Source organism: Halichondria panicea, chromosome 5, assembly GCF_963675165.1.
Source record: "Halichondria panicea chromosome 5, odHalPani1.1, whole genome shotgun sequence".
Classification (NCBI taxonomy): domain Eukaryota; kingdom Metazoa; phylum Porifera; class Demospongiae; order Suberitida; family Halichondriidae; genus Halichondria; species Halichondria panicea.
In genome coordinates, this window is record NC_087381.1 from 3,807,701 (window position 1) to 3,949,476 (window position 141,776).

The 141,776-nt window shown below is 40.7% G+C and overlaps 10 protein-coding genes and 5 long non-coding RNA genes across 23 annotated transcripts in view; 7 read left to right on the forward strand and 8 right to left on the reverse strand.

The window, feature by feature from the left end:
• Positions 1 to 223: 223 nt before the first annotated feature.
• On the reverse strand, positions 224 to 43,465 carry LOC135335883 (adhesion G protein-coupled receptor E2-like). Of its 3 annotated transcripts, none has more exons than XM_064531540.1 (33): positions 43,226 to 43,465; positions 42,682 to 43,110; positions 42,266 to 42,447; positions 41,916 to 42,047; positions 41,610 to 41,732; positions 41,393 to 41,518; positions 41,162 to 41,284; positions 40,893 to 41,015; positions 40,727 to 40,843; positions 40,546 to 40,668; positions 40,075 to 40,200; positions 39,851 to 39,976; positions 39,557 to 39,694; positions 38,806 to 38,942; positions 38,627 to 38,683; positions 37,722 to 37,824; positions 35,982 to 36,074; positions 35,434 to 35,500; positions 35,217 to 35,322; positions 34,661 to 34,704; positions 34,352 to 34,469; positions 33,781 to 33,884; positions 33,556 to 33,658; positions 33,343 to 33,499; positions 33,115 to 33,205; positions 32,933 to 32,999; positions 32,785 to 32,873; positions 32,605 to 32,728; positions 32,503 to 32,544; positions 1,187 to 1,294; positions 1,067 to 1,115; positions 776 to 988; positions 224 to 350 (listed from the first exon to the last, which is right to left on the reverse strand). In XM_064531540.1, exons 1-33 carry the CDS (start codon positions 43,360 to 43,362, stop codon positions 253 to 255), a joined length of 3,975 nt encoding a protein of 1,324 aa, XP_064387610.1. In that variant the 5' UTR covers positions 43,363 to 43,465; the 3' UTR covers positions 224 to 252. The 3 variants fall into 3 exon arrangements, with proteins under 3 accessions (XP_064387610.1, XP_064387609.1, XP_064387611.1); XM_064531539.1 differs by lacking the exons at positions 224 to 350; positions 776 to 988; positions 1,067 to 1,115; positions 1,187 to 1,294 and adding exons at positions 31,092 to 31,420; positions 31,853 to 32,065; positions 32,132 to 32,249; positions 32,321 to 32,425 and having other exon boundaries at positions 43,226 to 43,459; XM_064531541.1 differs by lacking the exons at positions 224 to 350; positions 776 to 988; positions 1,067 to 1,115; positions 1,187 to 1,294; positions 39,851 to 39,976 and adding exons at positions 31,092 to 31,420; positions 31,853 to 32,065; positions 32,132 to 32,249; positions 32,321 to 32,425 and having other exon boundaries at positions 43,226 to 43,459.
• On the reverse strand, positions 2,550 to 7,619 carry LOC135336067 (COP9 signalosome complex subunit 4-like). Its single transcript, XM_064531843.1, has 7 exons — positions 7,453 to 7,619; positions 6,472 to 6,623; positions 6,323 to 6,426; positions 6,016 to 6,169; positions 5,021 to 5,158; positions 2,842 to 2,874; positions 2,550 to 2,663 (listed from the first exon to the last, which is right to left on the reverse strand). The coding sequence occupies exons 2-6, from the start codon at positions 6,580 to 6,582 to the stop codon at positions 2,851 to 2,853; spliced, it is 531 nt and encodes a 176-aa protein (XP_064387913.1). The 5' UTR covers positions 6,583 to 6,623; positions 7,453 to 7,619; the 3' UTR covers positions 2,550 to 2,663; positions 2,842 to 2,850.
• On the forward strand, positions 10,295 to 15,604 carry LOC135336688 (piggyBac transposable element-derived protein 4-like). The gene is made up of 2 exons (XM_064532546.1): positions 10,295 to 10,477; positions 13,650 to 15,604. Exons 1-2 carry the CDS (start codon positions 10,339 to 10,341, stop codon positions 15,215 to 15,217), a joined length of 1,707 nt encoding a protein of 568 aa, XP_064388616.1. The 5' UTR covers positions 10,295 to 10,338; the 3' UTR covers positions 15,218 to 15,604.
• Positions 18,171 to 30,752, forward strand: LOC135335918 (transient receptor potential cation channel subfamily A member 1 homolog). Its single transcript, XM_064531622.1, has 22 exons — positions 18,171 to 18,253; positions 20,023 to 20,076; positions 20,186 to 20,254; positions 20,661 to 20,826; positions 21,110 to 21,212; positions 21,523 to 21,702; positions 23,131 to 23,277; positions 24,426 to 24,543; positions 25,175 to 25,293; positions 25,346 to 25,461; positions 25,622 to 25,751; positions 26,003 to 26,183; positions 26,358 to 26,532; positions 26,743 to 26,796; positions 26,854 to 26,904; positions 27,997 to 28,415; positions 28,499 to 28,699; positions 28,844 to 28,912; positions 29,311 to 29,523; positions 29,704 to 29,796; positions 30,427 to 30,471; positions 30,552 to 30,752. Exons 2-22 carry the CDS (start codon positions 20,050 to 20,052, stop codon positions 30,615 to 30,617), a joined length of 2,742 nt encoding a protein of 913 aa, XP_064387692.1. The 5' UTR covers positions 18,171 to 18,253; positions 20,023 to 20,049; the 3' UTR covers positions 30,618 to 30,752.
• Positions 43,466 to 43,509: 44 nt separating the features above from the next.
• Positions 43,510 to 55,740, forward strand: LOC135336005 (26S proteasome regulatory subunit 4). The gene is made up of 13 exons (XM_064531757.1): positions 43,510 to 43,662; positions 43,838 to 43,900; positions 43,962 to 44,055; positions 48,981 to 49,105; positions 50,587 to 50,772; positions 51,373 to 51,501; positions 51,849 to 51,945; positions 53,243 to 53,331; positions 54,065 to 54,165; positions 54,659 to 54,755; positions 54,804 to 54,858; positions 55,185 to 55,339; positions 55,483 to 55,740. The coding sequence occupies exons 1-13, from the start codon at positions 43,660 to 43,662 to the stop codon at positions 55,615 to 55,617; spliced, it is 1,329 nt and encodes a 442-aa protein (XP_064387827.1). The 5' UTR covers positions 43,510 to 43,659; the 3' UTR covers positions 55,618 to 55,740.
• A 435-nt stretch (positions 55,741 to 56,175) lies between these two features.
• On the reverse strand, positions 56,176 to 68,429 carry LOC135335959 (tRNA wybutosine-synthesizing protein 4-like). Of its 5 annotated transcripts, XM_064531694.1 has the most exons (14): positions 68,306 to 68,429; positions 62,064 to 62,191; positions 61,517 to 61,682; positions 61,215 to 61,465; positions 61,085 to 61,151; positions 60,990 to 61,021; positions 60,849 to 60,939; positions 60,520 to 60,797; positions 60,278 to 60,447; positions 59,278 to 59,490; positions 57,994 to 58,091; positions 57,607 to 57,788; positions 56,566 to 56,692; positions 56,177 to 56,488 (listed from the first exon to the last, which is right to left on the reverse strand). In XM_064531694.1, exons 1-14 carry the CDS (start codon positions 68,318 to 68,320, stop codon positions 56,342 to 56,344), a joined length of 1,965 nt encoding a protein of 654 aa, XP_064387764.1. In that variant the 5' UTR covers positions 68,321 to 68,429; the 3' UTR covers positions 56,177 to 56,341. The 5 variants fall into 5 exon arrangements, 4 of the variants coding, with proteins under 4 accessions (XP_064387765.1, XP_064387767.1, XP_064387764.1 ...); XM_064531695.1 differs by lacking the exon at positions 68,306 to 68,429 and having other exon boundaries at positions 56,176 to 56,488; positions 61,937 to 62,070; XM_064531697.1 differs by lacking the exons at positions 62,064 to 62,191; positions 68,306 to 68,429 and adding an exon at positions 61,926 to 62,039 and having other exon boundaries at positions 56,176 to 56,488.
• A 1,446-nt stretch (positions 68,430 to 69,875) lies between these two features.
• LOC135336161 (uncharacterized) lies at positions 69,876 to 74,966 on the forward strand. The gene is made up of 2 exons (XR_010394778.1): positions 69,876 to 70,298; positions 74,817 to 74,966. It is a non-coding gene; the product is annotated as an uncharacterized LOC135336161 (long non-coding RNA).
• Positions 74,967 to 92,482: 17,516 nt separating this feature from the next.
• LOC135335697 (uncharacterized) lies at positions 92,483 to 93,944 on the reverse strand. Its single transcript, XM_064531245.1, has 2 exons — positions 93,679 to 93,944; positions 92,483 to 93,578 (listed from the first exon to the last, which is right to left on the reverse strand). Exons 1-2 carry the CDS (start codon positions 93,768 to 93,770, stop codon positions 92,579 to 92,581), a joined length of 1,092 nt encoding a protein of 363 aa, XP_064387315.1. The 5' UTR covers positions 93,771 to 93,944; the 3' UTR covers positions 92,483 to 92,578.
• Positions 93,945 to 96,169: 2,225 nt separating this feature from the next.
• Positions 96,170 to 97,894, reverse strand: LOC135335704 (uncharacterized). The gene is made up of 8 exons (XM_064531250.1): positions 97,540 to 97,894; positions 97,431 to 97,486; positions 97,279 to 97,373; positions 97,115 to 97,233; positions 96,913 to 97,060; positions 96,704 to 96,862; positions 96,349 to 96,397; positions 96,170 to 96,282 (listed from the first exon to the last, which is right to left on the reverse strand). Coding segments are annotated over exons 1-8 (828 nt in total). The 5' UTR covers positions 97,741 to 97,894; the 3' UTR covers positions 96,170 to 96,281.
• Positions 97,895 to 98,049: 155 nt separating this feature from the next.
• Positions 98,050 to 101,430, forward strand: LOC135335703 (uncharacterized). Its single transcript, XM_064531249.1, has 3 exons — positions 98,050 to 98,510; positions 98,653 to 98,741; positions 98,794 to 101,430. Exons 1-3 carry the CDS (start codon positions 98,345 to 98,347, stop codon positions 99,526 to 99,528), a joined length of 990 nt encoding a protein of 329 aa, XP_064387319.1. The 5' UTR covers positions 98,050 to 98,344; the 3' UTR covers positions 99,529 to 101,430.
• A 98-nt stretch (positions 101,431 to 101,528) lies between these two features.
• On the reverse strand, positions 101,529 to 102,194 carry LOC135335706 (uncharacterized). The gene is made up of 3 exons (XR_010394586.1): positions 102,060 to 102,194; positions 101,824 to 102,000; positions 101,529 to 101,788 (listed from the first exon to the last, which is right to left on the reverse strand). It is a non-coding gene; the product is annotated as an uncharacterized LOC135335706 (long non-coding RNA).
• On the forward strand, positions 102,162 to 103,186 carry LOC135335705 (uncharacterized). The gene is made up of 2 exons (XR_010394585.1): positions 102,162 to 102,292; positions 103,037 to 103,186. It is a non-coding gene; the product is annotated as an uncharacterized LOC135335705 (long non-coding RNA).
• Positions 103,187 to 108,888: 5,702 nt separating this feature from the next.
• On the reverse strand, positions 108,889 to 111,288 carry LOC135335718 (uncharacterized). Its single transcript, XR_010394592.1, has 2 exons — positions 109,434 to 111,288; positions 108,889 to 109,290 (listed from the first exon to the last, which is right to left on the reverse strand). It is a non-coding gene; the product is annotated as an uncharacterized LOC135335718 (long non-coding RNA).
• A 1,508-nt stretch (positions 111,289 to 112,796) lies between these two features.
• On the forward strand, positions 112,797 to 117,575 carry LOC135335717 (uncharacterized). The gene is made up of 10 exons (XR_010394591.1): positions 112,797 to 113,381; positions 113,540 to 113,647; positions 113,696 to 113,809; positions 113,857 to 113,987; positions 115,508 to 115,629; positions 115,765 to 116,065; positions 116,133 to 116,180; positions 116,240 to 116,378; positions 116,436 to 116,616; positions 117,339 to 117,575. It is a non-coding gene; the product is annotated as an uncharacterized LOC135335717 (long non-coding RNA).
• Positions 117,576 to 136,338: 18,763 nt separating this feature from the next.
• Positions 136,339 to 141,776, reverse strand: part of LOC135336724 (uncharacterized) — a 5,616-nt gene continuing 178 nt past the window's right edge. The window contains exons 1-6 of one of the 3 annotated variants that reach the window (XM_064532578.1): positions 141,724 to 141,776; positions 141,464 to 141,675; positions 141,339 to 141,410; positions 140,801 to 141,258; positions 139,698 to 139,756; positions 136,339 to 139,061 (exon numbers count right to left, since the gene is read on the reverse strand). The exon at positions 141,724 to 141,776 is cut by the window's right edge and continues 178 nt beyond it. In XM_064532578.1, coding sequence (XP_064388648.1) covers positions 141,072 to 141,258; positions 141,339 to 141,410; positions 141,464 to 141,675; positions 141,724 to 141,776 — 524 coding nt within the window. In that variant the 3' untranslated portion in view covers positions 136,339 to 139,061; positions 139,698 to 139,756; positions 140,801 to 141,071. Of the gene's footprint in view, positions 139,062 to 139,682; positions 139,757 to 140,800; positions 141,259 to 141,338; positions 141,411 to 141,463; positions 141,676 to 141,723 lie in introns of all 3 variants that reach the window. The other 2 variants (XM_064532579.1, XM_064532576.1) reach the window with 2 other exon arrangements.

A 141,776-nucleotide genomic window follows, 5' to 3' on the forward strand; every position in this document is an offset into this window, starting at 1 on the left:
TATCTTGCTATAATAATAATTATAGGTTTTAACATCAGTAACGACACATCAATAATCGGTTTAGCTATAGGAAGTATAATAATTTATTAATACTCGTAAAAATGATATGAATATTGTGATGGTGAAACAGCGGCAACAACAATTAAGATGTTATAGTGTATGATAATTATAGCTACATGTATATACTTAAGGTTTGTTCAACACAAACACGTATACACACAATGATACAGTGTATAAACAGCAACAGTGATTTTACAAACTTGTCCCCTCGATTTGGTACTCTCGAACATCAGGCACACTGTCAGTAAACTTGATTCTCTGCTCTTCAAACATCGATTTCCTTTCAACATCTAGTAAAATAATATTATTATCACCACATGCATGCAAACAAACATGCACCCAGGGTCCGTCAAGCAGGGAATTATACCCATTCCACAATTAAGACGAATCTAATTATAGGCTAGCCTGCAATTCTTCTGAGAGTGGGCCTGGTAATAATTATTAACGATTGCATGTGTTAATCTCACCCCGGTATCTGGGAGCTAATTTGGATAACATCGTATAATTATTATGCCAAAGGCGTATACGCCTTGATTATGCTCAGTAAAACAATGTCATAACGAACGGAAGTGGGTTGAAGGAATTAAGTAGATAAAAAGTTCGGAATGCTTGGAACCCCTTGATAGCATTCTGATAGCTATCCCTTAGCCTTTATTCGGAGGTGGTTGTTAACAGAGGTTCCACTGTACAATAATTTTCTAACTGATAAACTTACTTTCAATGCCATTGCTAAGGTCTACTTTGACATGTTCTGAGCTCCCATTTTGAAGAGCTGACACTGACATGCCGTCAATGTGCTCTCCTTTCTCAACGTGTGGTGTTGAACCATTGCCAACATTCACTACTTTCTGAGATTGTACTACATACTCTTCATAAGGTGGTGGTGACTGTGATGGTGTATTGTCACTAGTCTCTGGTAGCTTGATATCTGTGATTGCATTAATTGACAGCAACTCAAAAATGTATCAGGACGCGTAATCATCTGCATGACTGCTTCGGTATGTACCTGACTTCGAACCTCGTAATGTTGATGTTTTGAACGAGCTCAACCGCTCCTGCAAAATTTGAATGATTTATATAAAGTAAATAATTATAATACTTACAGTTGGTTTCATCATAAACTTACCAAAATGCTAGATTTGTGATCTAAATCAGAAGATGAGAAGTGTTCGCTAAGAAACTCTGATTCTGACAATTTGCCCCTCCACCACCACTTCTTGTAGCCTTCTCTAACCTGCAAAAAATCCATAACCATGCCAGTCAATTTCAACTTCACACTATAATTACATTCAATGCTGTACTATTAACGAACCTGTTTCGACAATGGAACAAATAAGATGAATATTATGAAGCCCTAAATAAATGGAGAATCCTATGTTGATCTACAAGAGTGACAAGAATTTCTAACTAGTGCTGGCTGACTTAAAGGCAAATGAACTCACCAATATAATCAGTATGACTGATGCAATGAATGCCCAAACAAACCCAGTATCATAACGAAGCCAACACCTACAGTATATACACATGTATTGCAGTTGCTTGCAAGATTACGATGATATACATACGTACAACAAAGACGAGATATAATTACAGTCTATATAGATATAAACGTACGCATCACTGCTTCCATAGTGGGGTTCTCCATCTGAACCTCTCAGGGCAAAGCCCAGTGGAACAGTTAAGCACAGGTAGAGCAGAGGCAAACCTACATGTACATGCATGAAAGACATTACTTTCCATACATGACTTGTACCTCATAAACTGCAACTGTGAATTAAGGTATCAACTGACTATAGCTGTGCTACTTCTTAACAACTCCCTATACTGCTATACCTGTACATGCACTGCAAGTTGTGTATAATACTCACCATAGCTCACTAAAGCAAAGAATGCCATGTACAGTTTTGGCCTTTTGACGAACACTTGCACAAGAACAACATACAAAACAACCCCTTCCATGAGCATCCACATGAATGTAACCAGGAAGGCATAGTGCAAAACAACAGCAATTGACTGACAAAACACCTAGAGGAAGGAGAAAGTTAATGGTTTGTTTATAAATTGTCTCATAAGAGACTTACAACATTGTCTGTCTTGTCCACTGTGGTGACAAACAGCAGTTGCGCAATAAACAAGCATCCACACAAGTTGACGTGGATAAAATTACGCATTCCCCATAGCGACCTGTTGTCATGGGCAGCATGAGATAAGCATGCATTTATGTGCATACATGCATAGTACATATAGTATATAATCATACAATGTGCATACATGTACATGCATGTAATTATATGCATGCATGTACACGTATTTACAGCTTAATTGACTATTGTGAGGGCCAGGATAGCCAACACAAGACAGACGAGAGAAATGGACACACTGACATAACTAACAATTTAAAGTTGACGTTTAATTTCTGGGGTTGTCTACAACGAATGAATGCAAGTCATAAGATTATTGTCTATATGCATGTGCATTAATTCTTACATTTGTTCCGGGGCTCAGAAGAATGGCGAAGTGTGTAAGATGAGTGCACTCAAACAGACACAGTGTCATTGCTCAGCTCATCATTCCTTGTACAACTTTCATTGGACCAGGCATGCCTGTGTGTCGATCAACAAATCATTCAAGGTAAACATGCTAAAGATAAACTTGATCTGTATACTCTAGCAAGAAATGCATAATTTTTTTGGTGCAATAGTTGAATATTAGACTTGCACTCTATTTATTATTATAAGTAGTTTCAGATAACCGTCAACGTCGCCATGGAAAGTTACTCACGATGTTAAGTTAATCCAGCTGAGTATTGTTGTCCTACGGATAATAACAAAAAGAATTATGATAATTATACAATTATGTACTAATGGGAAAGCTCGTAAGCTAAGCGGATAGATATCTAGTACTGACATTCGTGTGCCCAGTGAGACTATTATAAATTGTATCTGATTCATACCAAAAACCTCACACTGTTAGTTGTACGTGCATGCAATTGAGGTTCGTAAAGTTTTACATAAAAATATAGTAAATTCGTGGGTATAAATGTTTGCGGTACATGCAAAAACGTACCACAAACATTTATACATGTACCCTCGAAATAATTATACTCGCTACATGTATATACGGTAATGTAGCTAGTATAAGCGAAGTATAATTATACGCAATAATAATAATAATAATTATGGCGTGCAATCCTTCCGCATGTTTACTGCAAATTTTTTGAGGCAATTGGGAGAACACAGTCCATGTGCATTCTAATTACGACAGTTGGTGCTTGCATTAGGGCGGTTCTATAATTAGAACGACTACGGTAAACACTTCAGAACTCACAGTTTTGTTGACTACAAGCTGATAACGCACTGGGTCACTAATATGTACATCGTAAATTGTCATTGTAGTAGCACTTCTAAAACAAGCCCATGCAGTTATACATGTAGAGCTCTTGAAAATGTGCAATTACTGGTCCTGAAGACGTACACCCAATTCGATACTCTGTTCATTGTACATAAAATCCCACAATGGCCTGAGATGATCTTCAAGGATAGAACCAAACATGCAGACGTATGATGATAAAAATACTACGCATTTCCTGTCAACAAACAAAAAAGGAGTGGATCTGCAAAGAAGCCAGAGTTCACAAAGGCTGTCAGGCAGCACATCTTTGCAACGATTTCTGACTCTTATACAGTAGCTACATGTAACAAAATAGTAGCTAGCGCACAAGTATTAAAAACGTTGTGCTAACAGATGATGCTATGCACGATTCTGATAAAACTGCTGAGTAAAATTAAAGATAACTCAACTCAAAAAAGAAACTTCTAGTCCAATCAAAATCCAAGAGAACATGGCTAGAAGCCTATACAGAAGCTGTTAGTTTTTATCGCATTGCAATCGTTGAGCAGTATGTTACAGCTGAAATATACACCTTGTGCGGCTACGCCTCGAGACAAAATTACAGTGCAGTAATCCAGTTGCTATATGTGTAGCATAATAACCACAAAGTCATAATGCACTAACCACAAAACGCCCCTCTGACAAAACTAGAGCACTAAAGTGCAAACCCTCGGCTGGTGACATGATTATAAAGAAACCAGAAGACTGATAATATAATGCAGTGCATATAGTGATGTTGTTATCATCATCATGCATGACTTGCACAGCAACTCAGGAGCAATAAAACTAAACCAGACTGGAGGCATGCTGAAACATTTGAGAACAGGTAGTAGTACTATAAATATATGCACTGTGGATTAGGATCACAGCAAAGAAGCATGGAGTCTCAGAGAAGTATGGCTCCAGGTCCTGCATGGATCCCAGTCAGCTAAAGCAAGCTTTCTGCTTTAGTGACCCTGTTCCAATATTGTTCCTGGTATATACAGCTTTCTACTTTAGTGACCCTGTTCCATTGTTTCTGGACCTGGTACAGGATCACTTCAGTTATAAGTAACGCATGTGCAAGTTCTGTTCAAGCTACATTTTGCTCGCTTTTATTAGACAACGAAGCTTTAACACCGAAAGCTGCCACTATTAGAAGTACTGACTTGTTGTGTGGAGGCTACCCATGCTGTAAACGCAGTGCTAGAGCATCCAGGTAAGCAGACCCAGTCACAAGCTTCTTAGCTTTTGCTCGTTTTTATTTGACAACGAAGGTTTAACATGAAATTCTGCCACTATTAAAATTAATAACTTGTTGTATGAAGGCTATCCATGCTGTAAACGCAGTGCCATGGCATGCAGGTGAGTAGATTCACACATTACAAACAAACAGACCAACGGACTACTATACCCGTGGCCGCCCACGCGCGCCTCGGGTAATAACTGTCTAACGTACTGTACATGTACATTCCACCACCCTTATTAAATTTCAAAAATAGAGCATATTACGTGTACATAAATTGTATACATGGGTCGATACACATTCACCAATTGGTAATCCCTGCCATGTAACATATAGTGCACTAACCTGCTTGGGAGAGTATGGCACATACAGAGGCACAGCGCAGTGACTGCAGCCTCTCACTGGGGTGAATGGCAGGCTCATAAGACAAATGGATGTAGCGCCGAGCAGCATCGTTGAACTTACATGTACGTCTGAAATCGGCTATTCTTGCACGGTAAAAATTACAGCAATTAGTAGGCAATTAGTATAATTATTGAGAGCATGATAAATTGTCCTGTTCCTCAGGTAGACAATTAGATGTGTAAAACTATAACTATGGACTGCACAAATGTACATGTACTATGATTATACATGCCTGATTGATACATCATTATGCCTCGGTGCGCATGCGCAAGCGAGGTATACGGTAGTGTGTTTGTGTGTGTGTGTGTGTGTGTGTAGACTGCTATTATAGTTGCTCAAAGATCACTGAACTGTAAGTAAAAGTTTCTATAGGCTTCTAGTAACGTTTTCTTGGATTTTAATTGTGGATTTGAAAAATAATACTTCGTTCTCGAGTTATGCCTACTTTTGCTTGGAATGCCACATTGCAGCCTTTTCAGAAGAGTGCGTAGCAAAACTTGTCCATGGATTGAGTGTTGCTACTCTACTTAGTAGTTAGCTCTGCACTAGAACGCTAGCTATTGGTAGCTGCAAGAGTGAAAAGAGAGCTGCAAGGCTCTGCTGATATGCAGCCATTTATTTTTTAGACTTTGATATCGATCGTTTTTAACAACAATCATGGTATATCATTACCCACTCATTGAGTTTCTGTGTGACTCTACATGCAGCAAAATTTATAAAATTGTTCATCATGATAATTATGTGTGTATAAAAGCTATTACTATAATAGCTAGTGGCTTTATGTTATTATGTTGTGTAGCTTTGAAACCTCCACCGAGGCATCAGCACCCGCGGTGCTTTCATTCTACCAGGTTTCTTGTAAGTGTTCAAGTGATGGCGACTCAGATTGTTATGTTCTTATAAGCTAACGTACTCCAGAACTTCATAAACCGTACCTTGTAAATAATGTGCAGGTCGTTTCTGTCCACCTCTGACTGCAGCAAAGCTGCTCTGTTGATGTAAGCCTCAGCAGCTACGTGATTCTGCTCTTCCAAATACAGCTGAGCTATCCTTAGGTACACTTCCATCTTGAAGTCCGAAGGGTATATTCTATGTGGTAAAGGTAATCACATTTAATTTACATGTGCGACTACTACGTGTGTACATAGTATAATTATAACGTTAGCAGTATATGAAATAAGCCACTAAACAAGGCTACATGTATATACAACCTCTAGTGGTAAAGAATTGACTGATACTAACTTTTGCCCGGAGTCCATAGGAATTGCACACAGCAGTTCAGCACTTTCCGTCCAATTCTGCTCAGCTTCTAAAATCTTTGACAGTGACAGTCTTACTTGAGTGGCCTGGCAAAATAATTGATAATAACGATTAAAAAATTGTTAAGTTACCTGTTCCTCAAAGGAGACACTTCTGGATTGCATTTTGGAGAGAGTGAACAGGCACATGGGTTTAGCCACACTTTTCTCTAGCTCAGGGATCTTCTCACAGAAAAATGTCATGACTGCCTTAGATGACACAATTCCCAAACTCTCGTCCAGTGCTGTATACCAAAACAAAATTAACACATCTTTACAAGCGGTATTGCTTAACCCATGTGGGAGCATTTAATTAATACAAGATACGAGTGGCATCCAGAAAAACCCCCAAATTACGTTCATGGCATCTTTATTGACATGTACAGCTGCACCTACATTGTAGCTAGCTATGCATCAAATGCATGCTCATAATAATAATTATAGGCCGAAACAATACTTGACAATACAAACACGCCTTTTTACAAGTACCATAGAAGTTTGGACTTTACCGAGTCGGCACTAAAATTAATGTACAGTACTCACGCAGTCAACACACATTTCCTACTGCATAAAATCGTGCTTGAGCAAATGCAGCTGAGTTGTCTATGCATACTGTGGAAAGGACAGTTGACCAGACTAGCATTAATTCATGCATGCTACCGGGGTAGCTATACTCTCAGCTAGACTCGCTGGCCACTCCCATCATCACTATCTTGAGGATTGGGACTGGTCAACTGCCAATCTGCGAGTTGTTCTCATTACCGATTTCGGTAATGACCAATCACAGTGCAGAAGCAATGTCATGTGACATATTTCGCCCACGTAATTCGTTGTAGTTGGGCTGGGTCTTATGTTGTATTAGATAAACCACGGGACATAACCCACATTCACTTGATAGTTACACAACTTTAGTCAACCGCACAAACCACAAGATGATGTCATACAACTAATTAAAATTCCACAAGAACAACTCGCAGATTGGCAGTTGACCAGTCCCAATCCTCAAGATAGTGATGATGGGAGTGGCCAGCAAGTCTAACTCTCAGCTACATGTAGCTAGTCCCAATGGTCTACCAGCATTGACGAAGACCTCCAAGCTGCCCTCAGGTCATTCCCTTCCTTGCACTCATCTAATAAGGAAGAAAATACCTCTCTGTACTTTTCAACTACATTCTTGGCAGTAGACTTGACGTTCTTCAGCTTGGACTGTGCAATAGACGCCATTTTTTATATTTTAAATGAACTTTGAACTTTGGTCTTGGATTATAGGGCGTGGTCAGCTTGTGTGTGAGGTCATAGATACTAGTAATTAGAACGAAAAAGAGCATGCGCAATGTGAGCGTGACCAGAAGGGGAGGGGCTGCTGGTTGCTTAGTACTTAGAATACTCTGTTATAGTGCAGTGGGGGAATGGCAACTCTAAAGGATTTTTTCCTCCTTGATCTTGATTTTTTTCCTATTGTTATTGAGAAGAATAATTATTGTGCAAGTTAATCATCTGCCAGAGAAAAAAACAGTATCTGTGCCTAGTCATTTTCCTCGTGTCGAATTTAAACCGACCGAGCCACTTAAAAGCTTAATTGTTCAGCACATTCAGTATTTACTCCGTGGATTTTGCTGAAAGCAGAAAGATGAGGATGGTATTGAAACAGGGGATTCTCAGGAGGCATACAACACAGCTCAGTGTGCTTGTTACAATGGAACAAATCAACCAAAAACCTGACTTTGTTCAGAAGTATTTTGGCTCCCAACGATCCTTTGGCTTCCAAATTCTTCAAAAATGGATGAAAACCACACGCCCTGTCATACCCTAAATACCTCAATCTTTCAAGATCGTGTACGTTCCTACCAAACGTAGTGTATAGGAAAATGTAAGCTTGAGTGGCCGATTCGCATGTAAACATTTCGGTAAAGTTGACAATGACTCCATATGGTCTTACAACAGCGAAAAGTCCGGCAGTTCGGTCATAAAAACGATTAATATTTCCAGCTTTCTTACAACCCACCAGAACAGTGTCATCATCATTGTCAGGAAGAGGTGCTTCTTCAGCATGTTTTCGCCGTACATACTGGTGATCCATCAAACTTGGAACAAGAGAAGTGGACTCCTCGCAATGTGCTGGGCTAAATTTTGACGGTATTTTACTCTTTCCTCCAAGCACTGGTGTTTCAGGACAACACTGGGTAATATTTAATACTCGAGTCTCACGATACCTGTCCAGCTTTAGCTTTAGTCTTTGGCAGTGCACACATTGGCCGGCAGATCTTCTCAATGCCATCCAAAGAACAGTAACCTATGTACATGCATGCATGCGTAAAAATATTATACAGTCACAATAACCAATTATCATGCTGTAACTTTATAATGCGACTAAGGTGAGTATAATTATACAGAGTTAGTGTTAGGGGGGCCGGTGGTTAGGTAAGGGGTATATAGGTAAAGGGTATAGGTTAGGTATATAGGTATATAAGGGTTAGCATGTGTTACGGGGATGGTATAATTATAGGTATAATTATAGGTAAGTGTTAGGGTTAGGGTTAGGCTTATATGGGTAAGAGGATGTATTATGGGGGTTGGTTATAGATAACGGTTAGGGGATAGTTGGGTAGGGTTAGCATGTGTTAGGGGGATGTTAAGTAAGTGTTAGGGGGTTGTTAAGTAAAGGTTAAGGGGGATGGTTAGGGGGTTAGGGGGATGTTAAGTAAGGGTAATTAGGGGGATGGTTAGGAGGGTTAGGGTTAGGATGTTAGGTAAGAGGTAGGGGGTAAGGGTTAGCACGTGTTATAGGGTTAGGGGAGGGTTAGGTATGTATGTAGGTTAGGGTTAGGGTTAGGGGGATGGTTAGGTAACTAGGGTTAGGGTATAGGGTTAGGGTAAGGGTTAGGTTAGTATAGAGTTAGGGTAATGGCTAGCATCATGGTTAGGTATAGTTTAGGTTAGGTAGTTTGGTTAGGAGTTAGGTTAGTAGGTATGGCTATAATAGTTAGCATATTGGGGAGAGGGTGAAGGTAATGGGGGAAATAGTTATAGTTCGCGGTGTCTATAATGGTATTTAGAAAAAATTTGCATATTCAAGCTTTGAAGTGGCCACTGCTAATGAGGTGTCTATCCAACTAAGAAACCTGCTAGCAGGTCACTATCTGAGTTAGTGACCTGCTAGCAGGGCTCTAACTAGTACCCACAGGTTTCTAACTAAAACCACAGATGCATGAATATAATTAAAATCAGACAGATTACAATCAGCACAAAATTAATTAGAAGACAAATTGATTGTTATAATTATTAGTTCCACCAGAAATAGAAATAGTAGGCAGCATGGTCTTCTGAGCAGTTTTGGTTTCTTTGCTTTTCTGAACAGGTTCAGCAGGCTCAGCAAAAGATCGCACATCATCAAGGCATTTTCGTTTTGGCACAGACTTCGTGTTAAGAACATCAGATGTTATTTCCTTCAGCTTGTTGGAAGCCCTTTTGTATGCTCTGACCCCGTCTGTGCTTGAATGGCCAGTCCTACTCATGATGAGTTGTTCGTCAATTTGTGCATCAAACAATCTTGTTGCCAAAGAAGCTCGCAGAGAATGGTTAGTGTAATGACCACTAAATCCCGCATCTTGCATCAAAATAGGAACAACTTTAGAGAGAAGATCATGCCCGAGGGGAGTGACAGAATACCATACATTTCCTTTGGGTGAGCGCAAAGGGGTCAGGTAAAACGCATTATTAGGCCTCTTCTCAGGACATTTGGAATTATACAACTTGAACAATCTTACAACACACCTATGTGGGCTGTCTTTGTTTGCATATTGAACTACCTCTTTTGGCTTCTTCTTTCTGTCGGCCAGGCCTCCTTGATTTGTTTTAGAGACATCTTCTTGATAGACCAAATAAGGACGATTCCCTGGGGGCTCAAAAAGCTGAATTTGTGCTGGAGAATGCCTTATTTTTCAAAACTTTTGAATCCAAATGGAGCTGATTGGACTCCTTGACACTGTCAGCGAGCTTGAGCACACTGTCAGAGAGCTTGAGGAGGACCAGGAAGTCTGTTATGACCATGACGAGCCCAGTGATGACGATTTTGAGACAGATCTGGAGAGTGATTCAGGTTTGTGTCATTGCACCATTAAATAGTGGTTGGGGAGGCAGCATTGTGATGCCCTAACGATATGTGGCCTCTTTTTGGCGGAGGCGTCATGTGCATGCCTTTTGTGGCTCCTCCTACATTGTGTGAGCCTCTTTTTGGCGTCGCCTTGACTGCAGTACTGTACTGTACCCTAACCCCCAGTTGTTAATGATATTCATAGCACCACACGCGTGCATTACGCCCACATATTGATATTCATGGTTGTTGTGGTTTGTTGGGCTCCTCCCACGAGCCTTTGATGTGGACGAGCCTTTTCCTCTGCTGTACTGTACCTATGTGCCCTAACCCCCCCCAGTAGTTAATTATATTCATAGCACCACTAGCGTGCGGTACGCCCACATAATGACATTCATGGTTGTTGTGGTTTGTTGGGCTCCTCCCACGAGCCTTTGATGTGGACGAGCCTTTTCCTCTGCTGTACTGTACCTATGTGCCCTAACCCCCCCCCCCCAGTAGTTAATGATATTCATAGCACCACTAGCGTGTGGTACGCCCACATAATGACATTCATGGTTGTTGTGGTTTGTTGGGCTCCTCCCACGAGCCTTTGATGGGGACGAGCCTTTTCCACGAGCCTTTTCCTCTGCTGTACTGTACCTGTGTGCCCTAACCCCCCCCCCCAGTAGTTAATTATATTCATAGCACCACACTCGTGCGGTACGCCCACGTAATGACATTCATGGTTGTTGTGGTTTGTTGGGCTCCTCCCACGAGCCTTTTCCTCTGCTGTACTGTACCTATGTGCCCTAACCCCCCCCCCCCCCCAGTAGTTAATGATATTCATAGCACCACTAGCGTGTGGTACACCCACGTAATGACATTCATGGTTGTTGTGGTTTGTTGGGCTCCTCCCACGAGCCTTTGATGTGGACGAGCCTTTTCCTCTGCTGTACTGTACCTATGTGCCCTAACCCCCCCCCCCCCCCCCAGTAGTTAATGATATTCATAGCACCACTAGCGTGTGGTACGCCCACGTAATGACATTCATGGTTGTTGTGGTTTGTTAGGCTCCTCCCACGAGCCTTTGATGTGGACGAGCCTTTTCCTCTGCTGTACTGTACCTATGTGCCCTAACCCCCCCCCCCCCCCCCAGTAGTTAATGATATTCATAGCACCACTAGCGTGTGGTACGCCCACGTAATGACATTCATGGTTGTTGTGGTTTGTTAGGCTCCTCCCACGAGCCTTTGATGTGGACGAGCCTTTTCCTCTGCTGTACTGTACCTATGTGCCCTAACCCCCCCCCCCCAGTAGTTAATGATATTCATAGCACCACTAGCGTGTGGTACGCCCACGTAATGACATTCATGGTTGTTGTGGTTTGTTGGGCTCCTCCCACGAGCCTTTGATGGGGACGAGCCTTTTCCTCTGCTGTACTGTACCTATGTGCCCTAACCCCCTCCCCCCCAGTAGTTAATGATATTCATAGCACCACTAGCGTGCGGTACGCCCACGTAATGACATTCATGGTTGTTGTGGTTTGTTGGGCTCCTCCCACGAGCCTTTGATGGGGACGAGCCTTTTCCTCTGCTGTACTGTACCTATGTGCCCTAACCCCCCCCATTAGTTAATGATATTCATAGCACCACTAGCGTGCGGTACGCCCACGTAATGACATTCATGGTTGTTGTGGTTTGTTGGGCTCCTCCCACGAGCCTTTGATGTGGACGAGCCTTTTCCTCTGCTGTACTGTACCTATGTGCCCTAACCCCCCCCCCCCAGTAGTTAATGATATTCATAGCACCACTAGCGTGTGGTACGCCCACATAATGACATTCATGGTTGTTGTGGTTTGTTGGGCTCCTCCCACGAGCCTTTGATGGGGACGAGCCTTTTCCTCTGCTGTACTGTACCTATGTGCCCTAACCCCCCCCAGTAGTTAATGATATTCATAGCACCACTAGCGTGTGGTACGCCCACGTAATGACATTCATGGTTGTTGTGGTTTGTTGGGCTCCTCCCACGAGCCTTTGATGTGGACGAGCCTTTTCCTCTGCTGTACTGTACCTATGTGCCCTAACCCCCCCCCCCCCCCCCCCCAGTAGTTAATGATATTCATAGCACCACTAGCGTGTGGTACGCCCACGTAATGACATTCATGGTTGTTGTGGTTTGTTAGGCTCCTCCCACGAGCCTTTGATGTGGACGAGCCTTTTCCTCTGCTGTACTGTACCTATGTGCCCTAACCCCCCCCCCCCCCCAGTAGTTAATGATATTCATAGCACCACTAGCGTGTGGTACGCCCACGTAATGACATTCATGGTTGTTGTGGTTTGTTAGGCTCCTCCCACGAGCCTTTGATGTGGACGAGCCTTTTCCTCTGCTGTACTGTACCTATGTGCCCTAACCCCCCCCCCCCCCCCCCCCCAGTAGTTAATGATATTCATAGCACCACTAGCGTGTGGTACGCCCACGTAATGACATTCATGGTTGTTGTGGTTTGTTGGGCTCCTCCCACGAGCCTTTGATGGGGACGAGCCTTTTCCTCTGCTGTACTGTACCTATGTGCCCTAACCCCCTCCCCCCCAGTAGTTAATGATATTCATAGCACCACTAGCGTGCGGTACGCCCACGTAATGACATTCATGGTTGTTGTGGTTTGTTGGGCTCCTCCCACGAGCCTTTGATGTGGACGAGCCTTTTCCTCTGCTGTACTGTACCTATGTGCCCTAACCCCCCCCCCCCCCAGTAGTTAATGATATTCATAGCACCACTAGCGTGTGGTACGCCCACATAATGACATTCATGGTTGTTGTGGTTTGTTGGGCTCCTCCCACGAGCCTTTGATGTGGACGAGCCTTTTCCTCTGCTGTACTGTACCTATGTGCCCTAAACCCCCCCCCCCCAGTAGTTAATGATATTCATAGCACCACTAGCGTGCGGTACGCCCACATAATGACATTCATGGTTGTTGTGGTTTGTTGGGATCCTCCCACGAGCCTTTGATGTGGACGAGCCTTTTCCTCTGCTGTACTGTACCTATGCGCCCTAACCCCCCCCAGTAGTTAATGATATTCATAGCACCACTAGCGTGTGGTACGCCCACATAATGACATTCATAGCCTGTCCCCCACCTGCACTGGCGAGCACTCTTGTGGTACTCTAATGATATTCATGCTTTGTTTCCGTGCAGATGCTGCAGTGGAGGATGATGACGAAATGGTCGATGGCATGGCTCCGACTCCCAAACGGAGGAAGCTGGCGAGGGACAATGGACTCCAAAAAGCTAAGTCCACAGGAAGATACCCCGTCTTTGGCGGTGTGGTCGGTCCTGTCGATCAACTTGATCCGTCTGTAACTCCATGCCTAGATTTTGTTAAGTTACTTTGGCCCGATAGTTTGTGTGAGTACATAGCCGAACAGACCAACCTGTACGCTAGGCAGTGTGGTGCTAAGGGTTGGTCAGCTACAAACAGTGCCGAATTGTGGGTGTTTTTGGGGATTGTACTAGAGATGGGCATTCATAGGCTCCCTGAAATTACGGACTACTGGTCCAAGGATCCCCTTTTAGGTGTACAATGTGTGAGCAATGTAATGTCGCTCAAAAGGTTCCAAAGTTTATGGCGGTATCTGCACTGTGAGGACAATACGTCCATCACTGATGCACGTAAGGTAACTAGCAAGCTAAAAACTGTTTTAGAGACTCTTAAAGCCAACTACTTCATGAGGTATAATCCCAGTCAGGAGCTTTCCGTTGATGAGATGATGATAAAGTACAAGGGTCGTAAAAGCGGGAAAATTCATATGCCCAAGAAGCCTGTTAAACTGGGGTTCAAGGTATGGTGCTGCTCATGTTCATGCTGTGGGTATCTCTGTGTGTTTGATGTATACAGTGGTAAGCTCACCGATTCCTCTGGGAAAAAGATAGCTGTGAAAGGGCTTGTGAAAAATGTAGTCCATCGTTTACTCACTCCTTTTTATGGTCATCAGCATGTTGTGTACATGGACAACTTTTACACGTCCGGTCCATTGATAGAAGAGTTGGCTAAGCAAAATGTGTTTACTGTCGGCACAATTTTGAAGAATGCTGCTGGTTTCCCAGCAAGTCTTAAGGATGTGGTACTCGACAAAGGTGACTATACGTCCATGACTGTTGGTGATATTTCTTACTCTATGTTTAACGACCGTAGAGTTGTGTCCTTTGCAACAAATGTGTTCCCTGACCATATGCCCCACACTGTAATGCGAATGCACAAAGACGGTACCCTACGCTCTCAGAGTGTCCCCCCCTGTCTCCCTGCATATAACATGTACATGGGAGGAGTTGACAATACAGGGCGTATGAGGAAAACCTATGGGTACGATAGAAAGTGTCGGCGGTATTGGTTCAGGATTTTCTTTCAATTCCTTGACGTTAGTGTGAATAATGCATACATTCTATACAGGCACAACTGTGTCAGGGTGGGTTCAAAGGCCATGCCTTTGAAAGGGTTTCGATTGGAACTAATTCATAGTCTATTGGGTGTGCCACGTACTCGTAGCAGTGCCTCAGGTCTGGCCAGTCTAAATATCGTTTTCCCCCCATCACAGGGCGCACGTGTGAGTGCAAATAGTGTCGGAGTGTCTCGTGGGCGCTGTCAAGTGTGTGTTCGGGAGAAGATCCCTAGCAGAGAGCAGCAACACACTGCAATGGCATGTCCCCACTGTCGCATAAGAATATGCAAAGGACACTCTGTTATCGGACACACATGTGCTAGCTAATGTGCTGTGTAACTGATTTTTGTTAGATGGTACTCTCCTGGTCTAAATTGGCCTTGGAGAGGGGAGGAAAGGGGTATTATTTCAATGATTAATAAAATTGTGATAAAGAATTCAGTTGTATATGAGAGGCCCTAACCCACTCTGTTGTAAATTCTGTTGTAATTATCTCTTTCCTTGGCAATCTGTTGTAGAAATTACAACAATGGGTAAGGAATCGTTATGATGAATTAGATGAAGTTGTATGTGAGCTCCTCCCTGACAAACAAACTGTAGTCTAGGTAACCGCCTTATCAGTCAAGTAGGCTAAAAATCTGTGTCCTTTGATGTAAGCTTTGATGTCTCTTTGTGCATATGTAGTTATAAAAAAAAAAAAAAAAAAAAAAGAAACCTTTGACTAGCTAGGAAGAGTAGCAGCAGTAGGCAGCAGTAGTAGTAGCAGTGCAAGCAGGACTAGACTAGATTAAAAAGTTGGTGGAAAGAATAACTGACCGTTTGGACGTCACCTGGCTGCCAGACTTTCATCTGGACTCTTCCCCCTGAGTAGCTGGCCTTTCTCTAAGCCACAAAACTGAGCAAGAAGCTGAAGAAGCAGCTAGACAGAGACATGTACCTAGCCTTGAGAATTGGGAGGCGTGGCTCAACTAGTTAGCCCAGCCCAGAGGAATTGTTACCGTGGGTACTGAACAACCGTAGAAGTAGGGCTACCCCTGGCTTTACTGAATTAACTAGCTGTGTCTGCTGTCTAGTTGGACCAGATTTAGCTAGATAATGGGGTAGAGAATAGTTGAGCGGTGCTGTGTGTAGCTTGAACTGTACTGGCTGGCAAGAATCTAGTAAGCACCCTATGCACTGATAACTCGTCAGAATGGAGGGTATGTTCTAGGGATCTGGACAGCTGTACATCCAAAGGAGCCAGGGAGTGCCAATCATCTTCTCCCAGTCTCTGACACGCTAAACAAAAGGAGCTAGAACTGGGAGTCCCAGCTAGAATTGCTAGCCGGATCTAGACTAATAGAATGACTTGGAGGCGTGGTGAGGCCGGATCCACACTAATTGATCGACCTAAAGACGCTCCTGTTCCAGATTTCACGAATGGCAAGGAAAGGGCTATCCCTCTCTCTTCAATCTATGATCAGACTCAAGCTTTTAGGTTGAGGCGGGTATTCGAGACTATAGTCACGGTAGATCTACCTGCAACAAGTTCTCATCCAGGTATGCCCATAGGTGTGTATAAGAGTAGGGTTAAAAGCTAGTATAAAAAGATAATATAATAAAATTTTTTTATACAGAGCTAAGTCCACCAGTCAAAAAAATACAAATAATGTATTCGAATGGTCAAAAGTTAAAGGTTGCAGAATATGCAAGACATCATGGCATTCGTTGTGCTGCAAAACGTTTTGGTATTCCTTCATCGAAGAAATTGACAAGGTACCATTAAAACCATCAAAACTTCTAAGAAAGAACAGAAAAGGCCAAGGACGAAAGGTCACCTATCCAAATCACGTTGAGGAAAAATTGAAGCAATGGATACTCGAAAAACGTGACGAGAGCTTCATTCCTGTAAGCACTACAATGATTAGAATGAAGGCACTTTCGCTAATAAAGCCATACTTAAAGCATCTGATGGTTGGCTAAGAAGATTCTTGAGACGTAGTAATCTTGTTTTACGTGCCAGAACATCAATGGCTCAAACTCTTCCTTCTGATTTGGAGAACAAAATTGCTCAATTCCGACAGGCTGTTTATGAAATGAGACTTAATGGCGACTTTGAGTATGACTTAATTGCGAACATGGATGAAACTCCTGTTTTTTTTTTTACATGGTTCCTTCAAAGACAGTTGACACCAAAGGTAAAAGGAGTATTCGAGTTAGGACAACTAAGTCCGAAAAACAGCGCATCACTGCTGTTTTATCTTGTACGTAATCAGGCAAAATGCTCCCTCCTATGGTTATATTTAAAGGAAAAACGCAGCGAGTAATTAAGGATATCTCCAATTCTCATGGTGCAGTTGTTTCCTTTCAAAAGGAAGCGTGGATGGACGAGATGCAAATGATCAAATGGATCGACGATGTATGGATCAAGTATACTAAGAAAAGGTGCTCGCTGCTTATTCTCGACTCCTGCACCGCACATCTGACCATGCGTGTACAAGACTCATTCAGACTTTCAAACACGAGTGTATTGGTTATTCCAGGTGGGTGTACATCAGTGCTCCAGCCACTAGATGTCAGTATCAATAAGCCAGTGAAGTCAGTTTTGCGGAAATGTTGGGAGACGTATATGATAGAGCAAGTGGATACTAATGGGATATATCACATAGCATTAGCAAGCCGACAAAGCAACATCTTGTCAACTGGATTTGTGAAGCTAACGAAACGCTGGACAGCAATCCCACGATTGTCAAGAAATCATTCCTCGTGACAGGAATATCTAACGCTCTAGGAGGACACAAAAGTGAAATGATCAGAGACAGTGTTGTTCAAAAAGAAATGGAGTTGAAATATTTGGAAGTGAGTCAATGGGCTATTGTTCTGAGAATCAAAGTGACAATGATCCGTTTTCAAGCTCTGATGAGTCAGCATCTGATCATGATACGCCATTGCACAGTGATGATGATAGTGACTCTATCTGTTCACCTGACTTTGAACCCCTATCAGATATTGATTGTGACTGAAAACTGTATAGGTACGTACCAGGTACATTCTTAATATTTATTCAAGCAATACTGTTACAAAGATGCAATACAGTGTTAGGCCACTCCAAGTGATACTCTGGTTTCTGGTCCTGAAGTTTTTCTAATTGCATGCGGGCGGGCGGCTTTTGTCATTATCAATTTCACCTTATGAATCTCATTATTTTTCAAAATTAATGAATATCATTATCACACTATTTTGTACCACATGGACCATTCTGCGCATGCATATATATAGTAGAGATAGAAATCCAAGAATAAAATCTGATGCGGGCGGTGGACCAGAAACCAGAATATCACTTGGAGTGGCCTTATGATAAATGTGACAGTGAAAACTGTATAGGTACGTACCAGGTATACATTATTTTATTCAAGCAATACTGTTACAAAGATGCAATACAGTGTTATGATTAATTAATACTAACTAGCTTTAGGTCCATCAGATCAGAGTCCACCAGTACCATTTTCTTATCCAACAACAAATCAGACAATTTATCAACCATTTTCTTCTTTGCCTTGAAGGTATAGATGCAGGGTACCGTATATCTTCTAATTTATCGGACAGCAAAAAATAATTATTTTGGAAATTGTCCGGGTATAATTGGAACAGATTTTTATAGAGCATGCAAAGTGTCTGGAATAATTAGAACAAGCAAGCAGCTGCATGTGAGCTAGCTAAGTTTAATAGAACAGTGTGCGACTGAATAGTTGCACTAGCTATCTAAAACTAGCTCTCAAAGCTATCTAATTGCAGCACTCTAAGTCTTACACTTGCCGTCTATTCAACTTTTCAAGGGTATCGTCCGGATATTTAGAACAAATGTAATATTAAAGCACTGGAGTGTCCGTTGTATTAGAACAACGAAAATTGCCCAAAAGAGTGTCCGGGGTAATTAGAAGTGTCCGATAAATTAGAAGATATACGGTATTTCTAGTCCTCCTTGGAGAAGAACAGAACGTTGTCTTCTACCACTTTTTTCACAAGAAATGTAACCACCACGTTGAATAAAATGCCAGAATATTCGAGATAATTCCCTGGGCACATGTCCAATTACAGTGTCATTTTTAATAACACCAACTGCAAAAGCTATCCTCTGGATTTCCATTTTCCTGTTTTGTCAACAGCTGTTCTCCTATTTGTGGATTCCACACATCTTTGTAGACATGGAACCCGCGTACACAACTTCTAAACTGACAAAAAACATTTTAGCTGCAGAGCTGCACGAAAGTTGCAGAGCTAGCCTCGGCCTAGCCTCGAATCCAGGCCGTATTTTAATCGGCCTGGTCTCGAGGCTAGCCTCGGCCTGGAATCGAGGCCGTGTACATACCTTAAATGGGGAATATTCGTTCTAATTACTATGGGACACCCTAATACAAGGGACACTTCGACTTTAACGTAATTTTTCTTGCTCTATTCCAAGGGACGTACACTGCAAGCCGTAACAATTTTTTTGTGTCCCGGTAATTCGGGTGAATACGGTATACATTATTGCATTTGGGAATTGTCTTCTATTGTTGAATTTTGCCCATGCAATTGTCATGTACACTGTACCTGTACAATATATGACAGTCACATGTCATGTAGTGCCTTTCATTCTATACATGTAGGTGTACTAGCGCCTTGTTAACCCATTCACAAGTTTTAGAATAAATCTGTTTGATGATCCCATTCTCTAGTAACTCTAGTGTATCTATTCACAAGGGAGTTGTGATAGAGTTAGCCTCGTCCCCCCGGCTAATGTAATGTTAAATAGAGCCTGGTATTCGTTGTCAGGGTTTCATTAGAAGTCATGTAGCTACATGTACACTGTAAAATCTACTGAAGATAGATTTACTGACCATCTAGAGGCTAAGTGTGTCTATCTGCTAGGGTTTCATTCTTGTATTATGAGTGGTACGATAATAATGAGTTTACAATTACGTAGCAGCTTAGTATTAATTATGAGCACCCAGTCTAACTACTTTGGGTACGAGTCAGTATTATCATCGTAACACTTACTGTACATGTATGCAGGTACATACATTGTACATGTATATACTGTTACATAATACTTATTCATGTATTTAAAATATGCCTCAATGATGAATGTTCTGCTCCATGCACATGCACAGGGTTCTCAGTTATTTGGACCTCATAATATGGACAACTGTAGTGTTGAGTTTAAAGTGAGCTTCGATCTGTATGTTAAATGTATATAAATTATACTGCATGTTCACATTGACCACCTATCATCGTGTACCTGTACCATGTTCACATGTATACATGTATGTATAGCCTTTGACTGATGAAGAAACCAATCACACCAATAGAGATCGTAGTGAAGAGTTCAAAATTATTGAAGAGGTAGGTAACTTTTTCGTGAGTCTAAAAATGTTTGTGTTGTGTTTGTGAATTTTTTAGTCAGAGTACTTAGTCTAGAGCACCCATGCCTCTTTTTGTTGCGAAATCAGTACCTGAAGAATTCTTTCGAAAATGACCCAGTCAATATTATACATGTACATGTACTTGTAGTAACTTGTGACCCTTAATGAATGTACTCGTATACATACATGTACCGTCATGCTTTGTTACAGTACTCATAATTCTTCTTTAATTGTAAGCGACATACTTCTGGAGGAAGTCAGTCGGTTTGTCACGTACAGTATGTAATGTGAAACCTGCCTATTGTAGTCGCCCTATAAGCAGGCCACCCTCTATAATACAGCACATGCACATGTACAAGTCATGCTGTGAATTTGCCATATCATAGGTAATTATCGAAGGTGAGGATAATATGTTGGACGATGTTCGAGAATGGCTAAGTCGCACCAAAGAAGCTGTCACATTAGCCAACGAAAAAGGAGCGACTGCACTGCATCTCGCAGCGTCTAGCTTTAGGATTGAAGTTGCAAAACTGCTGTTGGAGAATGGTGCAGGTAATGAACATGCATACTATTGCTCTGTGTGACGCGACAAAGGTCCCTGTGTTTTCTCCCCATTTTGTCAAGTATAATTATAGTGGATGTACATGTGTCATGTATAGCGCTCACTAACATTTCTGCCATGAGCACTTCTTAGTATTTGTACATGCAAGTGCATTTATTAACATGTAACATAATAATTATGTGTCAGTCAAGTCCTAGCTGTACATTACATGTACATGTACTTATTCAGGTTTCATAATTATGTGATTTGATCACATTATGATATTCACTGCAGATCATAGAATGGTTGACCAGGAAGAGAAAACAGTGCTACACTATCTATGTGCACTTCCCAGTGTGAAAAACATCACTGCGTTTTTCAAATTGCTCCAGGAGAAGTAAGAACATAACTGTTAAAATTTGTCAAGCTAATTAAGTTTTAAAGCTAGCCACGCTGCGGGATAGCTGGATGACTTAATTAAGTGATGATGAATCATGAGCAATTATTGCACACATAATTACTGTGCAATAAACCGTTTAAACATGATTGCATTCGATGAATCTCATTGGGCCTGGCTGTAGGTAACATGATCAGCAATGAACGTATACTGTACAGTTTGTTTTTCGTGTATACATGTACAGAACCAATTAATGTACATTGTACCCTGTATATTGATGCTACACAGTTCGTATCAATTTAATTCACAGGATTGATGTTAATGATGTTAAGGCCGGTGATGATGAAAACATGACGTCACTTCATTTTGCTGCTGAGAATGGTCATTTGGAGGTTGTCATTGAGCTTTTGAAAATGGAGGCTGACATGAAAGCTCGTGATGATATTGGAGACACACCTGTCCACAAGGCCGCAGAGGCAGGACAGACCAAGTAGGGGAACTTGTACACTGTCCAAATTTGTTCTAGTTTTTAAAAAAAAGTTGTTTGAAAAAGTGCAATGCTGTAACGCACAGTTAGTAGCTATAATGTAGTATAGCAAAATAGTGGCCATTGTTTTTCAAGTCTGTCAAACAGAGATGCTTATAATTATAATGAAAGCACCGCGGGTGCTGATGCCTCGGTGGATGTGCCAAACGTACAGTACATCCAGTCTAGAGAGTAGAATACCACAATAGGTGAGTAGTTGTATTTATAAATGTATCTCGATTGATCAAGATTGGAACATTTCTAAGAAATTAGTGCTGATATCATTGTACAGGTGAATAAATATAAGCTACAACATTATGCAAAAATATTTCCCCAAAAGTTGTTGTAGTGGGAAATCATTTTAGGTGAAAATGGGATGATCGTAAAAGTAATGTGTGTAACATCAAGTATTTCTGGACAAAATGTTCTTATCAAAAGTTGACAATTTATTCAATCTTATGTAATTTTTGGACCTTAGCCGTAAGATCTTTTTCAAATCTCTTCCTTACCGAAACGGCACTAAAAACTAGCGATTTTGAGCACTGCGGAGGATGTGTAGATAGCAACATCGAACCTTTCATAAGATTAGCCAAACTTGTTGTGACTAAGTTCCAAACCTTAGCCGGAAACCGTTGGCCTTTTCTCTCCCTAACCGATTGCCAACTACACGTATAACAATTGTTTACTGTTTTTATTAATCACCACAAACCCACCACCTTATGTTGTCATGGAAATTTTTTGGATATGTTGTGCTTATTTAATCACCTACACAATGGTATCAGCAGATTTTCTTAGAAATGTTCCAATCATAAGATATTTACATTTAGTGCAACTAACATGTACAGTACTCGCACATTAAATTTTGTGGTATTCTACTCTCTAGACTGTACAATTATGACATAAAACTACTACGTGTAGCTATTGCTAATACACATGATATCATGATCGATGACCGTTGATTTTTTTTGCTGCATGCAGACAGAATCACAGGGAAAGTCGAAGATGATTGACCATGATTGTTGCTAAAAAGGATACCAAAAGTATAAAACTAATGGCTGCTCTTGCAGCTCTCTTCTCACCCTTGCAGCAACACCAATAGCCGTTCTAGTGCAGAGCTAAGTAGAGTAGCAACACTTCATGGACAACGCATTCTTCTGAAAAGGCTGCAATGGCATTCCTATTATTTTGCAAATCCACGAATTAAAATGACTAGAAGCCTAGATAGAAACTCGATTACTACATGTAATTAATTCTTGAACAGCTGTAGCAGTCTACACACACACACACACAAACACACTACCGTGTACCTCGCTTGCGCATGCACACCGAGGCATAATTATGTAGTGTGGTGCTAACTGCTGACCAATAATGTACGTATGTATCCACTCGTAGAGTTCTGAAAGTGTTCTTCAAGAAGGATGCCTCATGTGCCACACTTTCTGGCTACAATGATGAGACCCCATTGCATAATGCTGTGTATGGGGGACACATAGAAACCATCAAGTTTATCCTAGAGCACAAACCCAATGTCAATACCAGGTGAGTATCTTGCTCTGTCAGCACAGGCCGTGGGCCAATAAACATTGAGCACCCAGCACTAGTGGCACACACTCATACATACACTGTGCATATACATGTAAATGCACTTGCAATAACCATAGATTGAAAAGGAAGGGGATTGGAAACGCAAATTTTTGCGTGAAACACTCCGCGTTATAGGGCGTGGCTAAAACTACAAAGGGATTATTTTATAATCAGCATGCTCATTACCTGTCTTGGCTGCCATACAATGTGCTGTACATAGAAATGGTGAAATTGATCACTTTTAATGTTGAATATTTTAAAAAGTAAAGAGAATATAGCTCTAAAAGGTCGACTAAGCAACGCAACCACTATCACTAAACAAATAAATGCTATAAAAGAAGGAATAGCCCTTACTATGAAGTCGTGAGAGGTCAAGGCCCGTGGTGTGTCTAAAAGTATACTAAAGCAGTTTGAAGGACTATACTGCAAACGTTTATGAACAGTAAAGCTTATCCATGGCATAAAACCATTCTATATAGCACTTAGATACATAATAACCAAGTCAAGCAATGTCTTTTGCTGTTTAGGCTTCGCAGCAGGGAAAGAGAAAAGTTGACATGGAGTAATTCAAGCTATACTTAACAAAACTAAAAACAGAGTAAAGACAGCGGACTTAGACAAGTTAGAGCTTGTCAGTGGTGTAAACTTACTTCTCTAGAGTAACCTCCCAGCGTCTGAGTGATCGCTAGTGCATAGGAGAGCTAGAAACAGTTGAAATACAACCAGAGTACGGTCATAACAAAAATAATTGCGAGCGCGAAATCATAACGCAGAGTGTTTCAACCATTTACACAGGGAGGCCTGGTCGTTTCCAATCCCCTTCCTTTTCAATCTATGCAATAACATACTATTCAGTCTCTACATGTGCTGTATAGACATGTATGTACATATACATGTATCAATTACATTACCTGTAAGTAACTTATCTGGGTCAGTTACCGTTGCAAGCTAGGTGTTTGTTGGGTCGTAGCTTATCAGGTTTTCTCACTTTTTGTAGGCTCATGCATGCAGTGATTATCTATAACCTTAATTGTCACAATTTTCAGCACTAGCCTGAACACTATTTTGCTTCTGCCACATACATGTACATGCATACATTACAGGTCCACTAATGATGAAACTCCTCTCCATTTGGCAGCGATTGAAGGGAGCATTGAAATTGCCCAGCTTCTTCTCGATGAAGGTGCTGAGGTCAACCCTCCTTCCAACAAGAAATTTACAGTAAGATGTGTGATTACGTAAATGTATAATAACTGATAATTCACCTGCACACGGGTAGTGATGTAAGACCTTGATTGTTGGTTAGTGCTTGTACAGCCAATTTATTAATACATGGCGCCATTCAATTACCTGGACTGTTAAATGAATGTAATTTTGTACAAGCAAATTTACCTATAATATATAGACATTGTACATGCATGTACCTACTGTGTACGTGCTAGCCTCGTCCCCAGGCCTAGTTGTCTCTATTATAACTCTAGGTCGCCAACTAGGCCTGGTAAAGATTTTATATGATCGTGCCTGTCATGTTGGTAAACTGTATCGTAAAACATGTTGTAAAACTAGTTGTGCGTGGCTTATAACCTTACCAAAACCACTGCACTGAGAGCTAGCTATAGCTACCGTAGCTTTATAAACTAAGACCATGCATATGCTACCTCTAGTGTCAGAAGGCACATATAGATCCTTAATATCCAGATGTTAAAAACATATTCCAGAACTTGGCATGTACATGTAGCATTAACTTGAGACAACTCGACCTGGGACGAGGCTACATGTACATATGTGTGTACATGGCGTGCTTTCAACTTGGTGTGGCAGTCTAATCATGATGTTCCAATCTCTCCTCCAGAAATCTCCCTTCCACAAGGCTGCTTTCTACGGTCAAACAAAGTTGGCAATCTTTCTTCTGGAGAAGAATGCTGATGTCAGCAATGCAGCATTCAGAGATGTCATCTCCGAGGGCTATGAGTAAGTCTATTATAATTTTACTTAAGTAAGTAGTTAATGTTGTGTGCTTCAGGACCATTGCTAAGGCAATCATTGAAAAGCACCAGTGGCCACTCGCTCTTCGTGGGAGATACAAACGCCGGGGAAAGTATACGACAGCTTTGAGGGAACTGATTGTGAAAATGCCAGGTATTGTGATATAAGACCTATTCGTATGTGTATGTACGATGTACATGTAGCTTGCTGTGTGCATGTACATGCATGCACATGTACTGTAGCTTTTATGTTATTAACAACAAACCATTTTTAATACACATGCATGCTTTACAATTGTCAATGCTTTCTTCAGCTGTTGCAGAGCAAGTGCTAGATCACTGTATCGTTGAAAGTGCTGACAACAATGTTCATGAAGACACTAACTACAGCGTTGTTTACAACTATGAGTTCCTCGAAGATGTTCACGAGGGCTCTGGCTCTACGTAAGAATAATTACACACCTGGCTTACATGTATAATTGTATATACATTTCTACCGGTACATGGTATAATTATACAGTACATGTAAGTTTTTAAAGCTAGTGAAGTCCACTCTAGACCACTTTAAGTGTGATGCAGTTACAATAATTATAATTACATGTATTATCTCACTGAAGACACTGAAGTACACATGTAGTTGTTCGAAAATAGAAAATAGAGTTTTGCCATTATTTTTATTACTTTCTCTTTTACAGAGAAGTCTCAGAGGTGAGGACAAAGAATATAGTGAAATCTGACGAAGCAGATAGTGGGGGGAAGAAAAAGAAGACACATAATACTCATGGTTGCAGCTATGAAGAAATTTGTGGCAGAGACTCTCCTCCCACTTGGGGTCCTTCTGCATTCAGCAAGGAAAAACATCCTCTGCAAATCATGGTACAGTTAGCCTCGATTATCCAAACCCCTGAATTCTCGATTATCCAGATGAAAGATTCGGCCACATTTAATAGCAAACACGTACAGTACTTGCACATGCGATTTAAGTGTCCACGTGGTTGAATAAGTGTACTAGCTGTCTGAAAATGCATGTTCTATGCTTTGTGATTGCAGGTAGATCGAAAAGAGTTAAAACTGTTGAAACATCCAGTTGTCGGCTCTCTACTTCATTACAAGTGGAATAAATTTGGGTTGATTGGGTACATTGTCAATCTACTGACCTACGCCGTGTTCCTATCTCTGCTCACTGCTTTTGCCCTGCTAGTACCCAACCCACAGTCTCCTCAGTGTAAGCGCTGGGTACTCGTGTCATTGTGTAATGCAGCAGAGGCACTATAATTATGATTGTACATGATAATGTTTATATTCTAGTCAATATTATTTTGTGAATACAAGTGCATCTACATGTACGTATTGGCATGTATAATATTGCATAATTATAGTACAACATTTTAATGTACATTGTAACTGTGTTGTAAAGTTTGTATTTATTCTGCAGGTGTGAACAGCACAGTGCTTACAGAAAATGGAACATTGGTCTACTGTCCATTAAGTGATATATTTTGATAAGGCCTGTATGAAGTTTATACTACACGTATTTGTACTGCAGGTATTAACAGCACAGTGCTTACAGAAAATGGAACATTGGTCTCCTGTCCATGTAAGTGAGAGTACAATGTACGTGCACACTAGAAGGTACACATATACTATATATAAATGAAAGCACCGGAGCCAGAGAGATACATGCTGTGCAGACGTCACACGCACAAATTTGACCTACACCACCATTAGAGTACTTGTGAACTCCTCGCAGCCTTTAAAACCAGTATCTCTGGCTCCTAGTGAGTGAGGTGTTCTTGTTTAGTGTGTGGTGTGACGCTAAACAGGAACACCTCTTTAGGGCCAAGATACAGGCTGTGCAACTCAACTAGGCACCCAGATATGACTAGCCTCGATTCCAGGCCGCGAAGAGAAAGGCGGCCTGGTATACTTTGTATGCACATGCGCGAAATAATTGACAGCAATTTCATCATACAAATTGTAAAAAAACGGACAAAGTTACAAAAAGGATAATTATGACAATGTGACCACAATGGCAGCTTTCAGAGACACTAATCAAAGTAAATAATTATGCTGCAGCAGTGTTGCTTGTTCTAGCTCTGTTTATCTAAGAGGCAGTTCAAGAAGGCCTCCCAGACAGCTAGAGCTGCCAGCTAGGAAGAGTGGTGGACTAATACATCAGTAGATCATTAATGAATAACTTCCCGAGTGTCGAGTTAAAGCTTGCATTCAGGAGTGATCATTAGCTTCTTGATCTTCAGCAATGACTTCCTGTCGAACATAAAGGCAGAAGACTTGCCTGGTCCATATTACCACAACCTCATCACGTCAGGGGACCCACAGGAACACATGCTTTTCCCCTAACATCTGTAGACTTGGCTTGATACAATAAAGGGCGTAAGAACTCAGTTATCTTTGCACAATACTTCTATGTAACTTTACGCTCTCAACAACAACCCCGCAATAACCACGCCCATTATTGGCCGGCTTCTTCCGGTTGTTCCTGTTTAGTGGCCCTACATGTGCATATGCACATCGAGGCATAATTATAGTGTATCAATTAGCATGCATGTAAAATTAATTAATGCAATGCATAAATTATTATAATATGAAGCTGTGTGTAGCCTCCCCACTGTGCAATTAATGTCATTTTCTCCATGTAAATTAGTCAAGCACTATATTTATCTTGCAGCTACTACAGATGAGTTAAAGGCATTTATCATTGCATCATCGGCTATTGTACTGCTCTTGGCTTTAGCTCGGTTTTTCTTTGAGATAATCCAGCTCTACACCAAAAGATTGTCTTACCTTACTGACTGGATTAACTGGGTAGAAGTCATTCAATATGTCACTACAATAGTATTTGTGGTGGTGTATAATACGGACAATTTCTGTGTCTTGAACTGGCAGTGGCAAATTGGAGTGATTTCCATATTCCTTGGGTGGATTAATCTCATCGTGTTTTTTTCAAAGCTACCGTTTGTAGGGATTTACGTTCTCATTTTGATTAAAATTTCCATTACCTTCTTCAAGATGCTGCTCTTGACCATGCTGTTGATAGTGTCCTTTGGGATACCATTCTTCATGGTTTTCTTTGACGCGAATGCCATTGTAAGTCATTGTACGTGCATAATGTATATGTAGAGCTTTTTATGGTTTGCACATTTGCACTTACATAGCTTTAATCATTACAGCGTTCTCCATTTTCGGATGTTCCCCGATCGTTGCTGAAAGTGATGACCATGACAACTGGTGAGCTGGACTATGACACAATTTTTCGTCTGGACCCGTCTGGTGGAAGTGATGATGCAGAAGAAATACGTTTCCCTCCGATTTCATTTATTCTCTGGATCATGTTCATCATACTAATGCCAATTATCCTTACCAACATGTTGGTATGTTCGTTCGTACTGCTTGTTCTAAACGGAACGTTACGTTATCAAATTAACGTTTCTGTTTGCCACAAATACAAATGTAGTAGCAATGTGTTTTCCACTCTATGCAGTATGGAGACAGTTTTTTTCTTCTTATTCTCACAGACTAGTTTAGCAGTCGGTGACACTGAGGAAGTTCAGAAGGAAGCACAACTGCAAAAGCTTGCACTACAGGTAAGCCAAATGGAAAGCACGTAAAGGTGCTGTTGCCTCGGTATGACTAAGATTAGATTACCTCACCTTGCATGCGCAGTGTGAGTCGTGTGCACCATGAAATTAATGTGTATTCGTATTTATTATTGCAGCATTTTGCTGGTTCCTAGCTGTCTTACTTAATTATAATTATGCTAGTGCTTATGCTTTAATTGTGCTACATGTACATGTACAAATGCTTTTGAAATTGGCTAGCACAAAGGATTTTTAGAACCTCCTAAATTCAAGAAAACGTCCCTTTAACTTAATATAACAAATGTACGTAAATGCCGGCTAAACTTGTTTCAAAAACATGTGTACCCTAGCTACATGTACATGTATAATTATTCAGATTTGACTCTTTCACAATAATTATGTAGGTTGATCAAGCATTGTCGATGGAAGAACTGGTAGTTATTTTTCAGAAATGGTTCAAGTGTTGTGTGCCTAAAGGTTGGAAGCGGACTAAGCCATGGCGAAAAATATTTCCAAATAAAGAATGCAGCACAATTAAGAAACTTGGATTCACATTGTGGGAAGGAGAGCGTTATGATGATATTCAAGCCATTACTCGTGTTCTGTCCCCTCCTGAGGTATACATGTAATTGTGTTCTTGTAAAGTCTTAGTGAGTCACTGCTCTGATTGAGACACATACGTGTATGTATACGTAGGCTAGTTTTCCATGGCAATTGGTGTAATCATTTTGACCACCCTGTGTGTGTAATGTCCATTAACAGTGTCAGAATAAAAATCAAGGTTTTCGCAACTGCAGAATGCAAACAAAGAAGTGCTGGATATAGTTGACACACTAAATGAGAATGTATCTAAAATTGAAACTTCACTTCAGGAATTCAAGATATCTGTGGTGGGTAACAGTGTTTCTTTCTTAATTAAACGTTAGCGTGCAATTAGAAGCCTTGCGATGCTTGTTACTCATGCTATATTAATACATGTACATACGTGTATACATGACGTGTTGTAGTATTGCACTCTTAACCATACTATAATCAAAGAATTAATAGCACCGAGTAATGGTAAATTAAGTCTCTCTGTGCCTGTGCACAAGGCAGCACTGAGTGCATTTACGTATAGTAGTCTGGGGGCCAGACCTTTTCTCATGGGGAAAAAAGAGAGAAGAGGTCTGGATACTCTTGCAGCATTTCCGTGTGCTCTTGGAATGTAGAGACTTACGACATTAGATGTCATTCATCATTATTTTCATATTAAAATTCACATGACATAGGAATCGGCTCTGGCCACATTCCACTAGAGCACACGGAAATGCTGCAAGAGTCTCCAGACCTAATCCTAGCTCTACTTGATTTTGCCCCCGAGATAAAGGTCTGGCCCCCATACTACTCGCCAATGCCTGTTACGATTACTATTAATTCAGAACATGTATTGCACTCAACAATAAACTCTGCATACAATGCATGCAGAGTTTACTAAAATTAATCATGCACATGTAGATCATTATACTTTGTCATTAATGCAGAAGGAAAATGATGATAAAATACGCAGTATGGATAATACTCTCAAGGTTAGGTTGTCACCAGTAATTATTATGATTGTGTCTAGTTATATAATTATTTTATGTATCTCTAATTCTTTCGAGTGCAGTTACTTTTGGAAAAAGTTGGAGAGGAGAAAGTTGGAAGCAGGAGGAATCGTTTTAATACGATTTAACTGTCGAAATTTGTTAGATCTATTATATAGGGATTTTGCTTATTAATTGCTGTATAATTAATTATCAGGTGCATTTATTATTAATTTTGTTTCTACTCCACAATAATGTATAATAATTATTATTATTATGTTGAATGGATGATCTCTGTCAGCACTTGTTGATCGATCGAGCTCCTAATTAATTAATTTATACAGCGCGGATCTTTCGAACAGTGGACGTTAATTATCTACCGTATATAGTACACTATTTTTGAGGGGCTTAATTTTCGCTCATCTCGTGGGTAATAATTAGCAATAATTATTAATATAATACATTGTAGAATTATCTGCTATAACGAGCAAAGATTAAAGGCGTGACTTCCGGGTAAGCAGTCATATTATTTCCATGAACATTGTGCAAAGAAATGCTTTTAGAGGCATGCATGCATGCATGCATGCATATTCTACGAAAATAATAATTATTAGCCTCGAAAATTTCGCTATACACAATATGTAATATTAACATCAATAACGACACATACAATAATCGGTTTATAGCTATAGGAAGTATAATAATTATTTATTATACTCGTAAAAATAATATGAATATTGTGATGGTGAAACAGCGGCAAGATGTTATAGTGTATGCTATAATTATACTATTATTGTTCAACACAAACACGTATACACACAATGATACAGTGTATATAAACAGCAACAGTGATTTTACAAACTTGTCCCCTCGATTTGGTACTCTCGAACATCAGGCACACTATCAGTAAACTTGATTCTCTGCTCTTCAAACATCGATTTCCTTTCAACATCTAGTAAAATAATAATAATTATTATCACCACATGCATGCAAACAAACATGCACCCAGGGTCCGTCAAGCAGGGAATTATACCCATTCCACAATTAAGACGAATCTAATTATAGGCTAGCTTGCAATTCTTCTGAGAGTGGGCCTGGTAATAATTATTAACGATTGCTTGCGCATGTGTTAATCTCACCCCGGTATCTGGGGGCTAATTTGGATAACATCGTATTATGCCAAAGGCGTATACGCCTTGATTATGCTCAGTAAAACAATGATGTCATAACGAACGAAAGTGGGTTGAAGGAATTAAGAGATAAAAAGTTCGGAATGTTTCGAACCCTTGATAGCATTCTGATATAGCTATCTCTTAGCCTTTATTCGGAGGTGGTTGTTAACAGAGGTTCCACTGTACAATAATTTTCTAACTGATAAACTTACTTTCAATGCCATTGCTAAGGTCTACTTTGACATGTTCTGAGCTCCCATTTTGAAGAGCTGACACTGACATGCCGTCAATGTGCTCTCCTTTCTCAACGTGTGGTGTTGACCCATTGCCAACATTCACTACTTTCTGAGATTGTACTACATACTCTTCATAAGGTGGTGGTGACTGTGATGGTGTATTGTCACTAGTCTCTGGTAGCTTGATATCTGTGATTGCATTAATTGACAGCAACTCAAAAATGTATCAGGACGCGTATGGTTAGCTTAACACACCATGATCATCTGCATGACTGCTTCGGTCTGTATGACTGCTTCGGTCTATACGACTGCTTCGGTACGTACCTGACTTCGAACCTCGTAATGTTGATGTTTTGAACGAGCTCAACCGCTCCTGCAAAATTTGAATGATTTATATAAAGTGCAATATTATAATACTTACAGTTGGTTTCATCATAAACTTACCAAAATGCTAGATTTGTGATTTAAATCAGAAGATGAGAAGTGTTTGCTAAGAAATTCTGATTCTGACAATTTGCCCCTCCACCACTTCTTGTAGCCTTCTCTAACCTGCAAAAATCCATAACCATGCCAGTCAATTTCAACTTCACACTATAATTACATTCAATGCTGTACTATTAACGAACCTGTTTCGACAATGGAACAAATAAGATGAATATTATGAAGCCCTAAATAAATGAAGAAATTACAAATCATCATAACCACAAAAAGTGTTTCTGAGAATTTACCTGCAATCCGACGAAGATAGAAAAAATGAAGGCAAGGGCTATGGTTTCAGTGAAAACTGCCACTCCAATGATCCATGGAATACCCATACAAATAAGTAACACCACACTCGATTTCAGCCATTGACTGCAAGGAAATTAGAGTACAATATCCAAGGCAGCAACGGACAACCCACAACTTACGCTATGCTTGTCAAGCGGGACTTTTGCGACTGGCGCTTGGTATGCTTCCTCATAATGTACACAGACATGATGAAGAATCCTATGTTGATCTACAAGAGTGACAAGAATTTCTAACGAGTGCGGCTGACTTAAAGGCAAATGAACTCACCAATATAATCAGTATGACTGGTGCAATGAATGCCCAAACAAACCCAGTATCATAACGAAGCCAACACCTACAGTATATACACATGTACTGCAGTTGCTTGCAAGATTACGATGATAATTATACATACGTGTACGTACAACAAAGACGAGATATAATTACAGTCTATATAGATATAAACGTACGCATCACTGCTTCCATAGTGGGGTTCTCCATCTGAACCTCTCAGGGCAAAGCCCAGTGGAACAGTTAAGCACAGGTAGAGCAGAGGCAAACCTACATGCATGACAGGCATTACTTGCCATACACGACTTAAACCTCATCAACTGCAACTGTGAATCAACTGACTATAGCTGTGCTACTTCTTAACAACTCCCTATACCTGTACACTGCAAGTTGTGTATAATACTCACCATAGCTCACTAGAGCAAAGAATGCCATGTACAGTTTTGGCCTTTTGACAAACACTTGCACAAGAACAACATACAAAACAACCCCTTCCATGAGCATCCACATGAATGTAACCAGGAAGGCATAGTGCAAAACAACAGCAATTGACTGACAAAACACCTAGAGGAAGGAGAAAGTTAATGGTTTGTTTATAAACTGTCTCATAAGAGACTTACAACATTGTCTGTCTTGTCCACTGTGGTGACAAACAGCAGTTGAGCAATAAACAAGCATCCACACAAGTTGACGTGGATAAAATTACGCATTCCCCATAGCGACCTGTTGTCACGGGCAGCATGAGATAAGCATGCATTATGTGCATACATGCATACTATAATCATACAATGTGTATACATGCAATTATATGCATGCATGTACATGTACATGTATTTACAGCTTACTTGACTATTGTGAGGGCCAGGATAGTCAACACAAGACAGAAGAGAGAAATGGACACACTGACATAACTAACAATTTCAAGTTGACGGATAATTTCTTCGGATGTCTACAACAAATGAATTGCAAGTCACATGATTATTGTCTATTGATGTATATATCATGTATACCGTATTTACTTGATTAAACGCCCAGGCGTTTAATTTATATCAAAGTCTGTAAAGGGGCGTTTAAACGAGATGGGCGCTTATTTGAAATTGTTAAGTCTATTCCTGCATAGCAGCAGTTATTATGCTCTTTTTGGCTGCTGCCACAGCTCTCAGCTTAAATCTTAAGTCATAGGAGTGGTGTTTCTCCCTCTGTGTCCTCTCTGCCATCATAAATAGTATTCTATCCTGCCATTGTTTCAGCTTTTTCCACGTGCTAATTCAGCTCCACCCACAGTGCCACGCCCCATATATGGGCGATTATTTAAGATGGGCGTTTATTGACAAAGACAGAGCTTTTACCATGGGCGTTTAAACAAGGAAGGTGTTTAATCAAGTAAATACGGTATGCATGTACATCAATTCTTACATTTATTCCAGGGCTCAGAAGAATGGCGAAATGTGTAAGATGAGTGCACTCACAAACAGACACAGTTTCATTGCTCAGCTCATCATTCCTTGTACAACTTTCATTAGACCAGGCATGCCTGTGTGTCGATCAACAAATCATTCAAGCTAAACATAATTATGTTAAATTGATCTGTATACTCTAGCAAGAAATGTATAATTTTTTGGTGGAATAGTTGCATATTAGATTTGCACTCTATTTATAATTACTATTATAAGCAACAGTTTTAGTTTCAGATAACCGTCAACGTCGCCATGGAATGTTACTCACGATGTTAAGTTATAGAAGACACAATCCAGCTGAGTATTGTTGTCCTACGGATAAAAACAACAAGAATTATTATAATATATCAGGTAATTATGCAATTATGTACTGATGGCAAAGCTCGTAAGCTAAGCGGATAGATATCCAGTACTGACATTCGTGTGCCCAGTGAGACTATTATAAATTGTATCTGATTCATACCAAAAACCTCACACTGTTAGTTGTACGTGCATGCAATTGAGGTTCGTAAAGTTTTACACAAAAATATAGTAAATTCGTGGGTATAAATGTTTGCGGTACATGCAAAAACGTACCACAAACATTTATACATGTACCCTCGAAATAATTATACTCGCTACATGTATATACGGTAATGTAGCTAGTATAAGCAAAGTATAATTATAAGCAATACTATGGCGTGCAATCTTTCCGCATGTTTACTGCAAATTTTTTGAGGCAATTGGGAGAACACAGTCCATGTGCATTCTAATTACGACAGTTGGTGCTTGCATTAGTGCGGTTCTATAATTAGAACGACTACGGTAAACACTTCAGAACTCACAGTTTTGTTGACTACAAGCTGATAACGCACTGGGTCACTAATATTAAGGTTGGACGCATCACAGTTGTCGCACAGCACACTGGAGCTGATGACTGGCATCTTTTCACTATAATTATGTACATAGATAAACATTAGCATGCGGCTTCCATGATAGTGGTGGTGGATATTGAACATATAATTATAATCTCCAAAAAAATGATTCTTGATATAAACAGACCTGTCTATTCCAGGGCCGGATGGGAGGGCATTGGACAGATTCTTGAAGAAGAATGATGCAACTTTGACTGAATGAATTAATGCAGAGCAAGAGTTCGGCACAGTTTCAACATCGGGTATTTAAATTGCACGAGAATTACTAAAATTATTGTGCTGGTCACATACTAAAATGCATACATAATTATTTGTACATGTACATTAACATGTGCACAACTATTGTAACAACGAGTGTTGCAAGCGTGCGCTTGCTAATGCCTCTCGCCATGTTATGCTTTCTTATTTATAATTATGCCTCAGTTGCGCATGCGCAGCGAGGTATACGTACGGTAGTGTGTCTGTGTCTGTATACAGACTAGCTGCTACAGCTGTGAAGGAGGCTAGCCTGCATGCAACTAAACGTATATCATGATCATGATCATAATAGCTAGTAGCTTGGACACATCCACCGAGCCATCAGCACCCGCGGTGCTTTTATTAACTATACATGTACTATATGTACAGCAGTGTACATGTATGTATGTGCAATAATAATGCATGTATTGTACGTACCTCCTTCTCCAAAGTCAGAAGGTAGAGTAATGATGTTGCCACCTATCGAAATGCCTTCAAAACGTCCGGAGCTTCCATTAGTCACCATCAATTCTACAAAAACATGTTATTTTGTATAGTGAAAACTAATTAATGATTCCAGTACATTGTAAATTGTCATTGTAATAGCACAATTATTATTCGAAAACAAGCCCATGCAGTTACACATGTAGAGCTCTTGAAAATGTGCAATTACTGGTCCCGAAGACGTACCCCCAATTCGATACTCTGTTCATTGTACATACAATCCCACAATGGCCTGAGATGATCTTCAAGGATAGAAGCAAACATGCAGACGTATGATGATAAAATACTACCCATTTTCTGTCAATAAACAAAAAAGGGGTGGATCTGCAAATAAGTCAGAGTTCACAAAGGTTGTCTGGCAGCACATCTTTGCAATGTTTTCTGACTCTTATACAGTCAAAATCCAAGAACATGGCTAGAAGCCTAAAAGCTGTTAATTTTCATCACGTTGCAACCGTTGAGCAGTACATTACAGCTGGAATATCGTTGCGGCTGCGCCTCGAGACAAAATTACAGTGCAGTAATAGAACTTACATCCACAAAATAGAAGTGTCTCGAAAATTTCGCGCTATACGGTATATTATATCAACATAAATTATTTTGCTACGCACGAGTCTGAAGAGGCCTTCAAAGTAAGCAAAACTAGCTATAACTCAAGTGCAAATGCACAACTGATATTCAATTACTAGTATTAAGCCTATAGAAGCTCTTCCTTGCACTTCATTAATCAGTGAGCAGCTGTAGCAGCCCAGATCGACAGACAGACCGACAGACCGACAGAGAGACAGACACAGACACACACGCTTTCATTAGTTTTTTTATTTGTTCAAGAAAGTATAAGCACAGAGAAAAGAGCCATGCTTGACGGTACTAAAACTCAAAGCGCCGGCAGAAACACGGAAGGTGCTCTCCAACAAGATGGCTATAAGCTTCCATGGGTCCACGGGCGCGGTTTAGATACATTTTATCCAAGAAGAGCTTGCAACTCCAGTAAGGGACCTCGAATGGTCAACGCTGGAGTCAAGGAAGCTCTTGAGCATCTGTAGGAGTCGACGTGTTGCTCAACTAGCTCTTTGACGGCTGCAAAATTCGGCATAGTTTTGTTATTTTTTGCAGTCTGCATCGTGGATTGAATTGTTGCTAGGGGGAGGTCCTTTTATAGTGCTGCCGTCACGTGGTATAAGTCAGATATGCCACACCTACTCGGAGGATATGCACCCCATATATCCTCTTAGGTGTGGTATATCCTATACATATAATTATGTGATCATTAGATTAGCAGTAAACTGAAACTATACTAATCTATTTTTAGCATCCAGTCCACACCATCATAACAACCAACTTCCTTTCAGAGTTTACCCTAATAAGGAAATGAAACCAAGGTGCGGCATTGCACCCACCTACTGTACTTAAATGTATCTGCAGTTTGAATATACCTTTGGTTACCAGGCAACTATGAACACTGTGATTGGAATGTAGAGTGAGTTTAAGCACTACACCCATCAACCAATTAGCTTCCTTACAGTATGTCTGTGGGAAGTGCATGTACACAACAACATGATGACAAAAGGAACATAAAAGAGACACTGGGCGCCCACTGCAACAACACTACTGAAACACTAGCTGTCACAGGCATGAATGTGTGCAGTTAAAATAACTAAAACAAGCACTTACGGAATCCATCGGTCTCTAGCTTTGGCTCCCTGTCATCATATACTCTGAGAGCAAACTGGTCCAAAGTGTTGAGCACACTACTTACTGCTTCTTGGTCTGCATTCTACAGTCAACACACCATTAATATTAAAATGCACGCAAACAAAGCCACTGTGACTATCATATCTTAATTGGGCCAACTAAGAAACAATAATAATATATAACTAAGATAACTAGGATATCAACATAGTTACCTTAATGTTATAGACAGGTATAGCTTTTTCAGATTTTTCTCTGCATTTAGGGTACTAATTTTGGCGGATTTGTAGCAAATTCATTACCACAATGTATTAGTCAAAAGATGTACAAGTATGAGTTTTAAGGTTGAATGGAAAGTTTGGATTCAGATACAGATGAGAAAAGGGCTAGCTTATAATTATATACTCTCAAAAGTACATTAGAAAAAAAGGAAATTTTTGTTTTATATTTTTAATGAGATTCATAATTTTTTAATTGCTATTAGCGCGTACTTAATTTAGCGTTAATCACCAATTTGCTAAAATTAGTACCCGTTTATAATAGTAGGCACTGTACGCAAAAAATTCATTCAACATACGGAGTACCTTAATTAAGGTGACATACATAATTATATTTTCATGCTGCAGTTCGTTCGTTACCTTAAGGTGACAAAGTTAGATTTTTCTGCTATTTCACTGTCAGTGCATGTGCAGTTTAAAATGCCTTTTCCAATTATCCGCGAGTACACATTATTTTTGTGATTTTATTCTCGAAATAGCAGAAATTAATGCCCGGGAAAATATGTCACCCTAAGGTATAATTACGATCCCAAAGCATGCACCAACTGTAGCAAGTTATGATTAACATAATGATCAAATCGACTGCTCTAGATGTACGTAGAAACTGACCTCTCCCCCACCAGTATCCACTCTGCCAAAGAAGTCATCCACAATGTTAGTTAGCAACTGTAGCAATACACACAAAAGCAGTGGGCTAGCCAAAGTAAAAACATAATTGTATATGCATCAATCCACAACTAAACAACGTCCAACAAGCACATGTACTACATGTATATGTGTATACTCACCACGCTGAACTCCCGAGAGGCCAGCTGTCCATTTTTAATAAGTCTGGAAACCAAATCAGCAAGCAGTTTAGCTATTTGTGTGCTATTTGAGTTATTCAGTGCATTGCGAATTTCTTCCAGGCTCCCAAATTCCACACCTACAGAATTCGAGGTAATTAATAATACTATATCTACTTCGTTTTTGCAGGAAATAATTATAACGATGCTGCCCCGCAATACTGTGCCTTTGGCTAAGTTACAACCTGGAAACACAAGGTTAAACCATGACATACACCCTGCATTTCTTTACACCCGGTCTGGCAGTACAAATTAAGACTTTGTCTGGGGAGCTAGAAAGCACTACTGATGTTCCCCCCTAAAATTTATAATAGCACATTCAGGTACTAGTTTTTATGATGAGAACACTTACGCAACCTCAAAACTCACTAGAATACAACTAAGACAGTAGAGGTGTACAAGCCTAAGTTAGACAACTGACTACCTGTTTAACAGCATACCAAAAAATCAAAAGCACCTACATGTATGCGCAGTCAACCATATAGAATTTCTTACAATGTTGTACATGTACATACATGTAGGTAAAATATATGGTACGTGTTTTCACTGTAACAGTTTACGTAGCGCGCAACATGTTATGCAGAAGTGAAAGCCGAAAATAAAAGACAACACTACATGTAGCTGTCAGTTGTGTATTCAACCACCCACACTTGACTTTCGCACATAAGAATTTTAGCATAGGGACTGAACTAACCTTGACAAACAGAGTCGTTACGCACAGAAATGAATCCACTTTGACAAACACACTTGTAGGACCCATTAGTGTTTCTACACAGTGACATCGCAATTTCATTGCACTCATTCATCTCTGAAGATGCACATTCATCAATGTCTGCATGTACATGTAAAATATGAAACTATAATTATGCAGTCATAAGTATAACCCAAAGTGTATAATTCCCTGTTTATACATGACATCTACATACATGTAGTTTAATTTACGGTTACGAGGAAACAGATCACATATCACCCCTTTCCTCATTCAAACCTTGACAACTGAAGCCATTTGTTGACACGTTAAATCCTTGAGGGCAGCTGCACTGGTAAGAGCCATGAGTGTTCAAACATTGCGCTTCACACTGGTTTAAGTCAGAAGATTCACACTCATTAATATCTGTAGGATTGCGTACGAATCAATAATCAGAATGGAATACCTGCAATGTAACTGCATGCAAATTTTTACTAATAAACATGAGTTACAGGATGTCAAACCTTGACAACTGAAGCCATTATTCAACAGACTGAATCCTTCTGAGCAGTTACACTGGAAGGAGCCGTTAGTGTTGATACAAATATCCTCACAATTGTTCAGGTCAGAAGATACACATTCATCAATATCTGTAATGGCCGGAATATACAGTAAGTAGAATTACTTGTACTAACTGTATCGTGCAACACTGATGATCGCTTTAATTGTTCAATGAATCAAGGCAACGATGTACATGCAGGGTTTAATGTAGGGGGGGGGGGGGGCAAAGAATTATTTTTATATAATGACATTATAAACTTAAACACATGAAACTGTACCTACATGTATATAATATACATATATTAAGTACTTAGGAATTATTATTCACGTAAGCAATTTTTCAGAAATGAGCATAGCCCAAATGCAGTGCTATCGCGCACATGTAATGCAGCCGGAGAAAGGGACATACGTACATAGCACTACGGTTATCTTACCCCGACAACTGAAGCTATCTGGCGAAAGACTGAATCCAGGCAAGCAGTCACACTGATATGACCCATTGGTGTTGAAACACATTTCATCACAGTTATTCAAAGGAGAACTGCATTCATCAATGTCTGCAATTATACATTATAGCATAATTATAACACTGCATGTACATGCATATACATGTACCATCACAGGTGCGGCGATCAGCAGCCAGATCGAATCCATTCATACAGCTACACTCGTACGAACCAGGAGTGTTACGACAAAACTGACCGCAGACGCCTGACTCACACTCGTTAATGTCTGTGCCAATAAACTACTAATTAATTCAACAGACACGGTGTACCTGTACCTGTACAGTTTCGTCCATCTGGAGATAGTGTGTACCCTCTATTACACACACAAACAAAAGAGCCAGGAGTATTATTGCATCCCTGTTCACACCCACGCTCTGTCGTTAGGCACTCGTTGATGTCTACAGAATGAAACAATAGCAGTTTGTTCAGACTATATGCCAAGTACACTAATTGTTAGGTACATTCGTAAACATGAGACAGACGTAATACTTGGCTTACGCCCTAAACCTATGTGACATTGTTATATGTGTTTACACAGCCGTACCTGCACAAGACCTCCCGTCACTATCCAGCATGTACCCATCCATACACCCACACTGGAAAGAGCCATTGGTGTTGAAGCAGAGTTGGTCGCAGACATTTGGTACCATAGAGCACTCATCTACATCTGAAGAATGAGGAAGTACATGTATGATGCCATAACAACTACAATTTAGACTAAAGCATTCTCACTAAACGACACTAACTCTATTGGGTGTTTAATGTTTCCACATACCTTCACACTGAAATCCATTAGATAGAAGCGTGTATCCATTGAAACATGAGCAATTATACGAGCCATCATTGTTAGTACAATCTTGTTCGCAATTATTGGTCCCAGGAACTAAACACTCGTCAAAGTCTATTACACAAAATAATAGTGTAATAAAAATTATAATTATATGCAGCGCACGCATTATACAGCTCGAGTCAGTATGCAGTACGTGATTTACCAACACACGAGACTCCATTATCAGAGATATTGAATCCATCCCTGCATTCACAATGATAAGATCCGGGTTTGTTGACACATGTTTGTTCACAATTACCATTGCTTTCTGCACACTCATTAACATCTGCATGAGTGAAGAATTCAATGATAATTAATGTTTTGTAACAATAACTTAATTAACTTCAAAGGCTATAGGTGGTCTACAGCATGCTGTAAACAGAAGATGTACTATACTGTTTCCATAGTAACTTACAGTGCACTGTAGTCCACTAAACTTACGCAATACCATTATAATAATTTTACAGACCTAAACATGATCCAATAGTTCCTTCAGCTGGTACACGGTAGCCAATCGCTTTACAGCTATCACACTGAGTACTGCCAATAGAGCAAACACTGCGACCATCACCACACTCGGAAACATTACATGATCCAGCACCTGTATTGCAGTCAGTATAATGTCTTCACACGGGAAAAACTAACATGTATGCATGGTGCTGCACGTGCAGTACTACATAATTATTATTATATGTAACTCCAAACTTGTAGCTAATTTAAAATGTAATGGCCCTGCAATGCGTTTTTGTGAGCAGTACAACTGGAGTTGAAAATAAAATATCTCATGCACACACAAAAGTAATATGCAAACACTCTTACCAGTTATGTCTTCCTCTGGGCACAATGCTGCAGTGTTATCCAGGGGTAAATCAGAGATGGTCAGTGATCTCCTTGAGGTTTCCATTCTGAAAGCCTCCTTTCTGAAGTAAAGCTGCTGGTTGTTTGTTGTGTCACATGATAAGTTTGTCACATTACCGGCCTGGGTTTGGTACATACTCGACCTGAAATCATAAAGTCATGTTACTATGGAATCTATTTTACTTTGATCTTAGAGAGCCGCAAAGTGCAGAGTACAGCTAGTACAGCTAGAGCCGTAACAATTCTGTGCGAGCATGCAGTTCTGAAATTCAAACTACCAGCAATTCCCCTAATATTCTTTGTCGTGCATAACTCTAATTACGAGCCAAATTGCATGGAACCATTCATAGACACATACTAACTTGCAGTTCACTCACATGTTTTTAGCGTCAAAATTGTTTCTTAGCACAACATGTCTGCACAAGCCATTCCATACAGTCAGAGTGATGTCATCCAGTGACCAAGTACCTACCCCATAACGTGAGATTGCCATAAATCTTTGCATCCATCTCACACTGACGCCATCCACCAAGAAGGCAGGATCACATATATACTCTCGAAACTGGAACTGCCGGTTACCTTCCACAAATTGTCGCGAAAAATTACTTGAATATTGTAGAGCTTCTGCAGTCACCATGTTGTTTCCCAATAGTCTCACAATTGACGAGTTGGTCTCATTAAAGCTGGGTGTGTAAAATCGAACTGGCTGCCAGTTACTCGATGGAGTTTTCCGAATTTCCAAACGAATTCCCTGCTCCAGGGTTTCAGGGACATCACATCCGAACCTCAGCTTAAACGAAATTTCCCTGTGGTGCAAGAGGCAGAGCTATTAATAGGTCTAAAAACTAAGCTACTGTATATTAATCAAAGCAAAGCTAGTGGACCACTATTAAAAACATGCTGCTGCTACAATTAACTCACAAGAACGGTGATGTCTGACAGCACTGCACAGAGTCAGAAGATGTAAGTGAAGTGAGGCAAGAGCTGGGCAGCTCTGCGACAGTCACCTTCAGGCAGAGAGTCAGCAGAAAAATAGCTTCATAAAGTATTAAACTCATGATACAAAACTCGGAGCTTGCATTCGTTGTAGATTCAAGGTGTCTTAGTTAAGTTGAGTCTGAGAGTCGATTTACACTAGATCCTAATCATGGTCTTTAGGTTAATTATGACATGCAAGGGAAGTAGCCTAAGCTTCCACAGTGTGCTCTTTCTAGAAGTGCTGAGTTGTTGCCCAACAATTTTCTTTGCTGTCTAAGAGCTAGCTAGAGCTAAGCCCACCCCACAACGTTCACATTCCTGACAAAATTTCCGCAGTACACTCTACATCCTTTATTCTTCTTGGTACTTGAAACAGGATGGTAAGTAGATGGATTTTGTAGGTCTACATTCGATATTCCTACCTGTACCTATGTACGTATTAAACACATGTATAAAAGTATACATAGACGTGTATTATACTATGTATTATAATTATTACAGGTATCAGATAATATACCTTTAATACGCAATGTAGATCTAATTAATTTACCTCAGGGCCAACGACAATCTGGCTTTCCTCCTGGTGCTGGAAGAGATCAAGGAAAAAGAAAGCAAGACGTAAGAGAGATGAGAATATACATTGCTTATTCACCATTTATAAGCGCTCTAACTTTTGTAGGATAAGAAGCGAAAGTATGAACCGCCACTACCAACTAGAGTCGGGAAAAAGAAGAGAGGGAGAGGGCCTGAGGCAGCCAACAAACTACCTCAGGGTGAGTTACATACATGATTCAATAATTATGGCTGGTTTTCTACAGTGAAATAATAGAGATTTAATTTTAATATTAAAGTCATGCATTGGTTGTAACTACAAATTGTCAATATGCAAGAATCTGTTGGTCCTGGTTTTATCTATTGTACATGAGATAGTCTTGTTTATAATACACGTACATAGATGTAAATGGTCAACTTTAGAATTTGCTCCGACTCTAGCTAAAATTTATTTGTTACGCATATTTAATCCAGAAACACCAACATCTAAATCAACAGTTTTTCTATCATACCGTAAGGTGACATAATTATTTTCACAAGTGTTTCACTTTTTAGCACATTTAAATTCTGCTCGACTTGTAAAATAATTATTAATGATAATTATTTGCATGTACATGTATCGCATAGCGGGTATATTTCGGTATAAACTTTCGCGAAATGATCATTAGAAAGTTTTTCGCGGATTTCATTTTCGCCGCAGAACAGCAGCTTTTCTGCAGCATGCATGCAAAATTAATGTTCACGGTATATGCTTGCAGGATCAGCGAAAACCACCAACATTAATTTTTTTTATATACCTGTTATACGGAAACATTTATATACCCATTACCGTATAGCGGGTAATTTTCGACTAAATATTGCTCAACCACGAATGTTTTGCCTCCCGAAAATTACCCGCTATACTGTAGATCTACTGCCTTATTTTGAGAGTTGAGTGAAGAAGATAAGTCATCTGTCATTGTATCAAGGTGGCCATTACGAGATGCTTCATAACATTTGTAATTATGCGCAAGTGGGTTATATGATATTCATTACATTTTCCAGTTATTTTTGCGTAAAAATCGATTTACGATACATTCATTCGCAGGAATAGCAGAAATGAATACCCCCCAAAATATTTTATGAACGCCTATAATTATACACTAGTCAACGTAAGTATTGAGGAAGTATACTACTGTAACAGCTAGTGCATCTAATAATAATGAAAGCACCGCAGGTGCTGGCTGATGCCTCGGTGGAGATGCCAAAGCTACATAAAGCTACTAATAGCTTTTATAGACATGATGAACATTTTTGCATTAACTGCTTGCAGCTCGAAGAGTGGGTAATGATCGACCATGATTGTAGTTAAAAACGATCGATGCCAAAAGTTCGAGTCTAAAATTAATGGCTGCATTAGCAGAGCCTTGCAGCTCTATTCTCACCCTTACAGCTACCAATAGCTAGCGTTCTAGTGCAGAGTTAACTACTATGTAGAGTAGCAACACTCGGTAAACAAGTTTGGCTACGTGCTCTTCTGAAAAGGCTGCAATGGCATTCCAAGTAAGCAAAACTCGAGAACGAAGCATTATTTTGCAAATCCACGAATTAAATCCAAGTAAACATGACTATAGAAACTCTTACATGTGCTTGCACTTGATTGATCCTTGAGTAGTTGTAGCAGTCTACACAGACACACACACAAACACACTACCGTATACCTCGCTTGCGCATGCGCACCGAGGCATAATAATACATGTGTTTACAGTTTACAGTGTACATGCATGTACATGCATGTGGGTCATTCCATATCAATTCAACGAAATTTAAAACGTGACGTCTTCAGAATTCCACGAAACTTGGTACATGTGTGAGGAATGGTATGGTAACATATCAGAACAAATTTTGGGTTTGTAAACAATATGGCTTCTGAGATTGAGTTAATTAAAAAATGCAAAAATTCTCCACTTTTAGAAACTGGCTGCTGTTAGTTAAACTGTAACTTTCTAACCATTAACATTCAAGACTAAGAATGTATATCATCTTGTTGCCTAAGAAATTCCGCATCATTTGGTATGTTGTACGGCTTCACTTAATACATTTTAGGTATTGCATCTAATTAGTATCCTTCGAACTCTGACTCTCAAAAAACGCTGTTTTTTTCCTGTACTTTTTTAAGTATCATGTTCCTTATACCATTCTCTTGAAGTGTGACAAGTTTGATTCTGGGATTCCAATGGGATCATGAGATATGTTGTGGGATGTAGTGTGATTTGGGCAAATTTGTGGTTTCAGAGAATAAACAGTCCTTCTTTGTTGTGTAATGTACCTAAAATATGTGTGCTAACTTTCCTGAACTTATGTTATCACAAGGAAGAATTCGAACTTTCGGCCGAGTGACATTTTCAGCCGAGGAACTGTAAAACGACTGATAGCTAAAACAAGTTTACAGCGACCATACGAGGCAAAATAATACTGACACCACGCCAGCTATTTGATTGAGCGGCGACAAGCATATCAGCCATTTGAGTACTGCACTACAGAGGACTATGAGAGAGAGCAGCATCATCTTGAACAATAATTTCTTGTTTTCTCAAACGATTCCAGATACATGCAAACTACACACATTATAAATTATTTGAACCATCTCTAGCTACTGATACAGTATAGTACTGCAGTCAGAAGATGGACACTGAGTAATCTCAGTAGAAACTGAAATGCCACCAGAGAATATTTCGTGATTGGTTTGCACAAAAAAATGGGTGGTTAGCTAGGGTGTTTTCCAAGTAAACCACACAACTCACTAGTGTGTGTACAATTTCTTTACCCTCACGGGCCATAATGCAGCTTATTCAAGTATCCCAGCCTCAGAAATAGATAATTTTATACGTTGCCTACATGATTTTATTTTTTTAAACAATTGATCATCAAATCAGAACAGGTCGAATTTATCCAAAAAGGAGATTAAAGCTGCATCTGAAATACTGACCAAACATTTGGGCTAGGCTTGTTAATGTTTTTAAATGTTAATGCTAATGTTTTATACTGCTCAACTTTTATGAAATCACCATTGCTACAACTAAAACGTACAATTGTTAGCTTGAACGTAGGTAATGTCGTTCATCAACTTAAAACCTACGATATATTGCTAATTGCAATATTCCCACAACAAAGGGCCTCATACACAGCTTACTTACTAAGGAAAAGTGCACAGTAACAATTGGGAATGCAGAAAGGCTTTGCAAAATTTTTTTAAGGACTGTTTATTCTCTAAAACCACAAATATTGCCCAAATCACACTACATCCCACAACATATCTCATGATCCCATTGGAATCCCAGAATCAAACTTGTCACACTTCAAGAGAATTGTATAAGGAACATGATACTCAAAAAAGTACAGGAAAAAAACAGCGTTTTTTGAGAAGCCGGACTTCAAAGAACACTAATTAGATGGAATACCCAAACTTTATCGAGTGAAGCCATACAACATGCCAAATGATGCGGAATTTCTTAGGCAACAAGATGATATACATTCTTAGTCTTGAATGTTAATGGTTAGAAAGTTACAGTTTAACTAACAGCAGCCAGTTTCTAAAAGTGGGGAAATTCTGCATTTTTTAATTAACTTAATCTCAGAAGCCATATTGTTTACAAACCCAACATTTTTTCTGAGATGTTATCATACCATTCCTCACACATGTACCAAGTTTCGTGCAATTCTGAAGACGTCACGTTTTAAATTTCGTTGAATTGATATGGAATGACCCATGTACATGTGTATGCATGCAGTGTATGCTGATACAGTACTATATACCGTCTATACACCAGTGATGTGTTCAGAATTGTTGAAATGGTGACTATTTTAAACTCATTTTTTGGCCTAGAAAGTATCTTCTAGCGTACGTACACATGTACCAGTTTGATGTCAGTGCATGAGCACTTCCAACAGAGAAAGTAGCTTTCGACCACCTCTCAAATCTTTGGATACAGCTTATTTTGTCTCAAGGTAACAACCACCACCGATCAGTGTGGGCATGTCCCTGATACACCTATCAATAATTATTAATAGTATATAACTATTGATGGATATAATTATAGTCTACTTCAGTGCATCCAATAGTAAACATAAACATAATTTTGTACATGATGTAAATCCAGTGTATATAATGTACATGGAATTGTTCTCCAGTTCAGACAAAATAGTATAGGATTGAAAGACAATTAGTATATTAAACTTGGCACTGGAACATTTGGCTTTAAATCAGGCTGGGTTTCGATATGGGATTCGGAAAAATTCAAAATGCAATCACTTCCATCAATTTACCTATTGCCTGAGAATGCACAAATGTGATCTCATGGAATTTACGCTATAACTAGTTCATATCCCTAGGGCATAACAACATAACACTGTCTTTGTAACACAATATAAACTGCTCAAAATGATGACAGAGACAACTCTAGACACAGGTCCATCTCTTCTCTCTTCTAGACGCCAGTATCTGCAGCGTATAAGATTGGCATAACCGACAAATGGCTTGACACAAAATTGTTGGAGTTCCAACGCTGACATGAAACCAGTACCGCTGCAAAACAGCCCCACCCTACTTACTACTACTGCGAAGAAACAGCCCCACCCCACTACTCAGTGTAACTGCTGCTCGAACAGCCCTCCACGGTGGTCTATCCTTGGCATCACAATCAAGCCAGAGAAGCTCGCCTCTACACTGCTGTAAAACAGCTCAAGCCCCCAGCAAAAGGAGCCGCTTCTAGTGCTATATGGTGAAACAGAATTGACATGTCGAGGATTAGGTCTAGGAACACAGAATTTTTCACAAAATGAACCTTGGACAATTTTAAAACCTGCATGGTTGCAAAGAATAAACTTCAGCAGTGCTAAACATTCCTGCGTGGCTGGACTTACTTTGATACTTGTTATTTATCATGATTTAATTTGTCTAATGTCAGAGGAGCGTTTTGTGGTTAGTGCATTATGACTTTGCGTTAGTGCATTACACTGCATATTGCACTTGGCAACAACGTAGCAACGGGATTTAACTATTCAATATTTGAACGCTATAAATAAAAAGCTACGCACATACATGTGTACGTCATGTACATGTTATATTGTCATGGGCTGTTAGCCAATTACATATTTTGCTTTGTAGTTACTCCACACACAAGGTGTCGACTCAAGCTGCTAAAAATGGAAAGGATCAAGGACTTTTTGTTAATGGAGGAAGAGTTGATACGAAACCAAGAACAGCTGCGACCTCAAGAGAAGAAGAATGAGGTACGTACTGTACATATAATCATTTGTTTTTATAATAATTGTAATAACCATTTCGACCGTTTAAGATCAAGAATAAGAGTGGCCATGCAAGGCTCAAGAGTCAAGGCGACAACAAAATAGTTGCATATACATATACAACATGCAGGAGCAATTAGGTGCAAATGGCAGTTAACAATGACATAATTAAAATAATTATGTGCTAGTCAGCAAATAATTTATTACACGTTTAAAAACTCGCTATAGCTAATAAAACATATCATCACGTTTAGGAAGCTAGCCTATTAGTTCTCAGGCAAGTTAGTCACTGCACTGAGCACAGGGTTCTGCCTACAGTGGTCGTTTAGGTAACTACTAACCACCTCTAGATATTTTCCGACCACCACTCAACGTTTCCGACCACTGCTACATGCTATAATGCACTGGCTATGTAATAAATTATAATGGAATGTAGCAGAGTTCACTGTGGTTGGATTGACATCGTGGTCAAAACAATACATCCATGAGTTTGAACCAACAGTAACTTGGTAGACGTTGAAGCTTTAATACCCTAGTTTTGTAGTCAAACATGTAATATATCTTGTGGCCTTCCTTGGTACACGTTATATAAGTTGGCCGTATCCTTATAAAGACTTCAATCGAATGCTGGATCAGTGCAGTGTGTCAGCCTTGTCCAGGACCAGTGACAGTGACAACACTATCCCAAGATAGACTTCTGGGCTGCCCACTTTTGATTTTACTGCCAGCTAGCTAGCCTCAGCTACATACAAGTCCTGGACTTCAATTTAGAATCGATTTTTACTGATCACGTGGTGGCAGATCTCTGCGCATGCGCAGACTGGTTAAAAGTTCACCTTGCACGAACTCTGCAAAACCCTGTACTTCTTGCCACAAATTAGAGTATTGGCCTTTGTAGTAAATAGTGATCTCTGTCAACAAACTGCTTGTGGCACATTGCCATGTAACTATTATTACATCATGTACTTACAGTACGTACTACATGTACATGTATGATTGTTAGCTAATAAATGTGATCACTGCCAGCTTGGCTTGTCGACTATGTAGTGCTTGTCTGCAGGCCAGGCTGTTCTTGGTTGACTTCATAAAAGGACAGCTGATATACAACTTTGGGTTGTACCCACATATACCGTATCTTAGCGGGTAATTTTCAAATATTCATTGTTAAGCAATATTATTTTATAGTCAGTTTGTGGATCTTATTTCGTGGTTGCTGTGCACTGTAGTCAAAGCAGGGTATAATTCGCTACAATACTCAAAAATTGCTATACATAATTCTGGCTTAGCTGGTTCCTTTAAGCTGATCATTGATGAGGCATGTCCAATTAAGTGCACAACACACAGCGCAAAAATTGACTTGCATAACAATTGTCTCGATCATCACCTAGAAGTTATACGTACATGTACAGTGTATTATAATTTATGCAGTCAAGGTAACAAGTATACATTATTGCATTTCACATTAGGAGGAGCGTACGAAGGTGGACGAGTTGAGAGGCACTCCCATGGCTGTGGGTACACTGGAGGAAATCATTGATGACAATCATGCCATTGTATCTACCTCTGTGGGGTCAGAGTACTATGTCAACATGCTCTCGTTTGTGGATAAAGATCTCATTGAACCTGGCTGTACTGTGTTGCTTAACAACAAGGTACAGTATTCCTGTGTACTCTGTGTACAATATACATGTACATGTACATGCATGTATGTATTGATCTACACATGCAGCTCAGTCACTGTACAGTGTACGTGTACAATAATTATATAAAATTATGTATTGATCTACATGTGCAGATCAGTCACTGTGCAGTGTACATGCAGACACTGTACAGACGTACAATAATTATATGCTACACGTGCAGCTCAGTCACTGTACAGTGTACATGCCTGCGTGGCTACATGTAGCTTAATTGTAATATCCTTTTTAACATTCATGTACGTAAATAACATAACCTGGCTACTTACATGATTGTAGGAGTTTGAAATAATTAATTGTGGTCTTCAAATTATGAGACTCTAATAAAGGTGGTCTCTTTAGGGAGTTAATATAGTAGGAAAGAAATTTTAAGCTTATTCCGGCCAATCTGCACTGTCCCAAGGGTGGTCGGATTAACGAAAGTCTACATCGTTTCTAATTGCATTTTCGAAGTACATTGTATCTGCGAGTACACATTTTTACGATTTTACTCACATTTGCAGCGCAATAGCAGAAATTATAGTACCTGCAAAAATATGTCACTATTTGCCACAGTTCCACGCTGTGGTTGGAGTGTTGATGGACGACACAGATCCAATGGTGTCTGTTATGAAGCTGGAAAAGGCCCCGGAGGAAACATACGCAGACATTGGAGGACTGGATCAGCAAATTCAAGAAATCAAAGTACATGTACATGTACATGTACATGTGTATTTATAATTATATACAGTCATGTATGTGCAATTTAGATTCTATCGCACCCTGTGTGTTTCAATAATGCAATGAAGCTATAGGCAGAACTGCACATGGACTTGATTCCCGTCCTCCTGTGACTCGACAGTATAATATAGATAACAGCCATACAGTATACATTCATTTACATGAACCGGTACGATGTAGATTTATCCTTCATTCTACATGTAGCTCCCTAGACCATGTTTCGTTGCTGTATGTATCTGTGTGTGGGTCTGTTCATGTAGTTCAATCTTTATTGGGTCCATGCGTGTAATCGTATATTTTATTCCCAACAGGAATCTGTTGAGCTTCCCCTTACTCATCCTGAATACTACGAAGAGATGGGCATAAAGCCGCCCAAGGGAGTGATTCTGTATGGATCACCTGGCACTGGTTAGCACTTACATGTACATGTACATGTACCATAAAATGTGGATAGAATAGAAGACAGATCGGAAACGGAATTACCTCGAAGTACCATCCGTTTATCTTCGCGGTTTTAATTGAGGCTTACTTATTAGCTGATACAAGGGCTAGCATGAAGAGAATTGTTTTTGCTATCTGTGAAAAGTCCAAGAGCAGTTCTGCTGCTAAAAATCAACTCTTATCTCGAGGCCAATTGGGACACAGCACACACTTATACATGTATAGTTACACAGCCTTAACTATATCATAGGTTCTATAGGAACACAAGTTTGAAGAGGCGCTCTGTGTACCTCTATTCTTCACGACAATTGTTTCAAATGATACCCATTAGGGGGCATGTGATTTAGTAATGAGGGTAACTCTGAGATGTATGCATTGGACACAATAAGTTTCCCAGGCTTTTGCGGGAGTTATGAGGAGATACAAGGATGGTCCCATGTAGCCTCGATTCCAGGCCGCTCTCAGTTGAGAAGACGGCCTGGTATACACTGTCTGCGCATGCGTCAGTTGCCCCAAGATTCTTGGGGATCAAGATATCTTAGTAAATTAGTCAGTATATTGTATATTTTACAATGATGTCATTGCACAAATCACAGCAGTTTTAATAAAATAACACAGCTACTTACAACATTTTACGACCTAGACTAGTGACTAGTTTTGTTGTGATGGCTTCTACTTCTGTTCTGCTCTTGCTCAAGCTCTCTCCAGTGTTGAAAAGTCAGATTTTGTCTTCTTTTGTACTGTGGTAGAGTGTGGTAGGCGTTTTTCTGTCAGTACCGACCGGCTCTGGCAAATCTACTTGCTTCCAGACACTTGTTTGATGCCATCTCAGTAAGATCAGTGCTCCTCGTATGAGCCTAGAGTTGTGATGGCGATTTCTCTCTCTTGACACTAAATAGTTTAATCAACCACGTGGGTGACCATAGTACAAAAGGTTAATTGATAAATTACAAAGAATTTTACCAACAAATTTACTATTGAATCCACCCACGCGCAAACGGTGGTTACCAGGCCCTCTAGTGAGAGGGGCTGGGATCGAGGCTAGGTCCCATGATGCAGAGCTACTATACGTCTTATCGTAACATCATGTGAATCACTTCGGTTTCCAATCCCTCTTCTGTTCTATCAAGAGTTCATGAACAATTTATGCATGTACTAAAATATACAAAGTCTACATAATTATAATAATTATACATGCATGAAATTAATGATTATCCTACATGTACATGTATGTACAGCTGCAATTGTTTTTATTTGTATGTAGGAAAAACTCTTCTTGTAAAAGCAGTTGCCAACCAAACTTCGGCTACTTTTCTTAGAGTGTGTGGATCAGAGTTGATACAGAAATACTTGGTATGGGCATACATTATAGCCACCATGTTATTGTGTGTATGTTGCACTCAGTGCACTAAATGATTGTACAGGTACCTTAATTTGTATCAGGCCATGTGGTACACCATTGTAGCACATGGCATGTACAGAGGGGCATATCCAAGATTTAAGGAAGGGTTCTTATTGGCCGCGTAAAGTGTAGGCAAGAACAGTCAGCCGGCGTGCACGCATTTTCGTATGCCCCACCCACCAAGTAAACATGTTCTCCACCACTTCGAGCTGATCTAGACCTTTCAGGAATTGGATTCATGGCTAGATCACTGCAACCATGTCATTGTGGTGTGGTGGCTGATGGTAGCTAGATCTAGCTGACTCAGCCAGTAGCCAGCCCCACCCTATTATTATAGAGAGTACTGTATTGTCATGACAGTATAGCTAGCTAACTTGCTCGAATCAGTAAGTTCAGTATAGATCTAGCAGCGTACAACTGGAAGGGTACTTTGTACAAACCCAACGAAATGCCCCTGGATCCACATATATGGCATAATGCATGCATGCACATGTGCCAGTGTTCAGTATTCTTGAGTTCATTGTGTGCACTGCTACCTTGAATACTGTTGCTCCGGGAAATTTTGCACATGGGCTTGACCTACATGGTACATGTAAAATACGTACAGTAACATGCATGTACAGTATAATTATACTCTTTTTCTCCCATATGCATTATGAAAATCGTTACATTATTGTTTTGCAGGGTGATGGCCCAAAGCTTGTGCGTGAGCTGTTTCGTGTTGCTGAGGAGCATTCTCCGTCGATTGTCTTCATTGATGAGATTGATGCGATTGGAACCAAACGGTATAATAATTACAAAGCCTTTTTGCTTGCATGCTGTATATGCTACAATAAATGAAAGCAGTGCAGGTGCCTTGGTAGGGGCGGGCGCCAAAGCTTAGCTTTTAGCATCATCATCAGAATGGTGAAAACAATTGACAATGATTGTTGCTAAAAAAAATGCCAAAAGTTCACTTCCATACAATTAATGGCTGCAGCCCAAGAGGATCAATGTTCAATGTAACACTGTAACACTGAATCAGCATTTTCCTTTTGACGTTATAAATAAAATTACAGTGGAACCTCCATAAAATAGACACCATTGGGGAACAGCCTTTTGAACAGCCTTGTACATGTACATACATATAATGTGTATCTTTTTTGCACACGTTTGAGTACGTGGACGAACATAATTGTACAGCCATGTAACAACTGTACGTTCCACATATTAGGCTTAGTTTTGGAGTGCACATGCTCAAAATAGCAGAAAGTGAGTGATGCAATCATTTTCTTGTAGGTATGATAGTCATTCTGGTGGGGAGAGAGAAATCCAACGGACTATGTTAGAACTACTGAATCAGCTTGATGGCTTTGATTCTGGTGGTGATGTAAAGGTAGGTTGGTTTCAGGTTTTGGGCTGTATTAAACGCTATTTTTTCCAGGTTATAATGGCAACAAATCGTATTGAAACGTTGGATCCAGCTCTTATAAGACCAGGTATAGATCTATTATACCACATTTATACAACACATAAAATAATGACGTTGAAAAGTGATTGCCTTTTCAGGTGGCTTAGCAGCGATGTGTTTTACGCCTATACATGTATAATATTCAGTTCATTTAAATGGGTGAACTACATGCATGCACGTACACGTGTGTAGCGAGTTATTATGCCTTGGTGTGCCGGATATATTTAATTTTGCATCATGATCCGTGGATTATAAATACTGCTACATTCTTGCATCACTTGGCAACAACCATTAAAAATGTTGTTTTATGCATGGCATTTCCACATCAGTAGTGTTGCATTGCTATTCGTACAGGACGTATTGATCGAAAAATTGAGTTTCCTTTACCTGGTGAGAAGACAAGGCGTAGGATATTCCAAATACATACAAAGAGGATGACTCTTGCCGCTGATCTTGATCTGGAGGAGTACATTACTGCCAAAGATGATCTGTCCGGAGCTGATATTAAGGTGCATTTCACTTAATTTAGCCATCACTGTATTGCAATCCCTTGTTAATCCACTTAATCTTTTGTGGGATAATTATGTAGCTGGCGCTCTACATTTTGTATCAATTTAATGTGTCTGACTGTTGACTGTTGTTATACTCACAGGCTATCTGCACAGAAGCTGGTCTTATGGCGCTGAGAGAACGTCGAATGAAGGTCACCAGTGAGGATTTCCGTAAATCAAAGGAAAATGTTCTGTATCGCAAGAATGAGGGTACTCCCGAAGGACTGTATCTCTAGACTGTACTCCATAAAGTTATGCTCTATCATAATTATTATCCCAAGCAAACTGGTGTATGCATGCATGCATGGTGAATAGTCCACAGACTAAAATTAATGTGTATAAATTATATAGTATTTGAATAGCAGACACCTTGGTACCAAGCCTCCGCCCTTAATAGTACTAACCGAATAATTATTAGAACCCGCGAAAGTTTCTGCTGAGACCGGGCTTTGTAACCAAATAGCAGGGTTTCATCTAGTGGGGGGTTAGCATGTAATAGAGGGTGTGGTTAACAAATATGGGAGTGGCCAAACATTTTGCGGCATGTGTAAACCTTCCCCCCCCCCCCAAACTTCTAATCCTAGATGAAACGAAACCCTAGGGATTTTCACTATACGATATTATAATTATTATACAAATTGCATTGAATCTGGGTCATCGTAGTACATCTATAGTCTCCAAGACATGACTTCTCTGCATACCCAGGTGACCCGACATACCATGCATGCATGTCCGTAGCCTGGAATTTCTGTAAGACAATCAATTATTTAATAGCGTTTCAAGCAAGTTTTGCAAGTATAATTCTCAAATCACAGTTACTAGCTAGCTTGATCTTTATAATTATAATTATAGCGTGCAACTATAATTATAGTATGAGATTGTAAATTGCGAATCCATGCACAAGCTAAAATTAGTTGTACACGGCTATAATTATACAAATGTATACAACGTACACTAGACCTAGATCGTGATTCGCATTGGAGATATGTTGAAATGAGTGCCAAATGAGAAGCAGTTTCCTCCACCACCAAACAGCCACATAGCTCCATCATCAAGCAAGTGCATCGTAAAACAATGCAGTAGTATTGGTGGGTTTTGACGCGGTGCCTAATAAAAAAAATAATGAATAGAAATGTTGAAAAGCACCTGAATTAGCAATCATTTTCTCAAGCCAATTAAGTCACCTTTATTTTATACGTTGTGGTCTCGTCTGTTTTTAGGTTAATAATTACTGCCTCCATGTCCTCCAAACAGCCCACTCCACCAACAAGAATAACACTGTCCTTGTGAACACAACAACCACAACTAAACCTGCATGTGAAAATAATTATTGTGTAACACGTACAATAATTAAACCATGCACCAAGCTGCTGAACTTTTTGGGGTGGGGTCCACAATGGTAACAATCAAAGCAATGCAGTGCTCAGTATATGGCATGTTGCATCACTACCATGGCAACCATATATTGTTACCGTATAGCGCGAAATTTTCGAGGCACTTATATTTCGTGGATTAGCCTCTAAAAGCTATTTCGTTGTACAATGTTCGCGGAATGACTGCTTACCGGAAGCTACCCCTTTAAATCTCTGCATGTTATAGCAGGTAATTCAATTTTCGTGTAGGATTCTAACCCACGAAATCCGCGAAAATTAAGCCCTCTCGAAAATTTCGCGCTATACGGTATATGGCATAATGCACTGGGATTATAAATTATGCAAGTAGATTTCTGTAAGAGATATCCATTTGGGACTTATGCCCCACCATCCCACCTAATAACTCATTTGGTCCCTTTTATAGGCTATTACTTTTAAAACTAGAAGTGGGAAGAAAACCTAAAAATATACTATGGAATTCAGCAAACATTACTAATGAATTCCTTCAAAACACATGTCTTTTATTACGATCTATGACCAGTCAGATGAGTTTAACGTCATTGGGCAACAAGTTAGTTATTACAGGCGCCCTCGTGCAATAATTATGTTGCTCCAGTGCAATAATTATATGGCATGTTGCACTCTGGCTGGGCAATAACTAATATATGTAGGTCGACAAATAATTATAAGCCCAGTGCGGAGTAGCCTCGATCCCAGCCCCTCTCACTAGAGAGCGGCCTGGAATCGAGGCTAAGTGCGGAGATTTAGCTGCAGTAGGTTGCCTAGCTAGATCTCCGGCTTCCTCTGCATAAATGCAGCCCTGCTATATAACATTGATACATAATTTTATACCTAGGAGTAAATGGCAGTGAAATCGCTAATTGTAATAAACTCCAGTCATCTTCTTCGTGCTTGATGTAATAGCACATATTTAAAGGGACCATTTCCTCGTTCAATCCTCCCATTACAATGACACCACCGTCATGGGTCACAGCAGCATGAGAGTGAGTACCTTGTGGAAGGTGGATAGGCAACTGCAAGAAAAAATGCTGGTCTATTTTTGTTGAGAATATCCCTGTGATTATTTATGATCTTTAATGCTTTCAAAAAAATGCTTAATTTCAAGAAATCCACCAAATTGATAATCATTAAGAGGGCAAAAATTAAAATTAATAATGATCAACATGACATGTCACGATCCAGCTGGTGGTTTCCTTCCCTATATGCAGTGCAAGTTACCTTCTTGCATTTCCAGTCTGAGGTTTGAATTAAGATGACATCGTCTAGAAATGAGTTATCAATTGTACATCCACCAGTGATTAGAAGACACTCGTGTCCTATAATAATAATTCCTATAATATCATAAACACGAGAATAATTATCGTATTATTATGACCGCTTCATGGGATTAAGGCTCCAAAAACGTTACGTGATAATATTTATGGGGCTGTGAATGCCTCAACTATATTATAAACGCCGATAATTATTGCCTCGCATAATAAGTATTAGTTAATGTACAGTGTAGAGGGGTTTATGACAGTAAACCTCCCGACTACGAGGGCGTAAGCCCGAGGGGGAGGTGTGGTTTACTGTCATAAACCCCGAGGCACTGTGCAATAATTGATATATGTCCCATCTGATTGGCTGACTGTATCAAGCTGCATGACTACCACATAGCAACACTATTCAAACAAGAAGACAACTAGGAAAAGATAGCTCGTTCACACCAGGGCTGCTGTCCACACTCAAATCCTTGCGCGCGCAGCCTGGACAGAATAATATTATGAGCAGCCAGCCTCTCCCACAAAGTGAACGGTACAGAGCCAATCCCCCTCTCTGTTCAATTAGTCAGTCCCTTCCTCCACTTCCTGCGCAGCAACCAGCCAGAAGAAACAACACAGCTAGCTCTAGACAGTGTCTAGACCAGCTCTCTTCAGCTACATGTATGCCAGGCTAGTAGGCAAGCAAAGGTAAGCTTAAAATAGCCACTCCTATATTATTACTAAACTGGCTTCAAAATACAAAAGCTGAACAGGCCTAGTGCAGTGCGTGCAGTACTAGTGCTAGTGAGCAAGGCTCAGCCTGAGCCCTAGCCCTCTCCCAGAGTGTCTCTAAAGCAGCTCTTTCTGCAAGCACACAGCAGAATTTTTGATGAACTAGTCTACAGACTACACCCTCTGTCTCTATGTTTTCATTTATGAGATTTTGTTTCTCATGCATTCATTCATCGAAAACACCATTAATTTATTTTTACTGCATATGCTTGAGGTGCCAATTTATGAGCCATAATATTATTTTCCCTTGTAGCCCTGAGGTGCCAATTTATGACAGTTAAACCGGGCCCCACTAGACTACATGGCAAAAGTGTAGTAGGTGGGAAATATTAATAATTATTAGTTAGTATAATTATTGCACATGAACTTCTACTAGTACAGTCAGCATGGTACGATATAATTATAGCTTTCTCTTTTTTTGTATACTGCAAGGAGATGAGAACATGCAGTTACAGCTTTCATAACGTACCTTGATACATTAAAATGTTGGCTGAATGTCTCCATCTTGGCCCAATTCTATCAGCTGGAGCTTCAAATTTGACTATTTTGAAGCGACAACAATCCATATCTTCAATTGTGATGGATAGACAATCAGTCTGGGGATGGATAGGAGATTGTCGTCCACCAGTTACTAGTATTCTACCATCAGCCAGTAACACAGTTCTGTGATGAACTATCCCAGCTATGCAGAAAAAATGCAGATTGAGCACTTGCCTGCATGGCTATAACTACATGCAAGAGTATATAAGAGTAAGAGTGCATGTTGAACTGCTAGTAACAGCAATTTCCTGCTCCTGCGTCATCACTTGATAGTTATCAGTACTAATTTTGTTACTGTATAGCAGGTATATTTCGAGGGTATAAATTTTCGCGGATGGACCTCTACAAAGGACTTTCGCGGAGTTTATTTTTGTGGTCTGAGTTTCAGCCTTTTGGCGCATGCGCACATCAACATGCAGCTGTGCCTCCACACCGTTAGCCTCGAATCCAGGCCTAGCCTGTATGAATCGGTGAGGCACTATGTCCTCCACCTCTAGTAGAATGTTTGCTGTGCAGGCCATGGTTAGGGGATACAGTAGACGTAGAGCAAGCTAGCTGGCTATACCGGCGTCCTTGTCTCTAGATTCTTTTTTCTCTCCTCTTATTGTCGATAGGTGTGGTCAATAATACTGAACACGCCTACTATTCAATAAGATATAAATTTTCGCGGTACTGGCTCAATCCGCGAAAATGTTTATACCCTCGAAATATACCCGCCTATACGGTATGTTAGCAACACTTCCCAGAAACCGCACATGCTGTGATTGCACAGTTCAGTGCTACAAACCACAGACCACAGTTTACTTAACAGCACTCATTAATTGAATAGTGACGACAGTGATGACGCATGTCAAGGCAAATGCGGTTCCATGATTACTACAGCAGTTCAACACTCTTACTCTTATCTACTCTTGCTACATGTCACAAACCTGGAACATCACCACTCGCAGGCAGAATTTTACACCCATATTGGTCACCATCTTGACGGAATAATAAGACATCATTCAGTCTTCTATGTGCTGTAGAGAGCTCTGACACTCCAAACCCACCGATCAATACAACATTCCCATTTGGTAGACACACAGATGAATGACCAAATCTACCAATCATTGACACAATGTTATACTGACAGTACATGTACATACATGTACATAGAAAGTCTAATTTTCACCTTTTCACAACTGCAGAGGATGGGGATAAAGCAGGGAAATCTAAGCCTACAGTTCCAGGTGTCATCTTCACCGGGGCATGATGGGAAGTTTTGCAACAGGCAGGCAGGGCGATACTGCAATCACCTTTCACTGAAAGCATTAACGTGTAATGACTACATTTCTGATAAAAATCTTCAAATTCATCAAATGGCTCGATCATGTCTACTCTTCTCTTTTCAGAAGCTTGGAGACTTAGGTAAAATTCGTTCATATCACACATGTGAACAGACGAGAATCCCTAGTGAGTGAACATGTAAAATTAATGCTACTAGCAAGCAGAAAAACAAACCCTTTTCATCAATCTTTGTTTATGAGCTGACTTTGTAGGATACAATTCAATGTTCTTCAGGGGAGACCCCAGTGACATAAAATGTCGTAACCTAGGTGAAACATTTAAACCTCAAACAACTACAATTGGTGTGAAACTCACATGATTTTCCCAAATCCATCGTTAGGCAAAATCTGATCGAAAAGACGGGCATCGATCAAAAAGTGTAGAATAAACAATTAATTTTATTATCAAACCTGCTCATAACAGCAAAAGATACTGTTTTTGAATGATGAAGATATCCACTGAATAATGGCATCAACTCTACAGTACGAAACAATTGCAAGCATGCAACATTATAATTACACATCAGTCATGTATGCTCACTTGTCAGGTTCAACGTAAGTGAGAACACATTCTGAAATGAGCAATGTAGGTGCATTGTAATCAATTCCACACATGACCAACAGATCAGCAAGTTTTCCTGTGTCAGTGATATCACAACCAATCATACAATAGTTATCAGAGAGAAAAACATCAGGTGAAGCAGTTGGTACACGAGGAGACAGCATTGAAGACAGCACCTGACTTTCACGTATTAGACGCCATTTTGTTGAAATTACAGCAGGGAAGTCAATCTGTGGTAGTATACATGTACACTATCATTTATAGTTATTGCAAATGCCTACCTCAACCACTTGACAGTTTGATGCTGCAAATTTGTCCCTAAACCGAAAGAATAACGTGTCAAATCCAGCCCCAAGAGATATGATTTGAGTACGGAGAGAACACGATTGCTTGTTAAGGAACTCACTCACAAGGGAATTAATAGCTTTCACTCGAATATAGTATCCCCTGAAATTGCAATGAAAATCACAAAAATCGAACACACAACTAACATAATTAACACAAATGATTATACCGTACCCAGAGCCTGGGGCATCCATGATAACTAATTCATGTACAACATGTATGTACAAAAGACGGCCATTATGATTAATAATTATGTACATGTACGATAAAGCACAAGAGAGTACATGCAGATAATGAGTGTGGTATCAACACTTCTAACATTGATGGACTTGTACAATATCTCACATTCCACTAACTTGAAATAACGTGGTGATTGACGTATATATATACTTGCATTAACATTCATATTCCTTCGATCGTAGCCATGAATTACACAAGTTGTTAGCTTAGCCTGTTGAATTTGGCAATCATGTATAATTATACCTATTAATGAGTGGTGCTCTGCAACAGTTCGCCTTAGCCACGAAATGCTTCAAGAAGTTGTCACAAAAATAACCGCGGCTGCATGCAGAGTTTTTGCTCAAAATACTGCTGTCATTAGTTTTCTGCACCTGCATGTTCCAAAATAATATGTAAATTGCGAGTCTGGATCAGTGTTTAGGTCAATCAGTAGTCAGATGGTAATAATTCGACAGGATAGTTACGAAGGAGATTCTGAAGTGGTTAACTCACAAACATGACCAAGGGCCATAAACAATACATTGACGAGATGCTCAGATGCTCAGTAGAGGATTCACCCCGGCGTTGACATAACAGACACGATAACTTTTTACCGTAATGACTTAAGCCCTGTTTACACGCAACATCTAATGCGCATTACTACTAACGAGGTCTAGTCTAAACGCACTAATGCACATTGGATTACAATGCGCATTACTTTGCGTGTAAACAGGGTTTTAAATTAACATTATAGGGAATGATCGGGAATCTATAAAGCAACGATTAGAAACAGTGTTTTTTGTCGCCTTCGAAGATCGCCTACTAATAATTATAAGCAGCTAGCCCATTATTTTTCAACCACGCAGTCCATGAAAATGTCTAGTTTGTTCTTGAACACAGCTCATTTACAGACACACCCATATGCACATGGGCGTACATTACCCCAAAAAAGAGGTAATCCATGTATTTGTTGACACTGTCAGTACAGTATACTATTCTGAAGTTGTAGTCCGTTACATGGACAAATTGTGCTGAGTCGTTACGCCCTTTATTGTATCTAGCCACGTCCCTACTACTAATAGTACGTAACGACACCCTACACTGTGAAGGCTATACTAGATGTTATAGGAAAGGCTAGCCTCCTTCACCGACCTTCAAGAGAAAAGAAGTGAGTTAGTGAAATTTGGGATAGAGGCTAAGCATAGATACAAGAGGAAGAGGATTGGAAACGATATCACGTGTGCTATCAATCCTACAGTAAGCCCAGGCGTTTTATTGTAAATGAGCAAAATTTGTGGCACAAGAAGGCATATTTGGAGCGATTCTTCGACTACCAAGGTAAGCTAAGTTGATTTAAGAGCATCACTGCATGCATCAATCATTGTTTTATGATATCCTGTGAGACAAGAGCCATGCAAACCTCTTAAAGCACACAAAGTTGAAAAGATAGGCTTTTTACCCAATTTTATTACACTTTGTGGGTAGTACTCACAATATAATAGCACTCACAGTGGACTTTAAAACTGTACAATATTACTAACATTTTGTCTTCTACTGCACTGCATCGGCTAGTTTTTAAAATGTAAAAGCCTACCATCCGTAGTTACACGAAAAGATGGGCTTTGTTGTGTGGGGGGCTACCACCATGTGCATGTAATATTTCAAGTTCTAAGTTATTGATTTCAGTTCTAATAGCTAGGTCTCTTATACAGCATCAAAATTAATGATCATAACATTTTTAACTAGTCTTGTGGTGCTGTTTTTTCCAATCTGAATGGTGTGATATTATTAAAATTTTTATGCCACCATACAGGTCTGCTGCGGCATGGATGGAGAAGAGAGCAAACCTGTGCTGAGAAAGAATACCAATACTATAGCTATATTATGTATGACTGTGTGCCTTACTAGCACCATAGATACAATGCTAGATCTTTAATTTACCTATAATTATTTTTGCGCCATTTTGTGGTCTGTGTGTACACTATTAGTGTAAGCCACGCCCACCACACTTCCGTCTAACAAGGACAGTCTGTGCTAATTGAGTTCACGTGACCTCCTTTTCCAATCCTCTTCCTCTTGTATCTATGGCCGGGCTAAGGAAAGGCAGATGTGTTCCTGTGGGTTCCCATGATGCTGTGGTAATATGGACCAGGCAAGTCTTCTGCTACCAAATCGTGCCTTTATGTTCGATAAGAAGTCATTGCTGAAGATAAAGTTCTAATGATCACTCCTGAAAGCTTTAACTCGACACTCAGGAAGTTATTCACTCAAGATGATTTATTAAACAATCCACTCTTCCTACATGTACATTGTAGCTGGAAGCTCCTGCTAGCTAGCTAGAGCTGAGACTGGTAAGTAGAAGGGGACGGCATTATTTTTCCCCTTTACCACTCCCTGGCTACGCTACTGATCACATCGGTGCATAGCCTCGAAATCCAGGCCGCGAAGAGAAAGGCGGCCTGGTATAATTTGTATGCGCATGCGCGAAATAATTGAAATTTCATCATAAAAATTGTAAAAAAAAAACAGGCAAAGTTACAATACATATAACTGTGCATGTGTGGTTAGTGGCATGACAGCGTTCAGAGACACTATAGAATAATATTATGCTGCAGCAATGTTGCTTCTTCTTGCTCTGTTTATCAAAGAGGCAGTTTAAGAAGGCCTCCCACACAGCTAGAGCTAGCTACGTTCTTTGTGTCTCTGTTGGATTAACAGTTACACGCATGTGCAAACAAATATGGGTGGGGCATTGCAAAATCTGAGAAGGTGGGTGTGATTGCTGCTCACATTTGGCCACAAGTATGCAATATTGGAATTGGAATATTGGGTCCATGTGGTGCGATCAAGAATCACTTCCCACCAGAGATAGCTCTTCAATCTTTAAGCCACAGTGCTAACTCTAAATCAATATGAAGTATCAAGTATCCCACTTTCGACAATAACTTAGCCTCCACTGAATTATTTTGCTGATGACAGGAAGTGAAATTCAACCGCAACTAATTAAAAGGGGTGTGGCTTCCGAACAACCATTTGGCAGGCACGGTGTCCAGCTAGGTTGCCCCCTTTCTATAAATCCCGGCTACGCTCCCGGTGCTTATAGATTTTTTCAATGACGGCATGCTTCTCTATTACATGTAGCTCGCTCGATCATTGCAAGAGCTCTATATATCAGCAGTATCACAACTAGTGAAGGAGACCAGTTGTTGGGCAGAGAACCATGCACCTTCTATCTAGGCTCTTGGTCTGCTAACCAACCGCGCTTATTAACCGGTACGTATACACTGCTAGGGGCTTAATTTTCGCTGATTTCGTCGGTTTGCAATCCAACACAAAAATTAAGTCCACAAAAATTGTTCGCACAACAAAATGCTTTTAGAGGCCATTCCACGAAATATAAGTGCCTCGAAATTTCGCGCTATACGGTAATACCTCTAATTCAGGCTATCTTCCAAATGCGACACCCTTGAGCTTAGATCCTCTAAATAAGCAACACCAAGTCTTTTTCAACCTCCAAAAAAAGCGACCTCTGGCTTAAGAAGTGTCGCCTTATCAGAGAAGTTACGATACGTAATTAAATTCACGTACTCCAGCTCCATATGCACGCGGACCCTTCTTACGAAGAGACTAGGTCAATATTATGATTGCTTGTAAACTAGACTGGAAACCACTCCCTTTAAAGGGACTGGTGTCCCGTTGTACAACAAATCACAAAATACGTGCGTATTAAAGTCAATTTGTAGTTTCTCAGGCCCTCGCGCTTGGAAATTGGCAGCTTTACAAAAAGTTATAATACCATGTGACCTCAAATTAGAGGCACTAAAAGAAAAGAAAAGGATAAATTTGTATGCGTTTTTGGTCATGAATATAATTATGACTAAAATTAAATTATGTACAGTAGAACCTCGATTATCCGGCCCTCCATTATCCGGAACCTCGATTATCCGGCTTGGCAGTTTTCTTGTTATCGGAACAGAAAATGGGCATGTCCCTCAAACGCGCATGCGCGTTGCATCTGTTACCATGGAGACATGCCTGCTTATCTTCTGCGCATGCGCAGACAACCATGTGGCACTGCTGTTTATCAATAAAGTGGGTGGATCAAGGCATGGTTTATCTATTCGATTATCCGGCATATTCACTTATCCGGCCTGCTTCTGGAACCAAGGTGTCCGGATAATCGAGGTTCTACTGTAGTTTGGCTTATTGAGGAAGTTGGGGGTGTGTTTTCAATTAAAATTCGATCATTATCAAATGCCTCAATCTGCTTGCTACTTTAGGAATAATTAGACTCGCCAGCCAGCCAGCCCTTCCTCGGGGTAAGGGACTGGTGGATTGCCTATCTGAGAGTTGTGCCGGTGGAATTTTAATGAGTTACATGTTATAGTTGTGACACATGCACGAGTGCCACATGGGATATATTGGCTCAGTAGTGACTTAGGCCCGAGGGCCGCAGGCCTCGAGGGAAAAGGCACTACTGAGCCCATGTGCGCACGAGTGAGCTGTGTAACAACTGATTTGTTGCATTCCTTGTGCATTCCTTTCCTGTACACATCACTCTTTTTATAGGACAACTAGTTTCAACTACTTGTGGTGGCTGTGGAATGCACCAGACGCATGAAAAACATTTTCTGCCTACCACTGAATCTGTTTAACAGTGATATACTATAAAAGGGACCGTTTCAGGTTACTGGGTGAAGGGTGGGCTTAATTAGGTAACTTCAGCCATACTATGCCAGTACAGTAGAACCTCGATTATCCGGAACCTCGATTATCCGGCTTGACTCTTTTTTATTTTATCAGATTACATAATTCATAAAATGGGTGTGTCCCTCAAATGCGCATGCGCATTGCAGCTGTTACCATGGAGACATGCCTGCTTTTCTTTTGCGCATGCGCAGACAACCATGTGACACTGCTGTTCATCAATAAAGTGGGTGGATAAAGTGGGTGGATCAAGGCGTGGTTTATCTATTCGATTATCCGGCATATTCACTTATTCGGCCTGCTTCTGGAACCAAGGTGTCCGGATAATCGAGGTTCTACTGTATCTAGACAGTGACACAGTTCAAGGCTTGACCTGTGCCATATGGCAGATATTGGCACAGTGTTTCCTTTGATCTGCCCACTCAAAATGCAACAAGAGTACAAGACATCATGTATGACATCATCATGTGGTTTGTAATGTCTGACATGCGTGGGTTGCAAATAGTCTCGAGGCCAGACTCCTCCCAGGGGAGAGAGTCTGGCAAACAGAGTCACTTTTCTTGGTTTTCAGACAGTCAAAAGTGGGCGTGGTGACGATGCTAAAACTGGCTGGCTATTATCTCTACTCCTATACAGATTTAGTGAGATTTGAAAGATTCTCTGTACTTGAAATTTTTGTTGATGTATACAGGAATTTAAGTTAGCCATTGCCTACTGGCATAGTTTTAAAAATGACAAAGGTCAAGTACTATCAACCTCCTCTGTGAAGTGGAATCATGTGACAGTTTAATTGCATTCTTGCGAATCTGATTGGAGATGTCAAATTTTGACATCTGAACCGACTCTAAATGCCAGACCCTCTCCCTGGCACATGTCAGATCACGTGCAAGGTAGTGGTCTGGGGCCAGACTAGGTTGCAAATGGCTACACAATTACAAATAAGCTCCCCTTGCTTAGTTTGTGGCAAAGAAACCAAGAAACCATGAGAACTGGTGGTAGCAGGCTACCCTTTCCATCCCCACATACAGACTTGAAAGATTTTCTCCAATGTAAGACAAGTGGTGCAAATCATCTACATACTAAAGTCACTGGAGGATTTGTCTCAATTGCAGCTTGATTGATAAGCTCTGCTTGGTCGCTTTATCTTGCACTAGCACAGTCTCGTCCATCCCCATTATTTTGTTATTATCATGCATTCTACCACAAAGAAACTAAGTAAGCAATACTGTGGGCGTAAGAATGTCACATGACATTGATACTGCACTCTGATTGGCAGGGTGTCATACAGAGGGAAAGGGAGGATATCCCCACCCTAGCCCCAATTTCCCCCCCTTTCAATTATGACTGAGTGTCCATAGCTGGGTATTGAAATAACAGTTGACCTTTTTTTAGCATCATTTTCTGGTTACTTTTTCCCTCTACTTACTTCAAAATCCTGTATGACACCCTGATTGGTCATTACCAGACTCAGGTAACGGCACAACTCTCAGATAGGCAATCCACCAGTCAGTCCCTTACCCCGAGGAAGGGCTGGCTGGCGAGTCTAAGGAATAATAGCCTGAGAAACTACAAATTGACTTTGCATGGCCAAAGCCTATTAAATGCCTTGGGTAATAATTATTACTTTTATAGCGTCGAAAGCAGACCAGCCGCCAGTGATGTGCAGCGGTAGCACATGAGTATTTGTGACGTTTGCATTCTTGTGGCATGACATTCTTTACGCAATGGGACAACTTTCCACAAGGGTATCTCCAAGTTTCCAGTCACTACAATTATAACTACAATTACAATTGACTCACTTGTTTTTCCGACATGGATACTGTTATGAATCGAATAGAGCATAGAGTCAAGAATTGAGAAAGTTCTCTCCCTCCGGCTCCTAGTCTCGAATACCCGCCTCAACCTAAGCTTGAGTTAGTTGGGCGGAGCCCGTATGGCAAGCGGTTTTATGGCGCGCCGTGTGTTTCAATAACATCTGCATATACATAGGCGTGTCCTGGTGTGAATATACCGACATAGCATGCACGTGCAATGATCGCCTTATGCAGTGATCATGTCTGCACATGCAACCATTAGTCTCTGCACATGCAGTGATCATGTCTGCACATGCAACCATTAGTCTCTGCACATGCAGTGATCATGTCTGCACATGCAACCATTAGTCTCTGCGTGTGCAGTGATCATGTCTGCACATGCAGTGATCATGTCTGCACATGCAACCATTAGTCTCTGCACATGCAGTGATCATGTCTGCACATGCAACCATTAGTCTCTGCACATGCAGTGATCATGTCTGCACATGCAACCATTAGTCTCTGCACATGCAGTGATCATGTCTGCACATGCAACCATTAGTCTCTGCACATGCAGTGATCATGTCTGCACATGCAACCATTAGTCTCTGCGTGTGCAGTGATCATGTCTGCACATGCAGTGATCATGTCTGCACATGCAACCATTAGTCTCTGCACATGCAGTGATCATGTCTGCACATGCAACCATTAGTCTCTGCGTGTGCAGTGATCATGTCTGCACATGCAGTGATCATGTCTGCACATGCAACCATTAGTCTCTGCACATGCAGTGATCATGTCTGCACATGCAAAATGTGTTCCAGCCGAGTACTTCAATGGCAGATTCGTCTTCATCCATGTCCATATCATCTATTATATCCATCATTAATTTTTAATACATCTTTGATACACGTGCTTTAAATAGAGCTGCTGCATCAGGTCAAAGTATATGTTTCTCAATGGGACTTAGGTACACCTGTACTGTACTGCATGTGCAGAGATTAATGGTTGCATGTGCAGACATGATCACTGCATATGCAGAGACTAATGGTTGCATGTGCAGACATGATCACTGCACACGCAGAGACTAATGGTTGCATGTGCAGACATGATCACTGCATGTGCAGAGACTAATGGTTGCATGTGCAGACATGATCACTGCATGTGCAGAGATTAATGGTTGCATGGCAGACATGATCACTGCATGTGCAGAGACTAATGGTTGCATGTGCAGACATGATCACTGCATGTGCAGAGACTAATGGTTGCATGTGCAGACATGATCACTGCATGTGCAGAGACTAATGGTTGCATGTGCAGACATGATCACTGCATAAGGCGATCATTGCACGTGCATGCTATGTCGGTATATTCACACCAGGACACGCCTATGTATATGCAGACATTGTTATTGAAACACACGGCGCGCCATACGGTTTGTAACATAAGTATTATTATGACGTTGACGTGCTTTACAGCATGACGTGAGGGCCGTCATGCTGTAAAGCACGTCACGTAATGTAGGATGTGCAAGGAACCGCGCATGCGCAAAGTGGAAAAGGTATGTGGACCTCCTTGGAGCACGAGTGTTACTGCAGTTATACATGGTGGCTGGATGTCCCTCTATATCAGAGACTGTTAACTCTCTTTCCTGATGTCATGGTGTTGTGATGATGCAAAAGGTGTAAGCGGCTCAACTTTAAATCATAACCATTGATGTACAAACAGACAGTGGAAGCCTTACTCTCAACTCTTCACAAGTGCAGTGCAGTTCATTTTTCCCCTCAATCATCACAACACTGACGTATATACTAGCATTGGTGAATGTGCTATTTGGCTGGTTATTAATCTCCTTGTGGAGGAAATGCAAGTGCCCTGTGAAGAAACCTTTTACAGTAGCTTTCTCAACTGAAGGCAGAGCCTCTAAAATCGGCTCCCTCTCTGACTACACAAGACTGTGGTGATCTGAATGATCCACGGAGGAGAACTCTATCATGAGGTGGGTATAAAGTATATTATGTGTGTACAGTATCATCGACTCTCGCTATTCTGGCTCTCTGAAGTACGGCCACCTCAATATACCCGCCATTTGGTTTGGCACGGATTGCTAGCTATAGTTGTTTATACTACCACACTTGCCCTGAAATGTATACCTGCCAGTTCTGGCTGCCCCTAACTATATGTGATATATACGTTTTTATTTTTATTACGGCCGGATGTGACGTTTTGGGTGTAGTTTGGCAGACAAGAGCATTATCTTTGCACCGCAAAATCATGCAGTGATTAGATTCAAGGTAGGGTCGTTTTAGCCGCGGCTATTTTCTGAAATGTGGCTACCTCGCTATTCTTGCCAAGCTCCACTGTCTAAGTGTGGCTGGATTAACAATGTATGTGCATGACATTGCATGCATGTGTGTGTGTGTGCAAATTAATAAAGTGTGTTTTAATTATCGTTGTGTTTTCCATTCAGGTTTTTGAGTTGATTGAATCATAGATTGAAGAGTTAGAGGGATAGGAAACGGAGTGGTGCACGTGATGATTTTACATTGAATCTGCAGTGGAGCCTCGAAAATTATCCGCGTTACTCCCTATGAACGAGGCTATTAAGCACATTTTTGCCGGGTAACTCCCAAAGCTGTGTTTCCTCGAGACATCATCTCTTTCAGCAACTTATAACACGCCTAGTCCATGAGCCACGTGTAGTACTTGCTAATGACTGACCACACCCAGTAAAAAGAGACTTTCCAATAAAGTTATATGTTCCCAAGGCTGTTTTAGAGCTATTGGAACATGTAACGTGTAAGCGTGCTGGTTATGACTACTACAATAGGTATAGACCTTGAAATATAAGTGAGTTGCACGGACTAAGCACAGTTACTTATAGTTTATTGTGCACTGCATGGGTGTAGAAATAGATATTGTTGTGATGGCCTCGATTAAACCGCAGCGTATATAGCGCAGATGTTACTCGAGATACCAACCGTTTCCTATCCCTATATAACTCTTCAATCTATGATTGAATTAAGCTGTTGAGATGCATGGTAGTGTGCGGCCATTTATAATAATAATGCTGTATCCAGCGTGAGTTTTTAAGCCGTGGCTATTTTCTGAAATAGCAGCTTGCCTGATAGAGTGGACATGGTCACTAGGTAGATTGTTGTGTTAAGATCTATACGCTTATATATAATTATAATTATGCTTCGATCAAGTCCAGCTCATGCAGTAACGATTGGTCTATAGATACAATATATTTAATCTGCTATAATTTATTTATACCTTTTACAGGAAGCTAGAATTATATTAGCTGTTCCTGGTATAACTGCATGATCACCTAAAAAAAGCTTGCTGAATGGAACCTCATGCACAGACTGTCAGAGCTCACTTTACTTTGCATGGTCCAGTGATAGCTATACATGCACGAGCTGATAGCACCAGATTCTGTGATGGCAGTCCTAAATTTAACTTGGCCACTTTGGTCCACTGCGCATGCACTGTGTAAAAGCTGATAGCCATGGCAGCAGAACCTAATTTCATATACGCACCAGATTCTAAATTGAAGTTGGCCATTTTGGTCCACTGATCCCTCAATAAGCCTTCACTCCTTTTTAAGACTTATTGTATCCAATATGAATGGAAGTGTTAGAACTAACGGTTCCTAAGAATACTCCAGGTAATAAAGATAGAGAAAGAAAGCAAAGCAAATCTGAGTACCTGAGTTTCTTTAACCCTTTAACCGTCACGGGCCACGATCGTGGCCCGCAATAGTGACTTTTTTTGCGAAATTCTAATTCTGCGATACTTAGGAAGTAGCTCGAACTACGCACATCCCTGTATAGAGGAAGAGCTGTAGAATCATGTGCAATTTAGTCTAGAATTTTCCAAGCCACGTTGCTATATTAAAATTTCATTAGCATCTTACCGCACGAAGTTTATAGCTATGGCTAGGTTGTTTATTTGTGCCGATGTGCTTGAACAGCTTGAGGACAGCAATGGCGATGTCTCCTCTGGTGATGACAGTGCCTATGAAGGAGAGAGGATAGTAGGATACCTCCCAAAGGCTACCAGCTTTATGCCAGACGCTGATGAACTGTCTGGGACTGAGGACATGCATGACATGGACCTAGACGCTAGAGCTATGGACCAGGACGGTGAAAGACCAGGAGAGGGCTCACTGTGTGACTCTGGCAAGTAGTATAGTATAGCCTGAATATCAGTAGTAAGTATAGTATAGCTAAAATAGAATTAGCAGTAATGAACAGTCTTTATGTGAGCTTGTAAATTTCATAGATCGTTCACGGATATAGTATTACATGTACGTATTGTACTTCAAATTGATATATCTTAGCACTGTTACATTCATATGATGTGAAAATCAAGCTTAGCCAAGCCTTTATACCATATGATAGGCTGATCCATAAAAAAAAATTTTTGGATTTTATCTCACCGCTGGCCGAGCATTTAAAATGATAAAAACGGGTGAGCGTAATAACCGTGGTTGTTATGGCAACACATGTTGCACCATTTTATTCCTTGTTGTATGGGCAATCTATTGGTATATGGTTGCTAGGCATTTTATTGCTCTGGAAACCCGATAGAGAATTTACAGACATTTCACTTCACTGTTAATTAAGAATCCGACGGTTAAAGGGTTAAAGTGGTTTGTCAGATATTATGATATACTGTTGAAATTGGTGTATAGGACACTACCAACAAGAAACGATAATCTGTCGTTTAATGCAATTATATATATACACATGCAAGGATAATAATTATCGGCAACTACTAAAGCTATATAGAAATCCTGGTAAGACTGCAATGTTATGCTATATTTTTAGCTCATAAAATTAATGTTCACTCTGGAATAATAAACTGTATAGTAACTGAACTCTAAACTCGTTGAACCTATTTACTTATAAATTATTATTATGTATATTTTATCCTCACGTGATTTTTGTGTTTATGCCATGCTAGCCTCGTTGTTCGCCTAACTGTTATAAAAGCGAAAACTCGGCCTGAGATCGAGGCTAATGCCATGCATGTGTTTTCTGAAATAACATTTAATTTGTCACTGGTGTCTCAGAACTAACTATATATAGCTAGCTAAAGCTTAGCCTCGATCCCAGGCCGGGTTTTCACTATAACGGTTAGGCGAACAACTATAGGCCTGGTCCTATATAGTTGTCAGCGCATGCTTAAAATTTTCATTGTATTTGTGTCGGCTAATTAACCAATAATACATTGTATAGAAAATTCACAGATACCGTATGCCGGTGGAAAATTTCGAGGTGTTTTTTAATTTCGCGTTTTTTGTGGGTGGCTGCATGCAGAACACGAAAATTAGAACCCGTGGAAGGCTTCATATGCGCATGCAAGATAGGTGCCACAACACCCTACTACCCGCGAAATGTTCTAAATATTGAAAATTTTCCACCCGTATGGTACGTATAGTATACACATTATAGGGAGCTGCTTCACAAGGAGAGTTGCCAGTTGTGCTGCAGCATGATTATAGTGACCCAGCTAGGGCATGTAACTTCATGGATGATGATGAATGCCTCAAATTATGAAGGTTTAGCAGGCTGCTGGACCTCTCTGATATTCTAGACCTCTATTTGTAACTCATAATTTATGTTTGAGAAAGGTAGATTCTCTTCATGGCTCTGAGCTGCCAGAAACAACACTCGAATGAACAGGAATACATATACACTCCAGTCCTGTGAGTATAGGAAAGACAAAAGGAGGGTTTCAACCTTACCTCACACTGTCCAGTCTCCTCCCTTAGTAGAAAAGAGGAGCACTGTTGGGATAGCTGGATATTACCATTGCTCTTGTGCAGAGAAGTATAGACATTCTATAATAATATATGTGTACATGCGATGTAAATTAAATGTGTCGTATTAAACAGGTCATTGTCAATCCCTCTGATGATGGCACCATGCACCAAGTCCTCTAGCTCACATGCACTCTTCACTTCATCCACCATAAGATAATTATACCAATGATGGATCTAGATCTTTCCAAACAAAAATGACTTGATATGATAGAACCACACAACAAATCTGACCTTGACGAGCTTTAATTGTCAAGATTTATAGCCTCTTCACTTGTTCTTCTGTCTTAACTTCAGAATAATGTTTTCTAAATAATTAAGAGCCATTCCAATCGATTAATAATAAACGGGATACTGACTGCTAGTACGATAGTACACGAATATAAATGTGAACAAAAATATCCATTAGTCTAATTTTTAGTCTACTTGAATGACTGGGCGCATGCATGCGCAGACAACTAGTGCAGGCCTATAGTTGTTCACCTAAACGTTATAAAAGCGAAAACTTGGCCTGGGATCGAGGCTAGCTATAATATAAAGCTACGACAATTCAGATGTAGATTAAATCTGGAATGTACCTTGCCATGTCTTGAACATGCACACGCTACATTGCATGCAAAACAGTTTTTTTATGCATGAGTCTAATCTATACACAATTGTATTGGCCGCATCTCATTTAACACGCAGGAAGAAACGTCAATGATCATTAACTCTATCTGCTGCCATTGACTATAAGTTGGACTTACTATTCCTCACGAATACTAAACTATTAATTTTTATCTTTACACTATATTAATTTTTATCTTTACACTATAATATTATACTTGTAATAATTTATACACTTGTACACCTATCCCTGGTGGTGTGTTAATTGTTATTATTGTTGTAACATGCATGATATTACTACATGTTTTACTTCATTGAAAGATATTTTCCCCGTCTAGCATGCAGTATGCAAGGATATTGGGTACACTTACCAGTACTATAGGTTTTGCGTTATTGTTGAGAATTGATTATTTAATAAACTGATTAAATTCGCTGATTATATAAGCATGTACCGCGAACATTTATATGCAAGATTAACGCATGCATGCATGTATGCTGCAGAAAGGCTGCGCTATTCCGCGAAAATTAAATCTGCGAAAACCTTTCTATTAAACAGTCATCCTGCGAAGTTTATGTATATACCCACTATATACGATGCTCGTAAAAAATTCATTTTTGGTACATGTATATTGAACAGTATATATTTATATGCATGCTAGCTATTCTTTTATGCTCAAGTTAACAGCCTATATTAATTGCCTCCAAAACACGGCATATAGGCCCCATGTCGTTGCACAAGTAACACAAACTAATTAATGGCCATAATTTATGCATATGACCTCTATCTATTAATATATAGGAGATAATTACCCACCATGCAGTACTTCGGGCCTAAATATGTTTATACTATAATCATGACTCGTATATTGTGCAGTACTTCGGGCCTAAATATGTTTATACTATAATCATGACTCGTATATTGACCATGCAGTACTTCCGGGCCTACAAAATATGTTTATACTATAATTATGACTCGTATATTGACCTGTATTTCAAAACCTCCCTATTATTCTAGCTCATAAATGTTATAAAAGTGCCTATTATCAGTGCAATCTGTTGAAGGTGTGCATGCATGTGCTCCATTTATAGGATGCTTATACGGTCTCACCAAAGAAAGTTTTAGGCATTATCAAACTGCCCGTGTTGGTGAATCCTGCCGAGGAACGTGTTGGTGGCTATCTTGTAGATATTGATTGGCAATATGTCGACTAATCTGCTTCAGCGATTCCTTCACTTCACAACTGGGAGCAGTGTATTGTCTGTCAGCAGTATCATCGTACAATTCAATCATCTGAGTGGGCCAGGAGGCCTTGTGCGCACAACACATGTGATGCTTTGCTAAAGCTACCAATCTCGTATGCCAATTATAGCGAATTTCACGGAAAGTGGATGGCAATCCTCAACGACAATGACCTTTGTTGGGTAATGAACTGTTTGTAACTTCTTTCTGAATGGACCATGAACTTCTTAATTAAGTATCGTCATTGTCATTATGTTACTATATTCCCTGAATGGACCTTGAACTTCTTAAGTTTAATTATTTGTGCTGATCACGTCATAATTGTTTTGGCTATATACACAGTAAAACAGATAATTATGTTATAATAACATAAAACATCTCAAATAAAATGCATCATTTGAAATTATTTTAATGTAGAAATGACATAAATATCTGTCATTTTAACACTAAAATACGATGATGCATCAATGAAAAACACATATATATGATGCAACATATGTGTTTTTGCTGTGTAGCTAGCTTACTCTCAGTGTCATCCTTCATTTCAATCAATCACCTTCATGGATGTTCATAATAATTATAATATTATGATTATCGTCAATTCTAACAATAACTCCCTTTAATTATATAGGTAGTATTGTTTTGGCTTATGCTATGTACTGCATGCATACTCTCATTAATCATTTTTCATGTTGATAATTATGAGCTTTGTTTACTGAGCATCACAATGGCATGCATCAAAATAATAATTATGTAAGGATAACATCAAATTATGAGAGTCATCATGGTCATGTTTTATACCGTAATCGTTGACATAAACTGCAAAACTTGTTCATACAAATCAATGCCAAACTCATCAGAAGGTGCTAACGGATTAACAGCTTGCTGTAGGAGAGCAAAATTCTCTGAACTTAGCCTTATTGGCACCTCAGGCACAACTATAGAACGTCCCTGAGACGGGATGGGGCCTTCCATATCAATTCCATATTCTTCCTCCACATTCTCAAAAAAATCCAAAGCTGCGAGTCCGGAGTGCTGCAAAAGTAGTGCCCCTGTTGTAAACAACTGGTGTGGAGACTTATGGTGTGCAGTTCGGATTGAGTGATGGTTCCATCCACCAATGAACAGTGCAAGTGCCTGATTAATACGTGGAATGAACACATAATGAAGGGAATACAGATGCGTCTCATTCAAACAGTCTAATAGATCCACTTGTTCCATAAAGTAAAACAGCTTGTAAAAGAGAATAGTCACACAGCGGTGCATGTCCCTCCATATAGTCGCTCTATGCGTTGATTATGGACCGAGGCTCCTACAATCACACTCCTCCTATCATGTCCTCTTTTTTCTAACATGTGACGTGCGACCAATACATTTTCCCCACCTTGGTCCATTCTTATATACGAGATGGCAGCTGATGCTTTTGAACTGCACACAAAAATAATTCGTACACGGTTGACGATTTATTATTGCCACAACACTTCAAGAAAGTCACCAGCCTACTGTAGCCGTCAATGCAGCCATGAGTGACGATTCTCCATCTAATAAGCTTATGATGTGAATCTGAAACAAGATAATTCAACCATAATTAATTTTAATGTGATGAAATTAGTCAATACTATAATGAAAGCACCGCAGGTGCTGATGCCTCGATGGAGATGCCAAAGCTACATAACATAAAGCTACTAATAGCTTTTATACACATGATGAACATTTTTGATTTTGCTGCATGCAAACTTAGAGTGGGTAATGATTGACCATGATTATTGTTAAACAATAAAACAATCGATAAAACAATAAAACAATCGATGCCAAAAGTTCAAGTCTAAAATTAATGGATGCATCAGCAGAGCCTTGCAGCTCTCTTCTCACTCTTGTAATGCAGCTACCAATAGCTAGCATTCTAGTGCAGAGCTAACTACTAAGTAGAGTAGCAACACTCGGTAAATAAGTTTGGCTACGTGCCCGGCTTCTGAAAAGACTGCAATGGCATTCCAAGTAAGCAAAACTAGGCGTAACTCGAGAACGAAGCATTATTTTGCAAATCCACGAATTAAAATCCAAGTAAACATGACTATAGAAGCCTATAGAAACTCTTACTTGCACTTGATTGCAGTCTACACACACATAGACACACAAAAGTATACCTCGCTTGCGCATGCGCACCGAGGCATAATAATGGTCTAACTGGTTTGGGTTTACGGGGCCGCCCGGGGTAATTAAAAGCGTATCACATACGGATCAGTAATTGCACAGGGTTCAAACAACAGCTGCGGCTAAAAATATTATTAAAATTGCTGAGAACGGCATCATAAACAATTAGGTTACTCGTATAAGGGATTAAGAACACTCATAACAAACACAGGCAAGGGCCAATTAGAAGCCTTGCCATTGCTTGTTCCTCGTACTACTTGATCAGAGGCTGCAGCTATATACGATATTTTGCTAGCAATTAGAATTCGAGAGACCAGAAAGGTGTTCATTACGTCTACTAACGCTCCAGTAAAATGAGACCGCTTCCTTTTTTGCCTTTAGAAAGGGCTACTTTTAACCGTGCGTAAAGAATCTCACGCACGGAATAACTCTTCTTTGATAAGAATGCACAAGTCACAAATTAATACTCGCGCTTATTTATTAATGTTACCATGCAGACTCAATTATAAACACATCTATGGCTGCTTGTCGTGACCAAATGTTTGGCATCCATCCAGTTTGGCATCCATCCACGCATTATGTAATTTGTGGTTAGTTCTACGCTGGGACAACTCTTTGATAAGTAGCATACCAGTTCCTTTCTGAAGGCAAACAGGAAGTGGTTTAGCAGGTAAGTTCTTTTCACCTGCACAAACTCAAAGTCTGCCATGTGAAAGTCTGCACTAACAAGCTGCTACTGTAGATACCACTGCAGTATCAATATGACTCAGAGGTGATTACGGTTAAAGTTTATTGAGGCTACTATTTGAGAGCAGCTTTTATCGCACTGAAGATGGGGATTAATTTTAGAGGCTACTATTTGAGTGTGGGCTTTATACAAGAGCGGCCTCTGATCAAGCATAATTAATATTTTGACGAATATCAAAAGGATGATACCGTATTTATTCGATCTAAGGTGACACTTTTAAAGCCTAATTTTGGAGGTTGAAAAATGATGTTGAAGTCTTGGTGTTGCATATTTGATCATTGTTTCTCTAGAGGCTATAGTTTGACCTCTATTTAGAACGTGACATACACAAATATTGTCAACACAGCAGTTGCTACAGTATATAGCCGGACCACGAATATTTTACCCAGCGACCTTGACTACCTTTACCTGCTGTGCAGTGCAAGCAGAAACTATGAAAATAAGATCCATGAATGGACTTCCTCCCCCTCCCCCCCCTAAACATCTGCATTCAGGTACTATAGTTGTATGACTGAGTATATGCAAAGGCAATCTCAAAACCCACTAGAATTCACCCTATAGACCTTCGAATGAACACCAGTTATGTCTCTGCATGGCCGGCGATGTTATTAATTATTAAACAGGGTGTTGAAATAATGGTGACTTTTAGACCCCCCCTTTATTTCCACTCTCTATACTTCAAAGTCCTGTAAATGACATCCTTTTGACTAAATAACACGTGCATATTATGGAGGGTGTCGCATATTTGGAGGGTTGCTTTACATGGATACCTTTAGCTATTTTCCAGCAATCAAGAATATTTTTTGATTATTTACACACGATACGTGGGGCACGGAAATCAAGCTTTTGGGAACTTAAAGAAGGCCTGTAAAGCCTTAAAGTTATTGCAGGGGACAAGATCAATCCCTCTTTCCTATAATTATATCTACATGTATGGTTCCAGTTATCAATATGCATTTACAAAAACTTGTACAAATAATAATTATACCCACCAATATGCCAGAGGTTTGGGCCAGCAACTGAGTAAGGCTGTCGTCGACTAAGACCACCCATCAATCTTGAAGCTGCACTTAATGGGTCAGATGACCTTAGAGAACATCGGACTCTATCCCTTGACACACTATATCCCATTCTTCTCAGCCTTCCACATACCATAATGACTCCTAACGTCGGGGATTCTGAATGGATTTCCTTCACAATCCTGTTGAGCTCATCATCTGATAAAGTTGTTGCAGAGTCATCCAGCAATTCAAACTCAACTCGTCTTCTGTATACACAAGATTACTTTTGTTTATCAGTCAAAAACTTACCTATATATGGTCATATACAAGACACACCAAGCAGGGCCGCAATTTCAGTCCTGGACCAGCTAAAATTTAGTGATGATAGGTACACTAGTTGTTCCTTTTCAATTTCAAACTTAGATCTTCCTCTTCCAAAGATTCTTTTAGCAGCTTGATACTGGAATTTGCTGGTTTCTAACATCTCTTCATATTGCACCCACTGTCTGTGTACACTTCTCAGGCACTCTAGTAGATGAGCCAAATTCGATTGAAACTCATTAATTACTAGCTCATCTTCTTCTCCAACTTCAGAACCCCCTTGCAGCATTTGATCAGATAGTTGCATGCAAGTACTCAGACAAACTTCTAGTCTTGGCAAAACCTAGTCACAAAATTCTCGATTCGCTATTCCACGTTGATGTTCTGTGTTCTCTAGGAATCTGCTGACATCAATAAAGTATTGACTCCATGCTCCAAACAATTCATCCTGCTCAGCCATCTCTAGCTAGCTAGCTTGTTATGAAAGCTAAGGCATGCAAGGTTGCGCATGCGCATGCGCATATGAAAAGGCAAGGTGATAAGGAAGGCAAGGTCAAGGTTCAAAGTCTCTACGTACGCCACGTTATAAGGTTACGTACGTCATGCTATAACGTCATGTATGTCATGTTATAACATTCAAACGTCATAACGCCATCATTTCTTTATGTTACAAACCGCTTGCCATAAGCCCGACCGTCCCTGACGGGAGGACGGTTGGGCTCCGCCCAACTAAGCTTGAGTCTCAGAGGAGGTACGACAGGAAGCCATGTATCACTGCTAAATTGACATTCTTTAAATAACGCGCACACTTGCCACAAACAAAATGTCTTCCCAGCAAAACGTAGACAGCGACATTGCTAGTCCTTTGTCAGTCTCTAGTCCCTTGTCATCAGTAGAAATTGGACTTGACAGATTGATCACTATATTTTGAAGATAGGAATAAAGTTTGCTTATATCATCCCGTCCTTCTCAGTGATCTATGTGGATTTGCGACAAGTTAGAATTCAGTTCCTTGATAAAGAAGACCAAGACAGTGCTAGTGACTCTCCTGTTGTAATGATGGATGCCTTCATCAGAGCTGATCCCGAGCTAGACAAAATAGTACCTCCTTTCACTATTCAACTCAAAGATTACTGCTTCGTATCGGTAAGAATTCCGTCCACTACATTAAACTGATATAGTGCTAGTGATCATACAAACTATGATTATAGAGACGCATAATTATATGAAATTGTGTACATCATACATATAGTTTATAGTACAAATAATTATTCCGAATGTAGGTGGAAGAGTTTTGCAAATGTGTGTACGTCAAACACCTTGAATCTACACCAGATGGACTCTTCATTATCTGGGGATGGACAGAAGAGAGTATGGATGAGAAAAATGCCTCTGATGACGATCCAGCGTTGATGTCTGACAGTTTGTCAACAGAATCAGATAAAAGTGATGACGAGTGTGCAGTCTCAAAAGAAATTAGCACCGTTAATTTTAAGTGTGTTGGTGTCACTCGTGACCCCTTGTATCAAGAAACTTTGAAGCTAGCATTTGATATGTTGATCAACGAAAAAAGATGTTCCAGTGAGATTAAATCCCGAACCTAACAATCCGTATGATTCTCATGCAGTGGCATTTGAGTGTAAGATAATTGTTGGCTGTTGGAAGGTGTTTGGGTATGTACCCAAGGAACTGTGTGATTTTGTATTGAGTGCTATCGACAAGGGGGACATTCTTAACGTTGAATTTTCATGGATTAAATATAAATTATTCGAAGTACCACTCTAGCTCTATCAGTATGTGCACTGCAACTTCTGTCAGATCTACTTCCATTCCCAGTTCTTCTGCGTTTAGTTCTGTTCATTGCACTGTTTATTTCAGAGGTTATTTGGGGTTAATCTCTCCAAGTGTGTTGTTAGTAGAAGTACTTGCTTGGTAGCCTCGTTCCCAGGCCTTACTTTTTCTTGCTGTTGTCACTGTTCATCCATAAACATAAGAAAGACATAGTGAGGCAGCAAAAAAAGAAATGGGCGTACAGTTAAGAAAAAGTAAAGTCTCCTTTTTCCTAACTTTACGTCTATTTCTTTCTTTATTCCTCCAATTAATACCGTATTTTATCTCATTGAACGAATAATACAGTATTTTATCGATTGTGATAAAGAACAGAAAAAGGAGAGCCTGTGTAGAGGCTACTTGCTTGGTACCAATTTAATAGCCTCCTTCGCAGCCTCTCCTTTTTCTGTTCTTTGTCACAGAAGAGAAAATTGGAGGAACAAAGAAAGAAAGAAGGAAGCAACTAAGAAAAAGGAGAGCCTGCCTTGCTAAGTCGCGTGATCCCCTACTGACGTAGACAAATTTTAACGAGCGTGGGCGAGAGAAACAATAACTGTCCTCCCACACAGTACTTGGAGCGCATTTACCAGGAACATAATCTGTTATGAACAGTACAGTACAGTACAGTAGAATCAGCCTTCGTGAGACCTTTAGTCAGTAGAGAAAGTATGAAAGACTAGAGTAGAGTAGACTATACTGCTGTAATAATTATATCTACTAGTTAAGTGGGTCTGTTCTGAACTCAGGAAAAAAAACTGAGCTAAATTTAGATATTTAGTCTCTTTAGTCTTTACTAGGTAAGCCCTTGTCTACGATGTCTCCACGCTTGATTCTGGCTTACTATCTACGATGCTAACAGCTTTTATTTAGAGTTTGCAATGCGTAGGCATGCTGTAGCTTTTTGCTCTGTCAGGCTCCGCCCAGCTAGTGATTGCCCACGTTCATTTTCACTCGTCTACCACTCGTCTACCATCACGCGACTTAGCAAGGCAGGCTCTCCTTTTCTTAGTCTCTTCCTTCTTTCTTTCTTTGTTTCTTTGTTCCTCCAATTCGTCCCGTATTTTATCTTATTGAACTACAGTGACAAAGAACAGAAAAAGGAGAGGCTGCGAAGGAGGCTAAATTTAATATCAACTGCTAATTGTGTACGGTATTGAAGTAATACAAGAGCCAAATCCAATATGTTTTCAATGTAAAAACAGAGCAACAAAACTAATTAAAATGGATCTCGTGACCGTGTCGCACCTCCTCTGCTTGAGTCTGGCCCTCTTCGAGAAAGTGCGGCCTGGGATCGAGGCTAACCATAGATATACACAAAAGAAAGGGATAGGCAACGCCCAGCACTTCCGTTGGATGAGGTGAGTTTGCTAAAAAGGGGCGTGTAATGAGCAAAAAGGGGTGTGTGCACTCAAAATGTCAGTGAAGATATAGTAGTATTATAGCAAACTCACATTACTGTGCTCTTGAGGAGACACCAGATACACTTAGACATAGGCTATTAATCTTTTAGAGCTACTAGTCTATATGCAAAGTGATGAGAAAGTGAGCTCCAAAGGGGGTGTCAGTACACTCTACAAACCATAACAGGTCTGTTCCCAAGTCCTTCAAATGCCATCTCTTCGATCACACAATACAGATAAAGATACTTGTGTTCCACTTTTTAATACCTAAACTGTGTCTTAGAGCACTTCAAACTAGATTACCATGTACAGTAAGAGCAGGAGAGGTACGCAAACTTTCTAGACTTCGGACAAACGTTTCATGGTGCTGCTTACTTCACTGCATTGAGAGCCGGAAAATATGCTTTGTTCCATGCAGTTATAAACACACTTTAATTCTGTGAAAGGTACATGTTATAAAATTATTTCATATTGGAGATAGAGGTACATAAACTGACAAATCGGTGTTTTTTCACACAAATCAAGCTGAATAAAAGAAAGCTCGGCACTAACATAGCAGCTGTAGCTATCAGTACTAGTAGTGCTGGGTGTATGTGTGCATGATGCCTGATTGCTTTGAATTTCTCTTTTAGGCCCCCTACGAGAAAAATAAGCAGATATAGGGATCATTGTGTACTTTCTTGAGCGCAACTCTCCTCCAACCAGGGGGTGTGACGTCACACACTACATTTACCTAGCATCACGTAGGGCGTTGCCTATCCCTTTCTTTCGTGTATCTATGGTCAAACTTAGCCTCCTTCGCAGGCCTTCCTTTTTCAGTTATAATTTTGTTTCTGTTGTTTGTCACAATATTCACACCATACGGGAATAATTGGAGGGAGCAAAGAAAGAAAAAAGGAAGCCACTAAGAAAAAGAAACTCCTTTTTCTTAGACGGTTCGTTCTTTCTTTCTTTGTTCCTCCAATTCTTACCGTATTTTACCGTGTGACAAAGAACAGAAAAAGGAGAGGCTGCGAAGGAGGCTAGGTCAAACCAAGAGTTCATCCTAATGAACTCTTGGTCAAACTCACATATGAACTTTGTTCTGCACAGTCAGCAAAGTCAAGTGGGCTACACAAGCATAGTGATAAAGCCACAAGCCCCACCGCATGTTAGGGACAGCTCGAACCAGGCCCAAAATCCAATTTTTGGGCCTGGTTCGAGGCTAGGACAGAACATACAAGAGGGCTATATCAGACAGTGTATCAATTAAGGCTAGGAGTTGAAAGCCTACGAGAAAAACACTGAGCTTGAAGCCATCATTGCACAGAGCTAGAGGGCCATGAAACCATGGTCGACGGTCACATAATATGGCGCAATATTAGTGCCAAAATTAGAGTATATACGTATTTGTATATATACGTATTTGTATCTAGAGGGTACTCTTTTTGTAAACTGGTATAGAAAATAAACATTCAGGGGTACACTTTTTATCACTTGGGGGTACTCTTATCAGTTTAGGTACATCTTTTGAGGGTACCTACTCTTCCATATTATAATGACCTGAATAGTACTGAACTAAAAAAGAGTACCCTCAAATAAAAAGAGTACCCTCAAATAAAAAGAGTACCATCAAATAAAAAGAGTACCCCCAAATAAAAAGAGTACCCCCAAATAATTAAAGTACACGCACTTTAACCTCTACTTAGAGGTGTGGCTTGTATTTCTATTTAGAGCGCCCCTTAGAATTGTGAACAATCAGTCTGCCCTAAGACCCCCCAAGTTTTCAGTATTTGCAAGACAAGACAGGAAATACATACCACAAGTATTTTAATGGTATTCATAAGGAGACATCACAAAAACATTGTTTTAATGAAATTCATAATTATATAATGAGATTCATAATGATGACACCCTACAATTCTGCTAGATTGTAGTGAATGATGATTTTTTTCTGAATTTCCACCATTTACTGAACTAGAACCTGTTACTAGGAGATAAATTAGTTCAATATGGAATGTATTGACTCAGCAAGTTTGGACTGGATTGAGATAGTGTGAACAGCTTGCGCAAAAACTCAAAATCTCTGTGGTTGGTGGCTGCATATCTCCAGATGTGAATGGAACCAGTGACTGCCTAATAGTGCATCTGATGCATTTGCATGCTTTGCAGCAAGCTAGAAGGCTTGAAGTCATTCATAAAGTGTTCTATGCTATTGCCAAGTTGTGTATTTATTTCAAAGTTTGTGTAACTGCTTTGCAAACACCATTCATTTGTATGGCATTTACCTTGAATATGTTGTAATTTAGATCCTTTTGATTTGATCAACCAATTTTTAGCTTGCTACGTTGATGGTGAACAGCTTGCTCAAACTCTCGAACTTTCCGCCACAACTTCATGCTAGTTTGACCCAAATTCATATTTTAAAGTGTTTATCGTATGTTGAACTGTCTTCTTATTACATATTTCAACTTAAAAACCTTTACTTTTATCAGAAACAACGAAAAACTGTTCTCATTAATACATTCATGAGGCAACTTGTAGCACTTCCTGTCTTACAACATTTGGGCAGACTGAATATTAATCATTGAACAGTCCCTTGGAAGTCTGGTGTAACTACGCTGGAAGCTGCTGATATTAATCTTTATGGTTATTGAACAGTCCCTTGGAAGTCTGGTTGTAACTACGCTGGAAGCTGCTGATAGCTGATTTATAGAGATATTGTTGATGGCTCGTTGAGCCCTGGGCTATGTAGCACACGCTATCTCTAGAGGACATGCTGGTGGCGAGTTGCAATCTACTTGCGATCTAATATCAGTCAACAGTTCTCTATAAATCAGCTATCAGCAGCTTCCAGCGTAGTTACACCAGACTTCCAAGGGACTGTTCAATGATTAATATTGTTCACAATTCTAAGGGGCGCTCTAAATAGAAATACAAGCCACACCTCTAAGTAGAGGTTAAAGTGCGTGTACTTTAACCTTAGAAATTATTTGGGGTACTCTTTTTATTTGATGGTACTCTTTTTATTGGAGGGTACTCTTTTTATTTGAGGGTATACTCTTTTTATTTGAGGGTACTAGTTCAGTACTCTTCAGGTTATTATAATAACCCCCAAGTGATAAAAAGTGTACCCCTGAATGTTTATTTTCTATACCAGTTTACAAAAAAGAGTACCCCCTAGATACAAATACGTATATACTCTAATTTTGGCACTAATATTTCCTGTTGCTAGTCTGGAGTTCTAGTATCACATCCTAATTTTCCTACGTCGCCTTCTGTCAGGGGCTAATTCTTTCTACTAGTAACATATGGCGCAATATTAGTGCCAAAATTAGAGTATAATATACGTATTTGTATTGGTATTGGTATAGAAAATAAACATTGGGGTACACTTTTTATCACTTGGGGTCAAATATTTCTTTTGAGGGTACCTACTCTTTCATATTATAATGACCTGAAGAGTACCCTCAAATATATTTTCCATACTGAACTAAAAAGAGTACCCTCAAATAAAAAGAGTACACATAAAAAGAGTACCCCCAAATAATTTCTAAGGTTAAAGTTCACGTACTTTAACCTCTACGTGTATTTCTATTTAGAGCGCATCCTTAGACTTCGAGTACGTTTTGTCCATGTAATAAAAGCACCATAATTATAATTTTTTTATCTAGTCAATTTTTGGGTAGTCCCTTAGAACACTAATCATAAGGGATCTGATGAAGGCCTTCTCACTTCTTCAGAAGCTAAGATATAGGTGTACAAAATCTACTCGGAACTGTATGGTCTCGCCACCAGCATGCCTCTGTTTGACTCAACGAGCCATCAACAATATCAGTCAACAGTTCTCTATAAATCAGCTATCAGCAGCTTCCAGCGTAGTTACACCAGACTTCCAAGGGACTGTTCAATAACCATAAAGATTAATATCATCCAAGGGACTGTTCAATGATTAATATTGCTCACAATTCTAAGGGGCGCTCTAAATAGAAATACAAGCCACACCCCTAAGTAGAGGTTAAAGTGCGTGTACTTTAACTGTACTTTAACCTTAGAAATTATTTGGGGGTACTCTTTTTATTTGATGGTACTCTTTTTATTTGAGGGTATACTCTTTTTATTTGAGGGTACTCTTTTTAGTTCAGTACTCTCTTCAGGAGATGGAAGAGTAGGTACCCTCAAAAAAATTATTTGTGTACCTAAACTAGAGTACCCTCTAGAGTACCCCCAAAAAAGTGTACCCCTGAATGTTTATTTTCTATACCAGTTTACAAAAAGAGTACCCCCTAGATAGTATATACTCTAATTTTGGCACTAATATTGCGCCATAGTAACGCGGTTAGCTATAATGATATTTATGTAGACTATAATTTTGTTCATGTTCCACACCCACTTGTGGTCATTTAAATGTCCAAGAAATTCCTGGACACACTTGAACCAAACCTCAATGTGAGTTTGACCAGTACTCAAGCTTTTAGGTTGAGGCGGGTATTCGAGACTATCCGGCTTGTGGTCATTTAAATGTCCAAGAAATTCCTGGACACACTTGAACCAAACCTCAATGTGAGTACTCAAGCTTTTAGGTTGAGGTTGAGGCGGGTATTCGAGACTATCCGGCTCCCACGCTGCGCTTATTTTTTTTTTTAAGTTTTATATAAGCAACTAGCTATCAATGCATGTAAGCTATCAATGCATGTATATATATATACATGTAAGTTATTGAGAGTTGCTCAGTGGCACTCGGCCCTCTTGGCATGGCAGGTCGATGGATGTTATTGGATTGCACCTCTTACATTGTAGTAGAGAATAACTCAGTTTGCATCTGATGTATGTCTTGTTTTGTTTCTGAGCTGTTATTGAGGCTATTCTTTTGTAGACTACATTTGCAATTGGGCCCATTCCTCCTGATGTTGAGAAGACAAGGGGGGAGAAGGATCCATGCTCCACTTCTCTTATACGTTCATCGTATGCTCTTTTCTTCTCTAGTTCGTTCTTCTTGTAGCATTGCGCTTATCGCAGCAAAAAATTCACGGGGCGTGTCAGGTCCGTTACGAGACGTGCCGCCCTCGACCACGTGACTATCTGCGTACTCGCAGTTTACAGTCTTCTCTAAGTTGTTTTTGTCGTTAGACTCGCATAACTAGCCTAGAGCTACATTTTGATGCAAGTTTCACCCAATTTTATAAACAAGCCTGACTCGTTTTGATATGGACTCTCAAAGGACTCTCAAAGTTTTTCACACAAGAACAGCACAAGATCATTATGCACCTATCAATGTGATGCCCCACCACCCCCCCGGGACATCATACGGGGGAATTTGACACTATTTGACCTGGAATTTTGACGGCCTTCCAAGTTACTTGGTCAGTCACATGTACTGCGCATTAATTAGAGTCTGCATACAGCTGCAGCTGCAGTAGTGCAGTACTAGTACTGCTGATAGATGGACCAAAAGCAAGTTGTAGTTACTCTAGGAAGATAGGAAAGAGGAAAAGACTTGTCTCCTTCACTAGTAGTGATGAGGCTAGTGACAACTAGTGAAGAGGATTAAAAAGGACAAGCTTCCTTCTGCTAACTATGAGATTGTTCTTCAAATGAAATATGCTGAAGTGGATGAATTTATTGAAGTTAGTGATACAGACGAAATTGAACATAAAGCAATACTCGAATTCTCTTCGAGTATATTAATATAATTTTGAATTGTAGCTACAAGATCTAAAAGAGCAGTTTAACCTGACAGTTCCTGTTAATTCTCCGACTGAGCTCATCAGTTATCGCCCTGTAAGTTTATATATAAAATATATTTCTGTGCAGGATGTTCTAACTACTAGTTCTTCTATTCAGTCATCGTTATGTTTATCTCCCGCTGGAGAAATGTCTCTCTCTGTTGAACAGGCAAAGGTGTGTATATTTAATATTTAATATTTGTGAACCAAATGCTTTAATATTAAAACACTAAGAACATCATGTACACACTTAATAATAAAGTACAAGGATTCAACTTCTATTAGAGAGAAATCTAAGATATACAGGAAAGACAACTTACGACCCTATGAACAGAGAGTAATGCATTCCTTAATAGTCGAAGACGACTTTTGGAAGCAGCTCGGACTAAAGTGAATGAGACGTGCCAAACGTAATGAGACCGAAGTAACTCCTAAAACTCTCTGAGGAGGCACGGACCAAACACATTGGTGAACTTAAGGACTTCAATGATCGGCTTATGTACAAAGAGAAAGTACGAGACTCATTAGCTACAATGGCTAGGAACTACAAACTTTGTGATCAAGTAACTGACTGTAATAAAAAACAAAGAAGAGAATGCGAACAAGAGCTTGTTAGCTTGTTATCTGGAAAAAGAAGCAACAGAAGGGCAGCTGGTATCAAAAGAAGTCACGACCTGGTACCTCTAAGAGCTGCATGTCAGATCCAGAACCTGACAGTGAGTACTCAAGTCGATCAAGATCTGCATCAATATCTACCACCCCATCCCGCTGGGAAGACAGCAATGTATGTTATTAATCGATTTGCCCCCAGGGTCAAAGTAAGGGCCAAAAAGAACCACCCCAAGTGGTACAACTCAGCAGTAAGGCATCACATAAACTGTGTTCTTTCTAATGGACGCTTTCTAATGGACGGGGACAAAGCGTCTCGGGCCATCCTCCTAACTCAACCTCACTTCAGACACCCACAACCGTTCTTGATCATCTTGATATTTCGGACACTGAAGTATACACCGCCCTTGCCAGTTTGGATCTTGTTCACTAGCCTGTAGTTCATCATTTGTTCAGTCTGAGTCTGCAAAATTGCCTGGAAAGTACTCCCTATATACCTATTTCCCTACTTTGTGTAATTTCTAAGGTACTGGAAAGGTAGTCTCGCGAGCAGCCGTCGAAGGGGGAAGGACGTCTGGTCGAAGTGGCCGGTTTTCCATGGGCTCAGGAATGTTTGCAATAGCATTATAAAAATTGTCATAAAACGTCAAATAAATTGATCATTATAAAACATATAAAACGTCGTCAGAATCTCCCACATAAACTGCACTAGCACCTCTGTCAGTCATGGCTTTCACTTGATCTTTCATCAGTGCCACAAGAGGGCTCACTGCAATGACTAATGAAGAGGCAGGTGATTTTCTGATCTCGTCGAACACTCCAGGTAGGACACAAAAACATAGAGATTTCCCACTACCAGTAGGTAAGCTGACAAACACGTCTCTAACTCTTGACTGGGTTTCATCCTAGCTTTATAGTAGCGACACGAATTGCAGCAGTTAATAGGTACGTCAGAACACATAGCAAACCCCGCCCACAATGTTTATTCTGGCAATCTGATTGGTGCGACAACATTCCGAAACAGGCCCATGGAAAACCGGCCACTTCGACCAGACGTCCTTCCCCCTTCGACGGCTGCTCGTGAGACTACTGGAAAGGATCATATATGATAATGTGTTTGAGTTCATTGGCAAGTCTATAACATCAGCTCAATTCGGCTTTCTGCGTAATCAGACAGTAATCACTCATGTCTGCAACAACTCCTGACCTTTCTCTGGGGTGTCATTGATACGATGGAAAAGAAGTGTCAACTGGGCTTTTGACAGGGTTCCCCACCATGATCTTCTCTCGGGTCATGAGCAATTGGTCTCGGTATCCACTCAACTCTACTCCCAGTATCGTTCCGGGTTCTTGGTATACATTAACGACCTACTCCTGACGACACTAAATGCTCTCATATGATTAAATCTCAATCAGACTACAGTCTGACCTTGATCGCCTGTCCCATTGGAGTTTGCTACTCTTTAATGATGAAAAATTGTGTATTGACTTGTCGTTGACTCATCATACAGAAACTAATCACACCCAGGGAGAACCACAGAGACCTGGGGCTGACCAAATTCTAGGCTGGTCAAAAGTCAACTCAGTTTAATTCGTAGAACATTTTCATTCTCAACCTCAACATCCACCAATCTGAAACAATCTGAAACTGTATCTGTCGCTCTCAACTGTCCTACGGCCTGCTTTTATCAAAGATATTAATGACTGCTACAGCATTGCCAGATTGATAATTTCCTACTCATTGAGTTTTCAGCCTGTGCAATATTATGTTTGTTCATCATGACACGTATTTTCTACGCAATACAGCTTCTATGTTTTATTGTTTACAATGTAGGTGCAGGAGGCCTCTGATTTGGCTAGCCTTATAAGGAACTTCTGAGCAAAGATGAATACGATTTTCGTTTTGATATTGGTGCCCCTCAAGGATATCCGTCCTTGATGACAATGCATTACGTTGTTTTGAATGTAAAAGCAGAGCTAGATCAACTTTTGTGTGGCATGTCTTCTACGTTTCAAATGTTGGAACTTGTCCGAGCATACCCTCACACGTTCAGGCCTCTGTTTTTACACAGTACCCCCCGTCCACTTACATGGAGCATGGAGCAAGTTGTTTCATTTACTACCCGCGATGACTTCTGCTGCTGGAAGTTCCGTAAGAGAAACTGAGGAAGCAACTGTCATGAAATGGACTAAACTTTTTCAACTCGTTGAACGTTAGTTGTATAATTATTGTTAAATCATATGTAACGTGCGTATAGCTACAAATCTATTTTCTGTTACTAGTTTTTGTCTCTCTGGTAGTGCCCAAGTACATGTATAATAAACTCTCTCGCTAAAGTTCACACTCGAAGACATCCTAAAGTTCGTTACTGGGGCTCCATCCACTCCTCCTATGGGGTTTCAACCACCACCCTCACTGGACTTTAATAGTTTCTCAAGTTACCCAATTTCTAACACTTGTAGTAATACACTTGTTGTAGTAATACACTTGTCATGATCTCTCAGATGAGGAATTCAATTACAATGTTATTACTGGCATGATCAATTCAGCTGGATTTGGTAGAGTGTAAATGTATTTTCTTGTATTGTACTCGTTTATTGCGCTATCTCGCAGTTGAGTTATAATATTAATGTATGACCATCATTTATTGTTTACTCTTGTCATATACATACGTTCAAATCCCCATGACTCATCAAATGTTTTTTTTATCTAAAAAAGTGATCATAATTATTATGTCGTAAGGTGTGTACCCACTAGTGATACAGTTTCTAAATATAAACATTCTCCGAAGTCATGTGTATTTTGTAAAGGGTCAATATGTCCTATTGATGCTGTTAGTTGTAGGCAAGGAGAAAAATTAATTCGGGGGACAGGAACTCGATCTCTCGAAGGATGTAGAAAAGGGTTTGAATGGTTAGCCAGCTGTGATGTTGAAGGATAGTAGGGTAGCATATCATATATAACTGGTTAGGGGTGAAATTGTTCTCAGTTGATATGGCATAATTGTTCCACGATTCAACGAAAGAATCCAGTGTCTGTTGAATCCTAGGGATGTACACGTAGTGTAGACAGTATACATCAACTTCATTTAAAGGATCTAACTTCCCATCTGCTTCAAGTAGTTTGAAAGTATCATGAAACAGTACCACAACGCAACGGTACACATCACGCCACAGGCGTTCAACTCTTTCATTATGAGTAGATGACCCAGTTATCACGCAGCTTGTATTTGAGTGCTGTTCCATCATACATCTCCAGACATCTATATTTTCTCCTTCTAAGTCTGACCGAATATGAGTTGGCAATCCATGTTCTTGAACAGCTCCTGAGAAACATGAGAGCACAGTAACAGCACGGTTATTGTTGCTACACTTTAAAAAAATTATCAAACGAGAATATCCATCAATTGCAGCATGTGTAACTAGACGGTATTTGATGAGCTTGTGGTGGCCATCTAAATGCCACACATAATTTAGCCCATCCGCATGATAGATGCTTCTGCGAGCAGCAGTACCCACGGGATCAATCCTGTGAATTGATGCCCTAATTCGAGTACGAGGGAGAAATATGCTCTGTCTTCGTAGGTGTCCCGTTAACAACACTTCACCATCATTTGGATGGGATTGTTTGATCTCAGCAACAATATTGTCCAACACCTGATCGGAAACAGGGGAATACCGATCAAAGGACACACCTTCTTCCATCTTCTGATACAGTGTTGATCGACTGACTCCAAGGATGTCTGCTATTTTTGTGTACGAAAACATCAGTGTTCGTAAAAACTCAATGTCTTCGACATCCAACTCACACCTCGGTCTTCCCACACTCGTACTCCTACATATGTACATACACAAACATAATTAATCAACATCACTGATAGATTATAATCTCAAAAAGCTTCCTCAATATTTGTACTGTACATCTATACCTGTACCTTCTTTCCCCAAGCAGAGTGCTTGACAGTCCCTCCATTATTTCCGCAACTATTACATCTTGATGATTCACTGAGTTTGCACTGGTCGCCATTGGTAACTGTGTATTAATTGATGGCACATGTAAGTTTTGGTCACGTGAGTGAATTTTTATCCTAGTCAAAGTTAAAAAGGAGTCGACGTCATAAAAACAAGTCAATGTTTACCAGATAGTTGTACATACCTAAGATAGGATTAGTGGGAAGCACCTAGATAGGATTACCTTTTGTGCAACCCCTTCCATGCAACCCCTTCCATGCACTGTGTTAGACTGTGTCGACTCCTTTCAAAACATCGACTCTTTTGCAAAACATTGACCAGGCCTTTAATTAAATTTAAGCTGAGCTGGATACTGGAGCAGCTGTCTCAGAGGAGGCAGTTCTCTATGGACCAGCTAAGCGGTCTCACAACAGACTGTGTTTGTGGTACGAGGCCTTAAATTATCAGCGTAACTGGTGACATCCGTTCTAAATTTCCGAAAGTGTTCACGGAGATGAGTATGCTATTAAGATGAGTATGGGGCTGTACCACGAAATGTAGCATTCCCCAAGGTGAAGGAAGAACTGCTTAGAATGAAGGTGTAATCTCAGAAATCAAAGAGCCCACACAGTGGTGCTGCCAAGCATGTCGAATCTGTGTGGACCCACTTAACATCAACGTTAGCCCAGCTAGCCGGTGCTAAGATCTTTAGAAAATCGATGCTAATAGCGGATTCGGATTCTGGCAGATCCCGCTAGCTGAATAATTTATCACACCATTTGGGAGATACTCAAGTGCTCTTCCAACGTAGGGATCCTCAATGGAGTGGTGTGTATGATGGACGATGTTCTCGCTCGTCTGGTCGCAGTTATGACACGAATAGAAGCAGCTGGTGTCAACACTAAATTGTAAAATTCCTGGGCCACATCATTGATCAAGATGGCATCACTGACAAAATTGCAGCTATAATCAATATGGAAGCGCGTCCCAGAGTTTCCAATGTCCCAGAGTTACGCTCGGCATGGCTAATCACTCTCCCAAGTTAGCACAACTAAGCAGCCCCATCAAGAACAAGCTTTCAACCAAATCAAGAGAGAGCTGACTCAACCCACAGTTTTGGCCTTATACAATCCAACCGCTCTAACAAAAGTCTCAGCAGACGTCTTATAAAAAAACAATGACCAGTGGCAACCCGTGGTTTATGCCTCCAGGTCCATGACAAGAAGATACATACACTCAGGTGGAGAAGGAAGTATTACCTGGGCTTGTGATCGCTGGGACACGCTTTTGAGATAGAACAGACCTATCCTCAATACGAACCTATCCTCAATACGACCTAGGGTACTGAGATTTCGCCAAACGCTAGCCTCCCACGTACCAGGAAAACTACTGCAGATGCACTCTCAAGGGCACCAGTTAACCCCGGGAGCGACCCAGAACAGCTAGAACAGGAAACAGAGTTCTATACAGCAATGGTTGTGAAGACATTGCCAGCAAGAAGACATTGCCAGCAAGGAAGAGGCTCGAAGAGTACAAACAGTTCTAAGATCGAGATCCAGAATGCGCTAAAGTCAAAGCATACTGCCTCACACACTGGCCAGAAAAACCTTACTGGGAAGAGTCTATCCATGATGATCTGTTGCTTCACAATCATCAGCTAGTAGTGCCGCAGGCAATGTATGAAGAGACCCTGACTCAGGGGAGCTACCTACACTAAACGGAAAGCAACTTGTGTGATTGCTGGTACCATGGAGGCTTTACGGCCACGAGCTGCAGGCGACATAAGTTAACAAAAAGCTGGTATCTTTTGGTCTTTTGGAATCTGTAACGAGCCTGAACGATGGCTGAAGAAGGTGAAGCGACGACGGGAGCACGTGGAACCCAAGGCCTGCCAGTGTAGCCAGCGACGGGCTGTGGTTCAGACCTGAGGCTTATGCTGGAAGGTAGACTAACGGACATGGGCCGGCGTCCAGCTAATGTTCAAGCCTTTGTGGACTCTGGCGAGGAGGATCAAGCACCTATGCTCAGGCTCAGTGATGCAGACGGCGTGTTCCTAGAAGTGGATTTGGCGACAACTAGACCAGACCTGGAGCCAGAGGAGGATGACTCTAGGAGGGCGGCGCCACCGTGACCAGACTTTTGGAGGAGCCAGACTAGCCTGGAAGAGAGGTTGAGAGCTCAAGCAGAGGACACTTGTTGAGGGATGCTCAGAGGACAATAGAACAGCTGACACTGCTCCAGAAACAATGATTTACAAGATGGAAACCACACAGTAAACTACAGTTTACACTGAAGTTTACAGCTCTGTGCACTCCAGGTTTTAGAGTTGTATACTGTTGTAAATGAACCAAGATTTAACAACATGGTTTACAATTATGTGCATGTCAAGTTTCCCTTTTGTACACCTGTTGTACACTAAGTGTAATCTCCTGGAAATTATGATGTAGACCACAAGTTTTTAATTTTAAATAATGTGTTGTAAACTTAAAGTATTAGTTATTATGATCATCGTATAATTATTATGAGTTCAATCATGAAATGTTCAACAGTTTCAACATTATAACAATTCGATTCTTGGCCGAGTGAATCTGTAGCAATGGAAACAATGTCAATGTTAGTTAAGAACAGCTAACTAAATAATTGTACTGTCTCACCATTGAAGAGTTCCTGCAGCCTCAGGTGTAGACTCAACAGAATCATCTCCTGAAATAGAAGTGCCGTTATTAGTAGCTAGGAAATGTTATTATTATACCCATGCATCAAAGTATATTATGATAGAGAAGACAGTATCGAACAGCGTGGGTGATGTAATCTATCAGATTACATCACCCACACTTGGATTGGTCAGTATGCAAATTCCAAGCTTGTGACAGATACAGAAAGTCACGTTACTCTCCGCATACATCTGATGTACAGTATGCATACGTTCCATACTCTTTCTCTATCATATACTCTTGCATGCATGTATGCACATAAAATTATAAGCACTAACATGATAAGTTTTCGTACCTGGATTCCTTACAGTCCGTACAGCCCATTTTGGAGCATCGGCCGGAGGATGAGTCTTGGAAGGCTCACCGTATCGCCTAACTTTTTTGGCGACCAGTCCAGCAGGCATAGACTTTTGTTCTTGCCTACCATCCAGATGCTCCATAAATTCATCAAGTTCTGTAATTTTTGTAAATAATTATTATGTAACTGCATGAACACTAACTTACTCTGAGAACGCCACAGTAGTCGGTGTTCTACTATTCCATTGGGGTTTTCTGGGTCATCCGATTCCTCTGTCATAAAACCTAAATTAAGATGGCGCCAATATCGTTCCATTTCTCTGGGAGTAACCACATTGGCCCTCCTCTGGAATTTCTACACGTACAATCACCATAACTGTTACCGTCCAATATATTACACAAATCTTACCCTCTCGCGTCGAGAACGATATTTTCTTCGCTTGGACTGCTCCTCAGCAAATTCCTCCTTCCCATCTTGCTGCTGTAGGTGTTGACGTCGGAGGTTCTCAAAACATCGCTTCACTGCCACTATAAGCTTAAAAGTAAGATATGCCTACTAGCTAAAAAACTTACCTTTGATTTCCTTCTCTGAAAATTTGCAATCAGGTTGCTGCGATATCTCTTTGATAATTGCTGTATGCACGAGCTTGTTTTCAGTAGAAGAGAACCTAAAAAATGTAATCAGTGTCAAAATTTGCTCATTTGTAATTGTTAACACAACTTACATTTGAGACGCAACAAACTGCTTGTCTATATTTGCATGAACAGTAGAGACCTTCACCTGATAGTTATTAAGTAATCTTAACGTGACTTGAAAATGCACAGAAGACGTACCGTTAATTCTCTGGTAACTACTCTTTTTCTCTTCCCACTGCTGCTGTCAGGTGAGCTTGAGCTCAGAGGTGTCTGAGATTCTGTCCTCCATTTCTCTACTTCATCAAGCCTCTGTTGAAGTTGCGACTGCTGATTCTCCAGGTTTATTTGGCCTTGTAGAACTTGTTGTAGAATGCTTTGCTGATTTTGTAGTAAGGCCATTATACTTCCATCACTTGCACTAGCACCTGCTCCTGTGGAAAACCGGCTTTGTGGTGTGGTTCGTGGTGTGGTTGGTTCATCTTCAAGTGGATCAAAAGAGCTATTGCTGTGCTGTGGAGATAAACTTTCATCTCTAACCTTTCATCTCTAACCATACTCGAGGCCAAGTCACTCAAGCTCATTCCAGGCAAGTAACCTGGAGTTGGATGATCAGCATTGGCTTGAATAGGCTGGAGAGCTCTCCGTTGCGGTTGGGAACGACCCCTTGGAGTTCCACACACCAAGCTCTGAGCGGCATTAGGTCTTCTTGATGAGGAGTAGAAGCTTTGCGTACCGGTACTAGGACCTCTCCTCTGCATATTATTATATTTCTCGCTAGCTAGCTGTCGACACTTAAACTTGAGTTGACACCTGTTGTTCTAATTAAAAGATCTTCCCGCTCAAAAAGCAAAAAGTTGAAGATCTACTAGGCGAGGCCAGTCACAGATATGCCATACCCCATTGTAATAATAGGCGTAGCTAGATCTAGCATCCATGGTTATAGGCTCCGCCCAACTGCCTAGTAGCTGGCTGGATCTAGACTAGACTATAGCTATGCTACATCATGGAGAAGAGATTTCACTGCTTCCATTGCAACCTAAAAATTGGGAAAACACTGTACTACCAACACAAGAAGAAATACTACACTCCTTCTACAAACACATGGCAGAAAGTGGCACAGGATCAGGAGGCTGACACAGATGAATTTTATTTCCCTAGTGATGAATCTGGTAAGCGTCTGTAAGTAGTGCCAACATTATGTACGTATATGTATTGGCTGGCATGGAATGTTTTATACTCTTGCTGGTGTATGTGCTGGTGTATGTGCTACAGATGTACTGTATTTTATACACATTCCATCAATCTATCTAGAAAACGATGAATATCCTGATGATAATTATGAGCACAACGATGTTGACTCAGCAGATGAGCAGACTGATTTGAGTGATGATAGCGAAAATGTAAGCTAGCCATCGACTTGTATCAATAATACATTTTTAATAACTCCTCTAGGAAATAGAAAATTCAGTAACTGAAGTATGGTTCGATACGGATGATGTTGATGATTCTGTGTCTCAGACTACTACCTTTGAATCGCGAACGAAAAAAACGGTCCGCTTTTATATCATGTTTTTACTATTGTGGCAATCGATGTTCAAGCTGTCCGACTCAGGGATGACTGTTTTGTTTTTGTATTTGTCTATGATACTCTCTTTGGTTCTTGCCCCAGTAAACATTGAAGGTATTCAGGAATTCATTGATATGGTACCTAAGAGTACTTCAGCTGCTAAAAAGCTTATTGGAGAAGTGGGCGATCCGTTCCTGAAGAATGTGAGCTGCCCTCAATGTCACTCCTTGTATTCGTTACACTTGTGCAAGATTGTGAATCCAGATAAAAGTGTTTCAAGTCTACATTGTTCACACGTTGCATTTCCTAATCATCCGCATAGTCGCCAAAGGCTACCTTGTAACGCTCAATTAATGAAGACCATTAAAACATCAAGTGGTTCCACGTCCCTATATCCTAGACAGATGTTTTGTTACCAAAGTATTATAGAGGTGCTTAGAAGTAAGCTAATGACACCTGGATTCTTCGAGAAAACTGAGCTTTGGAGAAAGAGACGTGTCGAAACATCAACATTGCGTGATGTATATGATGGAAGAGTTTGGAACGAGTTTCTTTGCCCTGGTGGAATACCTTTTTTGTCTGCACCATACAATTTTGCTCTAGCTCTAAATGTTGATTAGTTCCAGCCCTTCAAGTATAGCAATTACTCTCTCGGAGCTATATATGTCGGAATACAAAATTTACCTCGACGTGAGAGGTACTTAAATGAAAATGTTATACTTCTTGGAGTTATGCCTGGACCACATGAACCCAAAAAAGATTGCAATACCTATCTTAAACCCTTTGCAAATGAACTCCTGGAGCTTTGGAACGGAATTGTTATGAAAAATTGTTCTGGTATGAATATATTTGTAAGAGCGGCTTTAATCTGTGTAACATGCCAGAAAGGTATCAGGTTTTGTGGGACATAATGCTCTTCGTGCGTGCTCACGATGCTTAAAAATGTTTCCAACACAACACTTCGGAGAAAAGGCGGACTATACAGGAACTGACCGTGAAACTTGGCCTTGTCGCTCTCTAGACACACACAAACATTTTGCTACTATCCACAGAGAAGCAAGAACAAAAGCAGAACAAAAAGCGATCGAAAGGGAATATGGATGTAGATACTCAGTTCTGCTCGTATTACCATACTTTGACGTCATCAAATACACAGTAGTGGATCCAATGCACAATTTATTGCTTGGGACTGCCAAGCACATGCTGAATGTTTGGGTGTCAAAGGAACTAGTTAGCAAGGCACACTTTCTGATCATTCAACAGACTGTTGACTCATTCACAGCACCTTCTGATGTTGGGCGTATACCCTCGAAAATTGCATCTGGCTTCTCTGGTTTTACTGCCGAACAGTGGCGTAATTGGACATTGATTTATTCTCTGTGTTCTCTCAAGGGAATTCTTCCTCACAGGGATTATGATTGCTGGTTATTATTTGTTAAGGCTGTTTCTATTCTGTGCCAAAGACAAGTAACAATTACAGAGGTTGAAAGAGGTGATGCTCTACTAATGGATTTCTGTGAGGTATTTGAATCCCTTTATGGCAAAGAACAGTACACCATCAACCTGCACTTACATGCTCATCTGAAAGAGTGCATTTTAGATTTTGGTCCTGTTTACTCATTTTGGCTTTTCAGCTACGAAAGGATGAACGGAATCTTAGGATCATTTCATACAAATAGTCACGATATATCTTTACAGATTATGAGACGATATATGTCTTGCCAGCGTGTTTCAGTTGCTCATTGGCCACCAGACTTCAAGCGTCAATTTGCTCCACTACTTGATAGACATTTCTTTGAAGAAGGATCACTCAAAGCTCATTCTTTAACACAGGCTCTAAATGACTTTAGTACCAATGACTTAAATGTTATTCCCCCAGTATCAGAAAGTGCCTGGCAATCGACGGACAAGGAAGAACTGGCATCCCTTTTAACTTTGTTTATTGGTCACGAGGATTACACACTGCTTTTATTATACCAAAAAGCATCTGCAGTAATTGTTGGGGGGTTTGTGCTTGGATCAGCTTTGAGTCGGCATATTACTAAGTCCCATGTAATGGCTATTCATCCTGACTTTCCTAATGAGCTCTATCTTGCGAGAATAGATAATTTTTGTCGAGTCAATGTTCACGATAATTTGAATAATAGTAGTCAATCTCACTGGATCGCACGAGTTACTTTTCATGACCCTCATGTATGCAAAGTCTGGTTTGGTGGTCCAACACAAGTATGGTGTAGGTCATTAACAACAGGTGCATACTATATCGAACTTTCTTCTATAAAAACTAGAGTAGCTTACTGTGAACATGAGGTTGATTTTGGGAGTCGTATTGGCAAACAAATTGTTTTAGTTGTATCAGTTTTGTCAGACTACAGTTCGTAGTTAATTATAATCGTGCACACAACCAACACACAACCAACGCCATCATGAAGTTCAATCCTCATATCCTCCACAAGCTGCTCGCGCTGGTTTTTATCCATGGTTATAACATTTTTTTCTGTAGAAGCAAACACCTCAGGCAGAAGTAAAGGTTGAGTGACACTTTGTAGTGAATTCGCTAGTAGTTCATCATACTTTTTATGCACTGTACACCTGTCGATTTTCTCTTTTTCTTCAGCAATCCTTTTCTTCAGCAATCCGTTTACTTTCCTGCATAAGTTTGTTTTGCAAGAACATGTTCATTCCTTTTTCTGCTGTTTCTAGTCCTTCAATTTGCTGGCTAAATTCTTCCCTTTTTTTCCATCGTTTACATAAGTTGTTTTCAAAAAGGTTAAGAGAATCACGCTTCTGTGCTGCCACTATTGCCTTCTTTTTATTTCGGTATCGTTGTCGTCTTCTTTGCTTTGACTTTATAGACCGCTGTCCTCTACAAGGTGACACCTACACGAAAACAGTAACATTGTAAATACACTTACTTGATCATCGAAGTTTAATTTTCTTTTGGCCTTGCATTCCTTCTGAATGCTTTGTGGAGGAGTCTGATCAGTGAATGTATGATCTGTAATATTCAACTTAGTGCCTGCTAAGGATTCAGGGAGAGGAGAGGGCAACAATGAAGGGGACCTCGGCTTTGTTTCCATTAAATACATACTCTGCATATTAAAATAATTATTAATTATGATAAAATGTAGGCCTACGTATGTCTGCTCACCATCATTTCTGCGTCTTGATGGTCATATCCCTTGCTCATCAAAATATTAAAGCAGTGATCAGATGATCCTGGGTCTTTAGATGGGCTGCTCATGATCTGAAGTAGCAAAATACAAATCTTGATGCGCTTTAATTCATATCTGTTCACATGCGACCTCTGACCCCAGATGGAGATTTGATGGCAACCAGTATTTAGTGGAATCCCAGTTCAGTACAGTAGCCCACATGCATACGGTAAGTGTGTCTAATATCTAGATAAGTATATCTGATATAAGTATACCTGATATACAAAGCGTTTGCCTTCGCATATCATATTATTGAGCCCTCTGTTAAAATAGTTAGCTAGCTAGCTGTTGTTGTACTAGTAGGGTTGTTGTACTAGTAGGCAGGAATGTGTGTGTTGTGTTTGAGTGTTTCCTGACCGGCGATCTTGTAGGCAGGAATGTGTGTGTTGTGTGTTGTGTTTGAGTGTTTCCTGACCGGCGATCTTGCCTCACGGCGGTCTTGTAGGCAGGAATGTGTGTGTTGTGTTTGAGTGTTTCCTGACCGGCGATCTTGCCTCACGGCGGTCTTGTAGGCAGGAATGTGTGTGTTGTGTTTGAGTGTTTCCTGACCGGCGATCTTGCCTCACGGCGGTCTTGTAGGCAGGAATGTGTGTGTTGTGTTTGAGTGTTTCCTGACCGGCGATCTTGCCTCACGGCGGTCTTGTAGGCAGGAATGTGTGTGTTGTGTTTGAGTGTTTCCTGACCGGCGATCTTGCCTCACGGCGGTCTTGTAGGCAGGAATGTGTGTGTTGTGTTTGAGTGTTTCCTGACCGGCGATCTTGCCTCACGGCGGTCTTGTAGGCAGGAATGTGTGTGTGTGTGTTGTGTGTGTTGTGTTGAGATCAGGAATAGTTTGCTTATAATAGTTGTGGTTGATTATTTTACATGTATACGCTAAACTTATAATTATATTATGCTTATTCATTTCGTGTAGGAACCGTGCAAGAACTTTGAATTGAGCTCAAGAACTGTGGCTATAATACTGCATGCTGAGTCTACAGATCATTGTAAACTTTAGATGTCAATTGTAAACTTCATATGTCATTGTAAACTATGTGTAGATTTGAAGTATCCAGCTCTTCAAGTGTTCAGTGCAGAACACTCCACATATCAGACAAGGCTTTGTACACTACATAGTGCTATGCCCCATTTACAAAATTGTACACTACTGTACACTAGGACATCTGACCCTGTGTGACAGAGGAGAGGGTACACCTGAGGGAGTCTGCAGAGGAGGAGGCTGCTGCTGTGAGGGAGCAGCAAATTTAAGAGAATGTGGACTGCGAGCAAATTACTATGTATCATGATGAATGTTGTAATAAAGATTATGAGATCGCTACGCTGCGGAGCGTGTCACGACGAACACGACGAGCCCTCGCCCGGTAGCAGCCAGAGATGTAGTGCCCCGCACGAGCCCTCGCCCGGTAACGGTAGTTGTAGTACCAGACCGCCCGGTAGCAGCCAGATTCATAGGGGATACTGTTAGTGGTGATAGGAGGGGGAAGGCCCCTGCTGGGAACCCAGACGTGCGGTTCGAGGATTGGTTGCCAACACTGAAGAGGGCTTCCAAATGGAATAGGTGGTCTGAGGAGGAGTCTCTCCTGCAATTAGCTGGCCACCTACGAGGTAAAGCCCTGCAGGAATGGAACCTGTTGAGTGCAGTGGAGGCCATACGTCGTAGGATAGATCCCCACAATAGAGTGATAGCAGCGACGGACTTCAGGCATGCTTCACAAGCCGAAGGAGCTGATTACATCAGGCGGCTGTTTCAACTGGCTTATGGGGGTGACAGATGTGAGACAAGAGACACAATGTTACATGGTCAACTGCATGGAGGGCTGCGGTATGATGTGGTCAAGAGCCCAGTCGTACCAAGAGCTTTGTTTAGCTGCCAGACAGGAGGAGAAGAGGGTGGCCGAGTTAAGGCGTAGACAACTCTATACCAGTAGTACTCACACCTCCATCAACAAAGACCCAGGGAGGTTTTCAACAATCTACCCAAAAGAACCTATCAGTCGGAGATGTTATCTATGTGACTCCCCTGATCATTTAGCTAGGCAGTGTAAGGCACGGAAGACAAGAGTCGAGGTATTTCCAACCAACCAAACCTGCTGGTACCTCCGCTCAGAGCAGAACGATGCCATGATTACAGAGGAAGCAGAAGATCCTAGACAATACTTGTACTCATCTGATGAGGATGGACAAGTAGGGCAGATAAGAGTGGAAGACAGGGGTGGCAAATTCCGAGCAGTTCCAGTACAAGTCCCAGCAAAGGGAGTGATCGACACTGGTGCCGATATTAATATCATTGGGGCAGATTTGTTTAGGCAGGTTGCTACTGTCAACCGGTTGCGAAAGCGGGAGCTTAAAAACCCTGATAAGATACCCCATACCCCATACGTATGATCAACGCCCATTTAAGCTCCATGGCAAGATCATGTTAGACATTACCTTTTTAGACAGTGTATGTGAAGATGGACTCACCAGAACAACTTCTCCTTTCTGAGGGGGTTTGTCGCCAACTTGGCATCGTGTCCTACCACCCTAGTTTGGGAATAGAGCCTGTCAAAGAGATGCAGCAGCAGCAGCAGGTAGTGAAGGTACGCCTAGTGGGAGCCGTACGTGTGCTGCCGTTATCTAGCTCAGTAGTGCAGCTGGCGGTAGAGAGGGGAGAGCAACTAGACAGACCAGTGCCTACTCAAGATTTCACTGGAGCTGGCCTGCGATTCTGTGAAACACTGGTCAGTAGAATGGATGGATTGGCACAGGTGGTAGTCTACTGGATTCACGCAGTGCCTGAGTGAGGGAATTTGCATGGGATCTGCCACTGCAAGCCATGAGTTAGAGGTCAGGGTGGTAAGTACTGACGATGAGGATACTCGTCGGCTCTTCAAAGAAGAAGCAGCTAGTTTGACTTGGCAAGAGAGGGATCTGCTGAACGGACTACTATTTCAGTACCACGAAGCTTTTGCACTCAATGACGACGAGACAGGACTAGTAATGCTAGAAATAGACACGAGCAATGCGTGTCCCAAACAGCAAGCGCCGCGACGAGCACCCTTTGCGTTGCGCCAAGAAATAGCGAAGCAATTTAGACCATCCTCTAGTGATTCCCTATTGTTCTAGTCAAAAAGAAAGATGGTTCATTGAGGTTCTGTGTTGATTACAGGGAGCTCAACTCAGTCACCAAATCTGACTTGTTTCCCTTACCACGAATCGACGACCTATTGATCAGCTGGGGAAATCCAGATTCTTCTCCACACTGGACCTTGCCTCCGGTTACTGGCAGGTACAGGTCCACCCAAACTCCATGGAAAAGACAGCTTTTATCACCCATCAGGGGCTGTATGAGTTTATGGTAATGCCCTTTGGCCTCAAGAATGCGCCAGCTGTCTTTCAGAGGCTAATGCAGCAGGTTCTCCGCGGGGACGATGGAGTCCCTTTTGTCTCTGTGTATTTGGACGACATTCTTGTTTTCTCTTGAACCTTTGACGACCACGTACGCCATCTACAGTTGGTCATAGAACGGTTGCAGAGTGCTGGACTGAAACTTAAACCTTGCCAGACAGTCGAGTACCTTGGACACTTGATCACTCCAGAAGGAAACCCACAGCGCGTGTCTGCTGTCAAGGAATTCCCAAGACCTAAATACGAAGTGCGCCAGTTTTTGGGACTCACATCCTACTATGTTTGTTAAGAGCTTTGCGCGAACTGCACAGCGCGCTGACACGAAAGTCGGAAAACTGCGAAACTGCTTTTTTGAAACAATTTTTACTTCCTGCGCCAATTTTATGTTACCCAAATTTTGAAAAACCTTTTAGACTTGAGACAGACGCTAGCATTAAAGGCCTGGGAACGGTCCTCTCTCAAGAACAACTTGACGGAAAGTACCACCCCGTGGCATCAGAGCCCTCTCACCACAGGAGAGGAACTATTCGATAACAGAACTAGAAACCCTAGCAGTAGTGTGGTCAGTAAGCCACTTCAAGGCTTACTTCTATGGACATGAAGTTACGGTGTACAGCGACCACTCTGCGGTCAAAGCTGTGTTGGAGACCCCCAACCCATCTGGCAAGCATGCCAGATGGTGGATGAAGGTGTTTGGCAGTGGGATCAAGACCATCAACATTGTGTACCGGGCTGGTATGGAGAATGCAAATGCTGATGCACTCTCACGGAATCCTACTGGACCCACACCCCCTGTTGCCGAGTTTGAGCAAGTGCAGGTAGCCTCGGTACAAGCAACCATACCCCAATTATTACAAGCTAGCTGTCTCCCAAACTTTGCAACCTACTGACACGTCTGTTCAGTCTGATTTTGCTCGTGAGCAGCGTAAAGACTTTTAATTGATGACAAATTGCCAAATGATGAGCAGAAAGCTCACCGAATTGCAGCGCAGGCTTTACAATTTTCAGATATTTTATTTTTTGTTGATACTAAGAATGGTGGACAGAAGAGATGTGCTGTACCCAAACACTTGTGTGATCAAGTAATGACGGAGAACCACAGTAGTCCAATGGCCGGGCATTTTGCTGGAGGAAAATTATACAAGTCCTTGTGCCGTCACTGGTGGTGGCCCCGTATGTACAGCGATGTGGTTGTATTTTGTAGATCATGTCCAGTGTTTAATTGTCAACAGCCATGGACGAGTAAACAAGCCACCTTTACACCCTATACCTGTCCAAAGACCATTTCAAATATTCGGGGTGGATATTATGGATCCCAGCAAGCACGTGGTCGTATTTCAAGATTTCTTAACGAAATGGCCTCAGGTTTTCCCTGTGAAAGACCAGAAGGCAATTACACTGGCAGGTAATCCCTACTTTCGGAGCTTTATTGTCTGATCGTGGAACTCTCTCATCTGATGCTGGACTTGTGTAAGTTGATGGGCATTTGATGGGCATTAAAAAGTTGAACACAACTGCCCGCAATGTGACGGGATGGTAGAAAGATTCAACAGAACCCTAAAGACTATCCTAAGAAAACATGCCGCGACGTTTGGAGATCAGTGGGACATATATTTGTATGGTGTCCTGTATGCTTACCGGATCAGAATGTTGAGCAAGTTGGACAAGCAGCCACTGGAATGTTTTGGCTGGTTTGATTATGATAATTGGTTTTGTTGCTTCACACTCTGACATTGAAGTTGAAGGAATCGATTGGGTGGAACCAGTACTGGTGTGGGTGGCTATTTGTATGCCGACTGGTTCAGGAAAGTCCACGTTGTGCAAATTCCTGGTCAGAAGAGCTCGTACTCAGTGTGCTGGAAATGATGGACACTTTTGGCTTTCCGATGACCAGTCATTCGAGAAGCTAGGCGAAATGATCGCAGAAAACCACGGAAAATTGCTGGGACGAACTGTCGATGTTCTTGGCACAGGTTAATGTATGCCGAGGAAGTTAATGTATGCCGAGGACGCAGCGTGACTGATTCACAGCAAGTCAGCACACAGCAAGTCAGCACATTCCTTCAATTGTATGGAGGTAAGTTTATTCTGATTAAATACTGAAGGTGTTAGTTTATAGTCTTTTCTGTTTCATGGCCTTATTTAGTCATTCTGTAAACTACGTTACGTATAGAAGCTAGGGCCCAGAGTTCAATTTAACTTGAGATATCTCATACCTTTATGTTCTTTTATTCACAGTTTCAGGTGATGCAAACTTCACAATGGTTGGAGGTTTCACGCAGCCTGCTGTTGCGAGAGGCGAGAGGCCTTATAGAGAACACTTCAAATGGGCGCTTCATGTGGCTTGTACCGAGTGCCACCCCCATACCATTTGATGATCTTCAACGAATTGACACAGATTTCACTGCATCAATTGGTGAGAGCTCAAGAGTATAGCAACTAAGGTGACAATTAAAAAGTAAGTGATCATATGCAGTTTCGTATTGTCTTATACAGTTAGCCTAATGTCCATGGTATGGAAGAGTAACGGATCAGTGAGAAAGTGGAAATTACTTCGCCTGATGAGGTTGAAAGCCGCATTGGATGTATGCATCACAGGTACGTCTATGGCTTACTCCGGCTTACTCTATGGCTTACTCCAAGAGTTCATAATGAACTCTTGCTTACATCTATTGCTTTACATCTATTGCTTGCTCTAAATGGCAGCAAGGACATGTTGTTTTGGAAATTGACACAAACATCTGCACACACAGTACGGCACACCTTCAGCTCAACCACACCTTCAGCTCAACCAAACATCGTGTGGAGATACGACTGTTTCTTGGGAGCTATTAGTGTGCTTCTTTGGCCTCCCACCAACATTGGGAGTGCTTCGCCATTGGGAGTGCTTCGCACACAGAGCAATTGCTGTCGCTGTGGGCTAGCCATTGTGCAATCACGGTTGTATTCTTTCCCACACTGAGCCTTCTTGTGTGTATGATAAATAATAGTATGATTTTGGATGAGTTGCCGGTTGCCTCTGAATCATTTCGAACTCAAGGAGATCATCCAAGCTAGAAAATGTCCGACTTTGAGGGCCTTAGATCAAAAGGTTGATGTTAAAGGTTGATGTAAATGTTGTCATTATGTTGTTTTGTTTAATACATGGTGGAAAATGTTTTACTGTACAATTATTTTTACTGTACAATTATTCGTACTGTACAATTATTCGTTAATTTTGTGTCATGTTTAGGACTAATTATATCATGTTGGTAATTACCTGTTGCTGTGCAAACAGCTAGTATGACAGTTGCTCTGCACTGCTGTAGGTTACACTTAGAAGACAACTATCTGGTGGTCAGTACGTGTGTTGCCACTTACAACCTTACAACCTTGTAGTTTTTCATCAATTAACCCTTTCCCGGCTTTAATTAAAAAAACAAAATACAGAATAAATACACATTTTTCTTTAAAAATACATATCTCATGAACAATGCATTGTTATCACTTGCAACTATTTCCTACAGGTAGCCCAGATCCTGGGGGTACCATGACTGGGGGGTACCATGACATCATCATCATTACCTAGCAACTGACCACCCCCCACTAATTAACGATTTTTTACACATTTCACAATTATGAACATAAACAATATTGTATGAAGGCATGAAGTAAGGCATGAAGTAACTAAAGACACTAAGTAAGTGTTCTCACGGTAACATGGTTCAATCAGGATCAGCAGAAACTTCTCTGCGAGGTCGTATCGGCAGACGCTCTTTTCCCGGGAAATGTTTTCTTCACCTACACACAGGTTTACAAGTTCAATGGTGTTACAAGTTCAATGGTGGCCCACTTGTGTACTAACTAGACTAAGCATACCATACTGAAGCTATCATACTGAAGCTATCCAGACTACATAATTATGATTCTCCATACTTACTTACAAGGTCCAGGACTTTGGTTCATGCTCAGGAGCTTCTTCCTCCGGCTCTTCAGCCTCTATATTTATAGCTTGACCTCTGAAAAGTAGATCTCAGTCACTGTCCTCTTACTCAACAAGGCCATAAGCATCACTGTCTAGTTGCCCTAGAACCTGTACTACAAAGATCTTGTAGCCTTATCAAACGGTCACTTTTCTCGACAGTACTGCATGAAGCGTTTAAAGATATTAAAGATACCACGTGAAAGAGCAGCCCAATGCGCATGTGCTGGTACCTACAATGTGCTGGTACCTACAGCGTGCGCATAGCTCCAACACAGCGCCCACAACGATTTTTTGAAAATTATCACTACCGTATGACGGCTAAAGCCGGGAAAGGGTTAAGTGCCTTGCAGTTTCCAGGTGCGCACGCGCATCATTCAGTAGAGTACAAAGTGCACAAGGTCTCATGTGACTCCTAATGAATAACAAATAAGTTGCTATGGGTACACCCATTTTTTCCAATATTTCATTGATTTGCAGTTTGTTCTAATTATAGTCTAATTTGTTCTATAATTACAAAGGGATACAAATATATCCAAAATATACCCTTTCCAAAACAATAACGAATGGGAACTTTATGAAGCACCCAAGTCTTAGCTGGTGAGTCTACTGAGTCTACTGCTGCTACTGCTGCTACTGCTGGAGTACGCATGGATGCTATTAATGCTGAAAATATGCGAGAGTACTTCGACCTATTGAGAAGTGTGTTTGACGAGTTTGATTTTGCACAATACGGACAGCTCTATTGGCAACAAACGTTGTCCTCTCTGCTAGAGTCAGCTACTGTGGTGTTAAGTAGTATATAGTGTGCGGCGTATAATTGATGTACAGTTGTCAAATTTATTGCACAAAATAAGATTATTTGGTAAAGGGTTGTCAGACCTGCTGAGAATGATGGTGTGCTTGAAATTTGCCTTGTTGCTGAGTAACGGCACACTTTGCTGTATGTAGCTAGTCGATAATAGGACCGATAATAGATAATAGAAAGCAGATAGCTGTGGACGATAACTAATTGACGGCTCGTATATAGTACTTGTAGAGGACATGTAGAAACTAGCCTGAGATATAACGCTAGGCGCAAACCCCGGTTGATAATTGATGGCTTGATGGCTTACGCTACTGACCTCTCGCTGCAAGGTAAGAAATAAAATTTTAATTAAAAGGTTCTTTCCTTTGTTTAGATGATGACGAAGATAGCGAAGATAGCACCACACCTGAAACAGATCCAGATCTACTAGAAGCAGCACTTGCACCAGTTAACCCGTCAACCAGTCTCATTGAAGATACAACTTTTGTGCGGAACACCTGTGGATGCACACGTCTGCCCCCTGCTCAAAACAGTTCACTACTCACATTACAACTACTCACATGAGAATGGCCTGCACGGAACGACATGGCTCATGGCTCTTTTGGTTCAGCCTGCACTAATCGTAGCGATGGTGTGGTAGTTGACTCTCGACACACACCGGCACAGAGGAAGAAGAAGGGCAACCTGTGTGTCGAAAGTTCAGATTTATTCATTGTTTAGGTACGTTTTGTAACAACAAATACACACACACACGTTTAGTGTGCGTACATATCCGCTTACATGTACACATCAACGCAAACGCAAGCACACTAGTTGCGTATGTATTTCTTGATAAGGTACATGTGTATTTATTTTTAGCGTCATAGAAATCCAAATGCAAACACACGTAAACTATGATTAATAGTCCACATCAAGAAATCTATACGCAACACGCACACCCACACTCATAAAACACCATACATAAAACGCCGGGACAGGGTACATTTTAGAAGTGAACATTTTACTAGCTAGCTTGATCCCGTTGCCTTTCTGAGAGTACGCTTACCCACTCATTTTAGTATAATCTACATCTGCAAACTTCAACCTTTGATTGAAGGGACTGTGTTTCGAGGCAGACCTGCCTCTTTATGCACTATCAGGGCGACAGCCTTTGTAGATTCATATCAATTGCATACCAACTAGTGGCTTGCCGTGCCATTTTTGATAAAATCAACATTCCTTTCAGTATCTGTACTTGAGTTCAAACTTCCTCCAATAGACTTTCAGTGAGAGCCTGGTTGGTATGTGTATGTGTATGTGTATGTGTATGGGAGGGAGGTAAAAAGGTACATATCAAAAAGGTACATATCATATAAAAAAAAAATGTATATAGCGATGTTCTAATCCGAGGAGTCCTGGAGATATCCATACAGTTTTACTTCGCCTCTAAGGGAAGGTCTTGTCGGAGCATGTTTCAAAAAATCGACCAACGTCCAATGATCTTTATGGCATGTACATCATCTTCGTGTTCAGCTTCAGAAAGAAGATCAATAGCCCTTTAAGAAAAAAGTATGCCCATCAAGACTGGTTCTGCCTACAGTGTGGTTCTGCGTCGTTTAGGTCGGCTGCGACCACCACTCAGCCTTTCCGACACTGCTTTACATGCTACAAGTCAGTAGCTGCTTAGTCTATTTAATGTCTTGATGTGCTTTATATAGAGCTTGCTGTTAATTAACTTATATAATAGCATGCCATGCACATATGTACATGTAGGCTTGCAGTACAGTGTGAAGGACCACCTACCCTACCAAGCGAGTCCAATGTAAATGAAAATCATGATTCTTCTGATAATTCTTCTGAGCACTGATGCAAGTACTAAGTACAACTTCTTCTATACCCTCTAAACAAGCAAGCAAAAAGTGGTTACAATATGCAGGGGATGTCGTGTAAATTGGGAAATATGATAAGCAATTCATATGGACACGACATTTGGAACAAGACACCGTGTACAAGTGTAACTAAACATGAACTTAGTGCAGCGCATAAAGAGAGCACCCTAAATCCACCTGTACCTAAAAAGGCAAGCATTCCAGTGTTTGCATTTTCTGTATTTTCTAACAATTCCACACACAAAAAACTATGAGCCATTGTTGGATCTCACTGTAAAGTCCGTGCTAAACCTTATTAACCAGTATTAACCAGATGAGGGCCTCATGTTTGATGAGACGACTGACTGTATGACTGTACTGTAACTGAACAGCTAGCTTTACATGGCCGGTTTATAGACAAGTCTACTGGTAATTTGATGTTTTAAAGCCAGAAGTAGGTGATTCTGACTGTATTAGAACCAGATTTATATGATAACTACTGCAATTGGTGTACACCCCTTACATTAAAAAGTTTAGCAGTATACTTTGACTGGGAGAATGGCTGGTCTACAAGCTGTACAGAACCTTGTAAAGCCGGCCAAGCACAGAGAACGAAGTGTGAATAGATTAAAAACTTGTGTAGTTTTAAGTTTACAGTTTACAGTGAGTTTACAGCGAGAAAGAGAGAAGCGATGCTAAAGCTTTAGGCTTTAGTTACGCTTTAGTTACGAGTTTAGGTTCGTTCGTATGTACTATGTTGCCTTACGTAACACATTTGTGACAGGCAAAAGGCGCAGGCTACAATTGTTGAGATTTAAATACCAGATGATAGAGCAAAGAATTGATATGCTTAGTTTGCACATACCTCGTTCCATGCCGCGCGCTGGAAACTCAAAGTTCTGAAATAGCGGAACGCCCAGGAAAGGTAAGGTTAATGGTGGCTGCTTAGCTTCGGTGGAACGCGTAGCATCAGTAAGCCAAGAAAAGTTATTATGCCCAATGCCAAGGGTAGGGATCATGCTTTGATATCTCTTGTGCTGCATCATCATGGTATGCAACGAAGTTATAATTTCGATACGTGCCGTCCTTCATAGTTGCTTTTGAAAACATCTAAGATATCTACCCAGGTGTGTGCCCGAAACTAGGATCATGACATGTATACAGGATCATTCGAGGTGCCCGGAGAGAAGAGAGGAAGAGGTTGCTGATCCTGTGGCAGCGGTCCAGACAGCAGCGGCACTATAATAGTAGAGGCGTAGGTCGTAGATCTTAGACTGGTCCTTAAGATGTTGCACACACTTAATAATTATTTACTCAATTCATCAGCTGATATCAGTATCCATGTCGTATAGCTGAATATCACGCGCAAACTAATACTTTTGTGAGTTGTTTTAATTCTATTCTAACTCACAGGGAACCTGGAAAGAACAGCAAAGTACACGTCGGGTTAAGTGAGATTGCACTGGACACACAATCCCGAGCATACTAAGCCAAAGAAAAAACCTAGAATTGGTTCGAAAGGTATATAAATTATTGATAGATGTATCTTTATTATAGTTTCGTCCGAAGAGTGTGGAGACCATGAAGAAGACCATGAAGACCATGAAGAATTTGTACATGAAGAACTTGTACAACAGCTGGCCAAACGCTACAACTTTCACTGGCAGTCGGAAGTCTTCCAGGGTAAGTAAAGAGTAAAGTGTTTTTTGTCACATCGTCAATTGTTGTAGGCCAAGCAATACTTGACCATCCTAAAGACCGGTCATTGTGGGAGCATAAGATGGCCAAGATAGAGCAGGCAACATAAAGAAGCTGCTAGATGCATACCAAGACTATACAACTGAAAGCTGTGATGACGATAGTGAGTAATTGCATAATAATTTACCCGTTGTGATACATCATGCAATACATCATGTAATTATGCCCGCATATAAATAACAAATTTAGATATGGAAGGGTAAACAGAAACTTGTGTATGAATATCTGTTATGGTGAATTGCATTTCGGATAACGAACTCAAGGCAACGATACAAACCTTGCCGCTGCTATAGTGGTTGCGACATCAGACACAGCAAAACAAATCTGGAGATTATCGAGGCCTACCCCAAACCCAAACCTTTATACCTTGTATTAGATGACCAACCCCAACCCCAACCCAACTGTGTTGCAATTTTGCACACTGCAATGGACTGCAATGGTGCAATGGAAAAACTAAACTATAGACTATTAACATTGTTATCTTTACCTTTGGATTTCGCTAATCGCTGTTAATATTAGTAGGCCTCGGTGCGCATGCGCAAGCGAGGTATACGGTAGTGTGTTTGTGTGTGTGTCTGTGTAGACTGCTACAGCTGCTCAAGATGAATCAAGTGCAAGTAGAGTTTCTATAGGCTTCTAGTCATGTTTACTGGATTTAATTTGCAAAATAATGCTTCGTTCTCGACGTACTTGGAATGCAAACTTGTTTTGCTACTCTACTTAGTAGTTGGCTCTGCACTAGAACGCTAGCTATTGGTAGCGCTGCAAGGCTCTGCTGATGACAGCCATTAATTTTAGACTTGAACTTTTGGCATCGACAACAATCATGGTCGATCATTACCCACTCTCAGAGTTTTAATTTGCATGCTATTAGTAGCTTTATTACCCGAGGCCGTGCCGCGGCCAGCGTCTGTTTGTCACGAGAATCTCTACTCACCTGGATGCCATAGCGCTGCGTTTGCAGCCTTCACACAACAAAAAACTTTAAATAGTGGCTGTTAAAGTTTCTTTGTCGAGTAAACTTGCCCGTTGGCAGCTGCTAACTACACGCGGCCTTTATTCGAGATACCCTATGTTACATTGTGATTTTCCACATGGGTTACTTACAGCTGAAATGATCCTGTACCAGGAACAATGGAACAGGGTCACTAAAGTATCACTAAAGTAGAAAGTCTACCTCGATCTGCTGACTACGTATTTGCAGCTGAAGTGATCCTGTACCAAGAACAATAGAATAGTAAAATTGTGACTGGTTGCTGGATCCCAGCCTGGCAGGGCCTAAGACTCCAGGCTTCTTCCCAGTCCACAGTGCATGTCTCATGTGACATGTACCACTCAATGTTTCAGCATGCCATGCCTCCAGTGTTTAGCTATTGAGTTGTCATATATGCTACATGCACTGCATTATCTTTTCACCAGCCGAGGGTTTGCACTTTAGTGCTCTAGTGTTATGTTGCTCTAGTGTTATGTAGCTCCACCGAGGCTTTCATTATTGAGATTTTCAATATTTGAGAACTACACTGTATGCATGTGCTAGACAACACATTTACCTGATTGTGCATTTTAGACAACACATTTTATTGTTATTACAACACATTTTATATTGTTGGTATCCAATTTCAGACGACTTGATGATCATTGCAAGGGAAGGTCTTGTGACATTTTTGTCAATTGACGAAAGTAAGAAGAAGCAGGTAAAGAAGGCGAGACTTGTGAGCGAAGAAAATTGTGCATCCCCCACACAGGTGAATTGATAATTAATTAAATACTTCACAGTACCACTAAAGTTGAGCCCATTATGCATGCAATTACTTATAGTGCCTATATATAGCTAATCCTGCTTGTATATCAATAATATTTTGTACATCTTTTTTTTAAAGATTTCAGGCTCAGGCTCAGAAAATGAATATGATCCAAATCCATTTTCTGGTGATGAAGCTGAAGAAAGAAAAGAAGATGAAGAAAGGAAAGTTGAAGAAGAGTGTAGGAGGAATGATGAGAAGCGTAGGAAAGAACGTAGGAGAGTAGGAGAGAAGAAGAGAGAGCGTAAGAAAGAAGAGGAGCGTAGGAGAGAGAAAGAAAGAAAGTAGGAGAGAAGAGGAGTGTAGGAGAGAGAGAAGAGATTCTAAAGCGAGAGAGCGAGAGAGACAGAATGACGCACTAAAGCAGGCAAAATCTGAGGTAAAGTGCTTTTATACATGATTATACGTTGTACAAATTAGTATCATGCATATAATTTTGTGTGCAGTTGATGGATCACAGTTCTCAATCGCAGAATTGTTCTGGACTGTCTCAGGTAATGTTGTGTGTACCTTACATTATTATAATTATTATTACAGGTAATTATTATTACAGGCACAAACTGTTTCTGAAGTTGGAGGAAGGGTTGGCAACGACTATCCGCATATTAAGACGGCTAGAAAAGGGTGGGGGAACTGGGAGGACCATTGACACCACCCCGAGCGATCAGGTGGAGGAGGATCCTAAGTACACGGTAAGAGTATAATTACTATAAGCAATTATAATTATTGTTAATTGTACATGCATACAGTACAATGGAATCAACCTGCTGACTCTGTTTGGGAAGGACTATTTAGCGTATGGACAACTCCTTTTAAGCCATCTCTTCACTAAGGAGGAGGAGGAGCAAAAAACGTCCTTATTCCACAAGACTCATGGAAACAAGTCTATAAAACCCACCCTAGACCCAGAGAGGGTGTAGCTTCTATATGGTAAGTGTATTACTCAGGTGTACATCATATGTTAAATTCCAATGCACGCCCAAATAATGCACATCGTAATAGTGAGCTCGATAGTCGTAATAATTATACTACCTCGGAGGAGTCCAAAATCAGTACAACATTGTTTGGTATATACATCCCCCGCCAGCTGTCAGAGTTCCACATGCATGCTGTACTCAAGGCTAGCCACATTCCACAAACTTACATTCCACAAACTTTATGTGAGAAAGTATGTTTTGAGAAAGTATGTTTACGTTGGTTTCGAAGTGTGCTGTAGAGATATGCAAGTATTTTCCTCTACACTACAGTATACATCACAGGTAGTATGTCTCACGCGTTTCTTCACTCTATATACCTTGACTTGTGGTATGTAGGATACTTTAGAAGATCAAACGTGTAATACCTTGTGGTTTTGCACACCCTCCCTGCTTCTAGCAATGCTATCTTACGCTTCGTTATCGTAAAGGCTAGTTTTGCTTACCAGTACATTGAAGGCCATTGTCCTATTCTACTCCCTATAATATACGAGGTAGCTGCAAACTACAAACCAGCCACCGTTTTACGCTCGTGCTCTATTGGCAAGCGGAAGTTTGAGAAGCTCATGTAGTGAGCTCATGTAGCTCAAGACGAACCACTCGCAATAGTACATATCGCGCATTTTCTTTCCACTTTTACTGTTCATGCGTTCACACATCATATTTATATCTTTACAGATTGTATGGACTTCAAATACAGAGGTTATGACAGAGTGAAACTCATAGCAAGTCTAAATCAAAAATGCCGAGATACTAAGACAATAATTATACAGTGAAACTGGCTACATGTACTACTTATTTATATAATTTCAGTTTTGTTTCTGTGACATGATTTATTTACAATTTGATCCCTTATGATCTTGAACAGTCTTTATTCAAAGATCACGTTAGATCTTTGATGATCTAGTTCCAAAACATTGTATGATCTTGGCTATGATTTTGCACATTCTTGTAGCAAGATCTTAGATAGATTTTTCAATAGGGTGGTGTGCACGCCGTGTTTGTGTGTGTGTGTGTGTGGGGGGTGTGCACGCGTGTGTGTGTGTGTGTGTGCCGTGTTTGTATGTGTGTGTGCCGTATTTGTGTTTGTGTGTGTGGGGTGTGCACGCCGTGTGTGTATGTGTGTGGTGTGCACACCGTGTTTGTGTGTGTGTGTTGTGTGTGTTGTGTGTGTGTGTGTTGTGTGTGTGTGTGCCGTATTTGGCGTATTTGTGTTTGTGTGTGTGTTTAAATAAAAAATAATAAAAGTTGGGTGTATATCTGTATATCTGTCCAATGAGACCTTGCTGACTCATTTTGGTTCTTAGAATTATCTCCAGGCATTAGTCAAAATAAATAGAAACCAGTGTGTGTGTGTGTGTGTTTGGAAGGGGGGGTAGTAAGCACAAGGCTAACTGGGTTGGATGGAACCGCGCCCGCTGAAGCGTACCATTTTGACTCAAACGGGATGCACATTTATTTTTATGAAGGACTGACAATTTATATAATTTTTCCGGTCTTCAGAGGAGCGTCATTGCCAGTCCACAAGTTTCGGTCCCTTTAATTTCCTGACTTGTGGATAGCTCGAGGAAAGGCGGGACCACTCCCATACATGCGGAGTCCGGGTGTGACTGTCAAACCATGTGACTGTCAAACCATAGACTCTATGGTTAAACACCACAAAACATGCAGTTGAAAAAGCAAGCTAAATTTTTTTGTTTAGGAAGTACTTCAAATTTGCTACCTTATAGTTATTGTGTACATAAGTAATTAACAATGTCAGTCTCTTTCTTTTCCATTATTGTCAGCTCTTTTATTTCTGTCTTTGTTCTCAGTTTTTGTACCAGTTTTGTAGTACCATGACGATTATGTGACGATTATGTTTAGGATCTGGGTGTATCATCTTACTTTAGGCGGCTTGTAGCTACAGATCTAACCTTGGTCGGATTTGCCATTAGTTCGGATTTGCCATTAGTCAAAATAATTAGATGTTAGTGTGTGTGGAGGGTGTGTGTGTGTGGAGGGTGTGCACGCCGTGTGTGTGTGTGTATGTGTGTGTGTGTGTGGTGTGCACGCCGTGTTTGTGTGTGTGTGTGTGTGTGGGTGGGGGGGTGTGCACGCGTGTGTGGGTGTGGGTGTGTGTTGTGTGCACTGTGCACGCCGTGTTTGTGTGTGTGTGTGTGTGTGGTCCCGTGTTTTGTGGGGGGGGGGTGTGTTGGGAGGGGCCGTGTGTTGTGTGTGTGTGTGTGGAAGGGGTGTGCACGCCGTGTTTGTGTGTGGTGTTGTGGGGAGGGGGTGTGTGTGTGTGTGGAAGGGGTGTGCACGCCGTGTTTGTGTGTGTGTGTGGTGTTGTGGGGAGGGGGTGTGTGCAAGCTGGGTGTGTGCAAGCTGTGTGTGTGTGTTGTGTGTGTGTGTGTGTGTGTGTGTGGAGGGGGTTTGCACGCGTTGTGTGCACGCCGTGTTTGTGTGGTGTGTGTGTTTGTGTGGTGTGTGTGGTGTGGTGTGTTGTGTGTGTGTGTGTGTGTGTGTGGAAGGCGTGTTTGTGTGTGGTGTTGTGGGGAGGGGGTGTGTGTGTGTGGAAGGGGTGTGCACGCCGTGTTTGTGTGTGGTGTTTGTGTGTGGTGTTGTGGGGAGGGGGTGTGTGCAAGCTGTGTGTGTGTGTTGTGTGTGTGTGTGTGTGTGTGGAGGGGGTTTGCACGCGTTGTGTGCACGCCGTGTTTGTGTGGTGTGTGTGGTGTGTGTGTGTGGAGGGGGTTTGCACGCGTTGTGTGCACGCCGTGTTTGTGTGGTGTGTGTGGTGTGGTGTGTTGTGTGTGTGGAGGGGGGGTGTGCACGCCGTGTGTGTGTGTGTGTGTGGGGGGGTGTGCAGGGTGTGGTGTGTGCGTCCAATATCACCTACTCTCTGCGCAGTTAAGGCCGGCACTGATAAGATTAGTTTTATTCATTGCCAACATTTTATGTAGATCATGTAGATCGTGTAGATTCATAATGTTTATTAATGTTATTCATTGCATGTGACGTCATAAGGTCAATGTATTTGCTTAGCTAGCTGCTAGAACTACAACAAATACGGCGAACTTAAACAAGGTAACAGTAGTGATAGAGTATGTTGTTATGATTATGTTTCCTTGATGGGAAGTAAAAATGTCCAAAATGTTCTTAGCTATGCTAGCTTCTTTAGCTCTGGCAGCCAGGTAGGCTAACTCCTACTCTTCCCCATAGCTATGAGATGTTCATCTAGCCTTGTTTTTGAAGCTTTGCACTTCTCTTTCTGAAAGTGGCATGACGTCATCACCATTTTTATGGGACTAATTAGCAAATTGAATTAGTTAGTTTTTTGGAAAAAGAAAACATTGAGCTTCATTTTGGATCATTTTGATGCAGCATCCACTCGCAAATAATACAGCAGTATGAATATAGTGTAAATTTTGGTATATTAAGTGCACAGAGCTGTAAGCTCAATAGCTCTCTGCCTAGATAGCGACAATGATTTTGTATAGAGAGATCAAACTTAAACAGTGTTAACTAAAGTACGTAAAGTGTTACCAAATGATTGCTAATTACCTGATGTGCTAATGTTGGAAGATGTTGGAAGAGACGACACCTTAGACAATAATTGTGTGTCTGTCTGTCTGTGTGTGTATTCCAGCTATAACTGCTCAACTGTTACAAAACGACAAAAACTAACAGCATCTATAGGCTTCTAGCCACGTTTGTGCAGAATGAGGTGATACTCCATCGGTGTTAAAAGCAACTTCTTCAATGATTCCAATGATTCCTCCTTTGCCCAGTTCCCTGTATAAAACATAATTATTTATTATACAGCAATAATCATTGTAATTATTATGTATCACCACAGCATTGTATCACCCCACTTTAACTACCTGATAGTATACTACCTGATAGTATACTTGTGAGAGCTCGTTCTGGAGAAACAATTATCATTGTGTCTGGTTCCATCTTGGTCGACGAGCAGCATCGCTTGTCCGACAGAAATCGATTCGTTCGTGTTTACTCATAGATTGACAGCAGCTGGTACTTCGTTGTTGGTAGCAAATTTCCCATAGGGCAAAGTAATTGTAGTAGGCTCACCATCGTCGAGAATGGAAGCCGTTTTAGTTCCATTAGCAAGCAGTAGGCATCTTCACAAACAAAGAGGCTCCTTGTGCACAGTGTGTGTGTGTACAGGCGCACGCCTTTTGGTGTAGTGTGTGTGTGTGTGTGCGCAGGTGTGTGTGTGCGCAGGTCAATTCAAATCTGCTTCCAGAGAACTTTACTCAGGGTGCGTCCAGAATCAAGAAAAGGCCAACGTCACATACGTAATTTTCATAAAAATTTAAGTTTCCTTAATCAAAAATAAAGATCATGTGATTATCATGTGGTGACCAATTAACTTTGTAAAACCACTTTATTCGTATCCTGATGTACATACATATCATAATATTATACTTATGTTAAATCCTGCTGCGATTCATAGGTAATCATGGTACCTCCGTCTTGCGCAGCAGGAAACAAGTTGTAATAGTCTTAGTTAAGGCCCCTATAACAAAATTCCATGTCATGGACAGACCCCTGAGTAATTGCATCGTTCAATTGCATCGTTCAATCTTTTCTTTTTTGTTACCCTCGCTAAAATTCATAATGGTTAAGAGGTTAGTGGTGTTGTGTGTGTGTGTGGTGTGTGTGGTGTGTGTGTGTGTGTGTGTGTGTCGTCACTGTAGTAAACATCACGTACATGCATGAACACATCCGTACATTGTCTATTTAAGTACACATGATCATCCCGCGTGACACCATTAGACTTTTTACTTGAGACCCCGTAGGACACAATATGTTATCGTTAAAATCACCTAGCACTAGAGTTCTGCTGCACTAATATGATCAGTCATTCTAATTGGTACGACCTGTAAACTACTGCTAAATTTGTAATGACACATTCAATACCATTGGACGTAAATGTAGACGTATTGCTTGCTTGCCACCTATCATTAAAACTAATCAAGGTTCCTCCCTTGGGGTCTACTGTGTATTGTGGGAGAAGACTGACTTCTTGACAACCATGCAGGTCAGAGTCTTCTTGTATGTCTGCTAGTGTAAAAATGTACAAGTGTATAATACAGATGTTTAGTAGAACACACACATTAGAGCCTGCCTCTTCAAGATCGATCAGGACTAACCACAGAATGAGCATGCCTCTTCAAGATCCACCAGGACTGATCAGGACTAACCATAGAATGTAATTAGTGTAGTATATAAACTGGTTGTTAAATTGTGTCTGGTGTCTTGTGAATAACCAATATCATTTTATTTATTTATCTACAACTATCAAGTGAACCTGGCTTAGCAACAAGTGACCTAAAACAAGTGACCTAACATTAAGCAGTGCTGTGGGGAAGCAATTGCAAAGGTGGCCAATAATTTCTGCATCAACAATAGCTTTGTGTAGATAGCTTTGTGTAGGCCAGTCAACGATTTCACTCTCTACTCAAAGCAACATACATTTGGCCAGGATTAAATCGAGTGCCCACTTCATATCCACAACAATAGCATAGCATCTAATGTCAACCCCTGTACTTTGTGAATGCTAGCGTTAGTGGAAACTGTACGCGTGTAATTTCAGCACCACGTTAGAAACACAACTTCAGCAGGGTGGATATTGAATTAGGGTGGATATTGACTAGACTGCTTGTTCAATATCAAACTTTACCAGGACTGTACTCACTTACAATCACTTACAATCACTTCACCAATTACAATGTGCACAATTTGACCCCTAGCACCATTTACCAAGCCGTCCACATTAGACCAACAACAATCTCAAGTACACTATGGAGACCACCGCCTGCCTGTATCTGTTCTCTTGCTAGACAAACTTCCTAAATCAATGTGCTTTACAGTTGCAGCATCTGTAGCTTATACACTTATACCTTGGATCGCTAGCAATGTACCAATCTGTACACAATTTAGTACGCTAATGTCGACTGCAGCAACAGTTTGCTCATCGAACTCGACCATGATCTTGCCACACTGTGTCTCTACCTCTACTAAACAGACTAAACAGTGTGGGTTGACCTACAGGTGGCAATTGGTACAAGTCGCCAACAGCTTACTCCACCAAACATTAAATCTCGATCTCAAGCAACATATTTGTACTCACTTGGTACTAACTTCATCAATGATTAGCAAAACTAGCGTATTCACTCTTTCATTACTGAGTGGCTGAAACCCACTGGATCTACTTAAAGTACCAACACATCAAATTAATTAAACTGTTCTTTAGAAAACTTTTCTGAAACGACACTTCTGAAGCCGGCTCTTGATCCTCTGGAGCTGTAAAATGAACAAAACAATTTGAACAAAACAATTACAGAACTGTACATGCACCTACCTTTCCTCGTATTTTCAAGTCGAGCTGACGTGTTACTTTGGCTTTCTGCTGAGAGCGACAATCGACGGTGTAAACTAAAACCATGTAAACTAAACCTTCAAGTTAGTTTTGTCTCCAGTTCATCTTGCTTTATTTTCATTGTGTCCTTCATGCTGCTTCAATTAACTGTTGCAATGCTAGTCACCTTGACAAGGGCGGCTTTGATGACTCGTTCGACTTGAAGTATTTGGTGTTAACCCCAAGCATTTGGTGAAGAAGGCATGTATATGTACCATTCTATCATGTTGCACTTCATCAAAATCAATATCTTCTTTCGTGTCAGCTGTTAATTAATACTGACTAAAAGACAATAATTAATACTGTTGTACCTTCGTCATGGTGTTGAGGGTCTTCTTCGAGCAACACTTTTTGCACCACTTTTTGCACCACTTCGTTCATCATAGAATTGCTCCCTGTAGAGTACTTATGGCCACATAAACGCCTCTTTGATCGGTCTTGTGATCGGTCTTGTGTTTCATTTTAATTGATTGATATGAGGAGCCCACCCCACGCTAAAAGCGTGGTAGGAGTGTTCCAACCACGCCCGGCTGCAAAAAGGCGGGCTTCACAAGCCGCTCTAGCTCTATTTAACTCTAATGTTACTCCAAGATGTCGGAAAAGCGGTGGATCTCTAACTCTTACCCGTAACCGTACCTGTGGATCAGGACTGCTATTATATGCCTCGCCAACGCCAAGGGCTTAACAGGGATCATGCTTTCACTCTTCATGCTTTCACTCTCTTCTTGATGACCTAGTGACTAAACACTACCTAGATTCAAACACATCAGAGCTCAGTGCAAAAGAGATGGAAGTGTTCTCATTTTATGGTGGGGTGGTGACCTTTATGATAATATTGTCTCTGACGATATGGATACTGATGAATTTCGGATACTGATGAATTTCGGATACGGATACTGATGAATTTCAAACAAAGATCTACAAGATGATGCCTACGTATACAGCGCCCTGCTTCTATAGCTGCTGTCTGGACCGCGGTTACCGAGGAACAAGCCCCTCCACTGCCACAGGATCAGCAACCAGATATTCCTCTTCCTCTCCGGGCACCTCGAATGATATTTTAGCCTGTATACATGTCATGATCTTATCTTAATCTAGTTTCGGGCACATACCTGGGTGGATATCTGAGATGTTTTCAAGCAACTATGAAGGCTATTAGAGACGAGGTGATAACTAAGGCGGCACGTATGATGATGCAGCACAAAAGATATCCAAAACCAGCTGAATATCACGCGCAAACTAATAAAGAATAAAGAAACACACTTCCTCTGGATTTGTGAGTTGTTTTAATTCTATTCCATCATGAGCAATTTGGACTCACAGGGAACCTGGAAAGTACAGAAATGGACGTCGGGGTGAGATGCAAGTGAATCCCGAACCCACTCAGCATACTATAGCATAAACCTAGGATTGCAAGTGAGATTGCACACAATCCCAAACCTAGGATTGGTTCGAAAGGTATATAAATTATTTATAGATGTATCTTTATTATAGTTTCGTTCGTCCGAAGAGCATGAAGTGTACAACAACTGGCAGATGAGCTCAAGAACGTGTTGAGGACAACTTTCACTGGCCGCGGATTTTAGTCTCGGTCTCCGGAAGTCTTCCAGGGTAAGTAAAGAGTAAAGTGTTTTTTGTCACATTGTCAATTGGGATTGCTCAATTTTGTAGGCTGAGCAATACTTGACCATCCTAAAGACCACGACTTCTTGAAAGACTGGTCATTGTGGTAGCATAAGATCGGCCTACAGAAGCTGACTATACACGACAGGACGACAGGACGATAGTGAGTAATTGCATAATAATTTACCCGTTGTGTGATACATCATGCAATACATCATGCAGGATGAAATAATTATGCCCGTATATAAATATGTTATTTATAATAATGTTGCAGATATGGAAGGCAACAAAACTAAACAGAAACTTGTGTATGAATATCCGGTAAGTCTGTTATGGTGAATTGCATTTCCCTTATAGGATAACGAACTCAAGGCAATGATACAAAACCTACTCCTGCTATAGTGGTTGCGACAGCAAAACACAGCAAAACAAATCTGGAGTCTGTTGACATGGCCAAGGCCTACCCCAAACCTTTATACCTTGTACCAACCCCAACCCAACTGTGTTGCAATTTTGCACACTGCAATGGACAAACTTGCAATGGACAAACGATTATTAACATTGTTATCTTTACCTTTGGATTTCACTAATCGCTTAGGCCTCGGTGCGCATGCGCAAGCGAGGCTGTAAGGAGAATGTATTTGGAGGCCATTATTTGGTGAACCAGAAGTAAGCTTATGGATACCACACCAAATAATTATAGTTGTGTTTACTGCATCTCTGGTATATTTTATATAGGGTTGTTCATGGGTACTGTTGGTCAACCGACAAGGTTAGCTCACTCCAACTAACTATACCCAGAGCGTAAGTAAATTCATGTTTCCTCAGTGTCTAGGTTACCGTGTCGGCCCCAACAAAGGAGAGGAGAGGAGAGGCGTGTTTGTGTACCGTATTACTAGTTTGTTTTAAACTTAGTGGGTAATCAACTCAACAGCCAACGCATACCACACTAGTGTGCCCCTGTCGGTTTTGTATTTATTTTGTATATTACAAGTGCATATCAAACTCTCTCTCAGGCCACCAGAGAACTTGCGTGTACCAAGCAAAGCAGAGGTTTATCCCCATGAAGTCATCGAGGTAGCTCATGATATGCGTCGCAAAGTACGTGTCAGACGAGATTGGGACTCATCAATTCCTACGAAACTTGGCTGTATCATTACATTTTAGTTACATTTTAGGAACGAAGAACACAGGGCGAAGGTTCCTGAATTACCAGATAAACGTAAGAATCTATCATGCATACACTAGTAAGGTGTGCATTAATTAGGAAGAAGTATAAAGATCCAACGCAATGAAAAATTGCGGAGGGTCTGCTGAGAAACTGATTATTGTGGCGTGTTTGTGGCGTGTTTATTAGTAATACTGTTTATTAGTAATACATTGATGTTTTTGTAGAGAATCCACTTTTGTAGAGAATCCACACAAATTGCCCTACTTGCCACATGGACGACTATAGCTCTCATTTACCGCTAATGTTGTTTGTACGCTAATGTTGTTTGTATAACATACCCGTATATTCCCTACTGGGTTGAGTCGTTCAACTCCTCACCTACCTGCCCAAGCGCATTCACTTTTCGACTGAGACGGGATTTGGCTGTCTTGGATTGGGTACGTACATGGAGTATTATTATGTGTACACTATGTGGGGGGAGGGGGGAGAGCTACTAATTTGTAGAGCTATACTATCGATAATTGCTTTATTCTAGAATGAGAAAATGAGAACGTCGCCGCACAGCAATTAAAGGCAATGTATGTTGAACAAAACAAAGCGTAATGAGGCGTAATGAGGCGTAATGTAAGGGAGGAGCAGAATGATGACGTGACGCCACCAGAATATTCTGACGATGACATGGACGACTAACAATCATGGACGACTAACAATTAATGATGACTAACAATTAATCAGTTTTATTTACTACGTAATTAGTGTGTACAGGATAAATATATATAATTATAGGCTCTAGAGGTGGACTCGGTTTCCATACCAGCAGGTAGATTTGGAGTGCACTTATCATGGCTTTCGAATCACGTACAGATTCGCTCACTCAAAATTGAGCATGCTATAACAATGAACAATGATAATTCTCACCAGGAAGAAGTCCTTTAAGTACGTAAAATAAAATGTAATCCAGCCAGCCACCGTGATTGGAAATTATATTAATTGGCACTGAGTTTGGAACAGTAAATGTTCGTATTCTTCTTTCTAGCTTTCTAGCTTCCCCTGTGCCAAGAAATAAATTATGCATTACGTCTACTACGCACTGGAGCACTGGATCAAAGTAGGGAAGATTCAATAGCAGAGAATAACGAACTCCGAACTTGGATTCTGCTTTTCTCATTCCAGTCTTCGTCACTTCACTCAATATTTGCCTACCACGATGAGCTGAACATGATCTGCGCTCCATTTTCACGATCAAAGCAAAAGATGCATGTAGGTGTTATTCATACTTTAAACAGATATATTTAGTATGATATAAACCAACCTGTAGTCACATGGCTTATCCACATCGATCCAAGCAGAAGCAATGTGAAGCGACTCTCGAGTCCCCACTAAAGTAAAAAATATCTGGTGGACATTTATGATGGTAGGATTTGGATATTCAGAACGGATTTTTAGACAGTCCATTTTCATTATTACTGACAATGAACGTCCAACCATTTAGCCACATTCAATACTCTGTTGGAGCAATTTATGTTGGTGTGATGCCCCTTACAATGACTTAGGACCTTTAGAAGATCTCGTTGTTAAAACACGGTGATTCAGCTGCATTGCATGTGATATACCTGCGAGTCGCAAAGTATGTGGATTCTTGGGACACAACGCTGCTCTCGGATGCAACAAATGCTTTAAAAATTCAATTATGTCATATCTTTTCTCAATTGGAATCCCACCAATATTAAAGTGGGACATTCACAGCTAGTGGTGGGCCATGGGTGGGAGCACCCCACCAAGGAGCACCCCACCAAGTTTTTTTCAGTGCACCGTCCTTCACAACTTCAGACTCTCCACTGACAACTCCAGCATCTTTATCACTCTCGATCGTCCTCCAGACTCTCTTCACATCCTTCACAACTCCAGCATCTTTATCGTCCTTCACAACTCCAGCCTCTCCATCGTCCTTCACAACTCCTTCACAACTCTCTCCAGACTCTCCACTGACAACTCCAGCCTCTCCATCGTGCCAGTCTTTTAGCAGAAGGAAATCCGCACGCATCAAACATAATTATTGAATTTAAAATGATATAATCACAGGTGTAGAAGAGTGTCAATTTCTGAATGTGGCTGTACCTTACGTACCTTTTATCTGAGATTTTTTCAGAGAAGCAAGATGATCGTGCAGGGGAATTTGTACGGATCTGCATGTATGTATACACACATAATATGCTATTCCATGCAAGAGAGCGCAAAATAAAAAGGAAGCCTGCCTAAAATTAAACTATTATTCTCATTAAACTATTATTCTCACACATAATATTATCATAGGCGATATTGTACAGAGATTAGTATTATGCTAAAACATTATTCTCACACAAGATGCATATAGAGCTCTCTTTAAGCAGTCCATGAAAGTGTGTAGGTCGCAAACGGGGTAACTAATATACTACCCCCAAAAATATCAAAATCATAATAGAATATAGTGCAAAATTTTCTAGATTTCCTCTAAAAGCGTGGAATGACTGTTTGCACGTTATAGCAGCTACAATTTTATTTTCGTGTAGGATTGCTAACCCACGAAATCAACGAACATTGCGCTATACGGTATATATAATATTCAGCTAATTTAGTCTTTACTGCACTGCACTGTGTTCTGCACTGTGTTCTGGAAGAAATGGACGTGGATTGCTAGCAGTCCCCCTGCTGGGATTCGAACGAAGTTCTTTTTTGTTGTACCTATGGCATCACTTTCTTTGTATATGATATTTGTTCTCAGGAACTTCAAGCTGACTTCATATAATGTATTTTTTTATAATTCCCATGCAGTCTCAGAGTCTATCTTTGTGTATCTGCACAAAAACAAGACGAATATAAATACAGTAAGTTAGTATATAACGTACGGTTCAACTGATCTGCAGTGCCACCGTGGGGATGTGAAGACACGGACATGATAATGAGAGACATAATTGGGGCGAGTCAACGTTGCAATTTTGTGTGTGTGTGTGTCGGCACGATATTTCTTTACCAACTTTTACGTGAAAGCTGCGCATGGGTAGTTGAGTGGAGCCCGACCGTCCCTGACGGGAGGTCGGGTTTCAACACAGGTTGCCTGATGAGCAGCTATGAATAAGAATAAGAATAATCATTTTATTCTATGAATATTATTATTCTGTTAACCAATTTTACCTTTGCGCAACCAGACGTGACACAGACCACAGTAGAAATGCTGCAATCTGATTGGGCTGCAACTATAGTTGCAGCAAAGACAAATCCTGACATAGGCTTGAAACCATACCTCCCGTCAGGGACGGTCGGGCTCCGCCCAACTAGCGCATGGCTAGCTATACACTCAGGAACGAGGCTCGGACAAGACACAGAGGCGCCTACAGCAGGTCAGAGCGTCCACACAGGCAGCAGCTTACTTGCCACGTTTCACTTCAAATTTTGTAATAAACCTGCTAGCTCAACAGGACAGGGATCGAGACCAGCAGGTCAGAGCAGCGACTTCTGAAGTTGCACAGGCACCTTTAGACCATACAGCACGAAACTTCTGAGGCACGCTTACAAGTAACTTACTTACCCGGCAAGGAGTATACTATTTTGTAATTTGGGTCCAGCAAGAAGTGATAATATCTCCTTGCTCCTAACCCCTTGCTCCTCATGTTAGTTTGTATATAGCCAGCGCCAGCTCCTTCATGCTGAACTTTCACTCATACTTACACCAACCCTACACCACTCAGAATAATGGGAAATCGTATCTAATCCACTGCATCCCCACTGCATCAGACTACTCGTTTATATGTTACTAATTTCGCGATAAATAAAACTTAAATTACTACATCATGCACTGTACAACAAACACAAATTGCTCGCTCGCCCCCTGCAATTATTATAAGTGAGTTGCACGGACTAAGCAGTTACTTGTAGTTTATTATGCACTGAGTGTATTGTTGTGATGGCCTCGATTAAACCGCAGCGTAGCGCAGATGTTACTCGAGATACCAACCGTTTCCTATCCCTCTAACTCTTCAATCTATGGTTTGATCCAGACTCCAGTGGATTTACTTAGGTTTTTCCTGCCAGCGGATGAAGCCTGGCACGCACGAGTCAGCTTGACCAAAATTGTTTCCTAGTCGGCATCGACTTTTGATATCAACGAGGATACAGCATCAGTGTCCTTGGTGTGTCTCGTGGAGCCACATTCTTTGATACCATAAACTACTACAATATTATATTTGCGATCCTCAGAAATTGAAGGCCCGTGACCCACCCATAGTAGCATCAGCAAAAGCAAAACTGGGTATGTCAGGTGGCAGAGGGGCAGCTGGCTGGCTTTCCTGCGATATCTTTTTCAATCAATTTCGCCCTTCTCTAACAGAGATATAGAACTTGTAGAAGAAACAGCACACCTCAGATGCCCTCACATAGAACTGAATCCTGACCTTTGGCTGTCTTTCTCGCATATGAGTATTTGTAGCTGTTCACTCCTCACAACTCTCTATTTTTCTTCTTGAAGCCCACCAGGCTGCTTGAGCTGGGCAAAAAGCAAAAAGCCAAATTTCCTGAGGACAGGGCGCAATTTCCTGCACGTATCCTGAGGATAGGTGCACGGAAGTCTACAGGAAATTGTGCCTGTTCTTCGAGAAAGTGCAGGATTTCAGGCCTGCACTGTATCAGGAAATTTAACGACCTACTTTAAAATCGGCCACTTTAAAATCGTGTCCTCCCTCCTCTGCGTTGGCTAGGCCGGCCTGTAAATTGCCAGTACAAACAGCCTGTATTCAGATCAGCCTTGCACTTAGTACAAAAGGTCACAATTCAAAGACAAAGAAGAAGACAAGAAAACAACAAGATATTAATTTCTGTTCAGCTACATCATAACCAGCACATTACATGTTCCAATAGCTACATATAACTTTATTGGAAAGTCTCTTTTTACTGGGTGTGGTCAGTCATTAGCAAGTACTACACGTGGCTCATGGACTTAGGCGTGTTTTAAGTTGCTTATGTCTCGAGGAAACACAGCTTTGGGAGTTACCCGGCAAAAGTGTGCTTAATAGCAGGGCGTAGCGCGGATAATTTTCGAGGCTCCATTGCAGACGTGCACCACTCCGTTTCCTATCCCTCTCCCTCTCTCATGATATGACCCCATCCATCGACGCTATCCTACTCAAGAAGAGAAATTCAGTCAGGAACCGATAGAAGGTAACAAAATATTTGTTGGGAGTTGGGAATAAGAACTATGGCTCTGTTATAAACTCTGCATTCACACTTAATGACTCCATCGTCTGGCATAGAGCAACCAACCTCAGCAGGGGAAGCGATCCTACTATTCTGTGGATGTAGATTCCAGCGCAGGAACACCCCCTAGGGGTAACCAATCTAATTGACTATCCTCTTACAAAGTAAACCTCATCAATGTGCGCAGTCTTGTAAACAAGCTACTAAACTTTCAAAGTTATATTTATACTTCTACCCCCGACATTATTGGAGTTACTGAAACATGGCTAAACGATTCGATCTTCGTAAAGACAGGAACTCAAGAGGTGGAGGAGCTATTCATTCCAACCAAAATTATTCCCTAGAAATCATTGTGGTTGAGTTTGTGTGTTGTGTTTAGTTTACTCTCGTCTCACAACTTTTACTGACACACTTTCATTTCTCAGTAATCTACTCATGACTTCAACCTCCCTGATGTCCACACTATCAGGCAGTTCTGTTATGTCAAACCTATTCTGTGATTTTGTTTTTGATTACAACTAGTTTTTGATTACAACTAGTTTCTGTACCCACTCACATCCAAGGTAACTGTCTTGATTTAGTTTTGTCTAATTTACTGTTAACTCTTCACCTAATCCTCTACTCCTCACAGTCCTCTACTCCTCACAGACCATTTCTTAGTTTTTGTTATCAATGACTACTGACTAGGCATGGCAGACCATCTGCTCAACTCATCTTGCTTGAAGTAATGCCTTTTTGTGAAGGCCTCCTCAATTGAGGGGGCGAGAATGGAATTGTTAGATACTTATCGTAAACTATTTTCAAGACGTTTAAATAATTCCGAACTCCAAAAACAACTGACTTTGTGTACTTGTAAATGAATTGTCACTTTCTGAATATGCCAAAGCGAAAAAGATATAATTACAGTAGAACCTCGATTATCCGGACACCTTGGTTCCAGAAGCAGGCCGGATAAGTGAATACGCCAGATAATCGAATAGATAAACCACGCCTTGATCCACCCACTTTATTGATAAACAGCAGTGCCACATGGTTGTCTGCGCATGCGCAGAAGATAATAAGCAGGCATGTCTCCATGGTAACAGCTGCAACGCGCATGCGCGTTTGAGGGACACGCCCATTTTCTGATCTGATAACAAGAAAACTGCCAAGCCGGATAATCGAGGTTCCGGATAATGGAGGGCCGGATAATCGAGGTTCTACTGTATTGTAAACATTGTCACAGTTTTTTGTGCAAGGAATGTGTGAAAACTCTGAACGTTATCGACATAATTTTAAAAGAAGGTTATTGTACGCTGAGGCATGCATTTATCACCTGGTGTCAAGTATACCTCTGACAAGGCTACTCCAAATTCCCTTGGTTTCAATTCAATTGAATACCTTTACTGTATTGATGGAGTACGTGTCTGGTATTAACTATGCATGTACTGGGCTCCTCAACACAAGCTCTTCAACGCAATCAAAAACTGAATTAGAAAAAAGCTGTGTAAAAATGCTTCTTGGACTTGCACAGTCAAATCGCGAAAGAGAGTGCATTCGTTACGCTATATATAAATCATCAGGAATGACTGCTACAAGAGCTCGAAAGGTGTTTGGCTTTGAAGATATGGATAAACAAAGTAAACGGGTTGAAGATGCCATTGAATAAGCTCAAGAGATTAGAGAAACCATTCAAGAAATAGCTGAGGTACAAGATAAATCGATCAAAGCAAGTTTTGGTCTGTGTGTTTCCGATGATAGCTCTGATGAAGAAGAAATTGAACCAGCAGAAGCTTGTTGTGATATGCTGAACTTTAATGAAATTCCATCAGTTTGTGGGTAAAGAAGGTAATTTTAACTGGTTCCAGTTACAAGAAGAAGTTGATTCCATATTCTCAACATTTACCTTCTTTCCCTTCTTTCAATTTCACTGAGGCTGAAAATGATCTTTTATTACGGTCACACGAAGCATTCAAAGCAGCATAAAAGGACTCCTACCACATAGAAAGAGTCGCTAGATGTGTAAACGGAGACGTTGTGACGGAGTGACGATCCTGAAGAATACGTACATTGTCAAATCGTCAAATCGGGGATGTAACAGAAGCTACAAGGGTGTTGATTAAAAAAAAACGCTTACGACGGTATCGAGCTAAATTGATTGCCAAGCGAAGACTACTGTACTTCTAAAAAAATCAATAGCATCTTAACAAAATTCCCTAATATTGGAGAAGTTATGGAGAAGTATGTTATGTTATGGACCATAATGTTGGGGCAGACGCTTGGCGGAGGACCGGAGTGTTGACTTTCAACGGAAATGCTAAACTTAAAAAAAGCCTAAACACCTACAGGATTTCTTTGGTATCAAAATATCATATGGTACAGCACGCAACAACAGGCGATTATCCTCTGCCAAGATCACAACTAGACGGGCACGAAAAGGGTTTTGTCTTAAGTATAATCCAGACTCTCATTGGTCAGCTGCATTACATACAACTAAAAGATGATTAATCGTGATGATGCATCTGGATTTAGATTGGATACGATGACCACTTTCAAACAGTATGCAGTAACTGGAATGGATGCACCAGAACTGACTTTGTTAACAAATATACATCAATACTGCAAGTAACGAGTTACAATTTTTCTGCTACAGAAACTGTTGGTGAATATGTGTTGGGGTCGTTAAAGCTCCTACAAGCATTCATCCAAAGAACCCTTACTGTGATTTGCATATACTGTGATTTGCATATGTTGGAGAAGAAAGAAGAATTACGTGGTGCTTTTTTTAATGAAGAGACTAACCAGCACAAATTGATTGATGCGATTCGTGTGGACGGAGCTTCCGATGAGGGTCCATCACATGACGAAGTACGCTGCACATTACCATGAATAAAATGGCTACTATGGTTATCACACGGTCCAGTGGCTCAAGTTATCTCAACAGGGTGGAACTACAGAACGGCAGTTTATCAAAAGTCATTCCAACACTTTTATACCCTCATGAAACTGTCAATAAAGACATACTGACAGAAAACATTATAGATGCTTATGTCAGCAGAGTAAATCACTGTAAATGTGGTGATACCGAAATAAATTTATATCCTGGTGTTCTCTCCGAAGAAAAGCAATGTGAAAGAACGAAATTACTCACCTACCTAAAGGGGTCTATATTGTTATTGTTTATACTGTCTGATTGTAGATTCTGATTATTGATGGCACTATTATTATTATAGCTGAGAATATACCCCGTGTTGACTGGGGGTAATAGGGGAATTTGAACACAGAATCCTCCCCCATCATGGGGAATTTGACCTGAGGTATGGTCCCCGACCCCTCCCGGGGGGGGTGGGGTGGGGCAACACATTGATAGGTGCATTGACAAATCAAACAGACAGCTGCCTACACCCAAACTGAAAAAACTGTCAACATCATGAAACTCACACTCTTCTATCTCTCCATCCTAGTGTCGCTATTGTCTCGTCTCAGCCCCTCCCCCCTTGAAGATCAGCATCAGTCACAGGTGAGGCCCCCCACTCAATTAGACACATCTCAATGCTCCTCCATCCATCAAACTACTCGATTCGGTGTATCAACTATCTCTGTCGAGTGGATCTACCAAAAGCAAATCCGCTTTCCTCCTGATGGCGGAGCTCAACCCTGGCCCCAACTGAAAGTACCCCTGTGGAGCTTGCTCGGGTCCTGTCAAGTCCAACCAGAAGGGAATTTATTGTGACGTCTGTACCACCTGGTTTCTGTATATTGGTCTCTCTGACCAAGAGTTTTCAATTTCTCCTGACACCCTCCCAAGACACCTCATCACTCACCGTCTCGCAAGCGCATGAGACCAATGCAGATCTCCACACCCAGTCAAAACTCACTAAACTAAACATCCTCTATACGAACTGCAGAAATCTGTTTCCCATAGTGAGTTCCCAACAACTACCTAACATGTGTGAAACTTGGCTTGACGATACCATTGTGGACAGTGAACTTTTCATTCCCTCTTTCTCCCTCGTTCGCAGTCGCCATGGCGGAGGTATTGCAATTTTTATCCATGACTCCACTCGTGCTCTCAAACATCCAGTTTGGATTCCGTCCCAGGTCATCCACTCAAGAAGCTCTCCTAAAAGTCTGGCACTCCATGCTCTCTCAAATTGCTGCGGTATTTCTTGATGTCAGGAAACTTTCGACTCGGTACCGCACAACCAACTCATAAAAGCACTCCACTCCTTTGGAATCCAGGGACCACTACTGAATTGGTTCAGGGACTATCTCACCTTGAGATCCCAACAAATATCATCCGCTGTGCCTGTGACCTCAGGCGTCCCTCAAGGGTCCATTCTGGGACCCCTAACATATTCATGAACTCCATTTCAAAACTCTCGCTTTCGAGAGACTGCCACCTCATGCTTTATGCCGACGACATCTTACCGAGCAACATAAACGCAGGGATCCAAGCTACAAACTGGATACAAAGACACGGTCTCACCCCTAACCATCAGAAAACTCAGTACCTCCCAATCTCTCGATCAAAAAACGGCCCAAGGCTCACCTACCTTGGAGTCACAAATTTATCGTTGTCTACCCACACATCTCCAAGTCTTCCAAACAACTGCTAGGTAGAATACATAGGAACTTTCGTGACGCCCCAAAACACCTTCGCCACAAGATATATAAAACCACTGTACTCCCGAAGCTAGACTACTGCGGGGACCCCCACCAACTCAAATCCTACTGGAAAAATTTGCGGGAAGAGTTATAACTCAAGACTGGACCTAAAGCCACTGTCTATCCGAAGACGCATGCAAAAGTTGAAGCTTTGCTTTAAAATCCTCCCACCTTCACTCCCCACCCACAACCATGTTCAAATTCAGTCCAACTCTTCACCCCGCACAAATTTTCACATTTCATAGATGTCATCAAACATTGGAATGCCTTGCCTGATGAAATTGTCTCGGCGCTCATTTTTAAAAACCACCTACACAATGCATTCTTTTTTCTTTTTTTTTCTTTTTTACTGCCTGTTCGTTCCCAGGTAGACAACGTTTTATTAGCCTAGCGCTATCTAGCGCTATTTGTTGTAAACCTTTTTGCATTAAAAAAAAAAAAAAATGTAATTTTTGTCTGTGATGTGGGGGCGGCTCCAGAGGATTATGCACAAGAAGCACTAGCAGGCCGCACTTCCCGAAGGAGGCTTTAATTAAATCTTCAAGAATATTAAAATTAATGTGCTCATGCATCCCAACATGTTGTAAGAGTATTGAAATTAATACAGCAAACATTGTTTTATTGCACAAAAAACAATCATTATTGTGAAAGAATTTGGCAGAGCAGTCTGATTTGTCCTATAGCCTCGGTCCCAAGGACAATGCTACAATAGCCCCAGTAGAACTCCACTCAAAATTTGAATATGTACTCAGTGTAGCACAAGCCACACACAGTAATGATGCACAGGAACATGGGTAAAGAATCCAGAAATGAAAAGTGACTCTTTGTGTAGACCAAGACGTTGCAGATCTCAAGGATTGCTTTCACTTGTACAGTACGGCCTGGGAAATGGTGAAACAACAGTGAGATAGTATGAAACTATGGAGTAAATGAGTTAGGTGCAGTATTGGCTTTTAGCATAATAGCAACCCCTAAATAGCACCCTGCTATTAATGCTATTATCCTACTTTTGCTATTATCCTACTTTTCTACACAAAAAAGTGCGTAATATCGCTACTTACTATACATGTACATGCAGACACTCTGCTATTATAGACACCGCTATTACTGTTATTTCTTGATTTTATATTGCTATTTCTTAACGACACCCGCTATTATTGCTATTTCTTGATTAATTTTATATACCATTATAGACACCGCTATTATTGCTACCATTATAGACACCGCTATTATTAGACACCGCTATTATAAAATTATACCACACTGCTGATTTATATAGACACCACTATTATTGCTATTTCATATACTATTATAGACACCGCTATTTCTTGATTATTACTTTTTATATACCATTACAGACATTATTGCTATTTCATATGCCATTATAGACACCGCTATATATTATTGCTATTTCTTGATTATCAATTTTTATATACCATTACAGACACCGTGCTATTTCATACCATTATAGACACCGCCATTACAGACACTGCTATTATTGTTATTATTGCTATTTCTTGATTTATATACCATTATAATTATATTATAGACACTGCTATACCATTATAGACACCGCTGTTATTGCTATTAGCATGATTATAGATACCCTGTACATGCTATAATTATTACTTGCATGATGTATACCATGTAAAAACATGCAAGATAGTTCAAGAGCCGAGGTATGTCTAAAGACCATACCCTTTTTGGTCGAAACATCAAGGATAAACCTTGGAAGCTGACAGATAGATGTGTTGAAGACGCATGGTTTAATTACCACAACGACTGTGGTAATCTTTTATCCGCTACAGATGTTGGACCGTCCCAACGAAAAGACGTAGACAAACTGTGCAAACAAGCGTGGGCGGACATAACAAGTAAAACCAGTTCGAGGGTGCACCATCAATGCGACAAGAAAGGATATTTCCCCCCATTACCTTCCTAACTCCTAACCAAACTACCTAACCTAAAAACCATGATGCTAGCCATTACCCTAACTCCTAACCCTTACCCATATACCTATACCTAACCCTATAGTTACCTAACTATCCCCTTACCCTAATCACACGTGCTAACCATTACCCCCTACCTCTTCCTACCGTAACCCTAACCTTCCTAACCACCCTTACTTAACATCCCCCTAACAATTACTTAACATCCCCCTAACCCTTACTTAAAATCCCCCACACTTACCCTAACACTTACTTGCTAACCCTACCCAACTATCCCCTAACCGTTACCTATAACCAACCCCCATAATACGCCTAACCCTAACCCTAACACTTACCATCCCCATAACACATGCATGCTTATATACCTAACCTATATATACTATAACCAACCCCCATAATACGCCTAACCCTAACCCTAACACTTACCATCCATGCATGCTTCTATACCTAACCTATATACCCCTTACCCCCTAACACTAACACTGTATAATTATACTCACCTTAGTCGCATTATAAAGTTACAGCATGATAATTAAGTTATTGGAAGTTATAGTGACTGTATAATATTTTTACGCATGCATGCATGTACATAGGTTACTGTTCTTTGGATGGCATTGAGAAGATCTGCCGTTCACTGCCAAACACTAAAGCTAAAGCTGGACAGGATCATGAGACTCGAGTATTAAATATTACCCAGTGTTGTCCTGAAACACCAGTGCTTGGAGGAAAGAGTAAAATACCGTCAAAATTTTGCCCAACACATTGCGAGGAGTCCACTTCTCTTGTTCCAAGTTCTTCCTGTCTGGTGGGTTGTAAGAAAGCTGGAAATATCAATCGTTTTTATGACCGAACTGCCGGACTTTTCGCTGTTGTAAGACCATGTGGAGTCATTGTCAACTTTACCGAAATGTTTATATGCGAATCGGCCACTCAAGCTTACATTTTCCTATACACTACGTTTGGTAGGAACGTAAAAGATTGAGGTATTTAGGGTATGACAGGGCGTGTGGCGTGTGGTTTTTATCCATCTCCATCTTTGAAGAATTTGGAAGCCAAAGGATCGTTGGGAGCCAAAATACTTCTCAGGTTTTTTGTTGATTTGTTCCATTGTAACAAGCACACCTGAGAACCCCGTGTCAATACATCCTCATCTTTCTGCTTTCATCGAAGGCTCGGTCAGTTTAAATTCCACACGAGGAAAATGACTAGGCACAGATACTGCTCTGGCAGATGATTAACTTGCACAATATTCGTCTTACTTATATATTATAGCTCAGTAAAACTTCAGTTATCATGTATTTTATGCATCACGCGTACGGTTCAGTCATATTTCTCATTTCTGTTTCTGTTAACAGTCTCAGCTATGGGGGAGCAGATAGCAATGATAATACACATGCAGCATTATGTTATGTAATTAGCAATAATAGCAATCATAATAATAATAAAACAAGAAATAGCATATCAAAAGATAAAGTAAAACTTTTAGCAATAATAGCAAATAATAGCCCCTATATTAAAGACACAATATATAAAATAGCGCCTATAAGACACAATATAAAATAGCGCCTATAAGAAATAGCATGCTATTAGCAACACAGTATGAAATAGCAATAATAGCAATAATAGCGCCTATAAGAAATAGCATGCTATTATTTGCTAATAGCAACACGAGCGCCTATAAGAAATAGCATGGCTAATAGCAACACGATATGAAATAGCAATAATAGCGCCTATAAGAAATAGCATGCTATTATTTGCTAATAGCAACACGAGCGCCTATAAGAAATAGCATGGCTAATAGCAACACGATATGAAATAGCAATAATAGCGCCTATAAGAAATAGCAATAATAGCATTAATATTAGCATGTGCTAAAAGCACCTTAATGGACATATAGCGGAAAAGAAGGGTCTGTATCTATACCATACCATGTACCAGCTAGCTATTGTGTATACTGTATGAGATGATATTTTATAGATTACCTAATTTTATCTTACATGTGCCACAGCCCACAGATAGTAGAGGATACATGGTTCACGACTGCAGTCTGTTCCCCCTAAACCATTAAAACGTGTATTTTATATATTTTATATATTTTATATGCAAGGTTCAAAGGTGGACATTGGACATATTCCTGTATTTATCATTACCTTAGCTGCTAATTATCGTGACCTTTTAATGACAAGATTCATCTTTTCTTTCTTTATAACCTCAACACAAAAGCTAGAGCAAAGTACCAAGTTGTCAGGACCCTATAAGAAGCACCTCAAGTATTCTAAGATTCCTGCACTCTGATCTTGTGCACTCTGATCTTGTCTCTGTGTGAACATAGGAGCACCCCAGGCTCTCCAAGAACCCTGTGAGAAGCACCCCAGGCACTCCTGTCTCTGTGATAAAGCTACATCAATGACACTAACAGTCTCAGCTTCTAGCACCCCTTTATTTTTATAGTTTGCTCTGTGCCTGCAAGAATTGCCTGTCACTCATACTACAGTATAGTACAAGAGGTTATAAAGAAAGAAAAGATGAATTGTTCAAAGAATGTCATTAAAAGGTCGCGATAATTAGCTAATTAGAGCTAAAGGTTATAATACTAATTATGGTTTCACAGCATACATGTATTAGTGTATTAGTGAGTTAGGACAAAGAAATATGACTGAAGGTCAAACTGAAGACAAGTCAGAATGCCTTGTGGAAAGGAATAGCTGTGCATTTGCTACAAGGACAGTGGAGAAGTGAAATGAACAGAGATTGTCAGTATTAAAGTTGGTGAGCCCACAAAAACTCTGACTTTTGATTTAATACACTCGTATGACGATTAATGGCTGGCAGGCCTCGGAAGGCGATTAAAGTGGATTAAAGTGACGTGACTGATTTTACAGATGAACGAGTATTAAGATTTGACTGGCACGAAATGATATTGACTTAACATTATGTCAGCCAGTTCAAAGTGATACATGAGCGGGAGAAGCTTTAACTTGGTGAGTATAATTTGGTGGCCCTCCTTTGTATACGTCCTTTGTATACGCTCCAGAGCACACACACACGTGCACTGAGGCATAATTAGAGAGCAATTATGTATTGCTCCAATTTTACTCACATTCAGGATTTTCTCTCTTATTTCACGGTCAGGAATGTCACAGGGTTCGACCTTGACCTTTTGAATACCATAGGTTAGGTAGTCAGCAACAGGTGGAGCCAAAAAACAAGGACTTGGTCCTCCGTAAAGAAGGGAGACAGCAAACATTGAACCTATACAGACAAAGGTACCCTTCTCCAATTCCATCACACTGTGTATAGGTACTTTTCGAGTGTCTTCACCCTGAAATAATGATCCTGTAGCTATAGCAGACATCAAAAGATAGAGAAATTCACGCATTGGACCCCCAGTGTAGGTCAATACCACACTTGAACTGGTGCAGTGTATCAGACCAAACATGTCGTCGACGCACAACTATCAAACACTTCTCTTCTCGTTCGCTTGGGAGACAACCAGATCTATGTTTTTGAAGTAAGCAAGAAACGGTGATTCCTCCTAAGCCTCCTTCCTCATCATTGCTATGAACAAAGAACAGAACGGTAAATAATCATACGTTTATATAATTTGTGGATTTGAAATTGAAATGTTTTAAACACACTGTGACATAGGTGGTGGTGTTGGACTCAGACATTCTTTATTCTCTTGGTCTCCAAGTAGGCCAACATAATCACTGTGTAACAATGAGTGACGTCAAACGTGCGTATACGCAGGTTAAGTGAATACCTGTAAAAGCTGGGCTCTTCTTGGTGTGTACTTGGAGAACAGTCAATCAAAATGACCTCCTTCCGTACATTTTGAGAAGTATCATCATCCTTACTGGCCTTGTCCTTACTAGCCTTGTCCTTACTGGCCTTGACTTTACTGGTGCTAGCTTTATCCAGAAATATGTCATCTTCTTCCTCAGAATCTTCACTTGAGGAGTCAAGTGATACACACTATAATTATACATGGGAATAAGAGAGCAAACTGTGTACATAGCCTACCATCAACTCTTCTCTGGCCAAAATGTAGATGGGTGTTTTGGCATTTTTCCCTG

Excerpts from the sequence above, each read along its gene's own strand:
- LOC135336067 (XM_064531843.1), bottom strand. The coding sequence starts at position 6,582 with ATGACATTTTTCTGTGAGAAGATCCCTGAGCTAGAGAAAAGTGTGGCT. Across the intron at positions 6,427-6,471 it reads GTGTCTCCTTTGAGGAACAG|GCCACTCAAGTAAGACTGTC; the intron begins GTAACTTAACAA and ends TTATTTTGCCAG. Across the intron at positions 2,875-5,020 it reads TGCCATACTCTCCCAAGCAG|GACAACAATACTCAGCTGGA; the intron begins GTTAGTGCACTA and ends TATTATCCGTAG.
- LOC135336688 (XM_064532546.1), top strand. The coding sequence starts at position 10,339 with ATGGAGCTGATTGGACTCCTTGACACTGTCAGCGAGCTTGAGCACACT. Across the intron at positions 10,478-13,649 it reads AGATCTGGAGAGTGATTCAG|ATGCTGCAGTGGAGGATGAT; the intron begins GTTTGTGTCATT and ends GTTTCCGTGCAG.
- LOC135335918 (XM_064531622.1), top strand. The coding sequence starts at position 20,050 with ATGGACAACTGTAGTGTTGAGTTTAAA. Across the intron at positions 21,703-23,130 it reads GCAGAGGCAGGACAGACCAA|AGTTCTGAAAGTGTTCTTCA; the intron begins GTAGGGGAACTT and ends ATCCACTCGTAG. Across the intron at positions 25,294-25,345 it reads GTCATCTCCGAGGGCTATGA|GACCATTGCTAAGGCAATCA; the intron begins GTAAGTCTATTA and ends TGTGTGCTTCAG.
- LOC135335883 (XM_064531539.1), bottom strand. The coding sequence starts at position 43,362 with ATGAGTTTAATACTTTATGAAGCTATTTTTCTGCTGACTCTCTGCCTG. Across the intron at positions 38,684-38,805 it reads CCTCTCGGGAGTTCAGCGTG|TTGCTAACTAACATTGTGGA; the intron begins GTGAGTATACAC and ends GTATTGCTACAG. Across the intron at positions 34,470-34,660 it reads GTCTTCTATAACTTAACATC|GCATGCCTGGTCTAATGAAA; the intron begins GTGAGTAACATT and ends ATCGACACACAG.
- LOC135336005 (XM_064531757.1), top strand. Across the intron at positions 51,946-53,242 it reads GTATGGATCACCTGGCACTG|GAAAAACTCTTCTTGTAAAA; the intron begins GTTAGCACTTAC and ends ATTTGTATGTAG. Across the intron at positions 54,859-55,184 it reads TCCAGCTCTTATAAGACCAG|GACGTATTGATCGAAAAATT; the intron begins GTATAGATCTAT and ends CTATTCGTACAG.
- LOC135335959 (XM_064531694.1), bottom strand. Across the intron at positions 60,448-60,519 it reads TCCTCTGCAGTTGTGAAAAG|ATTTGGTCATTCATCTGTGT; the intron begins GTGAAAATTAGA and ends AATGATTGGTAG. Across the intron at positions 56,489-56,565 it reads CCACAACGTATAAAATAAAG|GCACCGCGTCAAAACCCACC; the intron begins GTGACTTAATTG and ends TTTTTTTATTAG.
- LOC135335697 (XM_064531245.1), bottom strand. The coding sequence starts at position 93,770 with ATGGCGACCAGTGCAAACTCAGTGAATCATCAAGATGTAATAGTTGCG. Across the intron at positions 93,579-93,678 it reads ACTCTGCTTGGGGAAAGAAG|GAGTACGAGTGTGGGAAGAC; the intron begins GTACAGGTATAG and ends GTACATATGTAG.
- LOC135335704 (XM_064531250.1), bottom strand. The coding sequence starts at position 97,740 with ATGGCCTTACTACAAAATCAGCAAAGCATTCTACAACAAGTTCTACAA. Across the intron at positions 97,061-97,114 it reads ATCGTTCTCGACGCGAGAGG|AAATTCCAGAGGAGGGCCAA; the intron begins GTAAGATTTGTG and ends TTGTACGTGTAG. Across the intron at positions 96,863-96,912 it reads ACTACTGTGGCGTTCTCAGA|AACTTGATGAATTTATGGAG; the intron begins GTAAGTTAGTGT and ends CAAAAATTACAG.
- LOC135335703 (XM_064531249.1), top strand. The coding sequence starts at position 98,345 with ATGGAGAAGAGATTTCACTGCTTCCATTGCAACCTAAAAATTGGGAAA. Across the intron at positions 98,511-98,652 it reads TTTCCCTAGTGATGAATCTG|AAAACGATGAATATCCTGAT; the intron begins GTAAGCGTCTGT and ends CAATCTATCTAG. Across the intron at positions 98,742-98,793 it reads TGAGTGATGATAGCGAAAAT|GAAATAGAAAATTCAGTAAC; the intron begins GTAAGCTAGCCA and ends TAACTCCTCTAG.